General features: G+C 45.7%; 2 protein-coding genes across 2 annotated transcripts in view; both read right to left on the reverse strand.

Moving 5' to 3' along the window:
- LOC309553007 (alpha-2,8-sialyltransferase 8E-like) overlaps window positions 1-15981 on the reverse strand; it is a gene marked incomplete at both ends in the record, with an annotated part of 60848 nt that extends 44867 nt beyond the window's left edge. The window contains 2 exons of the mRNA XM_082253910.1: window positions 15727-15826; window positions 15888-15981. Of these exons, the coding sequence (XP_082110036.1) occupies window positions 15727-15826; window positions 15888-15981 (194 nt within the window). The remainder of the gene's footprint in view (window positions 1-15726; window positions 15827-15887) is intronic.
- Window positions 15982-50541: 34560 nt separating this feature from the next.
- On the reverse strand, window positions 50542-119785 carry LOC309554185 (alpha-2,8-sialyltransferase 8F-like; the record flags this gene model as incomplete). The annotated part of the gene is made up of 7 exons (XM_082255816.1): window positions 50542-51001; window positions 64246-64332; window positions 64431-64540; window positions 71068-71212; window positions 97886-97972; window positions 111959-112039; window positions 119679-119785. 7 exons carry the CDS (start codon window positions 119783-119785, stop codon window positions 50542-50544), a joined length of 1077 nt encoding a protein of 358 aa, XP_082111942.1.
- Between the last annotated feature and the right edge of the window lie 20220 nt (window positions 119786-140005).

Raw genomic sequence — 140005 nt, forward strand, 5'->3', positions numbered from 1 at the left:
TCCTCCCCCCTCTACTTTCCTCTCTTCTCTCCTCTCCCCTTCATTCTCTCCTCTCCTCTCTCCTTTGCCCTTTCCTCCCCTCTCCACTTTCCTCTCTTCGCCTTTCCTCTTCCTTTCCCCTCCCTGCTCATCTCCTCTGTCTCCCTTTCCTCTCTTCTCTCCTCTCCCCTTTCTCCTCTCCTCTCTCCTTTCCCCTTTACTTTACTCTCCCTTTCCTCTCTCCTCTCCTTTCCCCCTTCCTCCCCCCTCCACTTTCCTCTCTTCTCTTCTCTCCTCTCCCCATCTTCCTCTCCTCTCCTATCCTCTCCTCTCTCCTTTCCCCTTACCCCCTCTCCATTTCCCTCTCTCCTTTCATCTCCTCTCCCCTTCCTTTCTTTTCTCCTCTTTCCTTTCCTCTCTATTTTTCTCTCCCCTTTCCTCTCTCCTCTCCTCCCCCTTCCCCCTCTCCTCCCCTCTCCAATTTCTCCTATTCTCTCCTCTCCCCTTTCCTCTCTCCTCTCTTCCCCCGTTTGCTCCCCCCTTTCCTCTCCTCTCCTCTCTGCTCTCGCCTCTCCTCTTTGCTCTCTCCTCTTCTCTCCTCCTCTCCCCTTTGCTCTCTCCTCTCATCTCCTCTCCTTCCTCTCTTCTCTCCTCTCCCCTTTCCTCTCTCCTCTCATCTCCCCTTTCCTCTCTCCTCTGCTCTCCTCTCCCCTTTTCTCTCTCTTCTCTTCTCCTCTCCTTTCCCCCTTTCCACCTTTCTCCCCTCTCCACTTTCCTCTTTCCTCTCCTCTCCTCTCCTCTTTCCTCTCTCCTCTCATCTCCCTTTGCTCTCTCCTCTCATCTCCTCTTTCCTATCCTCTCCCCTTCCTTCTTCTTTCCTCTCCTCTCTTCTCCTCTCCTCGCCTTTCCCCTTTCCTCCCCTCCTCTTTCCTCTCCTCTCCCTTTTCTCTCTCCTTTCCCCTTTCCTCCCCCCTCTACTTTCCTCTCTTCTCTCCTCTCCCCTTCTTTCTCTCCTCTCCTCTCCTCTCCCCTTCTTTCTCTCCTCTCCTCTCTCCTTTCCCCTTTCCTCCCCTCTCCACTTTCCTCTCTTCGCCTTTCCTCTTCCTTTCCTCTCCCTGCTCATCTCCTCTCCCTTTCCTCTCTTCTCTCCTCTCCCCTTTCTCCTCTCCTCTCTCCTTTCCCCTTTACTTTACTCTCCCTTTCCTCTCTCCTCTCTCCTCTCTCCTATCCTTTCCCCTTTCCTGCCCCCTCCACTTTCCTCTCTTCTCTCCTCTCCCCATCCTCCTCTCCTCTCCTCTCTCCTTTCCCCTTTCCTCCCCTCTCCATTTTCCTCTCTCCTCTGATCTCCTTTCCCCTCCATTTCCTCTCTTCTCTCCTCTCCCCTTTCCTCTCTCCTCTCCTCCCCTTTCCCCTCTCCTCCTCTCTCCACTTTCCTCTTTTCTCTCCTCTCTCCTCTCCCCTTTGCTCTCTCCTTTCCTCTCCTCTCTACTCTTTCTTCTCCTCCCCCTTTCCTCTCTCCTCTCCTCTCCTTTCCCATTTCCTCTCTTCTCTTATCTCCCCTTTGCTCTCTCCTTTCCTCTCCTCTCATCTCTGCTCTCTCCTCTCCTATCCCCTTTGCTCTCTCCTCTCCTTTTTCTCTCTTCTCTCCTCTCCCTTTCCTGTCTCCTCTCCCCTTTCCGCTCTCCTCTCATCTCCTCTCCTTTCCCCTTTCCACTTTCCTCTTTTCTCTCCTCTCCTCTACCCTTTCCTCTCTCCTCTCCTCTCCTCCCCTTCCCCCTCTCCTCCCCTCTCCAATTTCTCCTATTCTCTCCTCTCCCCTTTCCTCTCTCCTCTCCTCTCCATTCCCCTTTTGCTCTCTCCTTTCCTCTCCTCTCCTCTCTGCTCTCCCCTCTCCCCTTTGCTCTCTCCTCTTCTCTTCTCTCCTCTCCCTCTCCTCTCTTCTCTACTCTTCCCTTTGCTCTCTCCTCTCATCTCCTCTCTCCTTCCTCTCTTCTCTCCTCTCCCCTTTCCTCTCTCCTCTAATCTCCCCTTTCCTCTCTCCTCTGCTCTCCTCCCCCTTGTCCTCTCCTTTCCCCCTTCCTCCCCTCTCCACTTTCCTCTTTTCTCTCCTCTCCTCTTTCCTCTCTCCTCTCATCTCCCTTTGCTCTTTCCTCTCATCTCCTGTTTCCTATCCTCTCCCCTTCCTTATTCTTTCCTCTCCTCTCTTCTCATCTCCTCTCCTCTCCCTTTTCTCTCTCCTTTCCTCTTTCATCCCCCCTCCACTTTCCTTTCTTCTCTCCTCTCCCCTTCTTTCTCTCCTCTCCTCTCTCCTTTCCCCTTTCCTCCCCTGTCTGCTTTTCTCTCTCCTCTCATCTCCTCGCCTCTCCCTTTCATCTTTTCTCTCCTCCCCTCTCTCCATTCCCCTTTCCTCCCCTCTCCACTTTCCTCTCTCCGCCTCTCCTCTTCCTTTCATCTCCCTGCTCATCTCCTCTCCTCTCCCTTTCCTCTCTTCTCTCCTCTCCCCTTTCTCCTCTCTTCTCTCCTTTCCCCTTTACTTTACTCTCCCTTTCCTCTCTCCTCTCCTTTCCCCTTTCCTGCCCCCTCCACTTTCCTCTCTCCTCTGCTCTCCTCTCCCCTTTTCTCTCTCTTCTCCTCTCCTTTCCCCCTTCCTCCCCTCTCCACTTTCCTCTCCTCTCCTCTCCTCTTTCCTCTCTCCTCTCATCTCCCTTTGCTCTTTCCTCTCATCTCCTCTTTCCTATCCTCTCCCCTTCCTTATTCTTTCCTCTCCTCTCTTCTCATCTCCTCTCCTCGCCTTTCCCCTTTCCTCCCCTCCTCCCCTCCTCTTTCCTCTCCTCTCCCTTTTTTCTCTCCTTTCCTCTTTCATCCCCCCTCCACTTTCCTCTCTTCTCTCCTCTCCCCTTCTTTCTCTCCTCTCCTCTCTCCTTTCCCCTTTCCTCCCCTGTCCGCTTTCCTCTCTCCTCTCATCTCCTCGCCTCTCCCTTTTATCTTTTCTCTCCTCCCCTCTCTTCATTCCCCTTTCCTCCCCTCTCCACTTTCCTCTCTCCGCCTCTCCTCTTCCTTTCATCTCCCTGCTCATCTCCTCTCCCTTTCCTCTCTTCTCTCCTCTCCCCTTTCTCCTCTCTTCTCTCCTTTCCCCTTTACTTTACTCTCCCTTTCCTCTCTCCTCTCCTTTCCCCTTTCCTGCCCCCTCCACTTTCCTCTCTCCTCTGCTCTCCTCTCCCCTTTTCTCTCTCTTCTCCTCTCCTTTCCCCCTTCCTCCCCTCTCCACTTTCCTCTCCTCTCCTCTCCTCTTTCCTCTCTCCTCTCATCTCCCTTTGCTCTTTCCTCTCATCTCCTCTTTCCTATCCTCTCCCCTTCCTTATTCTTTCCTCTCCTCTCTTCTCATCTCCTCTCCTCGCCTTTCCCCTTTCCTCCCCTCCTCCCCTCCTCTTTCCTCTCCTCTCCCTTTTTTCTCTCCTTTCCTCTTTCATCCCCCCTCCACTTTCCTCTCTTCTCTCCTCTCCCCTTCTTTCTCTCCTCTCCTCTCTCCTTTCCCCTTTCCTCCCCTGTCCGCTTTCCTCTCTCCTCTCATCTCCTCGCCTCTCCCTTTTATCTTTTCTCTCCTCCCCTCTCTTCATTCCCCTTTCCTCCCCTCTCCACTTTCCTCTCTCCGCCTCTCCTCTTCCTTTCATCTCCCTGCTCATCTCCTCTCCCTTTCCTCTCTTCTCTCCTCTCCCCTTTCTCCTCTCTTCTCTCCTTTCCCCTTTACTTTACTCTCCCTTTCCTCTCTCCTCTCCTTTCCCCTTTCCTGCCCCCTCCACTTTCCTCTCTTCTCTCCTCTCCCCATCTTCCTCTCCTCTCTCCTTTCCCCTTTCCTCCCCTCTCCATTTTCCTCTCTCCTCTCATCTCCTCTCCTCTCCGTTTTCTTTCTTCTCTCCTATCTTCTTTCCTCTCTTCTCTCCTCTCTCCTCTCCTCCCCTTTCCCCTCTCCTCCCCTCTCCATTTTCCTCTCTCCTCTCCTCTCCCCTTTGCTCTCTGCTTTCCTCTCCTCTCTGCTCTTTCCTCTCCTCCCCCTTTCCTCTCTCCTCTCCCATTTCCTCTCTTCTCTTATCTCCCCTTTGCTTTCTCCTTTCCTCTCCTCTCATCTCTGCTCTCTCCTCCCCTATCCCCTTTTCTCTCTCCTCTCCTTTTCCTCTATTCTCTCCTCTCCCTTTCCTCTCCCCTCTCCCCTTTCCGCTCTGCTCTCATCTCCCCTTTCCTCTCTCCTCTCCCCTCCTCTTCTCTCCCCTTTCCACTTTCCTCTTTTCTCTCCTCTCCTCTACCCTTTCCTCTCTCCTCTCATCTCCCTATGCTCTCTTTTCTCCACTCCCCTTTCCACTCCAATCTCCTCTCCTCTCATCTCCTCTTTCTTCTCCTCTCTCCTTCCTTCTTCTTTCCTCCCCTCTCTTCTCGTCTCCTCTCCTCTGCTCTCCCCTTACCTCTCCTCGCCTTTACCCTTTCCTCCCCTCCTCTTTACTCTCCTCTCCCTTTCCTCAGACTCTAATCTCCTTTCCCCTTTCATCCCCCTCCACTTTCCTCTTTTCTCTCCTCTCCCCTTCTTTCTCTCCTCTCCTCTCCTCTCCCCTTCCCCCTCTCCTCTCATTTCCCTTTGCTCTCTTCTCTCCTCTCCCCGTTCCCCTCCAATCTCCTCTCCTCTCATCTCCACTTTCTTCTCCTCTTCCTTCTTCTTTCCTCTCCTCTCCTCTCTTCTCGTCTCCTCTCCTCTCCCTTTCCTCTCTCCTCTCCTTTCCCCTCCCCCTCGCACTTTCCTCTCTTCTCTCCTCTCCCCTTCTTTCTCTCCTCTCTCCATTCCCCTTTCCTCCCCTCTCCACTTTCCTTTGTCCTCTCATCTCCTCTCCTCTCTATTTTCCTCTCTCCTCTCATCTCCCTGCCTCTCCCTTTCATCTCTTCTCTCCTCCCCTCTCTCTATTTCCCTTTCCTCTCCTCTCCTCCCCCCTTTCCTCTCTCCTCTCCCCCTTTCTCTCTCCTCTCCTCCCCTCTCCTCTCCACGTTCCTCTTTTTTCTCCTCTCTTTTCTTCTCCCCATTCCTCTCTCATCTCCTTTTCTTTTTGCTCTCTTCTCCCCTCTCTCATTTCCTCTCTTCTTTCCTCTCTCTTTTCCTCTCTCCTCTCTTTTCCTCTCTCCTCTCCCCTCCTCTCTCCCCTCCTCTTCCCTTCCCCTTTCTCTCATTTTCCCTTTCCTATCTCCTTTCTTCTCCTCTCCCCTTCCTTCTCGTCTCCCTTTCATCTCTTCCCTCCTCTCTTCTTTCCTCTCTCCTCTCCCTTTCCTGTCCTCTTCTCTCCCCTTTCCTCTCTCCTCTCCTTTTCCCTTTCCTCCCCTTTCCTCTTACCTCTCCTTTCCCTTTGCTCTCTTATTTCCTCTCCCCTTTCCTCTCTTCTCTTCTCTCCTCTCCCCTTTCCTCTCTTCTCTCTCCTTTTCTCTCTCCTCTCCCCTTTCCTCTCTCCTCCCCTCGCTCCTTTCGTCTCCTCTTCCCTTCCTCCCCTTCTCCTCTCCTCTTCCTTCTCCTCTCCCTTTCCTTCTCCTCTTCTCTCCCTTTCCTTCTTCTCTCCTCTCCTTTTCATCTCCCCTTTCATCTCCTCTCCTTTCCTCTCCTATCCCCTTTCCTCTCTCCTCTCTTTTCCATTTGCTCTCTTATCCCCTCTCCCCTTTCCTCTCTTCTCCCCTTTCCTCTCTCCTCTCCTCTCCCCTTCCTTCTCCTCTCCTCTCTTCCCCTCCCCTGTCAGGCACTGTGCTTCCCAGAGCAGAAAGTTGTAGTCCCAGTGTCCACTAGCGGGTGTCTTACTGCAGCAAGCAGTTTCTAGTAATCAGCCTCCACTTGATGATGGCTGCTGGGAGGATACTTAAACCGTAACTTCACCCAAAAAGGGAAGTTCCGATAGGAACCCGCTCCCCCACTTCCGGTCATATTGTGGTGATCTGAGAGTAAGTTTGGACCCCCCTCTTTCCCCCTGGGACATATCAAAGGTCCCATAAGACTGTGGTGTTAAATTACAAAGAGCACCGTGGCTCGCGAATGTGCAATTGGAAGCTGGCTGTGAAGCCACAAGGTTTTCCTTGGGGGAGGGGGAGATTGGAGCTTTAACTCCCTCTTCTGCTTCACCTTTCATCAGTGTTTTGCCTTGCTGTGCTAAGTCAGATGCTGCTGCCATTTATCTTACTCCTGAGCTTGCTCTTGCCCTGCATACTGTACCCTGCTGCATTATATTGTCTCCCCTTTGTTCCTGATCCCAGTCCTGGTTCCCTCCTTCCTTGCATCTCTGGCATTCCCTGTGACCTGTGCTCCAGATCCCAGTCCTTGTTCCCTCCTTCCTTGCATCACCAGCATTCCCTGTGACCTGTGCTGATTATCCCAGTCCTTGTTCCCTCCTTCCTTGCATCTTCAGCATTCCCTGTGACCTGTGCTCCTGATCCCAGTCCTGGTTCCCTCCTTTCATGCATCTCCAGCATTCCCTGTGACCTCTGCTCCTGATCCCAGACTTAGTTCCCTCCTTCATTGCATCTCCTGCATTCCATGTGACCTGTGCTCCTGATCCCAGTCCTGGTTCCCACCTTCCTTGCATCTCCAGCATTCCCTGTGACCTGTGCTCCTGATCCCACTCCTGGTTCCCTATTACCTTGCATCTCCGGCATTCCCTGTGACCTGTGCTCCTGATCCCACTCCTGGTTCCCTCCTACCTTGCATCTCCGGCATTCCATGTGACCTGTGCTCCTGATCCCACTCCTGGTTCCCTCCTACCTTGCATCTCCGGCATTCCATGTGACCTGTGCTCCTGATCCCACTCCTGGTTCCCTCCTACCTTGCATCTCCGGCATTCCATGTGACCTGTGTTCCTGATCCCACTCCTGGTTCCCTCCTACCTTGCATCTCCGGCATTCCATGTGACCTGTGCTCCTGATCCCACTCCTGGTTCCCTCCTACCTTGCATCTCCGGCATTCCATGTGACCTGTGCTCCTGATCCCACTCCTGGTTCCCTCCTACCTTGCATCTCCGGCATTCCATGTGACCTGTGCTCCTGATCCCACTCCTGGTTCCCTCCTACCTTGCATCTCCGGCATTCCATGTGACCTGTGCTCCTGATCCCACTCCTGGTTCCCTCCTACCTTGCATCTCCGGCATTCCATGTGACCTGTGCTCCTGATCCCACTCCTGGTTCCCTCCTACCTTGCATCTCCGGCATTCCATGTGACCTGTGCTCCTGATCCCACTCCTGGTTCCCTCCTACCTTGCATCTCCGGCATTCCCTGTGACCTGTGCTCCTGATCCCAGTCCTGGTTCCCTCCTTCATTGCATTTTCTGCATTCCATGTGACCTGTGCTCCTGATCCCACTCCTGGTTCCCTCCTTCCTTGCATCTCCAGCATTCCCTGTGACCTGTGCTCCTGATCCCAGTCTTGGTTCCCTCCTTCATTGCATCTCCTGCATTCCATGTGACCTGTGCTCCTGATGCCAGTCCTGGTTCCCTCCTTTGTTGCATCTCCGACATTCAATGTGACCTGTGCTCCTGATCCCAGTCCTGGTTCCCTCCTTCCTTGCATCTCCGGCATTCCCTGTGACCTGGGCTCTTCATCTTGCATATATTCTACATATTCGCTATAGTTTGTTTGTTAGGCTTTCTGTTACTTAGACTTTTTGGTTATATGGATGTATTTCACCTGTGTCTTCACATTTGCTTGTTTGCCTGTTTGTTGGTGTGTGGATGTTTTTGTAAGACTTTAACTGCTTGCCGACCTTACAACTTACATTTACAATGGCAAGGCGGCTCTGCTGCGCAGAATCACGTACCCAGTACATGATCCTGCAGTTCCAGGTCTGGGGCGCGCATGCATGCCACCGGCAACCTGTAACTGCTGTGATTATACACAGCGGGAGCTGATCTGCGGGTACCGCCGACTCGATGTCAGCCGGCACCTGCTGATCATTCTGTACACAGGCAGAATGCCGATCTGTCAGTAGGGAAGGCATTAATCCTGTGTCTCTGCAAAGCAGGAACATGGATCCATGCCTTCCCCTAGTAAAAACACCTCCCACAAAGTGCACAAACACTGGTTAGGCACACATTTAACCCAGTGTCATTAGTACAGTGACAGTGCATATTTTTAGCAATGATCACTGTATTAGGGTCACTGGTCCCCAAAAAGTGGCGAAAGTGTCAGTTAGTGTCCGAGTTGGCCGCCGCAATGTCACAGTCTTGCTATAATTCGCTAATCGCCGCCATTACTATAAAAAATAAATAGAAATTCCATAAAAATATCCCATAGTTTGTAGACGCTATAACTTTTGTGCAAACCAATCAATATACAATTATTGTGTTCCGATAGTCTGCCGCAATGTCGTAGTCCCGCTATAAGTCGCCAAAGGCTGCCATTAGTATAAAAAAATAAATAAATAAATAGAAATTCCATAAAAATATCCTATGGTTTGTAGATGCTATAACTTTTGTGCAAACCAACCAATATACCCTTTTTGTGTCCGATAGTCTGCCGCAATATCATAGTCCTGATATAAGTCGTCAATGGCTGCCATTAGTATTAAAAAATAAATAGAAATTCCATAAAAATATCCCATGGTTTTTAGATGCTATAACTTTTGCGCAAACCAATCAATACACCCTTATTGTGTCCGATAGTCTGCCGCAATATTGCAGTCCCGCAATAAGTCACCGATCGCCGCCATTACTATTAAAAAAAATAAAAATAAATAAAAATTAATAAATCAATCACATCGTTTGTAAATGCTGTAACTTTTACGCAAACCAATCAATATACACTTGTTGTGTCCAATAGTCTGCCGCAATATCACAGTCCCGTTAGAAGTTGCCAATCGCCGCCATTACTATTTAAAAATGAATAAATAAAAATTAATAAATCAATCCGAAAGTTTGTAGACGCTATCATTTTTATGCACCCTAATCAATATACTCTTATTGTGTCTGATAGTCTGCTTCAATATCGCAGTCCCGCAATTTTTAATCAGTTTAGCACTGATTACTGTAGTAATATCATTGGTCCCCCCCAAAAGTGTCAAAAATGACAGTTAGGGGTCCGATTTGTCCTGCCGCAATGTCACAGTCCCGCTAAAAATCGCCGATCACCTCCATTACTATTAAAAAATTCACAAATAAAAATTAATAAATCAATCCCCCTAGTTTGCAGACGCTGTAACTTTTGTGCAAACCAATAATATACGCTTATTGCATCCAATAGTCTGCCACAATATCGCAGTCCCGCTATAAATTGCTAATCGCCGCCATTACTATTAAAAAATAAATAAATAAAAATTAACAAATCAATCCCATAATTTGTGGACGCTGTAACGTTTGCACAAACCAATTGATTTACACTTAATGTGTCCGATAGTCTGCCGCAATATTGCAGTCCCGCTATAAGTCACCGATCGTCGCCATTGCTATTAATTTTTATTTATTTATTTATTTTTTAATAGTAATGGCGGCGATCAGTGACTTATAGCGGGACTGCGATATTGCGGCAGACTATCGGACACATTAAGTGTAAATCAATTGGTTTGTGCAAACGTTACAGCGTCCACAAATTATGGGATTGATTTGTTAATTTTTATTTATTTATTTTTTAACAAATCAATCCCATAGTTTGTGGACGCTATAACTTTTGCGCAAACCAATCAATATACGCTTATTTTGTCCGACGGTCTGCCGAAATATCGCAGTTCTGCTATAAGTCGCCGATAGCCGCCATTACTATTAAGAAATAAATAAAAATTAACAAATCAATTCCATAGTTTGTAGATGCTTTAAATTTTGCGCAAAGCAATCAATATACACTTATTGGGATTTTTTTTTTTTTTTTTTATCGAGAGCATGTAGCAGAATACATATTGGCCTAAATTTATGAAGAAATTAGATATTTTTTTACATTTTTTTATTGGATGTGTTTAATAGCAGAAAGTAAACATTTCATTTTTTATTTTTTCAAAATTGTCGGTCTTTTATAGTTTATAGCGCAAAAAAAAAATAATAATTAAATAAAAACCGCAGAGGTGATCAAATACCACCAAAAGAGGGGGCGTGGTCTGGCCACGCGAGGTAATGGACGCCTGAGCTCCCGCCGCCACGAGCCGACTTTGCCACAGTACAGGGTCTGCACGCAATCTACACCCTCGGTAAGGATGTCCGCTACTCCCCATTCTTCCTCTGCCACCCGCTCTCGCTCCCCGAGGGACCCCACCGCCAGAATCAGCCCCAGCATTCCGGAGCTGTTCCGGACCCAGGCCACTACAATGGCGCCGACAGGCCGCGGCTCCTCTCCCGCACTTAACCCTCCACCTTCCACCCGCTCCTATGCCGCTGTTACCTCTGGGGACCCTGAATCCAGCCCCCCCACGCCTGCTTCACCTCGGCAGCTGAGTATGGATGACCTCCACTCGGTGGCTGCTGACATCAAAGACACCCTGGGGGCGGCCATCTTGGATTTGAGGGCAGACATGCACTCCCTCACAGACAGGGTGCATGAGATTGAGCGGGTGACAGCGCGACAGGACTCAGCTATCCATGAACTGCACTATAGATCTGACACCCACACTATCCAGATGAGAGACATGCAGCGCCACTTGGAGGACTTAGACAACAGAGGGAGGCGCCACAACTTGCGCATTCGCGGGATACCTGAATCAGTGGATGGTGACCTCCTGACCCCCACCATAGTCTCCCTATTCAATTAATTACTGGATAGACCCCCCACAGTCCCCCATCGAAATGGAACGAGCGCATCGCGCCCTGCGCCCCAAGGGCAGGGAGGGGGACCCGCCGAGGGATATTGTCTGTTGTCTGGTGGACTTCCGCCTTAAGGAGGACATTTTACGCAAGGCTAGGAATAGGCCCCACATCAACCTGGAAGGGGCCCCCATCCAACTATTTCAGCTATTTTAACCATCTGACTGTGTCCGCAGTCACCTCACGGACTCTGCGTTTTCGAACATTTTCTCATAGCTGCTCAGTTGATCCGCACTCTACTCCTTGGACTGGTAACATTCTCTTGACCCTTCTTTTTTTTTTTCTTTGCCTGATAGCTTTTGGATACTTTCTCCCGAGCTGCTCCCCTACTTGGCTGCACATGGGCTGCACATGTTATTGTCTGAGATTGTTCCTTGAACCTAGACGGCCAATGCCCTCAGCTTCCTACATTTTTCTCCGACTCATGCTGTTATTGTTTTTGTGCCTGTGGGGGCGGGTCGTATGGTCCCCCATTGGTTTTGGGGGATATGCGTCTTTCCATCTCAGACAACTTCATGTGGTACGTTTCCATAGTTTTGTATGTTCTGTATGCTTTGTGTGCTCAAATTGATTGTTTGTGCATGGGGATCCACTCACCCTGTGGGTATTTTATTATGTTGTTTTTTTCGGAACCCCATGCCTATGTGAAGCGTTGTGCCTCATCCCTTGCTTGGGACTGCAGGGCTTTACATCCGCTCTGGGTGCTACCCGCCGGCCTAAACCATCAGATCCTGCCCCTTCCTCGAGGCTGTTTTTGGGTGGGGACTCCCTACTCACACGAGATGGGCTTGCCCTGAGGCTCGCCCTCGTCTGTTGCACTATGGGCATACGTATACCCTGCTATACTCCCACTGAATATGCTCCTGGGATCACCCCCGTTATTGGGGAGGTCAATCCCAGTCCACGCCTTCCATCTGTAGGGATGCGGGGAATACATCTGACACCTCGAGGAGGGGAAGGGATGTTTTTATACCCACATACTGTCTTGGATGATGCTCGTTGCCACACAGTGTTAAAATGATGCTTTTATTGAATATTACTGCTTAGAGTTTTCTTGTTCAGCTATGTTTTTCTACTACTTCGTTCCTGACACCTCTCCAGGTATTTGGACCCTCCCCTCCCCCTCCTCCACCACAACACTGTTGGTGCGGTCCCAGATTTCTGCCCTATAGTTATTATTCTCTTGGCCCTACTCCCCTTGCACTCCCTGACTACTCACGTAAAGCACTTACGCTGACTACCTCCATGCTCCATCTGGAGCCCCTTCCACACATGTTTCCGCCCTTCCCCCCGAGCGTACCCTGACGCTTGACCCTCTAAAGCTCTAGTTGCCAATCATAAGACTCATCGCGGATGGCTTGCTATTGCCCCATGCTCCGATCCCTTACGGCTGTTTTTGTACCCTGACACTGCTTATTACCATGCGCTACCTCTCGGCTCGTGGCCAGGCCCCCTACTTAGGTGACTACATCGGTCCCCTTTTGTCGTTCGGTCTACCCCAACCCCCACTTAGTGGCCCCTTAGCCTTCTTCGTTTACAACGCCCTCCTTTTGCATTCACCTTAGCCACTATACTTCATTGTACTCCTTGTACCACTCCATTTTGTCTCGGCGGGCCGGACTAGGTTGTGGTCTTTTTTCCTGCCCTCCCCCCCCCCCATTACTCCTTGCCATTCCTTCCTTGACTGTTCCCTTCCTCCTCTCCCTTCTTCATCTTCTTTCTCTCCCCCTCCTTCCTGTATTGTGTCTCGTCAACTCTTCTATCCCTCACTGGCCATATGCATCCCACGCTCCAATTATACTCCCTCAATGTTCGTGGCCTCAATATCCATGAAAAGTGCTCCCTGCTTGCCCTTGCCTTACGCAAAACCAAGGCCGACATTGTGTTTCTCCAAGAAACCCACTATAGGTCTGACAGTATCCAAAAGTTCCCGTCTCCACTCTACCCTGAGGCATATCATGCCACTTCTGCAGACTCCAAATCCAAAGGGGTGTCTATACTCCTATCCAAACACTGTCCATTCAAAGTCGCGGAGTCTATGGCTGATGACCAGGGTCGGTTCATCTTCCTTAAGGGACAGCTGAACGGCCGCCCGTGTACTCTTGCCAACCTCTACGCCCCCAAGAAGCACCTGGTCACCTTTTTTAGAACTACCCTACAACACCTGTCGGATTTTTGTTCTGGACAGCTCATTTTGGATGGGGATTTCAATGTTGCCCTGTCCCCTCTTGTGGATACTTCAGCGGGTGCCTCCTCCATGCCGTACGCCACCCTACGCACGATAAAGACCCTCCTGATGACCCTTCTCCTGCACGATTCATGGCACACCCTACATCCAGTCACTAAAGACTTCACCTTCTACTCGTCCCCCCACGATCGTTACTCCCGTATTGACTACCTATTTGTTTCCCAAGATCTCCTGCAGACCCTCCGCTCTGCCTCCATCGACCCGATGTTTCTTTCGGATCATAATCCTATCAGTATCACTTTCTCTTTCCCCACGCAGTCGTGGAAAATGGATGGCTCCATTCTCTCTGATGCGGCATGTGTCTCCGCGCTCACGGAACGCCTTCAGCATTACTTTGCCGAAAACCAATCTCCGGATATTGCCCCCATCACGCTCTGGGCAGCTCATAAATGCGTGATCCGCGGGGAATTTATGGCACTCGCCTCAAAACGCAGGAAAGCAAACTCGGCTCAAGTTGAATCTCTATTGCTGAAAATTGGTGCTCTGGAACGCGCCCACAAACGTTCCCTAGCGTCCGCCACCCTCACGGAACTTACCATGGCTCGTCAGGAGCTATTGGAGACTCTTGGGAGGTCTGTCCGCCGCAAATTCGCTCTGTCCCGAGGTCTGTTCTATGAACATGCTAACAAATCGGGCAGGCTCCTGGCTAGGACACTCCAGAAAAAATGGGCTGCCAACACTATCCACTCTATTTACTGGGAGGAGGGGGAATGTATGCTTGCAGACTAGTGCTTAGTTCTGTTTTTGGGGGGGAGGGCACATAATGTTCATGTATCTTGGTGGGGAGGGGGGCGCAGTGTGGCATGTTTCCCTGGGCTCTAGATGACCTTGTGCTAGGAGGAGAAATTTGGAGATTGAGGTAATTTGTGCTGGGTGGTGGAGGGATTTGGAGTGGGGGGAGAGAATGTGTACTTGGAGGGGAAATTTTAGTAGTAAAGGATTCATGCTAGCAGGGGTGATTCTTCTTTGGCGGGGAGGGGGGGGGGCAAAGATTTTTTCTAGGTGGGGGAATTTTAGCAGGGGGGCAGATTTGTATTGGGAGGAGGGGGAATGTATGCTTGGGGGGTAATTATGCAGATTAGTGCCCAGTTATTATTTTTAGAGGGGAGGGCACATAATGCTCATGCATATTGGGGGGGGGGGGCACAGTGTGGTATTTTCCCCTGGGCTCAAGATGACCTTGTGCTAGGAGGGGAAATTGTGGGACTGAGAGGGAATTTGGGCTGGGGGGGATTTTGAGTTGGGGGAGAGGATGTGGAGTGGCTGGGGAGGGGGGCAAAGATTTGTTCTAGGTGGGGGGATTTTAGCAGAGGGGTAGATTTATATTGGGAGGAGGGGAAATTTATGCTTGGGGGGTAATCATGCATTAGATTAGTGTTCAGATTTGTGGGGGGAGGGCACATAATGTTCATGCATTTTTTTGGGGGGTGGGGTGGGGTGGGGGGGGCGCTAGCAGGGGTGATATTTCTTTTTTTGCAGGGGGGCAAAGATTTATTCTAGGTGGGGGATTTTAATAGAGGGCAGATCTGTACTGGGGGAGGGGGGATTTATGCTTGGGGGGTAATCATGCAGATTAGTGCTGTTTTTTTTTTTTTTGAGGGGGAGGGCACATAATGCTCCAGTGTTTTTTTTTTCTTTGGGGGGGGGCCCAGTGTGGCATGTTCCCCTAGGCACTAAATAATGTGACAGTTCAGTCCCAGTTCTGGGGGTGCTGATGGAGAGTGCCACAGATGTACACAGCTGGGTATTAGGGTACATTTTAGATTTTCCACCTTGGGTGCCACAGAACCTTTACTAAGATTTGTATGGAGCACTGGTGGCAAACCTTGGCACCCCAGATGTTTTAGAACTACACTTCCCATGATACTCCACTACACTGCAGAGTGCATGAACATCATGGGAAGTGTAGTTCCAAAACATCTGGGGTTCGAAGGTTCACCATCACTGGTATAGATAAATCCAACAAAAAGCCGGCAACTCGGTGCTTCTTCTTAAAAGATCCGTTATTGATGCACAACAGCAAATACAATGTCCATAGATGCTAACGCCTTTCGGGGCTATGAAGAAGGCTGAGGCCAAAACGTGTTAGCATCTATGGACAAGAAGCACAGAGTTGCCAGCTTTTTGTTGGATTTATCTACAGTGGACTGATTGGCCTGAGCACCGGCACTCTGTCTTCATATCATTTATATGGCAGTAGAGCTTGGGTGAGTCTTGTATATATACATCCATCACTGGTATAGAGGGTTGAAAGACTAGAACCTTCTACTAGGTTTTTTTTTTTTATAGATGTCTGGGTCCCCTCTGGGAAAATCCCCCCTCTCAGATTGTTCTGGTGTCCATCGCAACTGACACTTCCTGCTGCTTCTGCATTTTAACATGTGTGCTTTTTGCACACATGTTAAAATGCCCTAAACATATATATTTTCTGGAGGCAGAGACTCTGGAGAATAAAATAGTGGCAGTTTGAGTTTTTTTTTCTATGTCACATGATATTAGCACAACTGTTTATCAAACTCATATTTTCAGTAAAATTTAATTTATTTTAGTTTAAATTTAAGGTAATTTTAGTGCACACTAACACAATGGGGTGATTTACTAAAGCTGGAAAGTTCAAAATCAGGTGCAGCTCTGCATAGAAACCAATCAGCTTCCATTTTTTTTTTTTTTTTTTTGGGTAAAAATTTTAATCAGGGTTCCGGATGGTTCTGCAGACTCTGGTAGAAGAGGTAACATGCCAAGCCAGTACTCAGGATCAGGAGGACCTTCCAAAGTCTTCTTCTCGAATGTCTCTCTGCTCCTCTCTCTACTCCTACACTATACAAAGGATAGAGTTCACCACACTTGAGTATTTTCTAACCTCCAAGACTTACCGGTGGTGTCCATGTCCCGGTTGGTTCTGAAAAACTCTGGTAGAAGAGGTAAGATGCCAACCCAGTACCCAGGATCAGGAGGACCTTCCAACATCTCACCATTATATAGTATAACACAGTAGTAATAGAGCAGATTTGGAGATCTCAGGATGTGCAGTGAGGAATTACACTCTGGGCAGGTACAAGTGACCATGGAAAGGTGTTTTTTTTTTATCATAGTTAATAATCCAACACCTTATGTACATTTTATAATATTTTATAATAGAATTCCATAGAATCTCTGCCAGGCTTATCACACAAACCTCTATTCCTGGGATGCAGAGCTGGGCATGCAAAATGCTGCCTTGCCTTTGGTGGTGTTCCCAACCAGCGAAGGAGCAATTCCATGAAGGTAAGTGAAAACCCAACATGATTCTTACTCCTTCTCTAATGTCTCTCTGCTCCTCTCTCTACTCCTACACTATACAAAGGATAGAGTTCACCACACTTCAGTATTTTCTAACCTCAAAGACTTACCGGTTGTGTCCACGTCCTGGCTGGTTCTGAAAAACACTGGTAGAAGAGGTAAGATGCCAACCCAGTACCCTGGATCAGGAGGACCTTCCAACGTCTCACCATTATAAGGTGTAACACAACGGTAAGAGAGCAGACTGGGATATCTCAGGATGTTCAGTGAGGAATTACACTCTGGCCAGGTAGAAGTGACCATAAGAAGGTGTGTCTTTATTACCATAGATAATAATAAAACACCTTATGTAAACTTTATAAGGGAATTCCATAGAATCTCTGCCATACTTATCACACATAAACCTATATTCCTGGCTTGGTGCAGAGCTGGACATGCAAAATGCTGCCTTGCCTTTGGTGGTGTTCTCAACCAGCGAAGGAGCAATTCCATAAAGGTAAGTGAAAATCCAACATGGTTCTTACTCCTTCTCTAATGTCTATCTGCCCCTCTTTCTACCCTTACACTCACATGCCTTGAAGGAATCAAGGCCCATGGTGCTTTGACCTGGTTGCTAGATCATTATCATACATAAACCTCTACACCTGGCTTGGCGCAGAGCTGGGCACACAAGATGTTACCCTGCCATTAAGGTAACTGAAAGCCTGGCATGGTACCCACTCCTTCTCTAATGTCTATCTGCCCCTCTCTCTACCCCTACACTCACATACCATGCATGGGGTCCACCACACTGTTGCAGTATTATCCAACGTCAAAGACTTACCGGTCATGTACAGGTCCCGGCTGGCTCTGTAGACTGTGGTAGAAGAGGTAAGATGCTAACCCAGTACTCAGGATCAGGAGGACCTTCCAAAGTCTTACCATTATATGGTATAACACAATAATAAGAGAGAAGATTGGGATATCTCAGGATGTGCAGTGAGGAATTACACTCTGGCCAGTTTTTGCGGTAAAAGTTTGGAATTCGGCCACCAGAACCGCCCAAAATGCAATGGGACAGGAACTGGGCTTTAAAAGCCCATGATTGGCCCAGAAACATCAGTAAAATGTGATTGGATTGACTATGGGGTCCAGAGCCCAATGAGGAGTGAATACGCCCCTCAGTATATAACATAGCCCCGCCAAAACTATAGCACTGTAATACAGGGGCTGTGGAAGAGAGTGGAAGCATTTGTGTTGCTCCAGTGTCATTTTGCAATTATTAGTGTGAGGAAAGGGATATGCAGTGTAGTTAGGGTACTATATACCACTATAGTTAGATTCAATAATCTAGCTTCTGTAGGGAAAGTTTTAGTGTCATGGTGACCGTAGTGTAGTTTAGAGTGAACTGACTCCCCTATGCCAGGGTGACCAAACTCTTCCATGTCAAGGTGACCGTAATGTAGTTTAGTGTGAACTGACACTGCTATGTCAGGGTGACCCCACTATGGAATCAAAAAACACCATTTTGAAGCCCTAAAACCCAATAAATGCCCCTAAAAAGTGCATAGGGTTCTGGGTCATACCCCAGGGACTATTAATCACTCAAAAAAAGTTTTTAGAAATTGTCATTTTTGATAGAGAGCCAATTATTGAAGAAAATATTGGAAAAAAAAAAAAAAAAGAGATTTCTTTGGATTTAGTGTCTGGGGGGTCTAAAAAGTGTACCTGTGAAGTTTCAGCTCTGTAGCATGTCCAGAACCAGAAAAAAAAGATAATTTTTCTTAGAATTTCAGTAGCGCAGGGATGGTGTTGCCCTCTTTTCACACCTGGGCGTTTTTGTTTCAGGCGTTTATTGGGCGTTTTTTGGGCGTCTTTTGAGGCAGGCATGACATCTGAACTTCTGTATAGGGGTATATATATATATATACATATATATATATATATATATATATATATATATATATATATGTGTGTGTGTATGTATATATATATATATATATATATATATATATATATATGTATATATATATATATATATATATATATATATATATATATATATGTATATATATATATATATATATATATATATATATATATATATATATGTGTGTATATAAATATATGTGCGTATGTGTGTATATATATATATATATATGTATATATATATATATATATACACATACACACATATATTTATATATATATATATATATTTATATATATATATATATATATATATATATATATAAATCTATAAATCTATATATAAATATATCTATCTATCTATATCTATATATATATATATATATATATACCGCTATACAGAAGTTCAGATGCCATGCCTGCCTCCAAAGACGCCCAAAAAACTGTCTTTTTTTCTGGTTCTGGATGTGCTAACGAGCTGAAACTTCACAGGAACACTTTTTAGACCCCCCAGACACTAAATCCAAAGAAATCTCTTTTTTTTTTTGCAATTATTTTTTCAATAATTGTCTCTCTATCAAAAACGACAATTTTTGATTACCGTAATAGTCCCTGGGGCATGACCCAGAACCCTAGGCACTTTTTAGGGGCATTTATTGGGTTTTAGGGCTTCAAAATGGTGTTTTTTGATTCCAGAAGTTCGGGTCCCATTGATTTCAATGGGACCCGAACTTCTGGAATCAAAAATGGGTCTGGAATCCGAAACCGAACTTTCGGGAAATTCGGGTGTTATGGCCGAACCAAACTTTTCAAAAGTTCGATCATCCCTAGTTCCCAACCAGCGAAGGAGCAATTCCATTAAGGTAAGTGAAAACCCAACATGGTTCCTATTCCTTCTCTAATGTCTCTCTCCCACTCTCTCTACTCTTACACTCACATGCCTTGAAGGAATCAAGGCCCATGGTGCTTTGACCTGGTTGCTAGATCATTATCATACATAAACCTCTACATCTGGCTTGGCGCAGAGCTGGGCACACAAGATGTTACCCTGCCATTAAAGTAAGTGAAAGCCTGGCATAGAACCCACTCCTTCTCTAATGTCTATCTGCCCCTCTCTCTACCCCTACACTCACATACCATGCATGGAGTCCACCACAGTGTTGCAGTATTATCCAACGTCAAAGACTTACCGGTCATGTCCACGTCCCGGCTGGCTCTGGTAGAAGAGGTAACATGCTAACCCAGTACTCAGGATCAGGAGGACCTTCCAATGTCTCACCATTATATGTTATAACACAATAATAAGAGAGCAGATTGGGATATCTCAGGATGTGCAGTGAGTATTTACACTCTGGGAAGGTAGAAGTGATCGTGAAAAGGTGTGCCTTTATTACCATAGATAATAATAAAACCTCTTATGTAAACTTTATAAAAGAATTCCATAGAATCCCTGCCATGCTTGTCACACATAAACCTAGAGTCCTGGCTTGTTGCAGAGACGGATATGAAAAATGTTGCCTTGTCTTTGATGGTGAGCTACACCCTAAGTAAACTTTATATGAAAATTCCACAGAATCTCAGCCATGCTGGCCACCTGTCAAACTCCATGGTTTCCCTACACTGCACTGATGATGGCCAAAAAGCCTGAAACAGCTGTGTGCAATTTGTTATAATTGGCTCTATAATATTGGGCTACATTTGCACTATACAGTACACCAGAGGTTCTGGATGGACAGCTGGCTAATCGGGCATAAAGCAATGTTTCGCATGGTTCTACCCGCTGTCCTGGAATGAGGAATACTCCTCGAATTTTTGGGATTTGTGATAGAATGAGTCATGTGAATACCTTCTGTGTTAACCACTTGCTGACCTCCCTATAGCACTTTTACTGTTACAGGGAGGCAGCTCTGCACAGCAATCACGTAAATATATGCGATCCTGCACTTCTGCCTGCAGGGGGGCATGTGCGCAACACCGGTGGGCTGCTTCTGCTGTGATAATTCACAGCAGACATATCTCAGTTCTGAAAGGGGGAAGGGATGTATCCTGTGCAGGGCCAATCCTGGGAGGGTGCTCAGGCGTGGCGAGCTGAGGCAGAAGGGGGGGGGGGGGCAAAGTTGAAGTGGCAGTGGCGTACCACAGATGCCACACACATTGGGGGGGGGATGTCAGGGGGTCATTTGATGGCCGCTGATAAGTTTGCATTTGATGGGCACTATTGAGGCTGCATTTGATGGGCACTGGTAGGCTGCAATTGATGGGAACTGGTGAGGCTGCATTTAATTGGCACTGCAGTCTCTGACTCATACCATCTCTGTCTCATGACATCTCTTGTATCATGTCTGCAGTCTCTGATCATCTCCTGTATCATGTCGGCAGTCTCTGACCATCTCCTGTATCATGTCTGCAGTCACTGACCATCTCTTGTATAATGTCTGCAGTCTCTGACCATCTCTTGAATCATTTCTGCAGTCTCTGACCATCTCTTGTATCATGTCTGCAGTCTCTGACCATCTCCTGTATCATGTCTGCAGTCACTGACCATCTCTTGTATAATGTCTGCAGTCTCTGACCATCTCTTGAATCATTTCTGCAGTCTCTGACCATCTCTTGTATCATGTCTGCAGTCTCTGACCATCTCCTGTATCATGTCTGCAGTCACTGACCATCTCTTGTATCACGTCTGCAGTCTCTGACCATCTCTTGTATCATGTCTGCAGTCTATGACCACCTCTTGAATCATGTCTGCTGTCTCTGACTCATACCATCTCAGTCTCATAACATCTCTTGTATCATGTCTGCAGTCTCTGACCATTACTTATATCATATCTGTAGTCTCTAACCATCTCTTGTATCACGTCTGCAGTCTCTGATCATCTCCTGTATCATGTCTGCAGTCACTGACCATCTATTATATAATGTCTGCAGTCTCTGACCATCTCTTGCATCATGTCTGCAGTCTCTGACCATCTCCTGTATCATGTCTGCAGTTTCTGACTATCTCTTGTATCATGTCTGCAGTCTCTGATCATCTCCAGTATCATGTCTAGAGTCTCTGACCATCTCTTGTATAATGTCTGCAGTCTCTAACCATCTCCTGTATCATGTCCTCGGTTTCTAACCATCTCTTGTATCATGTCTGCAGTCTCTGACCTTCTCTTGTATCATGTCTGCAGTCTCTAACCATCTCTTGTATCATGTCTGCAGTCTCTGACCATCTCTTGTATAATGTCTGCAGTCTCTAACCATCTCCTGTATCATGTCCTCAGTCTCTGACCCACTCTTGTATCATGTCTGCAGTTTCTGAGCATCTCCTGTATCATGTCTGCAGTCTCTGACCATCTCTTGCATCATGTCTGCAGTCTCTGACCATCTCCTGTATCATGTCTGCAGTCTCTGACTATCTCTTGTATCATGTCTGCAGTCTCTGATCATCTCCAGTATCATGTCTAGAGTCTCTGACCATCTCTTGTATAATGTCTGCAGTCTCTAACCATCTCCTGTATCATGTCCTCGGTTTCTAACCATCTCTTGTATCATGTCTGCAGTCTCTGACCTTCTCTTGTATCATGTCTGCAATCTCTGACCATCTCTTGTATCATGTCTGCAGTCTCTAACCATCTCTTGTACCATGTCAGCAGTCTCTAACCATCTCTTATATCACGTACACAGTCTCTGACCCTCTCTTGTATCATGTCTGCAGTCTCTGACCATCTCTTGTATCATGTCTGCAGTCTCTGACCATCTCTTGTATCATGTCTGCAGTCTCTAAACATCTCTTGTATCATAGCTGCAGTCTCTGACCATCTCTTGTATCATGTCTGCAATCTCTGACCTTCTCTTGTATCATGTCTGGAGTCTGACCATCTCTTCTATCATGTCTGCAGTCTCTGACCAGCTCTTACTGTATATCATGTCTGTAATCCGACCATCTCTTGTATCATGTCTACAGTTTTTGACCATCTCTTGCATCATGTCTGGTGTCTCTGACCAACTCTTATATCATGTCTGGAATCTGACTATCTCTTGTATCGTGTCTACAGTCTCTGACCATCTCTTGTATCATGTCTTGAGTCCAGTGGTCTATTTAGGTTTTGTTCTGCCCTAGGTCAGACTAAACTTGTGCGCTCCCCAATTTAAATATGACCCATCCCTTCCTGTTAAGGCCACACCCCTTCCTGTTTCAGACCCGCTCTGTCATCTTTAAACCACACCCCTTCCTCTTTAGGCTCCAACTCTTCCTCTTTGTACATTAAAAGTAGGTACAAAGTGCCTACTTGTATATTTTGTTGTTTTGTATGGGTACGTCAGTTCGTGGGAGCTCTCCTGGGGGCCCTCACTAGTCAGTGGGGATGCCAATTCACAGGGCTGGCGGCCGCAATTGCCGCCGAGCACCCGCGATCGCTCCCCACAGAGAGAGAATGACGGTCAGCTGTTGTAAACAGCAGACCGTTATTCTCTCTGAAATGATCACAGAGCTCCTGTGTTCCTCCTATTTAGGATCACAGGTCTCTATGTTCATTTCACAAGTCCCTCCCCCATATATTTAGAAAACACCCCCTAGGCTCACACTTAATCCTTTGATCACCCATGGGTTAACCCCTTCCCTGCCAGTGTCATTATTACAGTAACAGTGCATATTTTTTAGCACTGATTACTGTAGTAATATCACTGGTCCCCCCAAAAGTGTCAAAAATGTCAGTTAGGGGTCCGATCTGTCCGCCGCAATGTCACAGTCCCACTAAAAATCGCAGATCACCGCCATTACTAGTAAAAAAAAATAAAAAATAAAAAAATAAATAAAAATGACAAATCTTTACCATAGTTTGTAGACACGATAAATTTTGTGCAAACCAATCCAAATACGCTTGTTGGGATTTTTTTCTTTACCAAAAATATATAGCGGAATACAAATTGGCCTAAAATGATGAAAAATATTGATTTTAATTTTTTTTTTTGGGGAATATATATATATAGCATAATATGAAAAAAAAATTGTTGCTCTTTTTTTTTTTGTTTATAGCGTAATAAACAAAAATCGCAGAGGTGATCAAATACCACCAAAAGAAAGCTATTTGTGGGGAAAAAAAAGGACATCAATTTTTTAGGGTACAGTGTCATACGACCGCGCAATTGTCCATTAAAGTAATGCAGTCATGAATTGCAAAAAATGGCCTGGTCATTAAAGGGGGAAAATCTTCCAGTCCAGAAGTGGTTAAAGCTTGGAGCAGTTTGCAGTACAGTACATTAACTTTCACTGCATGTGAACTGTTAAATGAGTTTGCATTGATCTCAGCATGTATGGAGTACTTTGCACACGCTGAAATCAATGCAAACTCATTTAACAGTTCACATGCAGTGAAAGTTCATGTACTGTACTGCAAACTGCTTCATATTTGTTAAACATATATTTGCTGCAAAACTTAAATGGAATTAGTAATTGTAATTGCAAATATAGCAGTGGTGGTACTACTGGTACCGTGGTAACCTAAAATCGTTCCTACCTGCTCCAGCTGTCGGATCGTCCTGGCCTGGCTGGGGGTTCCCTGGTCCTCCTCTCTCCTCCTGCTCCTCGACTTAGAACCCCGCCCCGCCGCGGGGGGGAGATAGTATTCCACAGGCCGCGCGGAGGAGGGTAGGCGGAGCATTAGGCTTCGCCCCCACCCACTGATTGAAGAGCAGCCGGTTTGGCCACTCACTGCGGCTCTATGGGGGCGCCAGTTCCTCCCTCCCTGTGGCACGTACGCCTCTTCTGAAAGCCGGACTGTGTGTGTGGAGTGTGGGAGGCAGGCAAGGACCAGGTGAGTGATGGAGGTGGCGGGACTCGCAAACAAGATGACCGGTCTCAGGTCGGGTTTTTTTATGTGGAGGGGCGGCATTTTTTTTTTTTTAGTCGGCCTAGGCCAAAATACAGCAGTGCTGGAGTCTCTGAGCATCCCTTGTATCATGTCTGGAGTCTGACCATTTCTTGAATCATGCCTGAAGTCTGACCATCTCTTCTATTATGTCTATAGTCTCCGACCATCTCTTTTATCATGTCTGCAGTCTCTGACCATTTATTGTATCATGTCTGCAGTCTCTGACCATATCTTGTATCATGTCTGCAGTCTCTGACCATATCTTGTATCATGTCTGCAGTCTCTGACCTTCTCTTGGTATCATGTCTGCAGTTTCTGACCATCTCTTGTATCATGTATGCAGTCTCTGACCATCTCTTGTATCATGTCTGCAGTCTCTGACCATCTCTTGTATCATGTCTGCAGTCTCTGACCATCTCTTGTATCATGTATGCAGTCTCTGACCATCTCTTGTATCATGTCTGCAGTCTCTGACCATCTCTTGTATCATGTATGCAGTCTCTGACCATCTCTTGTATCATGTCTGCAGTCTCTGACCATCTCTTGTATCATGTCTGCAGTCTCTGACCATCTCTTGTATCATGTCTGCAGTTTCTGACCTTCTTTTGTATCATGTCTGCAGTCTCTGACCTTCTCTTGTATCATGTCTGCAGTCTCTGACCATCTCTTGTATCATGTCTGCATTCTTTAACCATCTCTTGTATCATGTCTGCAGTCTCAAACCATCTCCTGTATCATGTCTGCAATCTCTGACCATCTCTTGTATCATGACTGCGGTCTCTAACCATCTCCTGTATCATGTCCTCAGTCTCTGACTCTCTCTTGTATCATGTCTGCAGTCTCTGACTTTCTCTTGTATCATGTCTGCAGTCTCTGACCTTCTCTTGTATCATGTCTGCAGTCTCTGACCTTCTCTTGTATCATGTCTGCAGTCTCTGACCTTCTCTTGTATCATGTCTGCAATCTCTGACCATCTCTTGTATCATGTCTGCAGTCTCTAACCATCTCTTGTATCATGTCAGCAGTCTCTAACCATCTCCTGTATCATGTACACAGTCTCTGACCCTCTCTTGTATCATGTCTGCAGTCTCTGACCATCTCTTGTATCATGTCGGCAGTCTCTAACCTTCTCTTGTATCATGTCTGCAGTCTCTGACCTTCTCTTGTATCATGTCTGCAGTCTCTGACCATCTCTTGTATCATGTCTGCAGTCTTTGACATTCTCTTGTATCATGTCTGCAGCCTCTGACCATCTCTTGTGTCATGTCTGCATTATTTAACCATCTATTGTATCATGTCTGCAGTCTCAAACCATCTCCTGTATCATGTCTGCAATCTCTGACCATCTCTTGTATCATGTACACAGTCTCTGACCCTCTCTTGTATCATGTCTGCAGTCTCTGACCATCTCTTGTATCATGTCTGCAGTCTCAAACCATCTCCTGTATCATGTCTGCAATCTCTGACCATCTCTTGTATCATGTCTGCAGTCTCTGACCTTCTCTTGTATCATGTCAGCAGTCTTTGACCATCTCTTGTATCATGTCTGCAGTCTCTGGCCTTCTCTTGCATCATGTCTGCAGTCTTTCACCATCTCTTGTATCATGCCTGCAGTCTCTGACCATCTCTTGAATCATGTCTGCAGTCTCTAACCATCTCTTGTATCATGTCTGCAGTCTCTGACCATCTCTTGTATCATGCCTGCAGTCTCTGACCTTCTCTTGTATCATGTCTGCAGTCTCTGGCCTTCTCTTGCATCATGTCTGCAGTCTTTCACCATCTCTTGTATCATGCCTGCAGTCTCTGACCATCTCTTGTATCATGTCTGCAGTCTCTAACCATCTCTTGTATCATGTCTGCAGTCTCTGACCATCTCTTGTATCATGCCTGCAGTCTCTGACCTTCTCTTATATCATGTCTGGAGTCTGACCATCTCCTCTATCATGTCTGCAGTCTCTGACCAGCTCTTACTGTATATCATGTCTGTAATCCGACCATCTCTTCTATCATGTCTACAGTTTTTGACCATCTCTTGCATCATGTCTGGAGTCTCTGACCAACTCTTATATCATATCTGGAGTATCTGATCATCTCTTATATCATGTCTGGAATCTGACTATCTCTTGTATCATGTCTACAGTCTTTGACCTTCTCTTGTATCATGTCTGCAGTCTCTGACCATCTCTTGTATCATGTCTGCAGTCTTTGACCTTCTCTTGTATCATGTCTGCAGTCTCTGACCATCTCTTGTATCATGTCTGCATTCTTTAACCATCTCTTGTATCATGTCTGCAGTCTCAAACCATCTCCTGTATCATGTCTGCAATCTCTGACCATCTCTTGTATCATGTCTGCAGTCTCTGACTTTCTCTTGAATCATGTCTGCAGTCTCTGACCTTCTCTTGTATCATGTCTGCAATCTCTGACCATCTCTTGTATCATGTCAGCAGTCTCAAACCATCTCCTGTATCATGTCTGCAATCTCTGACCATCTCTTGTATCATGTCTGCAGTCTCTGACCTTCTCTTGTATCATGTCAGCAGTCTCTGACCATCTCTTGTATCATGTCTGCAGTCTCTGACCATCTCTTGTATCATGTCTGCAGTCTCTGACCATCTCTTGTATGATGTATGCAGTCTCTGACCATCTCTTGTATCATGTATGCAGTCTCTGACCATCTCTTGTATCATGTCTGCAGTCTCTGACCATCTCTTGTATCATGTATGCAGTCTCTGACCATCTCTTGTATCATGTCTGCAGTCTCTGACCATCTCTTGTATCATGTCTGCAGTCTCTGACCATCTCTTGTATCATGTCTGCAGTCTCTGACCTTCTTTTGTATCATGTCTGCAGTCTCTGACCATCTCCTGTATCATGTCCTCAGTCTCTGACCCTCTCTTGTATCATGTCTGCAGTCTCTGACTTTCTCTTGTATCATGTCTGCAGTCTCTGACCTTCTCTTGTATCATGTCTGCAGTCTCTGACCTTCTCTTGTATCATGTCTGCAATCTCTGATCATCTCTTGTATCATGTCTGTAGTCTCTAACCATCTCCTGTATCATGTACACAGTCTCTGACATTCTCTTGTATCATGTCTGCAGTCTCTGACCATCTCTTGTATCATGTCTGCAGTCTTTGACCTTCTCTTGTATCATGTCTGCAGTCTCTGACCATCTCTTGTATCATGTCTGCATTCTTTAACCATCTCTTGTATCATGTCTGCAGTCTCAAACCATCTCCTGTATCATGTCTGCAATCTCTGACCATCTCTTGTATCATGTCAGCAGTCTCTAACCATCTCTTGTATCATGTCTGCAGTCTCTAACCATCTCCTGTATCATGTCTGCAGTCTCTGACTTTCTCTTGAATCATGTCTGCAGTCTCTGACCTTCTCTTGTATCATGTCTGCAATCTCTGACCATCTCTTGTATCATGTCTGCAGTCTCTAACCATCTCTTGTATCATGTCAGCAGTCTCTAACCATCTCCTGTATCATGTACACAGTCTCTGACCCTCTCTTGTATCATGTCTGCAGTCTCTGACCATCTCTTGTATCATGTCGGCAGTCTCTAACCTTCTCTTGTATCATGTCTGCAGTCTCCGACCTTCTCTTGTATCATGTCTGCAGTCTCTGACCATCTCTTGTATCATGTCTGCAGTCTTTGACATTCTCTTGTATCATGTCTGCAGTCTCTGACCATCTCTTGTGTCATGTCTGCATTATTTAACCATCTCTTGTATCATGTCTGCAGTCTCAAACCATCTCCTGTATCATGTCTGCAATCTCTGACCATCTCTTGTATCATGTCTGCAGTCTCTGACCTTCTCTTGTATCATGTCAGCAGTCTTTGACCATCTCTTGTATCATGTCTGCAGTCTCTGGCCTTCTCTTGTATCATGTCTGCAGTCTTTGACCTTCTCTTGTATCATGTCTGCAGTCTCTGACCATCTCTTGTATCATGTCTGCATTCTTTAACCATCTCTTGTATCATGTCTGCATTCTTTAACCATCTCTTGTATCATGTCTGCAATCTCTGACCATCTCTTGTATCATGTCTGCAGTCTCTAAACATCTCTTGTATCATGTCTGCAGTCTCTAAACATCTCTTGTATCATAGCTGCAGTCCTTGACCATCTCTTGTATCATGTCTGCAGTCTCTGACCTTCTCTTGTATCATGTGTGCAATCTCTGACCATCTCTTGTATCATGTCTGCAGTCTCTAACCATCTCTTGTATCATGTCAGCAGTCTCTAACCATCTCCTGTATGATGTACACAGTCTCTGACCCTCTCTTGTATCATGTCTGCAGTCTCTGACCATCTCTTGTATCATGTCGGCAGTCTCTAACCTTCTCTTGTATCTTGTCTGCAGTCTCTGACCATCTCTTGTATCATGTCTGCAGTCTCTAAACATCTCTTGTATCATGTCTGCAGTCTCTAAACATCTCTTGTATCATAGCTGCAGTCCTTGACCATCTCTTGTATCATGTCTGCAGTCTCTGACCTTCTCTTGTATCATGTCTGCAGTCTCTGACCTTCTCTTGTATCATGTCTGGAGTCTGACCATCTCTTCTATCATGTCTGCAGTCTCTGACCAGCTCTTACTGTATATCATGTCTGTAATCCGACCATCTCTTGTATCATGTCTGGAGTCTCTGACCAACTCTTATATCATATCTGGAGTCTCTGATCATCTCTTATATCATGTCTGGAATCTGACTATCTCTTGTATCGTGTCTACAGTCTCTGACCATCTCTTGTATCATGTCTGGAGTCCAGTGGTCTATTTAGGTTTTGTTTTGCCCTAGGTCAGACTAAACTTGTGCGCTCCCCAATTTAAATATGACCCATCCCTTCCTGTTAAGGCCACACCCCTTCCTGTTTCAGACCCGCTCTGTCATCTGTAAACCACACCCCTTCCTCTTTAGGCTCCAACTCTTCCTCTTTGTACATTAAAAGTAGGTACAAAGTGCCTACTTGTATATTTTGTTGTTTTGTATGGGTACGTCAGTTCGTGGGAGCTCTCCTGGGGGCCCTCACTAGGCAGCGGGGATGCCAATCCACAGGGGTGGCGGCCGCAATTGCCGCCGGGCACCCGCGATCGCTCCCCACAGAGAGAGAATGACGGTCAGCTGTTGTAAACAGCAGACCGTTATTCTCTCTGAAATGATCACAGAGCTCCTGTGTTCCTCCTATTTAGGATCACAGGTCTCTATGTTCATTTCACAAGTCCCTCCCCCATATATTTAGAAAACACCCCCTAGGCTCACACTTAATCCTTTGATCACCCATGGGTTAACCCCTTCCCTGCCAGTGTCATTATTACAGTAACAGTGCATATTTTTTAGCACTGATTACTGTAGTAATGTCACTGGTCCCCCCAAAAGTGTCAAAAATGTCAGTTAGGGGTCCGATCTGTCCACCGCAATGTCACAGTCCCACTAAAAATTGCAGATCGCCGCCATTACTAGTAAAAAAAATAAATAAATAAAAATGACAAATCTTTACCATAGTTTGTAGACACGATAAATTTTGTGCAAACCAACCCAAATACGCTTGTTGGGATTTTTTTCTTTACCAAAAATATATAGCGGAATACAAATTGGCCTAAAATGATGAAAAATATTGATTTTAATTTTTTTTTTGGGGGAATATATATATATAGCATAATATGAAAAAAAAATTGTTGCTCTTTTTTTTTTTGTTTATAGCGTAATAAACAAAAATCGCAGAGGTGATCAAATACCACCAAAAGAAAGCTATTTGTGGGGAAAAAAAAGGACATCAATTTTTTAGGGTACAGTGTCATACGACCGCGCAATTGTCCATTAAAGTAATGCAGTCATGAATTGCAAAAAATGGCCTGGTCATTAAAGGGGAAAATCTTCCAGTCCAGAAGTGGTTAAAGCTTGGAGCAGTTTGGAGTACAGTACATTAACTTTCACTGCATGTGAACTGTTAAATGAGTTTGCATTGATCTCAGCATGTATGGAGTACTTTGCACACGCTGAAATCAATGCAAACTCATTTAACAGTTCACATGCAGTGAAAGTTCATGTACTGTACTGCAAACTGCTTCATATTTGTTAAACATATATTTGCTGCAAAACTTAAATGGAATTAGTAATTGTAATTGCAAATATAGCAGTGGTGGTACTACTGGTACCGTGGTAACCTAAAATCGTTCCTACCTGCTCCAGCTGTCCGATCGTCCTGGCCTGGCTGGGGGTTCCCTGGTCCTCCTCTCTCCTCCTGCTCCTCGACTTAGAACCCCGCCCCGCCGCGGGGGGGGAGATAGTATTCCACAGGCCGCGCGGAGGAGGGTAGGCGGAGCATTAGGCTTCGCCCCCACCCACTGATTGAAGAGCAGCCGGTTTGGCCACTCACTGCGGCTCTATGGGGGCGCCAGTTCCTCCCTCCCTGTGGCACGTACGCCTCTTCTGAAAGCCGGACTGTGTGTGTGGAGTGTGGGAGGCAGGCAAGGACCAGGTGAGTGATGGAGGTGGCGGGACTCGCAAACAAGATGACCGGTCTCAGGTCGGGTTTTTTTATGTGGAGGGGCTTCATTTTTTTTTTAGTCAGCCTAGGCCAAAATACAGCAGTGCTGGAGTCTCTGACCATCTCTTATATCATGTCTAGAGTCTGACCATTTCTTGAATCATGCCTGAAGTCTGACCATCTCTTCTATTATGTCTATAGTCTCCGACCATCTCTTTTATCATGTCTGCAGTCTCCAACCATTTCTTGTATCATGTATGCAGTCTCTGACCATCTCTTGTATCATGTATGCAGTCTCTGACCATCTCTTGTATCATGTATGCAGTCTCTGACCATCTCTTGTATCATGTCTGCAGTCTCTGACCATCTCTTGTATCATGTATGCAGTATCTGACCATCTCTTGTATCATGTATGCAGTCTCTGACCATCTCTTGTATCATGTCTGCAGTCTCTGACCATCTCTTGTATCATGTCTGCAGTCTCTGACCATCTCTTGTATCATGTATGCAGTCTCTGACCATCTCTTGTATCATGTCTGCAGTCTCTGACCATCTCTTGTATCATGTCTGCAGTCTCTGACCATCTCTTGTATCATGTCTGCAGTCTCTGGCCTTCTCTTGTATCATGTCTGCAGTCTCTGACCATCTCTTGTATCATGTCTGCTGTCTCTGACCATCTCTTGTATCATGTCTGCAGTCTCTGACTATCTCTTGTATCATGTCTGCAGTCTCTGACCATCTCTTGTATCATGTCTGCAGTCTCTGACCATCTCTTGTATCAAGTCTGCAGTCTCTGACCATCTCTTGTATCATGTCTGCAGTCTCTGACCATCTCTTGTATCATGTCTGCAGTCTCTGACCATCTCTTGTATCATGTCTGCAGTCTCTGACTATCTCTTGTATCATGACTGCAGTCTCTGACCATCTCTTGTATCATGTATGCAGTATCTGACCATCTCTTGTATCATGTATGCAGTCTCTGACCATCTCTTGTATCATGTCTGCAGTCTCTGACCATCTCTTGTATCATGTCTGCAGTCTCTGACCATCTCTTGTATCATGTCTGCAATCTCTGACTATCTCTTGTATCATGTCTGCAGTCTCTGACCATCTCTTGTATCATGTCTGCTGTCTCTGACTATCTCTTGTATCATGTCTGCAGTCTCTGACCATCTCTTGTATCAAGTCTGCAGTCTTTTATAGGAAATTTCATAGGATGCATTTCTGCATCTCCTTTTGAAAACCTTTGTCCTTGTGGGTGAGACAAAGAATGGAATGATCATTTGCTACAGGATTTAAAGTGATAATAAAGTCTTGGGTTTTTTTGGTTAAAAATTACAAACATGTTCAATACTTACATGCTCTAATAAGTTCCTTCTCTACTCCAGTCCCTCTTTGGTGCTCCTGGCCCCTCCCTCCTGCCGATTCCCCCCACAGCAAGCAGCATGCTATGGGGACACCCGAGCCTCTGCTGTGTGTGTCCATTCAGACACGAAGCCGCAGTGCGGCCCCGTCCCTTCCTCTCCTCATTGGCTCACTGACCTTGATCAAGTTCCTTCACACCAAACTCACTCATCCATGTCTCTATGGACCTTGCTTTGTGCACAGGTCCGAATCATTTGGTGGAGGGGGGGGGGGGGATTATGGTTTGGGGTTGTTTTTCAGGGGTTGGGCTTGGCCCCTTAGTTCCAGTGAAGGGAACTCTTAAGGCGTCAGCATACCAAGACATTTTGGACAATTTCATGCTCCCAACATTGTGGGAACAGCTTGGGGATGCCCCCCTTCCTGTTCCAACATGACTGCGCACCAGTGCACAAAGCAAGGTCCATAAAGACATAGATGAGCGAGTTTGGGGTAGAGCTGCCTGCACAGAGTCCTGTCCTCAACCCGATAGAACACCTTTGGTATGAATTAGAGCAGAGTCTGTGAGCCAGGTCTTCTCGTCCAACATCAGTGCCTGACCTCACATATGCGCTTCTAGAAGAATGGTCAAACATTCCCATAGACACTCCTAAACTTTGTGGACAGCCTTCCCAGAAGAGTTGAAACTGTCAAAGCTGCAAAGGGTGGGCCAACTCAATATTGAACCCTACGGACTAAGACTGGGATGACATTAAAGTTCATGTGTGTGTAAAGGCAGGCGTCCCAATACTTTTGGTAATATAGTGTATTTTATGGGGAAAAAAAAAAACACACTCTTATGAATAGATGCAAACAAACATTTTAAAAATGTATTAAAACCTGGATGGTATTAGTGGGCTGTGGACAGTGTCAGAAGAAATTATTTATATATTTAATTGTATTCAAACAAACGTCATTAAGGGGGGTAAATCTTTGGGATCCCAGAGGAAGTGGATTGGGGCCACTCTGTGTAATAATTTGTTAATAAAAAAAAAAAAAAAAATAACAATTTAAAATCACTTTAACAGGAAAGTTTATGATTTTTGGTCAATTTTATTTTTTATTTTTTCTAAGTTTTATTTCTTAATTTACCTTTTAAAACCAGACGTTTTGCATGTGTTCTTTTTTTTTTTTAATTATTTATATCTTTAATTGTATTCAAACAAACGTCATTAAGGGGGGTAAACCTTTTGGATCCCAGAGGAAGTTGATTGGGGCCACTCTGTGTAATAATTTGTTAATAAAAAAAAAAAAAAAAAATAAGAATTTAAAATCACTTTAACAGGAAAGTTTATGATTTTTGGTCAATTTTATTTTTTATTTTTTCTAAGTTTTATTTTTTAATTTACCTTTTAAAACCAAACGTTTAGCATTTGTTTTGTTTTTTAAGAAATTATTTATATATTTAATTGTATTCAAACAAACGTCATTAAGGGGGGTAAATCTTTTGGATCCCAGAAGAAGAGGATCGGGGCCACTCTGTCTAATAATTTGTTAATAAAAATAAATAAATAAATAAGAATTTAAAATCACTTTAACAGGAAAGTTTATGATTTTTGGTCATTTTTATTTGTTTTTTTTTCTAAGTTTTATTTTTTAATTTACCTTTTAAAACCAGATGTTTTGCATGTGTTTTTTTTTTTTAAGAAATTATTTATATATTTAATTGTATTCAAACAAACGTCATTAAGGGGGGTAAATCTTTTGGATCCCAGAGGAAGTAGATTGGGGCCTCTCTGTGTAATAATTTGTTAATAAAAAAATAAATAAATAAATAAATAAGAATTTAAAATCACTTTAACAGGAAAGTTTATGATTTTTGGTCAATTTTATTTTTTATTTTTTCCAAGTTTTATTTCTTAATTTACCTTTTAAAACCAAACGTTTTGCATGTGTTCTTTTTTTTTTTAAGAAATGCCTGGCATGACCGCGCAATTGTCAGTTAAAGTAACGCAGTCTCGAATCGCAAAATATGGCCTGGTCATTAAGGGGGAAAATCCTTCCGGTCCAGAAGTGGTAATCATAGACAGAAGAATATAGACCATCAGTACTCTATATGTAAAAGACTCCACAACTCACTCATAATCTCCATCAGAAAAATAGGAATACTTACATGTAAAGATGTTAAACCGGTTCACATCTGCAATCTGTAGAGTAAAACTCCTCAGAAACATTTTTTTTAAGAAAAATTTTATGTTTTATTTTTTTTAGTCCCGAACTTAACAAATAAATAAAGGGAAATATACAAAACAATATATATATATATTCACTTTAAAACAAATTTGAAAAAAAAAATGTTTATTTTTTGCAAATCCTACTGCACAAATATAGTCTCCCACGCTTATCTGGTTATGGTCTACATACAAAGTCTTTGCAAAGCAAACCTAGAAGTTCATTCATGAAACTAAAGGATGGTCTGTGGATGTGGTGTATCTGGATAAAGGAAGGCCTGTGGATGTGGTGTATCTGGACAAAGGAAGGCCTGTAGATGTGGTGTATCTGGATAAAGGAAGACCTGTAGATGTGGTGTATCTGGATAAAGGAAAGCCTGTGGACGTGGTGTATCTGGATAAAGGAAGACCTGTGGATTTGGTGTATCTAAATAAAGGAAGGCCTGTGGATGTGGTGTATCTAGATAAAGGAAGGCCTGTGGATGTGGTGTATCTGGATAAAGGAAGGCCTGTAGATGTGGTGTATCTGGATAAAGGAAGACCTGTAGATGTGGTGTATCTGGATAAAGGAAAGCCTGTGGACGTGGTGTATCTGGATAAAGGAAGGCCTGTGGATGTGGTGTATATAGATAAAGGAAGGCCTGTAGATGTGGTATATCCAGAAAAAGGAAGGCCTGTAGATGTAGTGTATCTGGATAAAGGAAGGACTGTAGATATGGTGACTCTGGATAAAGGAAGGACTGTGGATGTGGTGTATCTAGATAAAGGAAGGCCTGTGGATATGGTGTATCTGGATAAAGGAAGGCCTGTGGATGTGGTGTATCTGGATAAAGGAAGGCCTGTGGATGTGGTGTATCTGGATAAAGAAAGGAGCTGTAGATGTGGTGTATCTGGATAAAGGAAGGCCTGTGGATGTGGTGTATCTGGATAAAGGAAAGCCTGTGGATGTGGTGCATCTGGATAAAGGAAGGCCTGTGGATGTGGTGTATCTAGATAAAGGAAGGCCTGTGAATTGCGGTGTATCTGGATAAAGGAAGGCCTGTAGATGTGGTGTATCTGGATAAAGGAAGGCCTGTGGATGTGGTGTATCTGGATAAAGGAAGGCCTGTGGATGTGGTGTATCTAGATAAAGGAAGGCCTGTGGATGTGGTGTATCTAGATAAAGGAAGGCCTGTAGATGTGGTATATCCAGATAAAGGAAGGCCTGTAGATGTGGTGTATGTGGATAAAGGAAGGACTGTAGATATGGTGACTCTGGATAAAGGAAGGACTGTGGATGTGGTGTATCTAGATAAAGGAAGGCCTGTGGATATGGTGTATCTGGATAAAGAAAGGAGCTGTGGATGTGGTGTATCTGGATAAAGGAAGGCCTGTGGATGTTGTGTATCTAGATAAAGGAAGGCCTGTAGATGTGGTGTATCTGGATAAAAGAAGGACTGTAAATATGGTGACTCTGGATAAAGGAAGGACTGTAGATGTGGTGTGTCTAGATAAAGGAAGGACTGTAGATGTGGTGTATCTAGATAAAGGAAGGCATGTGGGTGTGGTGTATCTAGATAAAGGAAGGCCTGTGGATATGGTGTATATGGATAAAGAAAGGAGCTGTAGATGTGGTGTATCTGGATAAAGGAAGGCCTGTAGATGTGGTGTATCTAGATAAAGGAAGGCCTGTAGATGTGGTGTATCTGGATAAAGGAAGGCCTGTAGATATGGTGACTCTGGATAAAGGAAGGACTGTGGATGTGGTGTATCTAGATAAAGGAAGGCCTGTGGATGTGGTGTATCTAGATAAAGGAAGGCCTGTAGATGTGGTGTATCTGGATAAAGGAAGGCCTGTAGATATGGTGACTCTGGATAAAGGAAGGACTGTGGATGTGGTGTATCTAGATAAAGGAAGGCCTGTGGATATGGTGTATCTGGATAAAGAAAGGAGCTGTAGATGTGGTGTATCTGGATAAAGGAAGGCCTGTGGATGTGGTGTATCTAGATAAAGGAAGGCCTGTAGATGTGGTGTATATGGATAAAAGAAGGACTGTAGATATGGTGACTCTGGATAAAGGAAGGACTGTAGAGGTGGTGTGTCTAGATAAAGGAAGGACTGTAGATGTGGTGTATCTAGATAAAGGAAGGCCTGTGGGTGTGGTGTATCTAGTGTGAGGGATTAGCTCGGTGGTAGGCGTGGATGACCCCTTTGGGGGTGCGTTTTCACAGAGAGATAGCCGACAAGTGCTTGCAAACAAACAGTGTGGTTTATTAAATGGTGTTTTCTTCACCAGGCTGTATGCAGCAAAACAGCCAAAATAAAATAAAACACAAAATAAATCCTTGCCTCTGTGGGCGGCTACCTTCTCACAGCTGGAACCTACCTAAGAAGTCTTTCCAACCTACTGTTGGGCCGACACTGCTGATCCTACAGCAGACACTCAAATGTCCATTTGTTTGCTTTTCACACAGCACAAACATTGTCCATTGAACATGTCCCTTTGTTTTCTTTCACACAGCACATGTTCATTTATAACAGGATCCTTTACTCTTCAGATTCTTCACATTGAACACAGTTCATTTAACAGGTCCCTTTACTCTTCACACTCTTCACATGGAACACTTCTCTTCACACTCTTCACATGGAACACTTTGTCTTCTCACCTTTGAGACGTCTTCACTCGTGGTTACCCTCCTTAGCTTCACATCGCTGTAGGGGGTCTTCTCCCATGCTCACCAGCTTGTCGGGAGGCACACATCCGACTGTCCCCCTCTCCCAGCCCACACGGCGACAGGCGGCAGCAGTCCTTCTCCCATGCCCACACGGCGTCGGGAGGTACACGTATGTCTGTCCTCCTCTTCCCAGCTCACACAGCGACAGGAGGCAGCACTCAATAGATTTTCTCTGGACAAATTATAGAGTCCTTGATCTCCTCATTCTGAACAGCTGAATGGTTTTCAACTTCCTGCTGGCTCTCTCTGCAGCCAACACCCTATAGTATCAGTGAACTTTCAAAGTAGGTGGGAATGTGTCTCCTCTCAGTGACTACATTCCCAGATTTACCTGACTTCCTGTCACACTAGATAATGGAAGGCCTGTGGATATGGTGTATATGGATAAAGAAAGGAGCTGTAGATGTGGTGTATCTGGATAAAGGAAGGCCTGTAGATGTGGTGTATCTGGATAAAGGAAGGACTGTAGATGTGGTATATCTAGATAAAGGAAGGCCTGTAGATATGGTGTATCTAGATAAAGGAAGGCCTGTAGATGTGGTGTATCTGGATAAAGGAATGCCTGTAGATGTGGTGTATCTAGATAAAGGAAGGCCTGTAGATGTGGTGTATCTGGATAAAGGAAGGACTGTAGATGTGGTATATCTAGATAAAGGAAGGTCTGTAGATGTGGTGTATCTAGATAAAGGAAGGCCTGTAGATGTGGTGTATCTGGATAAAGGAAGGACTGTAGATATGGTGACTCTGGATAAAGGAAGGACTGTGGATGTGGTGTATCTAGATAAAGGAAGGCCTGTGGGTATGGTGTATCTGGATAAAGAAAGGAGCTATAGAAGTGGTGTATCTGGATAAAGGAAGGCCTGTGGATGTGGTGTATCTGGATAAAGGAAGGACTGTAGATGTGGTGTATCTAGATAAAGGAAGGAGCTGTAGATGTGGTATATCTGGATAAAGGAAGGCATTTAGATGTGGTGTATCTGGATAAAGGAAGGCCTGTGGATGTGGTGTATCTGGATAAAGGAAAGCCTGTAGATTTGGTGTATCTGGATAAAGGAAGGCCTGTAGATGTGGTGTATCTGGATAAAGGAAGGCCTGTAGATGTGGTGTATCCAGATAAAGGAAGGCCTGTAGATGTGGTGTATCTGGATAAAGGAAGGCCTGTGGATGTGGTGTATCTGGATAAAGGAAGGCCTCTGGATGTGGTGTATCTAGATAAAGGAAGGCATGTGGATGTGGTGTATCTAGATAAAGGAAGGCCTGTAGATGTGGTGTATCCAGATAAAGGAAGGCCTGTGGATGTGGTGTATCTGGGTAAAGGAAGGCCTGTGGATGTGGTGTATCTAGATAAAGGAAGGCCTGTAGATGTGGTGTATCTGGATAAAGGAAGGCCTGTAGATATGGTGACTCTGGATAAAGGAAGGACTGTGGATGTGGTGTATCTAGATAAAGGAAGGCCTGTGGATATGGTGTATCTGGATAAAGAAAGGAGCTGTAGATGTGGTGTATCTGGATAAAGGAAGGCCTGTGGATGTGGTGTATCTAGATAAAGGAAGGCCTGTAGATGTGGTGTATCTGGATAAAAGAAGGACTGTAGATATGGTGACTCTGGATAAAGGAAGGACTGTAGATGTGGTGTGTCTAGATAAAGGAAGGACTGTAGATGTGGTGTATCTAGATAAAGGAAGGCCTGTGGGTGTGGTGTATCTAGATAAAGGAAGGCCTCTGGATATGGTGTATATGGATAAAGAAAGGAGCTGTAGATGTGGTGTATCTGGATAAAGGAAGGCCTGTAGATGTGGTGTATCTGGATAAAGGAAGGACTGTAGATGTGGTATATCTAGATAAAGGAAGGCCTGTAGATATGGTGTATCTAGATAAAGGAAGGCCTGTAGATGTGGTGTATCTGGATAAAGGAATGCCTGTAGATGTGGTGTATCTGGATAAAGGAAGGACTGTAGATGTGGTATATCTAGATAAAGGAAGGCCTGTAGATATGGTGTATCTAGATAAAGGAAGGCCTGTAGATGTGGTGTATCTGGATAAAGGAATGCCTGTAGATGTGGTGTATCTAGATAAAGGAAGGCCTGTAGATGTGGTGTATCTGGATAAAGGAAGGACTGTAGATGTGGTATATCTAGATAAAGGAAGGTCTGTAGATGTGGTGTATCTAGATAAAGGAAGGCCTGTAGATGTGGTGTATCTGGATAAAGGAAGGACTGTAGATATGGTGACTCTGGATAAAGGAAGGACTGTGGATGTGGTGTATCTAGATAAAGGAAGGCCTGTGGATATGGTGTATCTGGATAAAGAAAGGAGCTGTAGATGTGGTGTATCTGGATAAAGGAAGGCCTGTGGATGTGGTGTATCTGGATAAAGGAAGGCCTGTGGATGTGGTGTATCTCGATAAAGGAAGGACTGTGGATGTGGTGTATCTGGATAAAGAAAGGAGCTGTAGATATGGTGTATCTAGATAAAGGAAGGCATGTGGATGTGGTGTATCTAGATAAAGGAAGGCCTGTAGATGTGGTGTATCCAGATAAAGGAAGGCCTGTGGATGTGGTGTATCTGGGTAAAGGAAGGCCTGTGGATGTGGTGTATCTAGATAAAGGAAGGCCTGTAGATGTGGTGTATCTGGATAAAGGAAGGCCTGTAGATATGGTGACTCTGGATAAAGGAAGGACTGTGGATGTGGTGTATCTAGATAAAGGAAGGCCTGTGGATATGGTGTATCTGGATAAAGAAAGGAGCTGTAGATGTGGTGTATCTGGATAAAGGAAGGCCTGTGGATGTGGTGTATCTAGATAAAGGAAGGCCTGTAGATGTGGTGTATCTGGATAAAAGAAGGACTGTAGATATGGTGACTCTGGATAAAGGAAGGACTGTAGATGTGGTGTGTCTAGATAAAGGAAGGACTGTAGATGTGGTGTATCTAGATAAAGGAAGGCCTGTGGGTGTGGTGTATCTAGATAAAGGAAGGCCTCTGGATATGGTGTATATGGATAAAGAAAGGAGCTGTAGATGTGGTGTATCTGGATAAAGGAAGGCCTGTAGATGTGGTGTATCTGGATAAAGGAAGGACTGTAGATGTGGTATATCTAGATAAAGGAAGGCCTGTAGATGTGGTGTATCTAGATAAAGGAAGGCCTGTAGATGTGGTGTATCTGGATAAAGGAATGCCTGTAGATGTGGTGTATCTGGATAAAGGAAGGACTGTAGATGTGGTATATCTAGATAAAGGAAGGCCTGTAGATATGGTGTATCTAGATAAAGGAAGGCCTGTAGATGTGATGTATCTGGATAAAGGAATGCCTGTAGATGTGGTGTATCTAGATAAAGGAAGGCCTGTAGATGTGGTGTATCTGGATAAAGGAAGGACTGTAGATGTGGTATATCTAGATAAAGGAAGGTCTGTAGATGTGGTGTATCTAGATAAAGGAAGGCCTGTAGATGTGGTGTATCTGGATAAAGGAAGGACTGTAGATATGGTGACTCTGGATAAAGGAAGGACTGTGGATGTGGTGTATCTAGATAAAGGAAGGCCTGTGGATATGGTGTATCTGGATAAAGAAAGGAGCTGTAGATGTGGTGTATCTGGATAAAGGAAGGCCTGTGGATGTGGTGTATCTGGATAAAGGAAGGCCTGTGGATGTGGTGTATCTCGATAAAGGAAGGACTGTGGATGTGGTGTATCTGGATAAAGAAAGGAGCTGTAGATATGGTGTATCTAGATAAAGGAAGGCATGTGGATGTGGTGTATCTAGATAAAGGAAGGCCTGTAGATGTGGTGTATCCAGATAAAGGAAGGCCTGTGGATGTGGTGTATCTGGGTAAAGGAAGGCCTGTGGATGTGGTGTATCTAGATAAAGGAAGGCCTGTAGATGTGGTGTATCTGGATAAAGGAAGGCCTGTAGATATGGTGACTCTGGATAAAGGAAGGACTGTGGATGTGGTGTATCTAGATAAAGGAAGGCCTGTGGATATGGTGTATCTGGATAAAGAAAGGAGCTGTAGATGTGGTGTATCTGGATAAAGGAAGGCCTGTGGTTGTGCTGTATCTAGATAAAGGAAGGCCTGTAGATGTGGTGTATCTGGATAAAAGAAGGACTGTAGATATGGTGACTCTGGATAAAGGAAGGACTGTAGATGTGGTGTGTCTAGATAAAGGAAGGACTGTAGATGTGGTGTATCTAGATAAAGGAAGGCCTGTGGGTGTGGTGTATCTAGATAAAGGAAGGCCTCTGGATATGGTGTATATGGATAAAGAAAGGAGCTGTAGATGTGGTGTATCTGGATAAAGGAAGGCCTGTAGATGTGGTGTATCTGGATAAAGGAAGGACTGTAGATGTGGTATATCTAGATAAAGGAAGGCCTGTAGATATGGTGTATCTAGATAAAGGAAGGCCTGTAGATGTGGTGTATCTGGATAAAGGAATGCCTGTAGATGTGGTGTATCTAGATAAAGGAAGGCCTGTAGATGTGGTGTATCTGGATAAAGGAAGGACTGTAGATGTGGTATATCTAGATAAAGGAAGGTCTGTAGATGTGGTGTATCTGGATAAAGGAAGGACTGTAGATATGGTGACTCTGGATAAAGGAAGGACTGTGGATGTGGTGTATCTAGATAAAGGAAGGCCTGTGGATATGGTGTATCTGGATAAAGAAAGGAGCTGTAGATGTGGTGTATCTGGATAAAGGAAGACCTGTGGATGTGGTGTATCTGGATAAAGGAAGGCCTGTGGATGTGGTGTATCTCGATAAAGGAAGGACTGTAGATGTGGTGTATCTAGATAAAGGAAGGAGCTGTAGATGTGGTATATCTGGATAAAGGAAGGCATTTAGATGTGGTGTATCTGGATAAAGGAAGGCCTGTGGATGTGGTGTATCTGGATAAGGGAAAGCCTGTGGATGTGGTGTATCTGGATAAAGGAAGGCCTGTAGATGTGGTGTATCTGGATAAAGGAAAGCCTGTGGATGTGGTGTATCTGGATAAAGGAAAGCCTGTGGATGTGGTGTATCTGGATAAAGGAAGGCCTGTGGATGTGGTGTATCTGGATAAAGGAAGGACTGTAGATGTGGTATATCTAGATAAAGGAAGGCCTGTAGATATGGTGTATCTAGATAAAGGAAGGCCTGTAGATGTGGTGTATCTGGATAAAGGAAGGACTGTAGATGTGGTATATCTAGATAAAGGAAGGTCTGTAGATGTGGTGTATCTGGATAAAGGAAGGACTGTAGATATGGTGACTCTGGATAAAGGAAGGACTGTGGATGTGGTGTATCTAGATAAAGGAAGGCCTGTGGATATGGTGTATCTGGATAAAGAAAGGAGCTGTAGATGTGGTGTATCTGGATAAAGGAAGACCTGTGGATGTGGTGTATCTGGATAAAGGAAGGCCTGTGGATGTGGTGTATCTCGATAAAGGAAGGACTGTAGATGTGGTGTATCTAGATAAAGGAAGGAGCTGTAGATGTGGTATATCTGGATAAAGGAAGGCATTTAGATGTGGTGTATCTGGATAAAGGAAGGCCTGTGGATGTGGTGTATCTGGATAAAGGAAAGCCTGTGGATGTGGTGTATCTGGATAAAGGAAGGCCTGTAGATGTGGTGTATCTGGATAAAGGAAAGCCTGTGGATGTGGTGTATCTGGATAAAGGAAAGCCTGTGGATGTGGTGTATCTGGATAAAGGAAGGCCTGTGGATGTGGTGTATCTGGATAAAGGAAGGACTGTAGATGTGGTATATCTAGATAAAGGAAGGCCTGTAGATATGGTGTATCTAGATAAAGGAAGGCCTGTAGATGTGGTGTATCTGGATAAAGGAATGCCTGTAGATGTGGTGTATCTGGATAAAGGAAGGACTGTAGATGTGGTATATCTAGATAAAGGAAGGCCTGTAGATATGGTGTATCTAGATAAAGGAAGGCCTGTAGATGTGGTGTATCTGGATAAAGGAATGCCTGTAGATGTGGTGTATCTAGATAAAGGAAGGCCTGTAGATGTGGTATATCTAGATAAAGGAAGGCCTGTAGATATGGTGTATCTAGATAAAGGAAGGCCTGTAGATGTGGTGTATCTGGATAAAGGAATGCCTGTAGATGTGGTGTATCTAGATAAAGGAAGGCCTGTGGGTGTGGTGTATCTAGATAAAGGAAGGCCTCTGGATATGGTGTATATGGATAAAAGAAGGACTGTAGATATGGTGACTCTGGATAAAGGAAGGACTGTAGATGTGGTGTGTCTAGATAAAGGAAGGACTGTAGATGTGGTGTATCTAGATAAAGGAAGGCCTGTGGGTGTGGTGTATCTAGATAAAGGAAGGCCTCTGGATATGGTGTATATGGATAAAGAAAGGAGCTGTAGATGTGGTGTATCTGGATAAAGGAAGGCCTGTAGATGTGGTGTATCTGGATAAAGGAAGGACTGTAGATGTGGTATATCTAGATAAAGGAAGGCCTGTAGATATGGTGTATCTAGATAAAGGAAGGCCTGTAGATGTGGTGTATCTGGATAAAGGAATGCCTGTAGATGTGGTGTATCTAGATAAAGGAAGGCCTGTAGATGTGGTGTATCTGGATAAAGGAAGGACTGTAGATGTGGTATATCTAGATAAAGGAAGGTCTGTAGATGTGGTGTATCTGGATAAAGGAAGGACTGTAGATATGGTGACTCTGGATAAAGGAAGGACTGTGGATGTGGTGTATCTAGATAAAGGAAGGCCTGTGGATATGGTGTATCTGGATAAAGAAAGGAGCTGTAGATGTGGTGTATCTGGATAAAGGAAGACCTGTGGATGTGGTGTATCTGGATAAAGGAAGGCCTGTGGATGTGGTGTATCTCGATAAAGGAAGGACTGTAGATGTGGTGTATCTAGATAAAGGAAGGAGCTGTAGATGTGGTATATCTGGATAAAGGAAGGCATTTAGATGTGGTGTATCTGGATAAAGGAAGGCCTGTGGATGTGGTGTATCTGGATAAGGGAAAGCCTGTGGATGTGGTGTATCTGGATAAAGGAAGGCCTGTAGATGTGGTGTATCTGGATAAAGGAAAGCCTGTGGATGTGGTGTATCTGGATAAAGGAAAGCCTGTGGATGTGGTGTATCTGGATAAAGGAAGGCCTGTGGATGTGGTGTATCTGGATAAAGGAAGGACTGTAGATGTGGTATATCTAGATAAAGGAAGGCCTGTAGATATGGTGTATCTAGATAAAGGAAGGCCTGTAGATGTGGTGTATCTGGATAAAGGAAGGACTGTAGATGTGGTATATCTAGATAAAGGAAGGTCTGTAGATGTGGTGTATCTGGATAAAGGAAGGACTGTAGATATGGTGACTCTGGATAAAGGAAGGACTGTGGATGTGGTGTATCTAGATAAAGGAAGGCCTGTGGATATGGTGTATCTGGATAAAGAAAGGAGCTGTAGATGTGGTGTATCTGGATAAAGGAAGACCTGTGGATGTGGTGTATCTGGATAAAGGAAGGCCTGTGGATGTGGTGTATCTCGATAAAGGAAGGACTGTAGATGTGGTGTATCTAGATAAAGGAAGGAGCTGTAGATGTGGTATATCTGGATAAAGGAAGGCATTTAGATGTGGTGTATCTGGATAAAGGAAGGCCTGTGGATGTGGTGTATCTGGATAAAGGAAAGCCTGTGGATGTGGTGTATCTGGATAAAGGAAGGCCTGTAGATGTGGTGTATCTGGATAAAGGAAAGCCTGTGGATGTGGTGTATCTGGATAAAGGAAAGCCTGTGGATGTGGTGTATCTGGATAAAGGAAGGCCTGTGGATGTGGTGTATCTGGATAAAGGAAGGACTGTAGATGTGGTATATCTAGATAAAGGAAGGCCTGTAGATATGGTGTATCTAGATAAAGGAAGGCCTGTAGATGTGGTGTATCTGGATAAAGGAATGCCTGTAGATGTGGTGTATCTGGATAAAGGAAGGACTGTAGATGTGGTATATCTAGATAAAGGAAGGCCTGTAGATATGGTGTATCTAGATAAAGGAAGGCCTGTAGATGTGGTGTATCTGGATAAAGGAATGCCTGTAGATGTGGTGTATCTAGATAAAGGAAGGCCTGTAGATGTGGTATATCTAGATAAAGGAAGGCCTGTAGATATGGTGTATCTAGATAAAGGAAGGCCTGTAGATGTGGTGTATCTGGATAAAGGAATGCCTGTAGATGTGGTGTATCTAGATAAAGGAAGGCCTGTAGATGTGGTGTATCTGGATAAAGGAAGGACTGTAGATATGGTGACTCTGGATAAAGGAAGGACTGTGGATGTGGTGTATCTAGATAACGGAAGGCCTGTGGATATGGTGTATCTGGATAAAGAAAGGAGCTGTAGATGTGGTGTATCTGGATAAAGGAAGGACTGTGGATGTGGTGTATCTAGATAACGGAAGGCCTGTGGATATGGTGTATCTGGATAAAGAAAGGAGCTGTAGATGTGGTGTATCTCGATAAAGGAAGGACTGTAGATGTGGTGTATCTAGATAAAGGAAGGAGCTGTAGATGTGGTGTATCTGGATAAAGGAAGGCCTGTGGATGTGGTGTATCTGGATAAAGGAAAGCCTGTGGATGTGGTGTATCTGGATAAAGGAAAGCCTGTGGATGTGGTGTATCTGGATAAAGGAAAGCCTGTGGATGTGGTGTATCTGGATAAAGGAAGGCCTGTGGATGTGGTGTATCTGGATAAAGGAAGGCCTGTAGATGTGGTGTATCTGGATAAAGGAAGGCCTGTGGATGTGGTGTATCTCGATAAAGGAAGGACTGTAGATGTGGTGTATCTAGATAAAGGAAGGAGCTGTAGATGTGGTATATCTGGATAAAGGAAGGCATTTAGATGTGGTGTATCTGGATAAAGGAAGGCCTGTGGATGTGGTGTATCTGGATAAAGGAAAGCCTGTGGATGTGGTGTATCTGGATAAAGGAAAGCCTGTGGATGTGGTGTATCTGGATAAAGGAAGGCCTGTGGATGTGGTGTATCTGGATAAAGGAAGGCCTGTAGATGTGGTGTATCTGGATAAAGGAAAGCCTGTGGATGTGGTGTATCTGGATAAAGGAAGGCCTATGGATGTGGTGTATCTGGATAAAGGAAAGCCTGTGGATGTGGTGTATCTGGATAAAGGAAAGCCTGTGGATGTGGTGTATCTGGATAAAGGAAGGCCTGTGGATGTGGTGTATCTGGATAAAGGAAGGCCTGTAGATGTGGTGTATCTGGATAAAGGAAAGCCTGTGGATGTGGTGTATCTGGATAAAGGAAGGCCTATGGATGTGGTGTATCTGGATAAAGGGAAGCCTGTGGATGTGGTGTATCTGGACTTTGCAAAGGCCTTTGACACCGTTCCCCACAAACGCTTACTGTACAAACTAAGGAAGGTAGGTATGGACCATAAGGTGAGTACCTGGATAGAGAACTGGCTCCAGGGGAGAGTCCAGAGGGTGGTGATTAATGGGGAGTACTCGGATTGGTCGGGTTTGGAAAGTGGGGTCCCCCAGGGTTCTGTCCTGGGACCAATCCTGTTTAATTTATTCATAAACGACCAAGAGGAGGGGATATCGAGTACAATCTCAGTATTTGCGAATTATACTAAAAGCAAAGCCAACAGAATACCGGGATGTATAAAAAAGGGGATTCACTCCAGAAATAAAGAGATTATTCTCCCACTTTACAAGACTCTGGTCCGGCCACATCTGGAGTATTCCATCCAGTTCTGGGCACCGGTCCTCAGAAAGTTAAAAATATTTTTTTTTGTTTTCAAAGATGTCAATCTTTTTTTTTTTTTTTTATAGCGCAAAAAATAAATACCGCAGAGGTGATCAAATATCACCAAAAAATATCTCTATTTGCGGAAAAAAAAGTACATCAACTTTATTCGGGTACAGCGTCGTACGACGTAAAGCAGTGCTGAATCGCAAAAAAATGGCCTGGTCATTGGGAGGGTAAACCTTTTGGACCCCATAAGAAGAGGATTGGGGCCACTCTGTGTACTAATTTGTTAATTTAAAAAATAACTAAGCATGATTTTTGGTCAATTATATTTGTTTTTTTCTTAATTTAACTTTTTAAACCAGATGTTTTGCATGTGTTAAAAAAAAAAAAGATTTATATATTTATTTGTCTTTAAACAAACATGCAGATTTACTAAAGAGTGTAACCATGACTCAATATTCACAGAGCACTATGGGATTTGTAAAGAGAAAGTAGAACAGAGCATGTTTCTTTCAGACACTCTCTCTCTGATTGAAACGCCCTATAGCAGTGATGGGGAACCTTGGCACCCCAGATGTTTTGGAACTACATTTCCCATGATGCTCATGCACTCTGAAGTGTAGTTGAGCATCATGGGAAATGTAGTTCCAAAACATCTAGTGTGCCAAGGTTCACCATCACTGCCCTATAGAGCAGTGCTGTATATTGGCCTAGGACAACAAGGCCCAGGCCTAGGGTGGCACTTTGCAGGGGGGCATCAAAAAAGCCACCCCTCCTCCCCTGGAGACTCTATTGGCAACTGGTTGCTAGAGCCGCCTCTCGCACCCCCCCCTCTCTCCCTCCTCCCCTTATCTCTCCCTCATCCCCCTCTCTCTTGCTCTCTCACCCCCTCTCTCTCTCGCACCCCCCCTTTCTCTCTCTCACCCCATCTCTCTCTCTCCCCCCCTCTCTCTCTCTCATTCCCTCCTCTTTCTCTCTCTTCCTTTACCCCCCCTCTCTTTATCCCCCCTCTCTCTCTCTCACCCCCCTCTCTCTCATCCCCCCTCTTTCCCTCTCTCTCTTCATACCCCACCCTCTCTCTTCATCACCCCTCTCTCTCTCTCTCTTCATCCCCCCTCTCTCTCTTCATCCCCCCTCTCTCTCTCTCTTCATCCCCCCTCTCTCTCTCTCTTCACCCCCTCTCTCTCTCTCTTCACCCCCCTCTCTCTCTCTTCATCCCCCCTCTCTCTCTCTCTCTCTCTCTTCATACCCCCTCTCTCTCTCTCTCTCTCTTCATACCCCCCCTCTCTCTCTCTCTTCATCCCCCCTCTCTCTCTCTTCATCCCCCCTCTCTCTCTCTTCATCCCCCCTCTCTCTCTCTCTCTTCACCCCCCCTCTCTCTCTCTTCATCCCCCCTCTCTCTCTCTCTTCATCCCCCCTCTCTCTCTCTCTCTTCACCCCCTCCTCTCTCTCTCTTCATCCCCCCTCTCTCTCTCTCTTCATCCCCCCTCTCTCTCTTCATCCCCCCTCTCTCTCTCTTCATCCCCCCTCTCTCTCTCTTCATACCCCCTCTCTCTCTCTTCATACCCCCTCTCTCTCTCTTCTTACCCCCCCCTCTCTCTTCTTACCCCCTCTCTCTCTCCCTCCCTCACTCACCCCCTCTCTCTCTCCCAGCCTCTCGTGAGATCTCAGGGGTTCATGCTGGGACTTGTTGTCCTACAATTCTGGAGGGAGTCACATTCGTATAAAAGGAAGGAGTGGAGCAAATTTACATAGGAGGGGGAGGGGGGCGCCCAATTTTAGTTTTGCCTAGGGCAGCACAAAGCCAAAATACACCACTGCTATAGAGTCATCTTAGGTGGCCAAGGTGGTCAGAGTGGGAGTGGGAGTGGGTAACTGCTAAAACAAGGTACCTTTTCCCAATCCCAACCCCCCCCCCCCCCCAAAAAAAAACATCTTGGGTGCCAAGGTTCACCATCACTGCCCTAAAGAGTCATCTTAGGTGGCCTAGGTGGTCAGAGTGGGAGTGGGAGCGGGTAGCTGCTAAAACAAGATACCTGCTCCCAACAGCCCCCCCCCCAAAAAAAAAAAACATCTGGGGTGCCAAGGTTCACCATCGCTGCCCTATACAGTCATCTTAGGTGGCCTAGGTGGTCAGAGTGGGAGTGAGTAGCTGCTAAAACAAGGAACCTGCTCCAAACCCCCCTCCCCAAAAAACATCTGGGGTGCCGAGGTTCACCATCACTGCCCTGTAGAGTCATCTTAGGTGGTCAGAGTGGGAGTGGGTAGCTGCTAAAACAAGGTACCTGCTCCCAACAGCCCCCCCCCCCAAAAAAAAAACATCTGGGGTGCCAAGGTTCACCATCACTGCCCCATAGAGTCATCTTAAGAGAGGGCGAGTCACTGCAAGTTTAGACTCACTGCTTCAAAATATTAGCTTGCACATGTACATTTAACCTTGAGCTATTGTGCTCTGTTAACTGTTAAAAAAAAAAAAAAAAAACGTAGTCAAGCCTGGAAAAAAATATATTTTTACCTACAAAATCTTTAGCTTTTTTTTTCAGAGTAACATCCCATAATAAATAAAGAAACTATATATAAAACCATATGTCCTCTTTAGTACTTTAAAACATTTAACGCTAATAAGTTCTGATCTTTTTTCCGATAAATTGTTTTTTTTAACTTAACATAAATGGAACAGGATAAGAAAAAGACAAATTGGTACGCTCACCTATATGGCTGCAGCATTGGTCTGAGGCTGCAGCTGCCCCCCACCGGCTCTGACCGATCACGTGACTTTTGATCGCAGTCCAACTGACCGATCATGTGACTTTTGATCGCAGTCAAACTGACTGATCACATGACTTTTGATCACAGTCAAACTGACCGATCACATGACTGCTGGTTACTCATTTCTCAGTCCTTACTGAGCAGAGAGCGCAGACTGTCAGTCACCACTCTCTACTCTGCCCTTCCAGTGCTCACTGGAGCACTGGGTTGTGGAGGGTGCGGGAGCGGCTGGCTTAGGTTCTTAGTGGCTTGCTGAGAGGCTGAGCTAGCTGCTAGTTAGGCATCTGGATGGATCCCAACCTTAAAGTCTGGACCGGTAGAGTCTGGACCCGCTCTTTGACATCAGCCGACAGTGACCTTTTGGCCTGCTGTTGGCTGAATTTTAGTCAATTGCACTCCTGTGACCCAGAAGAGAAAAATGGCCAAAAAAAACCTTGGCGATACTTCCCTTTTAAATTTCCATACTGTTGCTGGAAGTCTGTTCTAGGCATCAACTACTAATACATTCTAAGGTTAGTTTTGAACTTTGCTTCTGCTAGTTTGAGGTCATGCCTCCATGTTCTTGATTAAAATGCTGCTCTCCTGAACCTCCGAATCCTTATTCGCACCCTTCATGCATTTAACATTTTTAGTCTTGCCCCCCCCCCCCCCCAGTCTTTCTTCCAGCCCTTCATGCAGGAATGTAATTTGGACAGCCTCAAGAAAAGATGGAAAAGTATGGACTTGACTGAAGCCTTTTAAAAACATTAAGGCTGTGAATAAGTTTAACAAGTTATTCGGTTCTATTACCAAAAATAAATTAGCAGTGTCCCAGGTGCAGACGCAGAGACCCTTGCACATGCATTTGAAGGTACCGATAAAATTCGTCAGGCAAGGAGTGAAAATCAGGTTTCACACGATTTTTGTCAAAGTAGTGATGGGGGATCCAAATTCCATCCAGGTCCATAGAATAGGGCCAGAATCCGTAGAGCGTCACTTTTTTACAAATTTCAGCCGCCACGCTCACCATCACAAAGCCAGGAGACAGTCGACGAAACCTAAGTCCTGCAAGTTTCCAGTGGTCATTCAGTTTCCGGAGGTAGGCTGGGTTGAAAAAGAAAACTTTGCTCTTCAAGTCAAGGTCTTCGATGGTGTAGAGCGTCCGAAAGGAAACCTTTTAAAAACATTAAGGCTGTGAATAAGTTTAACACGTTATTCGGTTTTATTACCAAAAAATTAGCAGTGTCCCAGGTGCAGACGCAGAGACCCTTGCGCATGCATTTGAAGGTACCGATAGAATTCGTTGGGCAAAGAGTGAAAATCAGGTTTCACGTGATTATTGTCAAAGTAGTGATAGGGGATCCAAATTCCATCCAGGTCCTCAGAATAGGGCCAGAATCCGTAGAGCGTCACTTTTTTACAAATTTCAGCCGCCGCGCTCACCATCACAAAGCCAGGAGACAGTCGACGAAACCTAAGTCCTTCAAGTTTCCAGTGGTCATTCAGTTTCCGGAGGTAGGCTGGGTTGAAAAAGAAAACTTTGCTCTTCAAGTCAAGGTCTTCGATGGTGTAGAGCGTCCGAAAGGAGGCCTCTGTGAACCCAGTAAATGAGAAAGCTGGTAGGAGGATGAAAGAAGAGTCATACTCCTTCACCATGGTGATAAATGATGTCCTACTGTCCCTAAGACTGCTGAACCTAATAAAGGAAACATAAAGAAATTTAATAAAAAGGAATATCCATCTTTACCCCACTCACTTCATGATATCATACGTCTGGTTTAGATGTTCCTCAAATGGAAAAACACTGGAACGTAAAATGATGCATTAATACAAATCATAAATTAAAACAGTAAAAAAAATAATTTTCATTGGCCGTGGGTGGCAACATTTATAAACTGGGATCCTGGGTTCAAATACCAACAGTGTATTAGCTACCAAGAGTGTAATTTAGGTAGCACAAAGTAAGAGCATTGGAAATGTCTCAGTCACTGCACACCATGCAAAGCCATATGTCATAAGAATGGTAGCAGCATTAGCAGATTCCATCCAAGCTACAAACCCCGAAGCATCCCTGGGGCTTAACCACTTTAGGACCGGAGGATTTTCATGCTTTACTCCCAGGACACTTTTTGCAACTTGGCACTGTGCGACTTTAACTGACAATTGCGCGGTCATGCAATGCCGTACCCAAACGGAATTTACGTCCTTTTTTTCCCACAAACAGAGCTTTCTTATGGTGGTATTTGATCACCTCTGCACTTTTCATTTTTTGCGATATTAATGAAAAAAAGCGACAATTTTGAAAAAAATAACAATATTTTTCTAATTTGACAGTTAAAAAATATCCAATATATTACATTTTTGTCATATATTTAGGCCAAAATGTATTTAGCTACAAGTCTTTGACAAAAAAAATTCTCAATGAGCGTATTTTTAACGCTTTAAGCCCCGGAAGATTTTACCCCCTTCCTGACCAGGGCCTATTTTGCAATTGGGCACTGCATGACTTTAACTGACAATTGCGCGGTCGTGCGACACCGTACCCAAACGAAGTTTACGTCCTTTTTTTCCAACAAACAGAGCTTTCTTTTGGTGGTATTTGATCACCTGTGCAATTTTTACTTTTTGCGCTATAAACAAAAAAAAAACGTTTATTTTGAAAAAATAACAATATTTTTAACATTTTTTTTTATGAAATTCCCCCCCAAAAAAATGTAAAAATCAAATTTTTTTTACATTTTTGGCCAATTTGTTTTCTGCTACCTATGTTTGGTTAAAAAAATCACAATAAGCGTATTTCGATTGGTTTGCGCAAAAGTTATTGCGTTTACTAACTAAGGGAAAGATTTCTGTAATTTTTTTTTTTTTTTTTTTAACAAGTAATGGTGGCGATCTGCGATTTTTTTTGCGGGAATGCGACATTGCGGCGGACAGATCGGACCCTTGACTGACATTTTTGACACTTTTTGGGGGTACCAGTGACATTACTGCAGTAATCAGTGCTAATTATATGCACTGTTACTGTAAAAATGACACTGGCAGGGAAGGGGTTTTTTTTATTGGAGAGGGAGGGGTTAATGTATGCCTGGTGCTTACTAACGTGTGGGGGGAGGTGACTGAGTGAGTCAGGGACAGATCGCATGTTCAGCTATGCTGAACCATGCTATCTGTCCCTGCCTGTCACTTAGGAGATCCGCCCGCTCTGTTTACACAAGCGGGCGGATCTCCACACTCGATTCCCCGACGATCGGGGAAGAGCAGCGGCGATCGCCGCCGCTCCTCCCCTGGCCCGACTCCTGCTGTGACTGAAAACAGCGGTAGGTGACAAAGTGAAAAATAGTGACTTTTGAGGAACATTTGTCTCTGTTGTTCCATGCGTGTATTTCTGGCTTGGAACTTTGTTCAGAGGAAAATGTCCAGGAGATTTTCCTATGCGTTTCGGCTGTATAGGTATTAGCCTTTTTCAAGGATAAGTCACCATGTATCTTTCTTTTGTCTGGTCCATGTGTTAAAGGTTTTCCCCAGGTTTCTAAGTCACATCAGGAGCTAAGGCTGCGTAGGCTAAATCATATAGGTTAGCTGTACTGGTAGAATCCAAAAAAGGAGTTCCTCAAGATGAGAAAGTTTGTAGTTTTTTTTCAGGTATAGCAAAAAAAAAAAAGCGGTTCAAGGTGCAGCATCTCCCGGGGTGTTGTCTCTCCCTCAGCTGAAGAGAGACGATGGATGGGGACACTGGGACGTGCCCACCCCCATGTAAGTCATTCTCCCATATTACCTCTCCCATATTACCATATTACCTCTCTCACCCTTCTGCTTTTCCTAACATCTGGAGATATTTCCACAAATCCTGGACCACCATCATTTACCTATTCCTCTTCTTTCTATAACCAGCCTCCCCTTTCCTGTGCCCTCTGGAATGCCCTCTCTGTCTGTAACAAACTCACCTCTGTCCATGACCTTTTTATCACAAACTCCTTTAATCTTCTGGCAATTACTGAGACCTGGCTTAAAGAATCTGACTCCTCCTCTCCTGCTTCCCTCTCCCATGGTGGCATCCTCTGGACTCACTCTCCCAGGCCTAGTGGGAGGTGGAGTTGGAATTCTCCTATCCCCTCAAAGCACTTTTCAGGTCCTTCATTCCCCTCCCTCTCTATCCCTCTCCCTATTTAAAGCTCACTGTATTCGTCTATTCTTTCCACTTTCTTTGAGAATGGCTGTGATCTTTGGGCCCCCTGGATCAGTATCAAGCTTTCTTGATGAATTCTCTGCCTGACTACCCTACTTTCTCTGTTCTAAAATTCCCATAATCATTCTGAGCAACTTCAACATCCCCTTTAATCCTAACACCCCTGCTACTTTTAAACTTCTTAATCTAACCTCTTCTTTTGACCTAAAACAATGGACACATGCTTCAACTCACTGTTATGACAACTGCCTTGATCTTGTATTCTCCTACCTATGCACTCCCTGCAACCCCTCCAACACTCCTTTTCTTCTCTCTGATCACCACCTTATTAGCATCACTCTCTCCTTGTCTTCCTCCACCTTGCTTTCCAACTACCTAACAGTTATTCGTAGAAACCTTCGCCATCCTAACCCTTCTCTTCTTTTTTCTGCAACAGATCGTCTCTATGGCAAGATCTCAGCCCTGTACTGCCCCAACCTGGCCACTTCTGGATACAACAGTTTACTGTCATCCACCCTGGACACAGTGGCCCCCTCACGACACACAGAACCAGGCCCAGACCCCTAAAACCCGGGAAAACAGACAATACCAAAGCCTAAAAAAACGTAGCTACGTTCTTTACTGTCTGTGGAATAAGAGTCCCAGAAAGCCTTTAACCAATATAAAACTGCCCTCCAAAAATACAATTCTTGCCTCCACACTGCCAAACAGACCTATTTTATCACTCTCATTACCACCCTCTCATGCAGTAGCCGTCAACTCTTTTCTACCTTTAGTTCTCTACGTCGTTCTTCAATACCTCCACCCACTAACTTACTCACTACACAGGAGTTTGATAATCACTTCAAAAATAAGATTGATACAATTTGTAACGAGATTTCCACTTTACAGATATCTCCCTCACCTTACATTCCTTGTCCAACTGCACAATCAATACTTCCCTTGTTTAACCCAGCTACTATAGAGGAAGTCACTAAACCTTTTTCTAACGCCCACCTAACCACCTGCCCCCTGTACCCTCGCAGTCACCCTCTGGCTCTATCCTACAATATTTAACTCATATCTTCAATCTCTCTCTCTCTCTACTGGCATCTTCCCCAACCCTTTAAAACATGCACTAGTCATCCCCCATACCTAAAAAGGACTCACTGGACCCCACCAATCTTAACAACCTAAGACCAATCTTCTTACTCCCTTTTCCTCCAAACTCCTTGAACATCTAATCTACAATTGGCAGAGCCCCCACCTTATTGAAAATAATCTTCTTGATCCCCTTCAGTCTGGATTTCGCCCACACTACTCCACAGAAACTGCTTTCCTAAAACTCACAAATGGTTAACAGCTAAAACCAATGGTCACTTTTCCATACTCTTACTCTTTGACCCCTCTGCTGCCTTTGATACAGCTGACCACCCCCTCCTCCTCATAAAACTATTTTCCCTTGGTCTCCGTGACTGTACTCTCCTTTGGTTCGAATTGGACCTATCTCACCTCACCTTCAGTGTCACTTTCAACTCTACTTCCTCCTCTCCTATTTCTCTTATCATTGGGGTCCCCAAGGTTCTGTCCTTGGACCTCTCCTGTTCTCGATCTACACCTCCTCCCTGGGTCAGCTGATAGCTTCCTATGGCTTTCAATATAATTTCAATATAATTTCTTCGCTGGCGACACCCAAATCTATCACTCTACCTTTCAGCTCACCCCTTTAGTTTCCTAACGTATCACTGATCTACTAACAGACATATCTGACTGCATGTCGCACCACTTCCTCAATCTATCCAAAACTGAGCTCATAATATTTCCTCCCCCATGTGCCCCTTCCCCTTACTTCTCTGTCAAGATCAATGGCACAACTATCAGATTGCCCCCACATGCCAGGGTGCTAGGGGTAACCCTGGCCTGTAAACTGACCTTTTAGGCCCACATCCAATCCCTGACCAAATCATGCCGCCTCAAACTCCGCAACATCTCCAGAATATGCCCCTTTTTAATCAATGACACCACAAAGCTTCTAATTTACTCCCTGGTCATCTCTCGCCCTGACAACTGCAACTCCCTCCTCACTGGATTACTTTTACATTGGCTATCTCCCCCTTCAGTCTATGATGAATGCTGCTGCCAGACTCATCCACCTTACCAACCGCTCAGTGTCTGCCACCCCTCTCTGCCAATCCCTTCACTGGCTTCCGTTCACCCAACGAATCAAATTCAAAGTACTAACAACAAATTGCAAAGCCATCCACAACTCTGCCCCCAGCTACATCACTAACCCGGTTAAATATCAACCAAAGCACTCTCTTCGGTCCTCCCAAGTAGTGATGGACGAACATCAGCCAGGGTGGTTCGCGAACACCATTTGCGAATTTTCTCAAAAGTCAGCGAACCGCGAGTTCGCGGCGGGCCCCATTGACTTTAATGGGAGGCGAACTTTAAAAACCTTTAGGTCATATTTGCAGCTGCAAAAGACATACTAGCTGTGCACAAATAGTCCCAGCACATGGACAATGTCATAACAGAAGTATTGCAATTGAAAAAGTTGCCCTGAATTTTTTTTTTTTCTTTTTTTACAGCAAAAATGTTTTTTTTTTTTTTTTTTCATAAATCAGCCAGAACTGACAGCAGCCGGTAAATACATTGTCTAATACACATAGGGTCCATTCAAATTGACAGAGCGATTTGTGCGTGACTGCAGCCGATCTCTAACTGCCCCTAAAACAACCACAGGATACCTGGCCCTATAGTAAAGAGACTGTAATAGACCCTAAAACGACATTGGAGCATTTTAAATGACTTTTGTGGACATTGACAGAGCGATTTGTGACTGCAGCCAATCTCTAACTGCCCCTAAAGCAACCACTGGATACCTGTCCCTAACCTGAAAAGAGACTGTAGAAGGCCTATACCGAAATACCAGCCCTCAAAATGACTTTTGTGGATCTTCACAGCACTATATGTGTCTAGCAAACTCTCCCTGATGAGCACAGCAGACCTCTCCTACACTGGCAGAAAGCAGAATGTGAAATGGCCGCCAGATAGGGTCTATTTATAGGGTAGGAGGACTGTCCATGTGCTGGAATGTTTCAATTGGCTGTCGTGTTCCACCTGACGGCTGTGTCACGGGTCAAAGTTCTCCCCAATGTAAACAAATATGGCCGCCGCGAAAGACGCCATGTGTCCGAAAATTTGGCGGGTAGCGAACGAGCAAAAGTCGCCGCAAACCGCAAAGCCATCTCTACTCCCAAGATCTCCTGCTCTCTGGCTCCCTTGTTACTTCTCCCTTCTTTTGGAACTCCCTACCACAATCTGTCCAACTATCTCCTAATCGTTCCATCTTTAGACGATCCCTGAAAACCCTTCTCTTTAAAGAAGCCTATCCTGCTTCTAACTAATACACTGAGTTTTTACTTTCTCCATCAGTGCATCCCCCATAAATATTACCTGTTGTATAACTTGACCTTCCCTTTCAGATTGTAAGCTCTAATGAGCAGGGCCCTCTGATTCCTCTTGTACCAAACTATATTGTAACTGTACTATCTGCTTTCATTTTGTAAAGTGCTGCCCAAACTGTTGGCACTTTATAAATCCTGTATAATAATAATACATAATAATACACCAGAGCTAGTAGGCACAGTGCACATTTTTGTGACCCCCATCGTCCAGCAGAGTTATAAGAGTAACCTTGATACAAAAATCAATGCCACAAGTTCCTAAAGGTGATCATTTCAGATTGCAGCCAGCTTTGATTATCCATGAACTATTAATCAAAAATTAACATATTAATGAGCATTAAATCTTGGGACATTTTGTAGGTTGTTAAAGATTGCCCCCACAAATCCTATTTACTGCTTTTGTGATCTCCTCTGGAAAGTCTGTGCAGAGCTTGAAGAGTAATTATGGACATTTCCTTCATCGGGAGTTTATTTTTGGTGAGGTATTTTCAATGACTTTAGGTAGACATAAAGGAACAAGAAGGCTGTAACGAGGTGACTTAGCAAAACTATTAGCAAGCCATGCATTATACAATTTTCTTCAAATTGAAGGAAAGAAAATTTCTAGATCCCCCCTATCAACACAGTCAGTTTTGGTGGTGGTGGTGTGGGGGGGGGGGGGTTTGGCGGGGAAAACCCCCCCCAATGCGGTTATGAGTAAGCGATCAGTAGAATCGTGAAACGCGTCAACCTGTCCCATGTCTGTGTGATGCACCTGTGTATGTAAGTTTTTTGGGAATAAACACTTCCAGTTTATCTACTCCTGAGTACGGTCAAATTTTCCCTTCAAGTACAACCAGCCTGCCCATAGACGAATAAAAAGTTGGCCGAATCACTGGTTTAGAATGAGGAATGTGTCACGGAACCATGAACCAGACGTACAACAACAGATAAGTGAAAATAAGAAGGCTTTATTGAAAATCAAGCTGTAAAGCAAAAGTCCAAACGGATGGCGAAACCGAGGCAGAGTCCTTGCGAAGCCAGAGGTCAGGAACCAGGAGGGTAGTCAGACGAAGCCAGGATCAGGAACCAGCAGGGTAGTCAGACGAAGCCAGGATCAGGAACCAGCAGGGTAGTCAGATGAAGCCAGGATCAGGAACCAGCAGGGTAGTCAGACGAAGCCAGGATCAGGAACCAGCAGGGTAGTCAGACGAAGCCAGGATCAGGGACCAGAAGCAGCAGCAGTCTTAGAAGCATGTGAACACAGGAGGACCAAGCAAGGAACTGAAGCCACAGACCTCCTATATATATGAGCTAGGCATCCAGCTCCTCCCAGTGGGAAGGAGGAGCTGCAGGGTGTGAGGCTACAAGAAACCCAGAAACCAAGATGGCCGCCAGCACATGTCAAACGAAGGAGAACAGCAAGAAGGTAAGACCATGACAGTACCTCCCCCTCAAGGGCCCCTCCTCCGCGGAGTAAAGAACGGTTTCTGAGGGAAGCGTGCGTGGAAGGCTCGGAGCAAGGCAGGAGCATGGACATCTGCGGAGGGAACCCAGGAACGCTCCTCTGGACCATAACCACGCCAATGAACCAAAAACTGCAACCGACCGCGGACCAGGCGTGAGTCCAGGATATTGCTCACCTCATACTCCTCACGATTGCCCACTTGGACCGGACGAGGCCGAGGAACCGAGGAAGTGAAACGATTACACACCAGTGGCTTCAACAGGGAAACATGAAACACATTGGAGATCCGCATGCCAGGAGGAAGCGCAAGGGCATAGGCTACCGGGTTTACCCTGCGAAGCACTCGGAAGGGACCAACAAAGCGAGGCTCCAGCTTGGGAGTGGGCACTCGAAGGTTGAGGTTGCGGGTGGACAACCATACACGGTCTCCGGCCTGGTAGGAAGGAGCAGGCGCTCGTCTGCGATCAGCCTGGAGTCTCTGGCGCTGCGCAGAGACCTCAAGGGACTTCTGGATCTGTACCCAAGAAGCACGTAGGACAGAAAGGTGATCCTCCACAGCCGGAATATCCTGGGAAGAGAATACCTCCGGTAACACGGCAGGTTGGAACCCATAATTGGCCATGAAGGGAGACGTCCCAGAGGAAGAGTTCACCGCCGTGTTCCTGGCAAACTCAGCCCAAGGCAGGAGGTCAACCCAATTGTCTTGGTGATCGGAGACATAGCAACGAAGGAATTGCTCCAAGGCCTGATTGGATCGTTCTGCGGCCCCATTGGACTGAGGGTGGTAGGCCGAGGAGAAGGAGAGATGAATCCCCAACTGGGAGCAAAAGGCGCACCAGAACCTGGACACAAACTGACTCCCCCGATCCGACACAATCTCCTTGGGCAAACCGTGCAACCGGAAGACCTCCCTGGCAAAAATCGTGGCCAACTCCTGTGCAGAGGGTAACTTCTTGAGAGGAACACAGTGGCACATTTTGGAAAATCGATCCACAATCATGAGAATGACTGTATGGCCTCGGGATGCAGGGAGGTCCACAATGAAATCCATCCCCAGGTGTGACCATGGGCGCTCCCCGGTGGCTATGGGTTGCAGAAGGCCCAACGGAAGGTGCCGAGGGGACTTACTCTGGGCACAAACGGAGCATGCCGCTACATATGCGGCGATGTCGGAACGTAGGGAAGGCCACCAGAACAGACGTGAAACAGCCCAGGACAGCTGATTCTTTCCAGGATGCCCCGCGGTCTTGGAGTTATGGTAGGTTCGCAACAACCGAGTGCGCAACTCCTCAGGCACAAAACATCTGCCGTTGGGTCTCCCAGAGGGAGCACCAGATTGAGCCGCCAAAATCTGCTCACCCAGGGGAGAGGTCAGGCTGGTGCGAATGGCGGCCAGGATCTGATTCGGAGGTATGACCGAAGTCGGAATCGACTCCTCCCTGGACAGGTCGGAGTACTGCCGTGATAAGGCATCCGCCCTGATGTTCTTGGAACCGGGTAGGTAGGAGACCACGTAATTGAAACGTGACAAGAACAGAGCCCATCTGGCCTGACGTGGTGTCAATCTCTTGGCCTCAGAAAGGTAGGTCAGATTCTTGTGGTCCGTCAGGATGAGGACCGGAACCACCGAACCCTCGAGCAAGTGCCTCCATTCTTTAAGGGCCTGCACGATGGCCAATAACTCCCTGTCACCAATCTGATAGTTGCACTCCGCGGAAGACAGTTTCCGGGAGTAAAACCCACAAGGAAGCAGAGGACCCTCTGGTGTTCTACGCTGAGACAGAAGGGCGCCTACTCCCGTCTCAGACGCGTCCACCTCGAGGACAAAGGGCAACCCAGGGTTGGGATGCGACAGAATCGGAGCCGACACAAAGGCGGACTTTAGAGCCTCAAAAGCTCGGATGGCCTCGAGCGGCCAGACCTGGGAATTACTGCCCTTCCTGGTCAGATCCGTGAGAGGCTTGGCTAGCATGGAAAAGTCCCTGATGAACTTCCGATAATAATTGGCGAAGCCCAAAAAGCGCTGCAGGGAGCGAAGACCACTGGGCTGGGGCCACTGTAAGACAGCCGAAACCTTCTCAGGATCCATGGAGAACCCCTCAGCGGAAATGATGTAACCTAAGAAGGTTACCTGGGATCGGTGAAATTCGCATTTCTCAAGCTTACCGAACAGCTTGTTCTCTCGTAACCGTTGCAACAGTCGTCTGACATCCAGAATGTGGGTCTCCATGGATTCAGAATATACCAAGATGTCATCCAAATAGATCACCACACACTGCTGCAACAGGTCACGGAAAACATCGTTAATGAATTCCTGAAAGACTGCGGGCGCATTGCACAACCCAAAGGGCATAACCAAGGATTCATAATGACCGGTCCTGGTGTTAAACGCGGTCTTCCACTCATCGCCTGCCTTGATCCTTACAAGGTTATATGCCGCCCTCAGATCGAGTTTGGTAAAGACCGTGGCCCCTTTAAGGCGATCGAACAGCTCGGAAATCAAGGGTATCGGGTAAGCGTTCTTGATCGTGATGCGATTGAGACCCCTGTAATCGATGCAAGGCCTCAACTCACCGCCCCTCTTTTTCACAAAGAAAAATCCAGCCCCTGCCGGGGACGAGGATTTGCGAATGTGTCCGCGTGAAAGCGCCTCCTTCACGTACTCCTCCATGGCCTCATTCTCCGCTACCGACAGTGGATAGACCTTGCCACGAGGAGGAACGGCACCAGGTTGTAACTCGATGGCACAATCGTATGGGCGGTGCGGAGGTAGGGCAACCGCGCGCACCTTATCGAATACATCCCGGTACTCCTCGTATTCAGGAGGCAACAGAGAGTCCGAGGAAGTACACAGCAACTTGACAGGCCCATGGATGCAACTAGCCCCACACTGCGGTGACCACGAGAGGATCTCGGCCGATCTCCAATCGAAAGTCGGATTATGCTTCTGGAGCCAGGGGTACCCCAAGACCACCGAGTAGTGTGGAGACGAAATAACCTGGAAGCAGACCGACTCTCTGTGAACGGCACCAATGGCTATCCCCACTGGAAGGGTCTCATGAGTCACGTGTGGCGGCAGAAGGGGTCTGCCGTCTATCGCCTCAAGAGCCAGTGGAGAACCTCGGGCCTGCAGAGGAATGGAATTGGCGGCAGCGAACACACTATCAATGAACAAACCACCAGCACCAGAGTCCACCAACGCCTGGGTCGTCACAGAGCCCCCGACCCAGGAGAGGACAACAGTGATCAGTGGTTTGTCAACACGGGAAACCGGGGACGAGGAGACTCCACCCAAGATCTGCCCCCGACAGGATCTCAGGTGCGAGCGTTTCCCGGACGGTTCGGACATGCCAACCGAAAATGCCCACCGAGACCACAGTACATGCATCGACCCTCGCGTCTTCGGAGTACCCTCTCCCCCTCGGACAGGCGAGCAAAGCCCAGCTGCATGGGTTCACCCCCAGCCAAGTCATCCCCAGGAGGCGTGGGAGGAGAGGGAGGCACGGGTGGGACAGCAAAGGTAGGCGCCAATCTGTTAGGAGGCCTCCGCAGACTCTCCTTAAAGGAAGGTCTCTCCCTGAGTCTGGTGTCAATCAAAATCAAGAAAGAAATAAGAGACTCGAGCTCCACTGGTAGGTCCTTAGCTGCAACCTCATCCTTCAAGGCATCCGAGAGACCATGAGAGAAAGCAGCGACCAGAGCCTCATTATTCCAGCCCACCTCTGCTGCCAGGGTACGAAACTCAATGGCGTATTCAGCTACGGATCGTGAACCCTGTCTGATGGACATAAGGAGCTTCGCAGCAGAGGCAGCACGAGCCGGCACATCGAATACCCTCCGAAGAGAAGCAACAAAACCGGAAAACTCGGCAACCACCGGATTGTTGTTCTCCCATAAAGGGCTGGCCCAGGCCAAGGCCTTGTCCGAGAGCAGCGAAATTAAGAAGCCCACCTTTGATCTCTCAGTAGGAAAGGCATGTGGCAGCAACTCGAAATAAATGCCCACCTGGTTAAGGAAACCTCGGCACTGAGTTGGCTCTCCCCCAAAGCGCTGTGGAAGGGGGGCAGAACCGGTCATACCCCGAAACATCGCAGGCGCAACAACAGGTGTCGGGGTAGACTCTGGCGCAACAACCGGAGCGGCAGTAGGAGCGGGCCCAGGAGCGACAACCGACCCATCGGCAACGGGAGCGAAATGAGCCGTGCGTTCAAGCAGGGTTTGCAACGCCACGGCGAACCGACCCAACAGGTGATCCTGCTGATCAAGTCTGGCAACCAGCGTGGGTAGCGAGGATGGCCCTGTACCGTCAGAATTCATGGCTTGGTCCTAATGTCACGGAACCATGAACCAGACGTACAACAACAGATAAGTGAAAATAAGAAGGCTTTATTGAAAATCAAGCTGTAAAGCAAAAGTCCAAACGGATGGCGAAACCGAGGCAGAGTCCTTGCGAAGCCAGAGGTCAGGAACCAGGAGGGTAGTCAGACGAAGCCAGGATCAGGAACCAGCAGGGTAGTCAGACGAAGCCAGGATCAGGAACCAGCAGGGTAGTCAGATGAAGCCAGGATCAGGAACCAGCAGGGTAGTCAGACGAAGCCAGGATCAGGAACCCAGGGTAGTCAGACGAAGCCAGGATCAGGGACCAGAAGCAGCAGCAGTCTTAGAAGCATGTGAACACAGGAGGACCAAGCAAGGAACTGAAGCCACAGACCTCCTATATATATGAGCTAGGCATCCAGCTCCTCCCAGTGGGAAGGAGGAGCCACAGGGTGGGAGGCTACAAGAAACCCAGAAACCAAGATGGCCGCCAGCACATGTCAAACGAAGGAGAACAGCAAGAAGGTAAGACCATGACAGAATGGTATGCATTTACAGCAGGAGTCTCAAAAGTTTCTAAACAAAGGGCCAGTTTACAATCCTTAAGACTTTGAGGGTCGCTGGACTGCGGCCAGTGAGATTTGAAAATGCCCTGGTGTCAGTGGGAGTTAACAATATTTCATCCCTGGTAATAATGGAAGGATTAGTGTCCCTTTGTTGGCATCAGAGAAAGAAATAGTGCCCCATCACTGGTGTCAGTGGGAAAAATAGTGCCCTGCCATTGGTGTCAGTGGGAGGAATAGTCGATGCACATGTTCGCCAGCACACCGAGGATCATTGAATATCATCCAACCAGCTTGCCCATAGAAGAATAAAAATTTGACCGAATCACTGGTTTAAAACGAGGAACGGTATGCATTTACAGCAGGAGTCTCCAAAGTTTCTATACAAAGGGCTAGTTTACCATCCTTAAGACTTTGAGGGTCGCTGGACTGTGGCCAGTGAGATTCCAAAATGCTCTGGTGTCAGTGGGAGTTAACAATATTTTATCACTGGTATTAATGGAAGGATTAGTGTCCCTTTGTTGGCATCAGGGGAATAAATAGTGCCCCATCATTGGTGTCAGTGGGAAGAATAGTGTCCTGCCATTGGTGTCAGAGGGAGGAATAGTGTCCTGCCATTGGTGTCATTGGAAGGAATAGTGGCCCATTGTTGTGGTCATTGCTGGTTTCCGTGACAAGAACTATGCCCCGTTGTTGATGTTAGTGGGGGGAATAGTGCCCCAAGGGCAATATAAAAGCAAGCAAAGGGCCAGGTCTGGCCCCCGGCCGCTGTGGTAAGACCACTGGTTTACAGTAAAGTATGTCAGAATCCTTCTGATGTAACTAGCTTACCTAAACATTTTTTTACATTTTTCTTTTCAACAAAAAAAGCCATTTTGTGTTCAAATGGAATAGTAGCTGAGCAAAGGTGCACAAAGGAATTTCAATCAACAATTTATATTTTAATTCATTCTTTATTAGGAAAGACACCACACTTACTGACTAAGTAGTATACTTGGGTTTGCGAAAACAAGATCAGTCTTTGTCCCCACGTCCTCCGTCCTGTTCAGTGGAGCAAAATTTAACCTAGAAGTTAAAGAAATGGGAAGATTTAAAGACTGAGGTTGGGATAAATGATAAGTAAAACATCTCATAAGCTGTTTCCTCAGTATCTTTATTCCTACCTGAACACAAAGTCGGCTCGGTCAATCTTAGATCCACAAATGCTGCTGTCTAAAATTCCACCATTACCTACCACTGCGCAGTGTTTTAGTGGTTTCTCAAAAGGAGACTTCTGCAATGCAATAGAGAGATGAGACGTTATGATTACATTTACTATGCTATATTACTGTGAAATACCTGGAGCTTCTTTACAAATCCAGATTTAGTGCACACAAAGGCACCCACGTGCATATTTGTATCATCAGAACATTATTACTAATAGTGGCTGAGAATCTACAAGTTAGCTTCCAAATACCCGGTGATAAATGGTTTTATCTTTAGGCTATGTCTGGACTATATTCAAGAGGCTCTGGAAGGACAGTTGGATAAATGGTTCTATATTTAGAAAGTATCTGGTCTATAGAACAGTGGCCCTGGATGTAAAGTTGGTTAAATGGCTCTATATTTATAAAATATCTGGACTATAAACCAAAGGTTCTCAGTGTACATTTGGATAAATGGCTCTATATTTATGATGTATCTGGTCTATAATTCAGAGACTCTGGATGGATGGTTGGCAAAATGGCTTGATGTTTACGATGTATCTGATCTTTAAACTAGAGGCTTGGGAAGTACAGTTTGATAAATTGTTCTATATTTATAAAGTATCTGGCCTATAGAACAGTTTCCCTGGATGAAAAGTTGGATAAATGATCTATATTTACAATATATCTGGACTATAAACCAAAGGTTGTGGGTATATATTTGGATAAATAGCTCTATATTTAGGATGTATCTGGTCTATAAACCAGAGGTTTGGGAAGTACAGTCTGATAGATTGTTATATATTTAGAAAGTATCTGGCCTATAGAACAGTGGCCCTGGGTGTAACGTTGGATAAATGGATCTATATTTACAATATATCTGGACTATAAACCAAAGGTTGTGGGTATATAGTTTGATAAATGGCTCTATATTTAGGATGTATCTGGTCTGTAAACCAGAGGTTCTGGATGGACAGTTGGATCAATGGTTCTTTATTTGGTATGTATCTGGTCTACAAACCAGAGGCTCGAGAAGTACAGTTTGATAAATTGTTCTATATTTAGAAAGTATCTGGTCTATAGAACAGTGGCCCTGGTTGTAAAGTTGGATAAATGGCTCTATATTTATAATATATCTGGACTATAAACCAAAGGTTCTGGGTGTACAGTTGGATAAATGTTTCTATATTTGGGATGTATCTGTACTATAAACCAGTGGCTATGGATGGACAGTTGGATAAATGACTATATTTCGGGTGTCTCTGGTCTATCAACCAACAGCTCACAATGGACACCACAGAGTTACAAAGAAGTTATATTTATTCCTCAAATAATGAGCCTTTAACTATTACAATAAATATAGAAAAAGAGGGATATGAGAAACCCCCTACGCTTAATGCGCTTGCAACAAATATATATCAAAATTATATATATATATAATGTATTACACGCTTACAAAAGTGCAAAAAAAAAAAAAAACGTATATATGCCGTAGACACTACTACAACATATAAACTCAATCCAGAATCTGAGGACGTCACACGTTGATGACGAAACGCGTAATTTTGGAACGCACGTAGGGGCACGTGACCAGTAGTCTGGTAGGACGGTGTGGAATGCACGCGGAAGCGGGTATTCCCCGTCTCTCTCATACCTGCGGTGATACCGTACCATCCGTGCCTGGACTGTCTCCCTATATATTTTTTTAAGTTTTTTTAACTAGTTCATTTATAGATCTGTCTCCTATGCATGTAAAGTGTTTTTTTATATGACAGTCTATATTTAAATAAATTACTTTTTTTTAATACCTGTCGGCCATGGAGTGCACATATAAGGGAATTCATACCCAGGAGTAGCGTGAGGACCAACAACACAGCTCCATGCCCTGGGAAGAGAAATCTTACTCTCCACAAGCTTGAATGATCTCCCTGCCATGAGGTAAAAAGGGATCCAACCTTTCTGGTGAGCCTTTTGACGTACAGTACCCTCCCTGAGCACTATGGTGACCCTTACAAAATCCCTATTACCGACATCACTTTGCCTGGAATATTATACTGATACATTGTGGACATTATTATTTCACAGGATTTTGTGTTTAATATTTTTTCACAGCTGGATTGAGTTTATATGTTGTAGTAGTGTCTACAGCATATATACGTTTTTGTTTTTTTTTGCACTTTTTTAAGGGTGTAATACATTATATATATATATATATATATATATATATATATATATATATATATACACAGGTCCGTCTCAAAAAATTTGCATATTGTGATAGAGTTCATTATTTTCTGTAATGTACTGATAAACATTAGACTTTCATATATTTTAGATTCATTACACACAACTGAAGTAGTGCAAGCCTTTTATTGTTTTAATATTGATGATTTTTGGCATACAGATCATGAAAAGGTTCTCTAAACGAGCTATTAACCTAATCATCTGAATCAACTAATTAACTCTAAACACCTGCAAAAGATTCCTGAGGCTTTTAAAAACTCCCTAAGACTGCCGACCTGACTGCTGTCCAGAAGGCCATCATTGACACCCTCAAGCAAGAGGGTAAGACACAGAAAGAAATTTCTGAACGAATAGGCTGTTCCCAGAGTGCTGTATCAAGGCACCTCAATGGGAAGTCTGTGGGAAGGAAAAAGTGTGGCAGAAAACGCTGCAGAACGAGAAGAGGTGACCGGACCCTGAGGAAGATTGTGGAGAAGGACCGATTCCAGACCTTGGGGGACCTGCGGAAGCAGTGGACTGAGTCTGGAGTAGAAACATCTAGAGCCACCGTGTACAGGCGTGTGCAGGAAATGGGCTACAGGTGCCGCATTCCCCAGGTCAAGCCACTTTTGAACCAGAAACAGCGGCAGAAGCGCCTGACCTGGGCTACAGAGAAGCAGCACTGGACTGTTGCTCAGTGGTCCAAAGTACTTTTTTCGGATGAAAGCGAATTTTGCATGTCATTCGGAAATCAAGGTGCCAGAGTCTGGAAGAAGACTGGGGAGAGGGAAATGCCAAAATGCCTGAAGTCCAGTGTCAAGTACCCATAGTCAGTGATGGTCTGGGGTGCCATGTCAGCTGCTGGTGTTGGCCCACTGTGTTTTATCAAGGGCAGGGTCAATGCAGCTAGCTATCAGGAGATTTTGGAGCACTTCATGCTTCCATCTGCTGAAAAGCTTTATGGAGATGAAGATTTCATTTTTCAGCACGACCTGGCACCTGCTCACAGTGCCAAAACCACTGGTAAATGGTTTACTGACCATGGTATTACTGTGCTCAATTGGCCTGCCATCTCTCCTGACCTGAACCCCATAGAGAATCTGTGGGATGTTGTGAAGAGAAAGTTGAGAGACGCAAGACCCAACACTCTGGATGAGCTCAAGGCCGCTATCGAAGAATCCTGGGCCTCCATAACACCTCAGCAGTGCCACAGGCTGATTGCCTCCATGCCACGCCGCATTGAAGCAGACATTTCTGCAAAAGGATTCCCGACCAAGTATTGAGTGCATAACTGAACATAATAATGAGAAGGTTGACTTTTTTGTATTAAAAACACTTTTTTTATTGGTCGGATGAAATATGCTAATTTTTTGAGATAGGAATTTTGGTTTTTCATGAGCTGTATGCCAAAAATCATCAATATTAAAAGGCTTGCACCAGTGGCGTAACTAGAACCTTCAGGGCCCCGATGCAAGAAACCATAAAGGGCCCCTCTGACTGGGCCTTCCCTCCCAGCCTATTGGCGGAACGCCAGGGCCGGTCGCAAGTGCAATGTTTGTGTGGTAGTTCTGCCATTGGTGTCAGTAGTTTTTTTTTTTTATTACATTTTTCTACCATTTGCTTTATTCATTTTTTTTTTTTTTTTTTACAATATTATTGTAACAGACTGACCACAGCGTGCCCCCTTTCAATGCAGACTGACCACAGCGTGCCCCCTTTCAATACAGACTGACCACAGTGTGCCCCCTTTCAATGCAGACTGACCACAGCGTGCCCCCTTTCAATGCAGACTGACCACAGTGTGCCCCCTTTCAATGCAGACTGACCACTGCGTGCCCCCTTTCAATGCAGAGAGACCACAGTGTGCCCCCTTTCAAAACAGACTGACCACAGCGTGCCCCCTTTCAATGCAGAGAGACCACAGCGTGCCCCCTTTCAATGCAGACTGACCACAGCGTGCCCCCTTTCAATACAGATAGACCACAGCGTGCCCCCTTTCAATGCAGACTGACCACTGCGTGCCCCCTTTCAATGCAGAGAGATCACAGCGTACCCCCTTTCAATGCATACTGACCACAGCGTGCCCCCTTTCAATGCAGACTGACCACAGTGTGCCCCCTTTCAATACAGACTGACCACAGCGTGCCCCCTTTCAATACAGACTGACCACAGCGTGCCCCCTTTCAATACAGACTGACCACAGTGTGCCTCCTTTCAATGCAGACTGACCACAGCGTGCCCCCTTTCAATGCAGACTGACCACAGTGTGCCCCCTTTCAATGCAGACTGACCACTGCGTGCCCCCTTTCAATGCAGAGAGACCACAGTGTGCCCCCTTTCAAAACAGACTGACCACAGCGTGCCCCCTTTCAATACAGACTGACCACAGCGTGCCCCCTTTCAATGCAGACTGACCACAGCGTGCCCCCTTTCAATACAGAGAGACCACAGCGTGCCCCCTTTCAATGCAGAGAGATCACAGCGTACCCCCTTTCAATGCATACTGACCACAGCGTGCCCCCTTTCAATGCAGACTGACCACAGTGTGCCCCCTTTCAATACAGACTGACCACAGCGTGCCCCCTTTCAATACAGACTGACTACAGCGTGCCCCCTTTCAATGCAGACTGACCACAGCGTGCCCCCTTTCAATGCAGACTGACCACAGTGTGCCCCCTTTCAATGCAGAAAGCCAGTGCATTTACCTGCAGCGGCGGCTTCTCCTCGAGTCATCCCGCCTCCTCCTCGACCAATGGCATGTGTTCGCCTTTCGGCCAATCCGGAAGCGGGTCTTGGACCCGGTTCCTGATTGGCTAGGAGGAGGATCCGTGTGACAATAAGCGAATTTTCATTCGCTATTGTCACACAAATGGGTGGGCTCGGGGCGAACTGCTCTGCGCCCCGGGTCCACCCTTTTCTGAAGCTTTTCTATGACTCGCACTGTCAGGACGGAGCCATCGGCTCCTTCTGACAGCTCCGCTGGCATACACAGGCTCAGCGGCACGGGGGGGGGGGGGGGCTGGACGCAATGATTGTGCGGACCGCAGGTTCCCCACCCCTGCATTGGGGGGTTAAAACAGGCGGTGAGGAGGCAACATATTGCCTTTTCACCTCCGTCAAATGCCTATGAGCATGGATCGCTTTTCAGGGGGATAGCATTTTCTTGCTGGTACTATGAACAAGCTGTAAAAAAAAATAAAAATTAGTTCTGATTGTACACATATATGGGGTCAGGATTAAAAGTAATGTGCACACACACACATAAACGCACATACACACATACACACACATATACATACTCATAAATAAGCACATATATACACACACACACACACACACACACATATATATATATATATATATATATATTAGCATACACACGTACATATATACACACACACATACATACATGCACACACATACATACATACACACACATACATACATTGTGGGACAGTTACTTTGTACTACATTAGTTTTTGGACATTATTATTATTATTATTTGTTTAAAACAGTTTATGTTCTGTCTGTGTGATAATATACTTTTTTACTTTTTTGTGAATGAGTAACCAGTGGCACTATGTAACTACACCTTACGCATTCATATGGAGTGGGTGAATATCTGGGGGCTCCCTTATTTTAAAGGGGGCTCCAGATTCTGATAATTTCTCCCTACTAACATTTCCATCCACTGGGCCAGGCCTAAGGCCCTTGTCCTCATCAACACAGGAATAATATGCTATGTCTGGCAAGGTACCATCCTCATACCAGATCCACATCAAGGATAAGGGTCTGGTACTGATTTTGGGGGGACCTCACACTTTTTTTCTTATCTGATATTGGTTGTTATGGTGCACCGTGCTGCCGCTGGTATCCTAACAACTGATGATATTATCCTACCTGTCCACACAGTGTCCCTGGTTGCTAGGACCCAAGCAGCTTCTTTTTGCTTTTTTTGTGGGGTCCCTCTTATAATTCGTACAAGACCCTCCTCTATATAAGGGTCTGGTATGGATGAAGGCAATCACCTTTTTTAACAGAAGAAAGCTGGCAAATGGAAACTTAATTTACTTGCAATTTACAGATGAGACACTTCACAAGCAGGTATGGTCCTCCTGTGGGCATGCAAGATAAAGAAATTGTGCATTCCCCCTTTAAGCATTATTTTAAAGAGCTGCTTTCACTAAATGGTATTTTTAAACATTTTTTTGTATTGGTACATGCCCCCCCCCCTCTCCTAACTAAAAGTAGCTGTGCAGAAGCAGTTGTAAGCTCTTTAATGGTCTCTCTTTCTTCCTGATACCAATTTATTCTCAAATACTTTATATAGCAGCTGTGAAAACTGTGTGTAAAAACTGACTTTACCTTCAGGAAATTGGCCTTCCGCACTCACCTCTGGTAAGAGATTGTAAAGGCTCTCCGTGACATTTCTGAATTTTCTGTTCTGTGGTTCATACTGAATGACTTGTCCCATCAGAGTGTTCTCCTGTGTCATAACCAACGAGTAGGAGGCATTGCAACATGTTTGGAAATTTGTCCTAAGCAAGATGTAAAAGTAGGTATTAAATCCTGAGAGTTACAATCATTTAATGTACAGGTTCAGCTGCCTATGATTGAAAGGGAACCTGTCCCTATGAGGACTGCCACGTGTGCTGAAATGTATTTTAACCACTTGCCTACGGGGCACTTTCACCCCCTTCCTGCCCAGGTCAATTTTAAGCTTTCAGCACTCTCACACTTTGAATGACAATTGCGCGGTCATGCAACACTGTACCCAAATTACATTTTTATCATTTTCTTTCACACAAATAGAGATTTCTTTTGATGGTTATTAATCATTGCTGAGTTTTTAATTTTTTACTAAAAAAAAAAAAGAAAAAAGACCGAAAAATGTGAAAAAAAGTTTTTTCTTAGTTTCTGTCAGCAAATTTAGTAAATGAGTAATTTTTCTCCTTCACTGATGTGCGTTGATGAGGCGGCACTAATGGGCATTGATAGGCTGCACTTATGGGCACTTATGAGGTGGCATTTATGGGCACTGATGAGGTGGCACTGAAGGGCAATGATTAGGTGGCATTGATGAGGAGGCACTAATATGCTGCACTGATGGGCACTGATAGATGGCACTGATATGCAGCACTGATGAGCACTGATATGCGGCACTGGTGGGCACTGATAGGTGGCATTGGTGGGCACTGATAGGTGGCACTGATGGATACTGATAGGCAGCACTGGTGAGCACTGATAGGTGGCATTGATGGGTGACACTGATGGGCACTAATGGGCGGCACTGATGGACAATGATGGGTAGCACTGATAAGCAGGCACAGATTGAGTCATCACTTATGGGCACTGATTGAGGTCACTGATGGGCAGTCTCCTATACTCTGCTAGATGCCGGAATTTAGCAGACTTTCTTTTTCTTAAATTTTTTTCCTCGCTGACAGCTAAATGAAAAAAAAAAAAAAACATTGCCGGCAAAAATTTGAAAAAAAAAAAAAAAATGGCGTCTAGTCCCCCCCCCCCCAATCCCTACTAGGCCCATCTGGTGTGGCTTTTAAGGGGAACCCCACACCAAAATTTAAAAAAAAATACGTAATTGTACCCCTACTTATTCACCAAAAAAGTGTCAAAAAGAAATAAACACACAGTTTTTGACAATTTCTTTATTAAAAAAAAACAACAAAAAAAAAAAACAACATTCTCCAATGTAGATCCATAGTCAATCATGCCGCCCGCCGCTACCACTGCTGGACCCAAAAGAAAAAAGCTTCGTCCGCGATGAAGGCTAACCACCGACTGCCTGCTCTGCTGTGTGACAGTTCCTAAATAGGTAAGGGACGGAGTTACCTAGGGATGTCACCTGGTGGCAACGCCCCCTTGTGACATCACCGACTGGTGCATGCTGGGTCGGTGACGGCACAAGGGGGAGGTGCCACCAGGTGACGTTGTCGCTTGCCCTGCCCCTTACTTATTAAAGAACTGTCACACAGCGGAGCAGGCAGTCGGCGGTTAGCCTTTTTCGCAGGCAGGGCTTCGCCGTCACCAGGTCTGGCGGTGACGGCGGGCGGCGTGATTGACGATGGATCTGCAAGGGGAGACATTGTTTTTTTTACTTTTAATAAAGGAGTTGTCAAAAACTATGTGTGTGTTTATTTCTTTTTGACTTTTTTTCGGTGAATAAATAGGGTACTTAGTCATTCGCGTGGGGGGGGGGGGGGGGCTGTTGGCTGGCTTGTTAAGGACACCGGTGGTCTGTACTGCTAAATGCCAACAAAAAATGCTAAAACATTAGCATTTCTTGTCCAGTGTTTTACACCAATTTTTAGCTTTCTAGTGTGCATGAGGCCTTATAGTGGTGTGCAAAGTGCTCTGCTGCAAATAGAGAGTGTGGATAACCAAGATTCGACATGGAAATATTGCTGTTTTCAGTTGTATTGTTTGATGGTGCTGAAGTGGAAATTACTTTTTCTTTTACTCAAGTGCAGCCATTTTCTAGCAAACCTCCATTGTATATCCATTTTATATTACCTATGATAGCTATTGAGGTCTGGTATGAGTTTTAAAGGAGGACCCCATGCAAAAATATTACAGCCTGGAAGCCTCCTTGCAAATAAGGGGGCCCCAGATATCCACCCCTGGGGGCCACAGCTATCCACCCCCCCCTTGCCACATGAATGATTGTTTAGTCATTCACAAAGAAAAAATATGCAAGATAAATTAACACACAACACAGTTGACAAAGTAATTTATTAACCACTTGCAGTCCACCCATGGTACATTTACTGCGAGCGGGCGGCGGCTGCAGTCACTGCGATGTATCGGTACATCTTGGCACACATGTGCACTGGTGCACACCCCTGGGGCATGCAGCGGCTCAAACCTCCAAACATTTCCTTAAAAAATGTGCTTAATCTGCATTTAAAAAAGAAAAAACATTTTTTCCTTCATATTTAATTTTAAATACTGTATGTCAGACAGACATTGCTTTTCTAACCTCCTCTTCAAAAAGCACCAATGCGAGGGGAAAACTGAAAATTTATATCAAATACTTACCGTAATTTTCCTTTCCTGATGGACTCCATGGCAGCATACGTATCGGGTTTGGCCCCGCCTCCAAACCTACCCATAGGACCTCACTCCCATAAATCTTTGCTCCTGTTCAGCACACGTGTTCTGTAACTATCCTCCACAGAATCCGGGAGGGAACTCCTGCTACCATGGAGTCCATCAGGAAAGGAAAATTAAGTATTTGATATAAATTTTCCGTTTTCCTGACAGACTCCATGGCAGCATAGGTATCGGGAAATAACTCGCTGTACACACAGGGTGGGCAGGTGCTGAACAGAAAAATTTTAATGCATTTTGTCAAACAGACAGAACTTGCAAACCAAAATTCACAGACGAAAGAGCCGCTGGCTCAACACAGTAATGGGACAAAAACGTGTTAATAGAGGACCTTGACGCTGCTCTACAGATGACTTCAGGAGCCACATGTCTGGAAACTGCCCAGGAGGTAGAGATGCTCCACGTCGAATGAGCTGTAACTACTGCTGGAGGGGTCAAGCCCTTAGCCCTATAAGCCCACTGTATGGTCTGAATGATCCAAGAGGAAATGGATCTCGTCGAGGCCCTTGAACCTTTGTTTTTTCCATAGAAGGTAACGAAAAGATGTTCCGATTTTCTAAAAGAGGAAGTGACTTCCAAATATCTCTTAATACACTTCCCAACATCCAGCGGATGAACCGAGGATTCTTCTTCTTGTCTAAAGGTCGGTAACACTGTTTCTATGTTTTCATGGAAGACAGAAGTCCTTTTTGGTCTCGCATCCAGCATGGGAATGAGCACCACTCTGTCAGGAAAAAATGTTAAGAAAGGCTCTTGTGCCCCGAAGGACCCAATTTCCGACACTCTTTTTGCTGAGGTTACAGCTACCAGAAATACTGTTATCAGAGTAAGTTCCCTTACGGTCAAAGATTCGGACATGTCTTGAATCTGATCCGACAGGAAATCCAGAACTAGAGGCAGATCCCACTTGGGAAACCTAGGTTTTCTTTGAGGTCTGATTCTTACTGCTCCTTTAAAGAATTGACGAATTAAGGCATGACTGGCCCAGGAAACATAGAAACATAGAATGTGTCGGCAGATAAGAACCATTTGGCCCATCTAGTCTGCCCAATATATCTGAATCCTTATGAATAGTCCCTGGCCCTATCTTATATGAAGGATAGCCTTATGCCTATCCCATGCATGCTTAAACTCCTTCACTGTATTTGCAGCTACCACTTCTGCAGGAAGGTTATTCCATGCATCCACTACTCTCTCAGTAAAGTAATACTTCCTCATATTACTTTTAAACCTTTGCCCCTCTAATTTAAAACTGTGTCCTCTTGTGGTAGTTTTTCTTCTTTTGAATATGCTCTCCTCCTTTACCGAGTTGATTCCCTTTATGTATTTAAAAGTTTCTATCATATCCCCTCTATCAAATCCCCGTAAAAGCGGAAATAGCCGAGACCTGGACTCTAAGCGAACTCACCGATAGCGGCAAATCCAATCCTGATTGCAGAAAGCTCAATACGTCCTGGATCTTAATGGAAGATTGAGGATCAGGCCTTGCAGCCAACTGTGCAGAAAATTTTTCCCAGATTCTCTGATAAACTCTGTTCGTTGAGTTTCTTCTGGCACTAAGCAGCGTAGAAATCGCAGTTTCCGGACAGCCTAAGGCCTTTAACCTCCTCCTTTCATCATCCAGACCCTCAGATGTAGACGGGCCAGGCATGGATGGAGTACAGACCCCTGGGACAACAGATCCGGTCTGAAGGGTAGTGGGATTGGGTCTCGGACACTGAGTAGCGTCAGAAGGGGAAACCATGGCCTGTTCGGCCAGAAGGGAATCACCGCCACTACCTCCACTGGCTCCGACCTGACTCTCCGAAGAAACTGTAACACAATCGGAATTGGTGGGAAGGCGTATGCCCTGTGGAATCTCCACTGATCCGAGAGTGCATCCATCCCTGATGCTTGTGGATCTCTGAATCTTGTATAGTACTTCGGCAGTTTGTAGTTGCAGGGGGAGGCGAAGAGGTCTACCTCTGGAGAGAACCCCAATGTTAGGATCCAGTCGAATGTTTCCCTGTGAAGGGACCATTCGTTGTTGTCCAGGTCCACTCTGGACAGGAAGACTGCTTTGACATTCTGGACTCCTGGAACATAACCCGCTGAATGATTCGAGAGATTTCTTTGTGCCCAGGACATAATCGGTTCCACTTCCCTCAATAGGGACCAGCTGCGCGTTCCCCCCTGCTTCCTCACGTATGCTACTGCTGAGGTGTTGTCCAGACGTAGCATGACAGGTTGCTCTTTTGTTAGGTGAGAAAATGCTCGTAGAGCTTGGAATGCTGCTCGGAGTTCCAGTATGTTGGACACTATTCCCCGAGTGGAAAACTCCCACCTGCCCTGTGCCACCTCCGACAAACAGTGGGCACCCCAGCCTATGTTGCTGGCGTCCGAGGTGATCACTACCCACGGAGCTGGCTTCAGAGAGTGGCAGTTCAGCAGGTGGTCTCTGCATAACCACCAGGGGAGACTCGCTCTCATGGAAGGGGTTAAGAAGATGCGTTGATCCAGATGCCACGTATCCCATTGCTGTAGGAATCCCTTCTGAAAGGGTCTCATCCTCCACAGGGCCCACTTCAACATGGGGACTACTGCGACCATAGTCCCGACTACCTTCAGGCATTGACGTGCCTGAAGATGAGAGGATGAGAGGGCAAAGCGAATCCTGTCTCGAAGTGTCCCTATTTTTTCCTCTGGAAGAGAGATAGTCGCCTTCTCTGTGTTGAACAGGGCGCCCAAGTAGATCAGGGACTGAGTTGGAATCAGGTGGCTCTTCTCCTCGTTGAGTAACCATCCAAACTTCTGGAGAGTGGACACGACCTGCTCCAGATGAACTAATAGCTGATCTCTGTCTTGGGACAACAGGAGGAGATCGTCCAAATAATGGTGAAGTCGGATACCTCTCAATCTCAGTAGGGCTACCACGGCCAATAAGATTTTTGAAAAGGTCCGTGGAGATGTTGAGAGCCCGAATGGGAGACAGATAAATTGAAGATGTAATCCTCCCACTTCGAACCGGAGAAACCTTTGAAAATCTTCGGCCACAGGGACATGAAAGTAGGCGTCCTTCAAGTCGATGGACACCATCCAATCGGCCGGCTGGACTGATTGCTGTATAGACAACAGGGTCTCCATTTTGAACCTTTCTTTTTTGATGAATTTGTTCAAAAAGGTCAAATCTATGACTGGTCTCCAAGATCCGTTTTTCTTTTGGACCAGAAAAAGCGGAGAGTATATTCCTTGGCCTCGCTCGGACTCTGGAACGGAGATGACAGCCCCTTAGACAATAAGAGATTCGACGTAAGAAAATAAAATTTGACGCCTTTCTTCTAGGAATGGTATGGCAGTAGGCAGGAACCTTGAGCCTGGTATCTCCTTGAAGACCCACTTGTGGCCTGAGGATACCGTCCTGACAGCCCAGGGGTCCTGAATCAAAGCCGCCCAGACATGGCGGAAGGAGCGTAGACGTGCACCCACTTGACATGCCTGAGCGGGCCCACCTTCAAAAAGACTTAGTGGGCTCGCGGTCCCCTGAGGAGACATTCTTCGTCGTCTTCCTGGAAGACTGTCTGGATCTCCAGTTTCGGTTGAATTCACGACCAGGTCTATAAGAACGAGCCTCCCTGGCCCGGTCAGGAACGAACTTCCTAGTAGGCTGTCCTTTCTTGATGTTGAACTGGCGCCGATCCTGCGGAAGAAACCCAGACTTACCGCCCGTAGCCCGAGTTATAGCCTCATCAAGTTTGTTCCCGAAAAGGGAGGACCCCTCAAAGGGGATACGGCACCAAACTTGCTTTGATGCTGGATCCGCAACCCAAGGGCGGAGCCAAAGGGCTCTCTTAGCTGTGACCGAGGACAGCATAACTCTTGCCAACAGACGGATCAGGTCTATGGAAGCTTCCCCAAGGAACGACGAGGCCAGCCTAAGCTCTTGGATTGGGGCACTTCTGGCCACCTCTTCCGACACCGATCTGACCGACTCATCTACCACATCAGCACAAGATTCCATAGCCTTGGATAGAGAGGCTAAAGCCAGGACTGGCTTGCAGGCCATACCTGCTGTAAGGTAGATTCTTTTCAAATCGGAGTCCATCCTTCGGTCCAACGGGTCTTTAAATGAGACCGTATCTTCTAAGGAAAGGGTCACATGCTTGACCAGTCTCATGACTGCTGCGTCAACTAGAGGAGGAGACTCAAGATGTTTCACATCATCCTCTTTGAAGGGGTAAAGTTTCGCCATCTTGGATACTAAGGAATTCTTTCGTTCCACCTTTCTCCACTCCTCCGAAATAATTTCTCCCAACTCTCCCAGAAAGGGAAAATTAACCCGCTCCTTGTTGAGCTGTTTAAAGTACTTCTTTTGTTTGGGAGAGGGAACAGCTGACTCCTCCCAGTTTAAGGTCTCTCTGACCGCTTTAACCAGGGAAGGCACCAAAGAATATTCGAAACCCAGGCAGGGATCCTCATCTTCAGAGTCGCTACCTGACAAGAACATCGACTGATGGCTTGCATGGGCGGACTCAAAATCTTCATGTACTTGAAGTGCTACAGGGGAAGGGCTTGGGGAGGCCGTTGCAGTGTCTTGAGAACGACTGACACCCATCTCGGCCAAAGAGTCCTTCACTACCCTCTTGACCAAAGCCTCAATGCGTTGATCGGAAGTATCCCTTTCTCCCGCAGCCTGGGAGAAACATCCATCACAGAAGGACTTTCTTTCCGGGACACTAGCGCCACAGCCCCTGCAACCTGCTTTGTCAGGTCTCCGTGAGTGGCTGGCTGAAGTGGACGCCTTATGATGATGGGAGCCCGAACAGGATTTCCCTGTAGAGTGCCGGTGGCGAGAACTCGAACGTCTTTCGCTTCTTTGAGAAGAATGCCTAGTCTCTGAACGAGGAGGGCTGAAAACAAAAGAAACAAAAAAAAAACAGACAGGAAGCTAGGAACACTTGAGTTCCAACCCCCACCCCCAATAACCCACACCCCACTAAGAAGCCCCCAATACCTGTTAGGGGCGGGCTGACCACCGGAGGTCAAAGTAGCTTCCATTCTGGTGCTGACCTACAGAGATGAGCCGGACAGCAATGTCAGAAACCATGAAGCACATAGGGGGGGGGGGGCGCTCCCAAACTGGGGCCAGTTACTCACCAGTAACCAGGAGAAATCCAGGCAGAGCGGCAGCAAGCAGCAGGTCCAAAAACGATCGCTGTAGTCAAAAGGTAAACCCAGTATCAGCAGTGTGTATAAACACAACACTGCTGACAGTTCTGGGGTTTAAATATGGCGCCTGGTGACGTCATCAGCGATCGCCACCGACGCCGACTCACTGCGCATGCGCCGAGCTCTTACTGCGCATGCGCGAGAGCCAAGCCTCGTTCCCGAGGCGCCGCACATGCGCAGTAGCGTACCGCTCCGGAGGCCGGTCAGGAAGTGAATCGCTGACCGGCCCCGGACCACCAGCCACCAGGGAAGGCAGGAAAAAACCAGGTAAGAACAAATAAGGCATAAATAAGCAAATAAATACAATAATAGCTGCCATGGAGGACTTTATTACTCACGAACCACAGACCACCAGGGATGGATGCACACACCGGACTTATCACATTCTAGGGTACCGGCCACCCGCAGCAGCTGGGCTTTTTGGCCAAGGCTGCATACATCTTCGCCCCTACTCCATACCCCGCAGCAGCTGGGGCTTATTGGAGAGCTCAATACCCGACTGGTAGAGCCATCCATCACCCGGAATCCATCTTCAGGTAGGATATCAGGTAATCCTTTGGAGGACAAAAAAGAACACGTGTGCTGAACAGGAGCAAAGATTTATGGGAGTGAGGTCCTATGGGTAGGTTTGGAGGCGGGGCCAAATCCGATACGTATGCTGCCATGGAGTCTGTCAGGAAAATAATTATTTTACAGTATTTAGGGTAAAAAAATAATTTTTCATTTTTTCATTCATACATTACAGTGAGATACACCCATTGCATACTGTTGTATTGCGCCTTGCAATAAAAAAAAACTATTTAGGGGACAAAAGAGTTTATTGTTGCCCTGTCTGCATATGTTACAGTGACATACACCCATTGGGTACTGTTGAATTGCGCCTTGCAATAAAAAAAAAACTATTTAGGGGACAAAAGGGTTTATTGCAGTGTTAATTTTGGCAGCAAATTTTAATTTAGTTTTAGTCTTAGTCTTAGGACTAAAATGGCATTTTAGTTTTAGTCCTATTTTAGTCTTCTGCAAGTGTTTTAGTTTTAGTCGTATTTAGTCGACTAAAACTCCAGTACATTTCAGTCGACTAAAACGCCCTACATTTTAGTCGACTAAAACTCATTTTAGTCATCTATAATCAAATGGGTGTAGTTCAATTGTAATTTGTAATGCATTATTTAAGCATTTCTCTACAATTTCCAAACTCATTATATACTACTGCTGGTCCTGGAGTGAAAAATCTAATATGTTATTATTTATGCTTTGAGCATGCACCAGTGTTAATTTTTGGCAGCAAATTTTGATTTAGTTTTAGTTATAGTCTTTTGACTAAAATGCCATTTTAATTTTAGTCGTATTTTAGTCTTAAGACTAAAATGCCATTTTAGTTTTAGTCGTATTTTAGTCATCTGAATTGTGTTAGTCGACGAAAACGTTTTAGTCGGTTTTAGTCGACGAAATTAACACTGGTTTATTGCTGCCCTGTACGCATATGTTACAGTGACATACACCCATTGCGTACTGTTGAATTGTGCCTTGCAATAAAAAAAATATTTAGGGGACCAAAAAAGTTGATTGCGGCCCTGTCTGCATATGTTACAGTGAGATACACCCATTGCATACTGTTCTATTGCGCCATGCAATAAAAAAAAAACTATTTAGGGGACAGAAAGATATTAAATTGCGGCTTAGTCTGTATCTGTACGTGTGAGATACACTCATTGGACACTGTTGTTCTAGTCCGCTTTCAATAAACACCCATTTAGGGGAAAAATATTACATTGCGGATTAGTCTGCATATTTTACTGTGAGATACACTCGTTGTATACTGTTGTTCTAGTCTGCTATTAAATAAACACCTACGGCCTAGTCTGCATCTGTACCTGTACGTGTGAGATACACCCGCTGTATACTGTTGTATTGCGCCTTGCAATAAAAACCCATTTCGGGGAAGATCCAAAATTCGATAAATATGAGGAGAAGGTCAAATAAGGGACGTGGCCTGGGTCGTGGTGTTGCTGGTGGAGCTCCTGTTGCAAGGAGAGGACGTGGTCGATCTGTGCCAGCTACACGCACAGGTAAAACACCTTCCTCAAATGTTGAGGCCAGAAGAAGTACAGGCGATAGTAGATTGGGTTGCTGACGGTGCCTCCAGTTCCTTCACATTGTCTCCCACCCAGTCTTCTGCTGAAAGGTCAGAGTTGGCACCTGCAGCCGATGTCAATCAAACTGTCATCGCACCCCCTTGCAAATCAGCCAAGCAGTCTGAGCCCCAATTCATGCAGCAATCTCTTCTTCTTTTTGATGACTCTGTTAGCATGGTTTCCCAGGGCCATCCATCTAGCCCTGCCCCAGAAGAGGAAGAGATTGAGTGCACCGATGCCCAACCACTTATGTTTCCAGATGAGTACATGGGAGGACAATCGCAGCACATCTTGGATGATGACGAAACACAGGTGCCAACTGCTGCGGAATTCCAAATTGTGGAGACCAACAAGGGTTGCAGGGGAGAAGACTGGGTGGAAGACGATGTGGAGGACGATGAGGTCCTCGACCCCACATGGAATGAACGTCATGCAGGTGACCTGAGTAGTTTGGAGGAAGAGACGGTGGTCGCACAGAGCCACCAGCACAGCAGAAGAGGGAGCAGGGTGCAAAAGCAGAGCGACCGTGCCCTAGAAACTACGCCTGCTACTGCCCAACGCAGCAAGGGACCGAGCACACCAAAGCCAGCTCACAGGAGTTCCCTAGCGTGGCAGTTCTTCAGACAATGTGATGATGACAGGACACAAGTGGTTTGCATGCTGTGCAATCAGAGCCTGAAGCGAGGCATAAACCTTCTCAACCTGAGCACAACCTGCATGACCAGGCATCTAAGTGCAAAGCATGAGCTGCAGTGGAGTGAACACCTCAAAAACCAAGAAAGGTCTCTGGCTCCTCCTGCTTCCTCTTCTGCTGCTGCAGTCTTGGCCTCTTCATCCACCTCTGTAGTGACAGTGGCATCTGCCACCCTGCAAACAGAGGATCCACCAGCAACACCACCACTTGGGTCACCAACAACCATCTCCACAATGTCCCGTGGAAGCGTTCAGCTTTCTATCTCCCAAACACTGGAGCGGAAGAGGAAGTACACCCCTACCCACCCGCGATCCCTGGTCCTGAATGCCAGCATTTCAAAATTCCTGGCCTTTGAAATGCTGTCATTCCGGCTGGTGGAGACGCAGAGTTTTAAGAGCCTTATGGCGGTGGCTGTCCCACAGTACGTCGTGCCCAGCCTCCACTACTTTTCCAGGCAAGCCATCCCTTCCCTTCACAACCAAGTGGGTGACAAAATTAGGTGTGCACTGCGCAACACCATCTGTGGCAAGGTCCACCTAACTACGAATACGTGGACTAGTAAGCACGGTCAGGGACGTTATATCTCCCTAACAGCACACTGGGTAAATGCAATGGCGGCTGGGCCTGAGGCGGATAGCAGTTTCGTGCATGTCCTTCCACCACCGAGGATTGCAGGGTGCTTCAGTTTGCCTCCTGTTCCTAACTCCTCCTTCTCCGCTTCCTCATCCTCTACCTTTTAAAACTTGCCTGTTTGGGTGAAAAACCACACACCGCGCAGGAGTTGTGGAGGGGCATTGAACTGCAGACCGATGAGTGGTTGCTGCCAGTGAGCCTCAAGCCCGGCCTGGTGGTGTGCAATAACGGGTGAAATCTCATAGCAGCTCTGGGCTTAGCCGGTTTGACACACATCTCTTGCTTGGCGCATGTGCTGAATTTGGTGGTGCAGAGGTTCCTTACAAATTACCACGATATGTCAGAGCTGCTGCACAAAGTGCGGGCCATCTGTGCACACTTTCGGCGTTCTCACCCTGCTCCTGCTTGCCTGTCAGGGCTGCAGTGTAACTTCGGCCTTCCCGCTCACCGCCTCATATGTGACGTGCCCACAAGGTGGAACTCCACCTTGCACATGCTAGCCAGACTGTGCAGGCAGCAGCAGGCCATAGTGGAGTCTCAGCTGCAGCACGCACGCGTTAGTCGCTCTGCGGAACAGCACCACTTCACCACCAATAACTGAACCACCATGCGAGACCTGTGTGCCTTGTTGCGCTGTTTCGAGTACTCCACCAACATGGCCAGTGCGGATGACGCCGTTCTCAGCTTAGCTATCCCACTTCTATGCCTTCTTGAAAAAACACTTTGGGCAATGATGGAAGAGGATGTGGCACAGGATAAGGAGGAGGAGGAGGAGGATGAAGAGGTAACATTTCCAAGGCTTTCAGGGCAGTCATTCGCAAGTGGCTCCAAGGGTGGGTTCCTGCACACACAAACGCCAGGGACACAATTTTCCAGCACGGGCACAGTTCTGGAGGATGACGAGGAGGAGGAGATGGAGGAGGATATGGAACCATGTTCACAGCAGGGTGGCACCCAGGCCAGCTCATGGCCATCACTGGTGCATGGCTGGGGGGATACGGAGGACACAGAGGATACACCTCCCACAGAGGACAGCTTTTCGTTGCCTCTGGGCAGCCTGGCACACATGAGCGATTACATGCTGCAGTGTCTCCGCAATGACCGCCGAGTTTCCCACATAGTAACTTGTGCTGATTACTGGGTGGCCACCTTGCTGGATCCCCGTTACAAGGACAACGTACCATCCTTAATTCCCTCACTGAAGCGTGATCGCAAGATGCGCGAGTACAAGCGCAAGCTGGTAGATGCGCTGCTGGTGGCATTCCCACCTGACAGCGCGGGGCACAGTGGAAGCACAAGGCCAAGGCAGGGGAGGAGGAGGAAGAGGTCGTCAACACTGCCAGGGCACCGCCAGCACCGCAGAAGGCAGGGTTAGCATGGCCGATATGTGGAAAAGCTTTGTCAGCAAGCCACAACAAGCAGCAGCACCAGCAGCTGATATGGAACGTCTTAGCAGGAGGCAGCATTTCACTAACATGGTGGAGCAGTGCACAAGCCTAGACGTACTGAATGACAGGTCTGCCCCCTTCAACTTCTGGGTCTCCAAGTTGGGCACATGGCCTGAGCTTTCCCTTTATGCCTTGGAGGTGCTGGCCTGCCCTGCAGCCAGTGTATTATCTGAACGGGTATTTAGCACGGCTGGGGGCGTTATCACAGACAAGCGCAGCTGCCTGTCCAGAGCCAATGTGGACAAGCTCACGTTCATTAACATGGACAGCTGCGCTTGTCTGTGATAATGCCCCCAGCCATGCTAAATACCCGTTCAGATAATACACTGGCTGCAGGGCAGGCCAACACCTCCAAGGCATAAAGGGAAAGCTCAGGCCATGTGCCCAACTTGGAGACCCAGAAGTTGAAGGGGGCAGACCTGTCATTCAGTACGTCTAGGCATGTGTACTGCTCCGAATTGAGAGTGGGGGAAAAAGAGATTGGACTTTATAGGCACCAATATAAAATGGTATGTTCTTTATTAGAAAATTTTTCACAAAAAACACATACATAATAAACCACAAAAAGAGGGGACATATAAAAAGAGCAACATGTCATATATGTTAATAATTGCAGTATGGCGGCAGAGCCTACAAAAAGTAGTGCAAGTCACATAGCCTTATCAGATATTGGTTATTATACAGTGTTCACAAGTGATACAAAGAAGACCTGTGTTCATGAGGCGGCCCTGGAGAAGGGATAACCGTCTCCAAAGGGTCGTCTGTATATAGTAGACGCAGATGTTAGGTTGAATCCCAGCTGCTCTGCATGTTTCGCTTAACCTATTAAGCTTCTTCTGGAGCATATGGTAAAGACAAACATCTGAAAAAGATATTACAGGTGAAAAAACTTTCTGATGAATCATGCCATAAAGGCTGGAAAGGGTAATAACGAGGGGGATCGGTACGCTGCAGTTAGAACAAGGAGCCAAGTAGAAACGTCCAAGCTATCATAAGATATAGAGCTTGGAGTAACATAGATATAGAGCAAAGTATTGGCTTATTACTATGGAGGGTATGGTCCCATAGAGAAATAATGTGTGGCGACCAAGTGGGGAAAAAAGCCCCGACCCACAGACCCAAATCAAGGACCAGTGAGGCAAAAAGCTCACATGCCAATGGACCAATGGTATGTTAAGGCTGTGGATCCTGATACTGCAGCGACCGTGTGTACACCCCCCCGGATGGGGATACCGCCTTGATGGCGGTATCCCCATCCGGGGGGGTGTACACACGGTCGCTGCAGTATCAGGATCCACAGCCTTAACATACCATTGGTCCATTGGCATGTGAGCTTTTTGCCTCACTGGTCCTTGATTTGGGTCTGTGGGTCGGGGCTTTTTTCCCCACTTGGTCGCCACACATTATTTCTCTATGGGACCATACCCTCCATAGTAATAAGCCAATACTTTGCTCTATATCTATGTTACTCCAAGCTCTATATCTTATGATAGCTTGGACGTTTCTACTTGGCTCCTTGTTCTAACTGCAGCGTACCGATCCCCCTCGTTATTACCCTTTCCAGCCTTTATGGCATGATTCATCAGAAAGTTTTTTCACCTGTAATATCTTTTTCAGATGTTTGTCTTTACCATATGCTCCAGAAGAAGCTTAATAGGTTAAGCGAAACATGCAGAGCAGCTGGGATTCAACCTAACATCTGCGTCTACTATATACAGACGACCCTTTGGAGACGGTTATCCCTTCTCCAGGGCCGCCTCATGAACACAGGTCTTCTTTGTATCACTTGTGAACACTGTATAATAACCAATATCTGATAAGGCTATGTGACTTGCACTACTTTTTGTAGGCTCTGCCGCCATACTGCAATTATTAACATATATGACATGTTGCTCTTTTTATATGTCCCCTCTTTTTGTGGTTTATTATGTATGTGTTTTTTGTGAAAAATTTTCTAATAAAGAACATACCATTTTATATTGGTGCCTATAAAGTCCAATCTCTTTTTCCCCCACTCTCAATTCTGTTAATTAGGATGTGGCACTTTTTAGCTACTTTTTCTTTGGTGCGCCTAGACATCCTGCGACCTAGGAGCGCACATATCTAATTATCCCAATGTGTACTGCTCCACCATGTTAGTGAAATGCTGCCTCCTGCTAAGACGTTCCATATCAGCTGCTGCTGCTTCCGTACCTTGTGCAGAATAGTCATGTATACCGGCCTTACCTAGCCATTGCTGGATTTGATCTTTCTTACTATTTTGGGGTGTACCCGAATTTAAATTTTTTTTTATTAAAAACCAAAACCAGCGTTGGCTACCTCATCCTCCTCCTCCACTGCCACCGCCGCTTCCACCTACACCGCCATATCCACCGCCATATCCTCCGCCACCTCAACCTCCTACTCCATATGGGCCTCGTCCTCCTCCTACATCATTCAAGATGATTATTTTTTATTTTTCTGTGTTTCTGTTCTTTTAAGTTATTTCCCTATCCACATTTGTTTGCAGAGCACTTGTCGTGATCTTAAGATGATTTTGCTGCCATTTGCAGCCCTCTAGCCCTTTCCATGTGTGTTTTAGAGGCATTTTAGTGCTCAAAGGTTCGGGTCTCCATTGACTTCAATGGGGTTCGGGATCGGGACAAAGTTCGGGTTAAGTCCGGGTCACGAACCCGGACTTTTTTTTCAAGTTCGGCCGAACCCGAACATCCAGGTGTTCGCTCAACTCTAGCGAGGAGATCTCCAATGTGCAGAAACCTCCCCCACTCACCAACCCATATCCACAGGTACAAACATTACTTCCCTCGTTCCACCCTACTAGTATTAACAAGGTTGCTGTACTTTTATCTAACACCCATCTAACCACCTGCCCCCTGGATCCTGCTCCCTCGCACATGCTACGCTCACCCTCTGACTCTATTCTGCGCTCTCTAACTCACATCTTCAACCTCTCCCTCTCTTCTGGCATCTTCCCTAATTCTCTAAAACACGCTCTAGTCACTCCCATCCTTAAAAAGCCCTCACTGGACCCCACCAACCTTCACAATCTACGCCCCATCTCCTTACTCCCCTTCTCCTCTAAACTCCTTGAACGACCAACTGAGTGACCATCTGACTAAGAACAATCTTTTTGATTCCCTTCAGTCTGGATTTCGCCCTTAACATTCCACTGAAACTGCTCTCCTTAAACTCACAAACGACCTACTAACAGCTAACACCAATGGACACTATTCTGTACTACTCCTCCTGGACCTCTCTGCTGCCTTTGACACAGTAGACCACCCCCTCCTCCTCAAAAAACTCCACTCCTTTGGCCTCCGTGACCGTACTCTTCAATGGTTCTCATCCTACCTATCCCAACGCACCTTCAGTGCTACTTACAACTCTACTACCTCTTCTCCTCTTCCTTTCTCTGTCGGGGTCCCCCAAGGTTCTGTCCTTGGACCACTCCTTTTCTCAATCTACACCTCCTCCCTGGGTCAGCTGATTGCCTCCCATGGCTTTCAATATCATCTCTATGCTGATGACACCCAAATCTATCTCTCCACCCCTCAGCTCACTCCTTCAGTCTCCTCACGCATCACCTGCTTACTAACAGACATATCAGCCTGGATGTCACATCACTTCCTCAAATTCAACCTATCCAAAACCGAGCTCATGATATTTCCTCCCCCACGTTCCTCTTCCCCTGATTTCTCTGTCAACATCAACGGCACAACTATCAACCCGTCCACCCATGCCAAGGTCCTAGGTATAATCCTGGACTCTGAACTATCCTTTCAGCCACACATCCAGTCACTGTCCAAAGCTTGCCGCCTCAACCTCCGCAACATTTCCAAGATACGTCCCTTCCTAACCAATGATACCACAAAGCTTCTAATCCACTCCCTGGTCATCTCTCCTCTCGATTACTGCAATTCCATTCTAATTTGCTTACCTTTAAAAAGACTATCTCCCCCTTCAGTCCATCATGAACGCTGCTGCCAGGCTCATCCACCTTGCAAACCACTCTGTGTCTGCTACCCCTCTTTGCCAATCCCTCCATTGGCTGCCATTCAACCAACAAATTAAATTCAAGTTACTGACCATAACCTACAAAGCCATCCATAACTTGGCGCCCGGCTACATCACTAATCTGGTCTCAAAATACCGACCAACTCGTTCTCTTCATTCCTCCCAGGACCTCCTGCTCTCTAGCTCTCTAGATCCCATGTTCACCTCCAGGACTTCTCCTGAGCTTCTACCATCCTCTGGAATGCTCTACCCCCATCTGTCCGACTATCTCCAACTTTCTCTACTTTCAGATGATCCCTGAAAACTCGTCTCTTCAGAGAAACCTGTCTGGCAACCACCTAACAACTACACTCTTATTTTCTCCATCAGCCCATCCCCCATCATTGCTACCCCACAGTTATAACCTCTTGTATCTCTTGACCATCCCTCTTAGATTGTAAGCTCTAACGAGCAGGGTCCTCTGATTCCTACTGTATTAAAATGTATTGTACTTGTACTGTCTACCCTCAAGTTGTAAAGCGCTGCGTAAAATGTCAGCGCTATATAAATACTATATAATAATAATTTGCTTGCAGCCTCTATTAGCTTGTCACTTAATGTTGAGCTTCTGGAGCGAGAGGAGGTAGAAGAACCTGCTGTGAGCTTAGTAAATGTGGATTTGTGAGATCTGGTCTCCTGCAATTGAGCAATGTGGAGTTCTGCCTTATTCTTAGCATCTTACACTAAGAGATCTCTTTGCTGGTTTAGTTCATCTGCCTTAGTTAGTTCTGTTAAAGAACCCTCTTTATTAGAGTTCTTTAAGGAAGCTGTGCATTTTGCAGACAGCCACTAGAAGCGTTTGTCTGCTGCAGATAGGCTATCTATAGTATCTCTTAATTCAACTGGTTAATCTTTAACCACTTTACCGCTGCTCAGTAGAGCTCTACTGCGGCAAAGTGGTTCAATAACGTCTGGCGACGTAGACCTACGTCGGCAGACATTCCCCTCTCTCGGCGGCGCGCGCGTGCCACCGGAGCCTCGCTCCCGCTGTATTCAGTCACAGCGGGAGTCGGGCCAGGGGAGGAGCAGCGGCGATCGAGTCTGGAGATCCGCCCGCTTGTGTAAACAAAGCGGGCGGATCTCCTACGTGACAGACAGGGTCAGATTGCAGGGTTCATAGCTGAACCTGCGATCTGTCCCTGTGTCACTCAGTCACCTCCCCCCACACATGTCAGTAAGCACCAGGCATACATTAACCCCTCCCTCTCCAATAAAATTAACCCCTTCCCGGCCAGTGTCATTTTTACAGTAACAGTGCATATTTATAGCACTGATTACTGTAGTAATGTCACTGGTACACCCAAAAGTGTCAAAAATGTCAGTCAAGGGTCCGATCTGTCCGCCGCAATGTTGCAGTCCCGCAAAAAAAAAAAAAATCGCAGATCGCCGCCATTACTTGTTAAAAAAAAAAAAAACCACCAAAAACCGACAGAAATCTTTCCCTTAGTTAGTAAACGCAATAACTTTTGCGCAAACCAATCAAAATACGCTTATTGCAATTTTTTTTACCAAAAATATGTAGCAGAAAACAAATTTGCCAAAACTGATAAAAATTTTTGATTTTTACATTTTTTTGGGGGGGAATTTCATATAAAAAAAATGTGAAAAATATTGTTATTTTTTCAAAATTGTCGCTCTTTTTTTGTTTATAGCGCAAAAAGTAAAAATCGCACAGGTGATCAAATACCACCAAAAGAAAGCTCTATTTGTGGGAAAAAAAGGACATAAATTTTGTTTGGTTACGGTGTTGCATGACTGTGCAATTGTCAGTTAAATTCGCACAGTGCCGAATCGCAAAGAGTGGCCTGGACGTAAGACAGCAAAATTCTCCGGTGTTAAAGTGGTTAAAGTGTAGCAAAACTGACATGCAGTAAGTAGCTCTGTCCCATAGATCTGACAGATTGCTGGAGAAGTCTTCTCTAGTGGTTTCATAGTTTTCTCTAAGTTTCTGTGTTGGTATTATTGTGCGTTTGGGTCTTACACTTTGCTCTGCCATATCTGCAGAATCTGCTCCCTGTATGTCTGTGTGGTCAGAGGCATAATGTATCTGTGTCGATTCAGTGATAAACAGAATGCTCAGAGCCTTGTCTGGACATTTTTTCAAGTTTCGCAAAAAAACAGCTATTGTCTTTTTAAGAAGACGACCAGCAGCTTAGACGGGTGGGATAAAACAGTCCAATGCAGAGAAACAGTTTTCAACATTAACAGGTAAAGTGCTGTAAGCTTGTGTGTCCATGTGCTTTCACAAGATGGCCGATGGCACTGCACTTGATTGCAGGTTGGACACACACATCTACACAGAAGGCTGTAAAAATTCTACTATGTGACTATCCTGACTCCAACTGTTGTAATAGTGACTTATTTCTTGCTGAGACCTCTATGCCTTGCCTGTATAAGCAGATAGAATCACAGAGGAAAGTTTTTATCAGATAGCTGAACTCCCCAAACACCTTTTTCTCATCCAATGAGATCTTCATTGAAAGCAGCAGTTTTAGCAGACAACAAGATGTTTTTGCAGGTCAAAGCATGATACTATGTTCCCGGAATACATGAGGCCTAGACAAGTGGCCATCTCTTATCTCATACAAACAATGTGAAGGAAATACATCACAAAAATGGAAGGGAACACAGAAAAAGATGTGCAATAACCAAAAAGATGGCAGCATATTAACCAACTATACAGAGGCCAAATACACAACGGCTAAGGAAATTAACTATGTATATTCGCAGTTCACAGTAATTTGAACATTAACCACTTCTTACCCACCCGCATTCAAATGACGGCGGGCAGAGTGGTGTATCCATTGTTCTGGGACGCCATCATATGGCGGCGCACCAGAACAGCCTCTCTCACACGCCCCGATCGTGGCCGCGCCTTGTCCTTGACCCCGATCTCGGTAAAGAGTCAATGAAATCACTCTTTATCTATGTGATCGGCTGTGTCCAATCACAGGCGGTCACATATGAATAAGGAAGTGCCGTTATTCGGCTCTCCTTGCCTCACACTCTGACAGTGTGAGGCGAGGAGAGCCGATCAGCAGCTCCTCCTTGCAGGGGAGACAAGGACATGTAATCAGGGCACTGATCATCAGTGCCCTGATTACAGAAAAACAAAATAAAGTGCTAATCAGTGCCCACCATCAGTGCCCACCATCAGTACCCACAATCAGTGCCCACAATCAGTGCCCATAGTGCTGCCAGTCAGTGCCCATCAGTGCCTGCTCATCTAGGCACTGATGAGCACTGACTGGCAGCAATATGGGCACTGATTGTGGGCACTGATGGTGCTGCCCATCAATGCTCATCAGTGCCGCCTATCAGTACTCATCAGTACCACCCATCAGTGCTGCCTCACAGTGCCAATCAGTGCCACCTCTCAGTGCCAATCAGTGCCACCTCTCAGTGCCCATCAGTGCCTCCTATCAGTGCTCATCAGTGCCGCCTATCAGTGCCCATCAGTGCGGTATATTAGTACCTCCTCATCAGTGGCCATAAGTGTAACCTCATCAGTGCCCATAAGTGCCACCTCATCAGTGCCCATCAGTGCAGCCTATCAGTGCCCATCAGTGCCGCCTCATCAGCGCCCATCAGTGAAGGAGAAAAACAATTTATTTTCAAAATGTACTCACAGAAAATAAGAAAAACTTTTTCTTTCAAAATTTTCTGTCTTTTTTCTTTGTTTTTATAAGAAATAAAAAAACCCAGCAGTGATTAAATGGCATAAAAAAAAGCTCTATTTGTGTGAAAAAAATGATACAAATTTCATATGGGTACAGTGTAGCATGATCGCGCAATTGTTATTCAAAATGTAAGAGCGCTGAAAGCTGAAAATTGGCTGGGCAGGAAGGGGGTGAAAGTGCACTGTAGGCAAGTGGTTAAAGTGGTTGTAAAGGCACAAGGTTTTTTTATCTTCATGCATTTTATGCGTGAAGGTAAAAAACCTTCTGTGTGCAGCAGCCTCCCCCCCCCCAATACTTACCTGTACCCCTTCTCAATCCAGCAATGTCCACAAGAACCTTGCCTTTCCAGGGACTTGTACTCCAGATTGGTTAATGGCAGCATTGGGAGCCATTGGCTCCCGCTGCTGTCAACCACAGCCAGTAAACCAATCAGGAGACAGAGGGGGTGGGACCGAACCACAACTCCGTGTGTGAATGGACACACAGAGCAGCGGCTCGGCTTGGGTGCCTCCATAGCAAGCTGCTTGCTGTGGAGGCACCAGAGACGAGGGAGGATCCAGGAGCGTGGGCGTGGGAACCGAGAAGAGGAGGATCCTGGACACTGTGGGCAAAACCAACTGCACAGAGGAGGTAAGTATAACATGTTTATTATTTTAATGGGAAAAAAAAATAAAGCTTTACAATCACTTTACCCATGCATATACTGTATTTTCCCACAGCAAGAGTAACAGCACACTATTTACTAGTGTATGAGTAACTGAAGTGAGGCTTTATTGCCGTAATTCCCCGACCCTTCCCGGGAAAAAGTTTAACATTTATGATGCATTTATTTGAACTGAAATCACTCAAAGGTCATAAGCCGAATAAGCTGCACAAAGCCTAATACCTTCATTTTGAAATGCAAGCTGAAAATGTTATCTCTACATTAGCCTAATAAAATGTACACTCAGCAAACAGCTGTATTAAATAATGGTAAAATGTTTGTACACCCCAACAATGCATTTCTCTTACTTGCTTCCCTTTGGTCTGTTAAATATTCCATTGAAAGTGTTTTTTGCTTCATCTATTTAATGAGAGCAAAAATACTTGTTGATGCTGCCAGAAACCTTCCTGTGATCTCTGCCTGTGCTTTATTCATGTGATTTACATCTATCTCTGCGGACTGCAGAACATCCCCCTCCTATGTTATAGAGATAATGATAGGGGTTATTTAGTTCTAAAGCTGGCCATACACTAGTGGAATTTTGTTTAATTTGTTTCTTTTTAACCAGTTTGGCGTTAGAATGATTTTTTTTTTTCATTTTTTGCATGCATGTTTAGCACCCTTCTAGTACATTTCCTCTGGCTCCCCTGCAATTATTGGAGCTGTTGTTGATTATTTAGGGGTGCTCGGTGTTTCAAAGGCTGCTTTTTTGTTACCTCCCTCTGTCTTCTAGAGTATTCTAGAAGTATAGTGGGTGAAAGAACACAGCAGGCAGCCTGAATATTTATGGGACTCCAGCCAATCCCTGGGGAGGCTTTTCCAGGAGGTGGTGAGAGAGCCTATAAATAGTCTGAGGCATGAATAGCAGGGACAGTTGTGATGGTGTTCACCATCACTGGAATTTAAGGACAGATGGGTGATGGGTTGAATTGCTTATAATTGTCAGCAAGGTCAATTGTTCCCTTCGCCATGAGGTCTCTGAGCAGGAAGTCCACTCCTAATACGGTCATTCCAGGAAGTTCAATGTGGAGACGGGCTGGCTAACAATGTTGCTTTTTGTCTGAGGTGGCTTTCCATTCACCTAATGTCGGGTGTGCTAATGACCTCGCCTGTTGTCTGCTAAGGGATGTATTGACACTCAGAGTAATGTGTATTGAGGGCTCGTTAGGGAACCATTGTTCTGTGTTTGACTATTGTGTACATTGATTGCCCCCTGGGGCTTCTGTCTCCTTGCATTGGTCAAGCTATCTGACCAATCCCTGTTGACTCATTTTCAAGTCCTCATTTGCATGGCAGTCCTTCTGGTCAAGCTATCTGACCAATCACTGCTGACTCATTTTCAATTCCTCATTTGCATGGCTAAAAGAGGACCTGAATGGGAACTGCAGGTACTTTGCAATTGATCAATAGGAGGGCGGTTGTTGGGGGCAGGATGTTCCAAATTCCGTATAAAAGTGTGCTGTGTTCTCCCAATAAATTGTCTTCCTGTTTGAACTTACATACAGCTTGCTTGGTGTTTGTTCTAATGGATTCCGGACGGCACATAGCTGTAGTTCGGATCCCGGAGCCTTGGTTGACCGAACCATCAGACGTTGCGATCTGCAAGCTGACTCACTAGAAATAGAGGAGTGTCGGGAGAGCGGAAGCGAGCGAGCAAGGGTCTCGTCACAACAGTGTTCCTGCGTCCAGTTCTAAAGGATGAGACCCCTGTGCATGGGCTTTGGCCCTTGGTGCAGGGGTCTCAAACTCAATTTAATTGTGGGCTGCATCAGCATTATGATTGCCCTCAAAAGGGCCAGGTGTATCTGTAAGACTGGATGCTCAGAGCATCCCTACCCTTACATAAGATATCAGGAGCCTACCCGCCTTCAGAAGTTGAGTTCCCCACCCTCCATTACATCACAGTGCACCCCCTTACCTTTTGCTGCCACTGGGAAGAATCTGGAGGCATTGCTGGAAAGCCGAAAGTACAGGGTCTGGAGGAGGACCAGAGGAGGGCTGGAGATCTCCTGCAGCTGCAGGAGAGGTGCGAGGGCCACATGAAATGGTCTGGAGGGCCAGATTCGGCCCGCAGGCCTTGTGTTCGACACATGTGCCCTAGAAAAAGCCTTGAGGAAGACATTGAGGTCCCAGCAAGGCTTAGCTGGGAGGGGGGGGGCTATTTGCAAATCCATGTCCGAGGTCAAGTTGGGTCTGGAAATTATCTCAATATAGAGCCAGGAGGAAGTTGGTGGGAAATAGTCCAGCTGTCCTATGGTGTTGTGAGTCTACATCTCCCTCACTAAGAAGAGTCCGGTGGACATCAGCATGAAGTAACCGATGATCCTGTGGCTATGTGAGAAGAAGACTCTGATTCTAAGGAAAAGTGACTGTGTAGCTTTTAACTCTGCAAGGGGTACTAGTCCCCATCAGCATAGAGATCCTGTGGGACATTCAGTGTGTGCAGTGCTGCTAGCAGTTCATGCAGTGCAGCCAGAAGTTGAGGAGTCCTCAAGTTATCCAGGTCTGTTCAGGGTATCCCATACTCCCTTTACCTATCCCAGTTCATGGTTTCAATAAAAACCCAAAAAGTACCCCTAGACTGTTTTCTGAGCAGGTTGAAGAATAAAGAAAATTATGGGTGCCTGGCTATGTGTGGGGGAAAAAAACTGAATTCACCAACGTGCATTTTGGCCATATAATTGCTTAAAACACCCATTACATAATCATTTTTAAGAAAGCACACGTCTTGTGGAATAAAAAAGAAGTAGCTGCAATTTTTTATGTTGCAAGATATTTGCAGAACTGTCTATCAAATGCATATTTCTAGGAAAAATACAATAAAATGAATTTTAGTGCAAAAACACACGTTATAATGCCTAATTTTTTGGGTAAACTATAAAGAAAGGTAGCATAGATGGTACATTATTCCTCGCGCTTACACCAGCAATGAAGAATATTCTTCCCACTAATACTAAAGCCTTGTACACACGCAACGAATTTCCGCCGACCGGTCGTCCGTCTTTTGTCCAGAGTGGTGTCTGTTGGTTGGAATGTGCTCTAGACTGCACACGAATTTTCCCGTACGACAGAATTCTACTTCAGAAGTGATGTCATGTGTTGGATTGCTTTCTTTGTGTTCTTTCATCTCTGAGCATGCCTAGTCTTGCTCATAAGATTTTTCCCCATCGAAATCTGTACTAATGAGACGAAAATCGGACGTGTTTTGACGGAGGACAAAAATTTTATAGCCTGCACACCAGGATTTTTTCGGCCGAAAAGTCGGAGTCGGTTGTCGGAAGCACCATACTAACACGCCCAAAATCGGCAGATCGGTCGTCGGACGAAATTTCCCGGCCGAATTTCTTCTCGTGTGTACGGGGCTTAATACCTTCTACTGCCTGTAATTTTTTTACCTCCTCTGACCACCAAGTCTGACATATTTTCTACTTCCACTTGCAATAATCCGGCCCTCCTAAAGTCTAAAGAACAGTAAACTGGTCCTTTGCTTAGAAAATTTGGAGACCCTTGCTTTATACAATTGATTTATATGGAAATAACCTTAGAAAAATTACACCAAATTACCAAAAGTATTGAGACGCCTGTCTTTACAGGCGTCTCAATACGCCTGTAATGACCTCAGTAGGGTTTTGGTTTGAACTTGCCCCTCATTCCCCTCCACTTCCACACACACTATATTACCAAAAGTATTGGGACGCCTGCCTTTACACGCATATAAACTTTAATGGCATCCCAGTCTTAGTCCGTAGGGTTCAATATTGAGTTGGCCCACCCTTTGCAGCTATAACAGCGTCAACTCTTCTGGGAAGGCTGTCCACAAGGAGTGTGTCTATAGGAAAGTTTGACTATTCTTTCAGAAGCGCATTTGTGAGGTCAGGCACTGATGTTGGAGAGTAGGCCTGGCGCGCAATCTCCATTCTAATTCATCCCAAAGGTGTTCTATCAAGTTGAGTTCAGGACTCTGTGCAGGCCAGTCAAGTCCCTCCACCCCAAACTCAATCATCCATGGCTTTATGGACCTTGCGCCCTCCTAGGTAGGTAGGTTTATAGGATTATAGGTACATTTAGTTATTTTTTGCTCCTCTGTAATCATTGGAGCAGCTATCAATTCCTTTTGGCTGTTCTAAATTGGCATCTTTGCCATGGGGCACTAGATTACCCTTTCCCAGCATTGCCCATGTCGGATTTAGGTGCAGGCCAGGCAAGTTCCTCCACCCCAAACTGTCTCATCCATGTCTTTATATCAGGTCACCTGTAGCCAGGTGACGACTGCACCCTGTTGGAGGCAGGAGTGCACCGCAAGGTAGTGAACCCAGTAGCTGACTGCTACGGATGGACAGGAACGTGAGCCCAAGATTCCCCAGGGCGCGGAGTCTAAGACCCAGCAGGTGTTCACCAGAACCTCTAGTGGTGAGAATGGACTTGGCTGCAGCTGGGCCCAGGTCGCGGCCCCTGGGGTCCCCCGGGTCAAGCTCCGTAGGGAGAGAGGGGAAGCAGCCACTCAGGACACAAGGGATAGTGATGGTTAAGCCGAGGTCGGGACAACAGGCAGACGAGGGTAACCAAGGAACAGGCCAAAGGTCAGGGTCACAGGCAAACAGGAGTAGTCAGGGACAAGCCAAAGTCGGTACACAGAAAAGGTAGATCAAGTACACGGCAGACAGGAACACAAGCTAATGAACACTGTTGAACAGCCAAGCAGACCTGCAGTGCACTGGTTAATATAGACTTCCTGTGATGGCCTGGGGTGGGGCCAAACAGGAAGGAGAGATGATAAAAAGGAGCCAGAAGGGGAATCTGGCCTCTAATGCAGACATGAAGGAGCAGGTAAGCTGCCAAACACTATTGCAAGCCCATGACACTTTATGTATCTTACTTTGTGCACTGGTGCGCAGTCATGTTGGAACAGGAAGGGGCCATCCCTAAACTGTTCCCACAAAGCATTAAAAGCATTAAAATTGTCCAAAATTTTGGTATGCTGACGCCTTAAGAGTTCCCTTCATTGAAACTAAGGGGCTAAGCCCAACCCCTGAAAAACAAGCCCCACACTATAATCCCCCCTCCACCAAATTATTTGGACCAGTGCACAAAATCAAGGTCCATAAAGACATGGATGAGCGAGTTTTCGGGTGGAGAAACTTGACTGGCCTGCACAAAGTCCTGACCTCAACCCGACAGAACACCTTTGGGATGAATTCGAGGGTAGATTGCGAGCCATGCTTTCTCTCCAACATTAGTGTCTGACCTCACTAATGCGCTTCCAGAAGAATTTTCAAACATTCCCATAGACACACTCCTAAACCTTGTGGACAGCCTTCCCAGAAGAGTTGAAGCTGTTATAGCTGCAAAGGGTGGGCCTACAGACTAAGACTGGGATGCCATTAAAGTTCATGTGTGTGTAAAGGCCGGCGTCCCAATACTTTTGGTGACATAGTATATCTGGAAGTCATTTCTGGGCAATTCAATTAATAGGAAATTTTTTGTAAAACTATTTTGTCGTTAGCAAATTTAAACTGCTTTCCACATACTTACTGCAGAAGATTGCGTGCTGATGGCTTCTGAATCCAAGGACATCTTTGTAGTGTCTTAACCGACTTAAAAAATGCGTCTTTTTTTAATCTACAGAAAGAAAAAAAACAAAACAAATTATTGCGACAATGCTAAGATATCTATGTAGTATGCGGTTATATCAAATAACCGAACTGTCATTTTTCTACAGATGAGCGGAGGAGTTAGGAAACAAATGCAATAAAGTGTAAGTAAACCCTAATAATGAAATGCTCAGATGTGTCCCTATTTGGCCTGTTAAGGAGAAACTTCATCAGTACTTAAAAATAATTACATTTTTACATTTTAAAAATTGTCCCTGTATAAAAAAAAAATATTTGTTAGTCCATGGAGCCCAGCGTTATCTTGCCCCTACCTGACTTTGGCACTTTTGGGGGGACCAGTGACATTACTACAGTCATACTTCCCAACTTCTGTACTTCAGAATGAGGGACACTTGAGGGAGGAAGCCACCTGCGGCGTTCTACACACACTGGGGAGAAAGTGGGTGTGGCCAAAATGACGCAATGGAAGGAGCTTAATGGGCGTGGTAAACAAAACCCAGGTTTTCTTCTACCTATAAAATATGCTTTGATTGCTGTGCCTACAATCAAAAAACAGAAAAAAAAAGAATATTGGTTTTGCATAAACTATGAGAGTGTGCATTACACAGTGTGGAAGGATTCAGGAGTCTATTACGTACAGAGTAAACAGTTCAGGAATGTGCTGCATACAGAGTACAGGGTTCAGGAATGCATTACTTACAGAGTACAGGGTTCAGGAATGTGTTACGTACAGATTACAGGGTTCAGGAATACGTTATGTACAGAACACAGGGTTCAGGAATGTGTTACGTACAGATTACAGGGTTCAGGAATACGTTATGTACAGAACACAGGGTTCAGGAATGTGTTAAGTACAGAGCACAGGGTTCAGGAATGTGTTACGTACAGAGTACATAGTTCAGAAATGCGTTACACAAAGTGTGGAATGATTCAGGAGTCCATTACACACAGAGTACAGGGTTTAGGAAAGCATTACGTACAGAGTACAGGGTTCAGGAATGTGTTACATATAGAGTACGGGGTTCAGGAATGCATTACACAAAGTGTGGAAGGATTCAGGAGTCCATTACACACAGAGTACAGGGTTCAGGAAAGCATTACATACAGAGTACAGGGTTCAGGAATGTGTTACGTACAGAGTACAGGGTTCAGGAATGTGTTACGTACAGAGTACAGGGTTCAGGAATGTGTTACGTACAGAGTACAGGGTTCAGGAATGTGTTATGTACAGAGTACAGGGTTCAGGAATGTGTTACGTACAGAGTACAGGGTTCAGAAATGTGTTATGTACAGAGTACAGGGTTCAGGAATGTGTTACATACAGAGTACAGGGTTCAGGAATGTGTTATGTACAGAGCACAGGGTTCAGGAATGTGTGTCACGTACAGAGTACAGGGTTAAGGAATGCGCTACACAAAGTGTGGAAGGATTCAGGAGACCATTACACACAGAGTACAGGGTTTAGGAAAGCATTACATACAGAGTAAAGGGTATAGGAATGTGTTACGTACAGAGTACATCGTTCAGAAATGCATTATGTACAGGGTTCAGGAATGTGTTACGTACAGAGTACAGGGTTCAGGAATGTGTTATACAAAGTGTGGAATGATTCAGGAGTCCATTACACACAGAGTACAGGGTTAAGGAATGTGATACACAAAGTGTGGAAGGATTCAGGAGTCCATTACACACAGAGTACAGGGTTTAGGAAAGCATTACGTACAGAGTACAGGGTTCAGGAAAGCATTACATACAGAGTACAGGGTTCAGGAATGTGTTACGTACAGAGTACAGGGTTCAGGAATGTGTTACGTACAGAGTACAGGGTTCAGGAATGTGTTATGTACAGAGTACAGGGTTCAGGAATGCGTTACACAAAGTGTGGAATGATTCAGGAGTCCATTACACACAGAGTACAGGGTTTAGGAAAGCATTACGTACAGAGTACAGGGTTCAGAAATATGTTACGTACAGAGTACAGAGTTCAGGAATGTGTTACGTACAGAGTACAGGGTTCAGGAATGTGTTACATAAAGTGTGGAATGATTCAGGAGTCCATTATACACAGAGAACAGGGTTTAGGAAAGCATTACATACAGAGTACAGGGTTCAGGAATGCGTTATGTACAGAACACAGGGTTCAGGAATGTGTTACGTACAGAGTACATAGTTCAGAAATGCGTTACGTACAGAGTACAGGGTTCAGGAATGTGTTACGTACAGGGTTTAGGAATGCGTTACACAAAGTGTGGAATGATTCAGGAGTCCATTACACACAGAGTACAGGGTTTAGGAAAGCATTACGTACAGAGTACAGGGTTCAGGAATGTGTTACATATAGAGTACGGGGTTCAGGAATGGGTTACACAAAGTGTGGAAGGATTCAAGAGTCCATTACACACAAAGTACAGGGTTCAGGAATGTGTTACACAAAGTGTGGAATGATTCAGGAGTCCATTACACACAGAGTACAGGGTTCAGGAAAGCATTGCATACAGAGTACAGGGTTCAGGAATGTGTTACGTACAGAGTACAGGGTTTGGAAATGTGTTACGTACAGAGTACAGGGTTTAGGAATTCGTTACGTACAGAGTATAGGGTTCAGGAATGTGTTACATACAGAGTACAGGGTTCAGATGCATTACACAAAGGGTGGAATGATTCAGGAGTCCATTATACACAGAGGACAGGGTTCAGGAATGCATTACATACAGAGTACAGGGTTCAGGAATGCATTACATACAGAGTACAGGGTTCAGGCATGCGTTACACAAAGTGTGGAAGGATTCAAGAGCCCATTACACACAGAGTACAGGGTTCAGGAATGTATTACGTACAGAGTACGGGGTTCAGGAATGTGTTACACAAAGTGTAGAAGGATTCAGGAGTCCATTACACACAAAGTACAGAGTTCAGGAATGCGTTACGTACAGAGCACAGGGTCTAGGAATGCATTACGTACAGAGTATAGGGTTCAGGAATGTGTTACGTACAGAGTACAGGGTTCAGGAATGTGTTACACAAAGTGTGGAATGATTCAGGAGTCCATTACACACAGAGTACAGGGTTCAGAAATGCATTACGTACAGAGTACAGGATTCAGACATGCGTTACACAAAGTATGGAAGGATTCAGGAGTCCATTACACAAAGAGTACAGGGTTCAGGAATGCGTTACATAAAGAGTACAGGGTTTAGGAATGCATTACGTACAGAGTATAGGGTTCAGGAATGAGCTATGTACAGAGTGTAGAGTTCTGAAATCCGATATGGACAGGGAGCAAGTTTTTGGAGTGTTTTATATACATAGTGCAGGCCTCAGGAGAGCACTAGGTACAGACTGCAGGTTTCTGGACTGCCTTTTTGAGAGGGTGCAGGGTTCAGGAGAGTGTGAGGTACAGATTGCAGGGTTCAGGAGAGTGTGAGGTACAGAGCGTATGGTTAACCACTTAAGCCCCGGAAGATTTTACCCCCATTCCAACCAGGGGGTATTTTGCGATTCAGCACTGCGTGACTTTAACGGACAATTGCGCGGTCGTGCGACGCTGTACCTAAACAAATTTGGCGTCCTTTTTCTCCCACAAACAGAGCTTTCTTTTGGTGGTATTTGATCACCTGTGCGATTTTTTGATCACGCGCTATAAACAAAAAAAGAGCGTCAATTTTGCAAAAATAGCAATATTTTTCACATTTTTTTATATGAAATTCCCCCCCAAAAAAAATGTAAAAATCTAAATTTTTTAACATTTTCGGCCAATTTGTTTTATGCTACCTATGTTTGGTAAAAAAATCGCAAAAAGCGTATTTTGATTGGTTTGCGCAAAAGTTATCGCGTTTACTAACAAAGGGAAAGATTTTTGTCATTTTTGTTGTTTTTTTTTTTAACGCGTAATGGCGGCGATCTGCGATTTTTTTTTTGCGGTACTGCGACATTGGGGTGGACAGATCGGACCCTTGACTGACATTTGTGACACTTTTGGGGTTACCAGTGACATTTCTACAGTAATCAGTGCTATACATATGCACTGTTACTGTAAAAATACACTGGTAGTGAAGGGGTTAACTTTATTTGGGAGGGAGGGGCTGTGTGTATCCCTAGGGGCGTGCTTTCTACTGTGATTGGCTGTGGCTTGAGCTGTAAGGACACTGATCAACGGATCTACATACTAGATCCGTGTGATCAGTGTCTTTACACCGAGGAGAATGACAGGTGGCTTGTTTACACAAGCTGCCTGACATTCTTCCTCTCCCCCGCCAATCGCCGAGTGACCGGCGGACATCGGGTCCGCTGGTCACACGCGCGGGGGGGTCCGTGACCACGCGGGAGCGCGCCTCTGGGGGCGCGCGCTCGCTCCCTAGACCCTCACAAGCTAGTGACGTAGCCCTACGTCACTTTGCCTGTGAGGGGCTGACTGCCGACGTAGATCGGCGTTAGGCAGTCGGCAAGTGGTTAAGGAGAGTACTAGGTACAAAGCAGAGGAGTGTATTATGCAGAGGGTGCGGGGTTCAGGAGAGTGCTAGATACAGAGTGTAGAGTTCTGGAATGTGTTATGTACAGGTAGGTGGTTTCTGGAGTGCAATATGTACTGGGTTCTGAAGTGTGTTAAGTAATGGGTTCTGGAGTGTGTTATGTATAGGAAGGTGGGTTCTGGAGTGCGAATATGTACAGGAAGGTGGGTTCTGGAGTGTGTTATGTACTGGACTCTGGAGTACGTTATGTACCGAAAGGTGGCTTCTTGAGTGTGTTATGTACTGGGTTCTGGAGTGCGTTATGTACAGGAAAGTGGTTTCTTGAGTGCGTTATGCTCAGGTAGGTGGTTTCTGGAGTGTGTTATGTACAGGTAGGTGGTTTCTGGAGTGTGTTATGTACAGGTAGGTGGTTTCTGGAGTGCAATATGTACTGGGTTCTGAAGTGCGTTAAGTACAAGAAGGTGGGTTCTGGAGTGTGTTAATTACTGAGTTCTGGAGTGCGTTATGTACTGAGCTCTGGAGTGCTTTATGTACTGGGCTCTGGAGTGCTTTATGTACTGGGCTCTGGAGTGCTTTATGTACTGGGCTCTGGAGTGCATTATGTACTGGGCTCTGGAGTGCGTTATGTACTGGGCTCTGGAGTGCGTTATGTACTGGGCTCTGGAGTGCGTTATGTACTGGGCTCTGGAGTGTGTTATGTACTGGGCTCTGGAGTGCGTTATGTACTGGGCTCTGGAGTGCGTTATGTACTGGGCTCTGGAGTGCGTTACATACAGAAGGCAGGGTTCTGGAGTATGTTATGCACAGGGTTCAAGAGAGCACTAGGTACGAAGTCCATTCATTGATCTACATGTCAATTATGCACCTCTCCTCAGCCCTCATCTACTCATCCCCTCCTTCCCCAAAGCTCCACCATCTTCCACATGATTACCTTTCTAAAGTGGGGTATACACTAGTAGAAAATCTGCCGAAAATTCCCGCGCGATGTGAAATCGTCCGATTTTCGCCTAGTGTGTACACAACTTTCAGCAGCCGATGCCGACATTTTCAATGGAAAAAAAATGGAAGGACGAACACCAAAATGTTTTTCGTCCATCCCCAGACGACCGATTTTCGTTTAATGTGTATGCAGTATGTCCGTGAAAAATTGGATACGAAAGACCACGCATGATCTGAAGTTGCTGAAATCTAGGAACAAATGTGCCAAAAAAAAAAGAAAAATCGGACGAGAAATTTCGTGAACATTATGTACTGTCAACTAAAAACGGTAATGAACGCTGAGAAGACAGAGAAAAATCGGAGGCTATTTTGTCAGATTTTCGTAAAGTGTGTACGGCCCTTAAAACACCTTTTTGTTACTCACTGCCACAGTTTCCTTAGTGGTTGCACACTCATTTTCAGGGTCTGAACTCCCTGAACAGATAGGAGATAAGGATCTTAGTGCAGAGCAGGGAGGCTGTTGAAGAAGCCATGAGAGAGCTGCTCTGCTTTCACTTTCAAGTCAGAAGGCTAAACCCCCCCAGCCTTGGAACTTCCCTGACCAACAATTAACAAATTTCTCTTTCTCTATGCACAGGTTGCTTGACAAAGGGGGGCGGGTCTGGGTAGGAGCCCTGCCCATCCCCGGCATCAAAGCTTGGGTTTGATAGGTGCAGTCTCTCATTGAGGCTGCACAGTGCACACCCAGTCGGCTTCCTTGCCAATCCCTGGCTCTGCTGGATCGTCACACTCCTGCAGGTCCTTCTGAGCTAGAAGTTAGGATAAAATCAACAGAATTATGTGGTACAAAGCCTCTGTACAGTGGGGCAGAGGTGTAAATGCGGGATAATCCCACCCAATCTGGGACTATTGGGAGGTATACTACAGTAATACGTTCCAAAAATATGCACTGTTACTGTAATAATAACACTGGCAGGGAAGGGGGTTAACCCTGGGGCGATCAAAGGGTTAAATGTGAGCCTAGGGGGTGTTTTCTAACTGTGGGGGGGGGGGGGCTTGTATTATCAACACAGAGACCTGTGTTCCTAAATAGCAGGAACACGGGGGCTCTGTGTTGATAGCAGAGAGAACAATGGTCTGCTGTGTTTACAACAATCGCAGCCGCCGGCCCCACGCCTTGGCTTCCCCACTGGCGCGTGGGCGCACGCCCACAGGATCACTCCTGCGAACCACCGTACAGGTACAGCGATTTGCGGGAACCTGCCGAGCTGCCGCCGTTTTACGGCGGCTGGTCGGCAAGTGGTTGAACGGAGGCCAAGATGGCAGCTTCCTTGGCTGAAAACGATAGGATGGTTTACTTCCACTTTAAATTTCCAGAGCATGCGTAGACCGGAATCTTTGCCAGGTCTATGGGATCACCCAATCTCCATGGGATAGGTAAAGTGTCACCCACCAAACGCATGCTGCATTTACCCCAACATGTGTGGCCCCCTTGTTAAGAGTGGTCAAACGCACTTCTTTTACAATAACAGAGCCAACAATGCAGGTTATAGAACCCTCCTCCCCAATCTCCAAGTGACAAGGCACTGTAGAGTATGTGGTACACTGAAACTTCAGCAACTGATACAAATTCGATTGCACATGCGTGGTAGCATGTGTGCGTGGCTCCGCCCTACATGTTTCATCAGATGTGACGCCATCGGGGCACCCTGGCAGAGGGCCGGTCACCTCAGTACATGCTGGGATGCTGTGTGGAGACCAGGAGAACATTTGCTCAGGGTCTTTCGTTGGGGGGGCGGAGTCCGGGAGGGAGGGGGTGTTTGGCTCCTCCACTGTGGAGGTGCCATGCGGTCGCTGGAGGTCATCCTGAGGGCCAGAGGAGCAGTTGGGGAGGGGCTGGGCTCGGGGTTCAGGGTGGCTGAGAGGGGAGACACTGGAGACTCTGTGGCTGCAGTGTCTTGAGTGCAGCGGGACTCGTGTCCGGGGGCCTGACCTGGGGGGGGGCACCCCTGCTCATAGGGTGGTCAGTGGATGGGTGTCGGCGGAGGGAGGGTGCTAGGGAGAGTATCCTGAAGATAAGATATTATATTGTCCATCAAGTCCTCTTGAGAGAAAGCAAGAGACTCCCATTTATCTAAAAAGGCAGGATGAATTAACATCCTGGCCGTTCCATACCTACAAGTGAAGTAGAAGATAGGAGTCCTCAGACATTGTGAATAGTTAAATTGGAGTATCCCACTATTTCCTTCTCCTATCCCCATCACAAAATAAACAACAAAAACAAACCAAATACCCCTGGACTGTTTAATGGAGCGAAGAGGAATGTGAAAATTGCATTTGCCTATAGCCGTGTGTTGGTAACCAGGGGGACCCGTAGAGTGGTTATTCAGCAGTCCCTACGGGGGCAGTCCTACAAATATTTGAGTTGCTTTACAGTGTACTGGCACCAGTAAGACTCAAAACCTCATTTTTGGAAAGTTGTTTCTCATAGATAAATATTTTTAGATTTTTTTTTTTTTGGCTGGGTAATTACTGCATTGGCCATTAATGTTTGGATTTTATCACAACACATTCCCGTCATTACCAATGGACAACACTTTATGTTTCTGCATCATTCTCTTCAGATTGAAAAATGTTTTGGATTCCATGCAGGCTTTTTCATATTGTTTGCATGGAGCTTTTTACCTTACTAAACCCTTTCACACCGACAGTACGCATATCGCTTCCCCCTCCCCGTGTTTTTTTAGATCGTCCTCTCCAATTTGAGAGGCGAGTTGCTGTTGCCCAGATCAAATTTCTCTTCTTCATCTATATATCGACACAGCCATACATGCCATTAAATATGTTTATGCTCTGAATTTCCCCTGAGGAAGAAATCAGTTTAGATTTTGAAAAATGTCGGGATGTCTACATGCTGCACGACTAGCCAGTTCTCCTATTTTGCGAGACTGACTATATGCCTTAGACCAGTGATGGCGAACCCTGGCACCCCAGATGTTTTGGAACTACATTTCCCAAGATGCCCAACTACACTTCAGAGTGCATGAGCATCATGGGAAAGGCCTTAGACTATGGGAAATGCCTTAGAACATGGGAAATGCCTTAGAACATGGGAAATGCCTTAGACCATGGGAAATGACTTAGACCATGGGAAATGACTTAGACCATGGAAAATGCTTTAGACCATGGGAAATGCCTTAGACCATGGGAAATGCCTTAGACCATGGGAAATGCCTTAGACCGTGGGAAATGCCTTAGACCGTGGGAAATGCCTTAGACCATGGAACATGCCTTAGACCATGGGAAATGCCTTAGACCATGGGTGTCCAACATTTTGGCTTCTCTGGGCCACATTGAGTGTAGAGAAATTTTCTCGGGCCGCATATAAAATATATACTATAGTTAAGGTATATAAGTAATAAAATACCGCCGCGCCCTTCCCGCACGGCGGCACCCCCGCACTAATTTAACACAACTAGAGGATGATCAAATTAAATTGAACCAGTATATGGAGGTTTACTTCTTCTGAGGGATATTAAAGGAACTCTCTAACCACCATGACCACTTCAGTGACGTTACGTCTGGAGTCGCCTATGTTTCGTCATCAAAAGACGTCGTCTGGGTCTCACGCCCAGACTACGTCTTTTGATGACGAAACGTAGGCGACTCCAGACGTAATGTCCACACGCCCCCTTGCGAAGCCGGCCTGCTGCTGTTTGTTTCTTATGCTGACTGGATACACGCGGGATGCCGCGGGTGGATCTCAAGCTGTTTTTTAACCTATGTGCCTGCATATGTCTTCAACCTTGTGAGTAGTATTTACAATAAATATATTATATGTGTTTGACGGGATTACACTATGGTCCTTTGTTTCATTTCCCTCCATACACTTATTTGACCACAACGGAGTGAGTTAGAGGATTTGATCGATTTTATGGTGTCACCTCCCCTTGGATCCATTGAATCTAGTGCTAACATCTCTCTGCTGGGCGAGGCTTTCTCATTCATTTGAGTAGCCACGGCGTTCTGGTAAGCTGCTCTTAATACTTGTGCACTGAGGTGTCCCCATCCTACACTTTTCCTTGGGTGTCACGGGAAGGAGCGTCTCTCACTACATTCTCATCTGGATTTATTTGGACTTGCACCTATATGACAAAAAAATTTTTTTTTTATCCTTTTGGTTGGGACTTTATTCGCCATAATTTCCTGTGGATTTCACTATATTGTTTTAATGGATGATTTTTTATATTAGCGCTACACTTTGTTAGTATTATTAAGGGCTACAAGATTGTGGAATTCTCTACCACATGAGGTGGTTTCTGCGGGAAGTATGGTGGCTTTCAAAAGACTCTTAGACGTACATCTCAAGGATCAGAACATTAAGGGGTATGAGAGATGATTACGGCCACACACACCTACACAGGTTGAACTGGATGGATTATTGTCTTTATTCAACCTCACCTACTATGTAACTATGTAACTATATGTAACTTATTCGTGGACTGTGAGTGAGGATTGATCATACTGGATTGGTCACCAGTGTGTAGAGATTCTATCTCAAGCACCAGCAGCAGCAGGAGGAGGCGGTTAGCTGTGAAAACTGTCCATGCTCTCTTTCAAACACTTTGTTAAGCAACTCCATGTGAGTGCATTTTAGTAGTTTTGGGTTTTACATTTAAATGGGGAGCACTATGGATATTTTATTTTCTTCCTGAGCTATCATCTGGGAGTTTCTCTGTATTGACCATACAGTGAGAGAAGGCCTAATCCTCCAATATTGCTTGTCCCAGCTTGAAGGTGGACCCTGGACTTCAGACCTTTTATAATGTAATAAAATATGAACAAAAGACAAAGGACAAACGAAAACACAAACAAACGTATTAACAAGACAGTTGGGACTTTAAATGAGACAACGTCCATCCGCGGCTAATTGTCTGCATCCCTAATGTATATATATTGAGGGGAGGGGAGTAAAATGGGTAACTGGAAAAGTAACAGTGGGATCGGCATATGGGGTATAATGGGTAATGATAAATAAATATATCAATAAAATAACATTGGTAGGAGTTATTAGGAAGCCGATTACCCAATAATGTTAGTGGGATAAAATGGGAAGGGGGGAAAAGGGCGGGACTTTATGTGAGGTGTGTGGAGTCGGCGAGCATGATAGACAAATACAGTCACCTGGCATAGGATAAAAGATTTAATGTATAGCATAAATACATCTCATGAATTGACATGAACAGAACATGCTTGATGCATAAAGTTACATACATGTGATATACAGTCAAAGAAGCGATGAAAAACATCATACATAATGGGTGAAATATGCATTGAGATAAAGGTCATTGACGATATACTGTGTAAGGTCCGAATAAAATTAAAATATCAAGGGGAACACATCTATAGTAGGCTCGACGCGTTTCGTGGGGAAACCCACTCATCAGGAGCAGATGCATCTCAAATTGTATTCAACATAAGGTCAGTCTAAAAGGATAATATGGCACAGTAATCCAAGGGCCAGGGAGTCTATTCCGGGAGCTGTAGGGGCCCATACCACAGCCGAGGTGCATGCCAGGAAAACACCCTGGAATGTGCTGGATCAAAAAGTGACTTGAGTAGAAGTGAAAGTGCTCGATCAAAAAGTGACTTGAGTAGAAGTACTAAAGTATTAAACATTTTTTTGTACTTAAAGCGGAGTTCCGGGCACAAAAACAATTTTTTTTGTGCCCCTCCGCTAGGTAGAGCTCACCTGAAAAGGAATTGGATAGTTATTTTTATTTTTTTTGTTTACTCACCTTTTTATTGAAGATCGTAAATACTCACCTCTGACTGCTTCCTCCCTCGGAGCCGCGGCTCACCCCGTCACTTCCTGCCTCGCGATGATTCCTGGGAGCTAAACGTCATAGCTCCCAGGAATCAATGCGACGGCACCGGCCCCGCTCGTCATTTCCGGGCGACGGCACCGGAAGTGACGAGAGGGGCCGGTGCAGTGCATTCTGGGACACGAAGACGCGGAAGAAGACAGAGAAGAGGACCGCGCCGGCTTCAGCTGCCCACAACAGAGATGGAAACGCTGTGGAAGAAATTTTCTAAGTAAGTATTTCTTCTAAAAGGTAAGTGCGAACTGTGTGCCATTGTGGAATGTGCTAGCCCTGACTGTCCCGGGGGTATGTTCAGCGAAAAATCATTTCTGTGCCCGGAACTCCGCTTTAAGTATTGCAAGTACTGTATTTTCTGGCGTATAAGACTACTTTTGAACCTCAAAAAAATCCCCCAAAAATGGGCGGTCGTCTTATACGCCGAGTATAATATCTCCAAGGTAACCTAAGTATAAGTATTACCGGTAGATGAAAATTAGGGGGGTTGTCTAATACGCCGGAAAATACGGTAGTCTTTCTAAAAATTTTGCTACTCAAGTACTGAAAGTAAAAGTACCAGTAGTTTTGAAAAAAAAAATTGCTACTCAAGTACTGAAAGTAAAAGTACAAGTACTGTGTTATGTAGTTATTAAAGAAAGAAGTCAAAAGTTTGAACATCATATTGTTTTTTATTTCAAATAGAGCTTTTATTTATACATACAGTAGCTTTTATTTTCGTATGCGCTGATAATACACATGTTTTGAGCTTCATGAAACCTGCCATCTACTGTTCTGGCAGTGGTAATTTTTATAATTGTAACGAGTAACTATGCAGCACAAAAAAAAAATATTGGAGTAGAAGTATTGAAATCATTGAAAAAATGAAGTAAAAGTGGAAGTAGGAGAAAAAAATTCTACTCCAGGAAAGTACAGATACCGCCTTTCGGTACTTAAGTACAGTAGTGAAGTAGTTCTACTTAGTTACTATACATCTCTGGTTGTCCTAAGCATGGTGTAACCATGAACTGTATGCCTACGTTGTTTGGATCAGGGACATGTAAAGGGAGGGAAGGATGAGGAAGCGTCAGGTGGATAGGGTTGTGGGGGGGTCCATTCTCCTCGGCTCACAGCTTTTGAGGTCAGTCAAAAGATTATTGGGTTAGAGGTTTTTTAGTTCTTTTAATAATACTGTAGAAGCTCCGTATCACACGTGGACATCGCCTAGGGAAGTCTTCTAATTTGCAAAAGGATGTCCACTCCTCCAGACGTATACCCGCCTTTTAAAGCATAACTTCTCCCAAGATCCATCTCTCTGTATCAGGGCTGAGGGCTCCTAAGAGATGTACTGAGGTTGGGGGGCTGTGATGTTTTCAGGAAAGCTGCTGGTTCCTCCAACCAGCCATGATCTGACTACATTGTATAACCACTTGCCGACTGCCGCATGACTATTTACGTCGACAGTCAGCCCCTCACAGGCAGAGCGACGTAGGGCTACGTCGCTAGCCTGTAAGGGTGTGGGGAGCGAGTGCGCGCCGCCGGAGGCGCGCTCCCGCTCTCGCGCGGTCACAGGCCCCCCCGCGCGTGTGCCCGGCGGACCCGATGTCCGCCGGGCACTCGCGATCGGCCGTGACAGCGGGAGAAAGGCAGGCGGCTAGTGTAAACAAAGCCGCCTGTCAGTTCTCCCTGTGTAAGAATGATGATCAAACGGTTCTACTATGTAGGACCGTTGATCACTGTTCTAACACACAGCCACAGCCCCAAATGTCAGTCAAGGGTCCGATCTGTCCGCCCCAATGTCGCAGTCCCGCAAAAAAAAATCGCAGATCGCCGCCATTACGCGTTAAAAAAAAAAACAACAAAAATCTTTCCCTTTGTTAGTAAACGCAATAACTTTTGTGCAAACCAATCAAAATACGCTTTTTGCGATTTTTTTTTACCAAACATATGGTAAAAAAAAATTGGCCTAAAATGTTAAAAAATTTTGATTTTTACATCTTTTTTAGGGGGAATTTCATATAAAAAAATTTGAAAAATATTGTTATTTTTGCAAAATTGACGCTCTTTTTTTGTTTAATGCGCATGATCAAAAAATCGCACAGGTGATCAAATACCACCAAAAGAAAGCTCTGTTTGTGGGAAAAAAAAGGACGCCAAATTTGTTTAGGTACAACGTTGCACGACCACGCAATTGTCCATTAAAATCACGCAGGGCCGAATCGCAAAATAGGCCCTGGTCAGGAAGGGGGTAAAATCTTCCGTGGCTTAAGTGGATAAAGAAGCACAAAGACCCAGTGATATCATTACTGAGTATAAAACAAGATATGTAACAAAAACAAAATGGTTATATTTAAAAATGTCAAGAGCATATTGATGACGGGGGAGGGAGGAACCAGGGAAGACAAAATATAATCAGATTAAGCTAGAGTTAGAGTTAAAGGACAATGACTCAAAAAATGTAATAATTTGTTTAACTATATAGGTAAATGTCAGAGATATTGGTGATAGAAAGACTTTCAATCCCAATGGACGGTCCTTGGATCTAAGAGGTCAAAAGAAAACCGCAGGCCATTCAAACTGCAAATCGTTAGGAGGTTCCCTTTAGTGATCCCCAATAATAATTACACAGAGTGTAAGTATGAGTATCCACTGATAATGTCCTCACACCTCCATCATTCATACAGTCATATCATAGAAGAAAACACATAGAAGAATTGTAGAACTCACATTTTCAATGTAGAATGTAATAGAAGTTTTTTTACACGGGAACATTCGGCAGTTGTTTGTGTAGCTTCTCTTTTTTTCGACCTGTGAAAGAACAACAGGAGATTAGAAGATCGTGTCTCTCCTCTCCTCTTGGCCTCTCACCGCTCTCTTCTCTTCTCTCCTCCCCTCTCCTCCCCTCTCCTCTCTTCTCTCCTTCCCACCTCACCCTTCTCCTCCCTCTCCCCTATTTCCTCACCCCTCTCCTGTCCTCCCATCTCCTTTCCTCTTCTCTCCTCATCTCTCTCCCCTCTCCTCTCCTTACCCCTCCTCTCCTCCTCCCCTCACCCCTCTCCTCTCCTTTCCTCTCCTCTCCTCCTCCCCTCACCCCTATACTCTTCTCTCCTCATTCCCTCACCCCCCTCCTCTCCTCCTCCCCTTACCCCTCTCCTCTCCCCCCTCTCCTCTCCTCATTCCCTCACCCCTCTCCTCTCCTTTCCTCTTCTTACCCCTCCTCTCCTCCTCCCCTCACCCCTCTCCTCTCCTTTCCTCTTCTTACCCCTCCTCACCTCCTCCCCTCACCCCTCTCCTCTCCTTACCCCTCCTCTCCTCCTCCCCTCACCCCTCTCCTCTCCTCCTCCCCTCACCCCTCTCCTCTCCTTACCCCTCCTCTCCTCCTCCCCTCACCCCTCTCCTCTCCTTACCCCTCCTCTCCTCCTTCCCTCACCCCTCTCCTCTTCTTACCTCTCCTCTCCTCCTCCCCTCACCCCTCTCCTCTCCTTACCCCTCCTCTCCTCCTCCCCTCTCCCCTATTCTCTCACCCCTCTCCTGTCCTCCCATCTCCTTTCCTCTTCTCTCCTCATCTCTCTCCCCTCTCCTCTCCTTACCCCTCCTCTCCTCCTCCCCTCACCCCTCTCCTCTCCTTTCCTCTTCTTACCTCTCCTCTCCTCCTCCCCTCACCCCTATACTCTTCTCTCCTCATTCCCTCACCCCCCTCCTCTCCTCCTCCCCTTACCCCTCTCCTCTCCCCCCTCTCCTCTCCTCATTCCCTCACCCCCCTCCTCTTCTCCTTCCCTCACCCCTCTCCTCTCCTTTCCTCTTCTTACCCCTCCTCTCCTCCTCCCCTCATCCATCTCCTCTCCTTACCCCTCCTCTCCTCCTCCCCTCACCCCTCTCCTCTCCTCTTCTTACCTCTCCTCTCCTCCTCCCCTCACCCCTATACTCTCCTCCTCCCCTCACCCCTCTCCTCCTCCCCTCACCCCTCTCCTCTCCTTACCCCTCCTCTCCTCACCCTCTCCTCTCCTCTTCTTACCTCTCCTCTCCTCCTCCCCTCACCCCTATAATCTCCTCCTCCCCTCACCCCTCTCCTCTCCTTACCCCTCCTCTCCTCCTCCCCTCACCCCTCTCCTCTCCTTACCCCTCCTCTCCTCACCCTCTCCTCTCCTCTCCTCTTCTTACCTGTCCTCTCCTCCTCCCCTCACCCCTATAATCTCCTCCTCCCCTCAACCCTCTCCTCCCCTCACCCCTCTCCTCTCCTTACCCCTCCTCTCCTCCTCCCCCACCCCTCTCCTCTCCTTACCCCTCCTCTCCTCCTCCCCTCACCCCTCTCCTCTCCTCTTCTAAACTTCTCCTCTCCTCCTCCCCTCACCCCTCTCCTCTCCTTACCCCTCCTCTCCTCCTCCCCTCACCCCTCTCCTCTCCTCTTCTTACCTCTCCTCTCCTCCTCCCCTCACCCCTATAATCTCCTCCTCCCCTCACCCCTCTCCTCTCCTTACCCCTCCTCTCCTCCTCCCCTCACCCCTCTCCTCTCCTTACCCCTCCTCTCCTCCTCCCCTCACCCCTCTCTTCCCCTTAACCCTCCTCTCCTCCTCCCCTCACCACTCTCCTCTCCTCTTCTTACCTCTCCTCTCCTCCTCCCCTCACCCCTCTCCTCCCCTTAACCCTCCTCTCCTCCTCCCCTCACCCCTCTCCTCTTCTTACCTCTCCTCTCCACCTCCCCTCACCCCTATACCCTCTTCCTCCCCTCACCCCCTCTCCTCCTCCCCTCACCCCTCTCCTCTTCTTACCTCTCCTCTCCTCCTCCCCTCACCCCTATACTCTCCTCTCCTCATTCTCTCACCCCTCTCCTCCTCCCCTCACCCCTCTCCTCTCTTTATTCTCTTCCTCCCACTCTTCTCCTCTCTTCATTCACCTCCCCTCACCCCTACACTCTCCTCTTCCCTCTATTTTTCTCTACTCTCTTCTTCCCCTCTCCTCTTCTCCCCTCCCCTCCCCTCCCCTCTCTTCTCTCTCTTTTCTCCCCTCTCCTCTCTAACTCCCTCTCTTCTTACCTCTTTACTCTCTTCTTCCATCTCCTCTTCTCTCCTCACCCCCTTCTTCTCCCCTCTTCCCTCCTCTCCTCTCCCCTCTCTTCTCTTCCCTTTCCTTCCTTTCTCTCATCCTCCTACCCCTTTACTCTCTTCTTCCCTCTCTTTTGCCCATTTCCTCTCTTCTTATCTTACCTCCTATCTTCTCCCCCTCCTCTCTCCTCTACTATTAACTTTCTTTTCTACCCTCTACTCTCATCCTCCCTCTCTTATCTCCCCGTTCCTCTCTACTCTCTCCTCTTCTTCCCTCTCCTCTCCTTTACTCACATTTTCCTCTGCTCCTCTCCTCTCACCTCATCTCTTCTCCCCCACCCCTCTCTTCTTCCCTCTTCTCCCCCACCCCTCTTCCTTTCAATTTCTTTTCCAATCCTTCCACGCTGATTTTTCTTTACTTCTGTCCTTCAATCCTTTTTTTCATCATTCCTTCCTTTGTGCCTTTCCTTCATCCCATTTAACCTTTCCTTCCCTTCCTTCCACACTTTTACCCCCTTTCTCCTTCCTTCCTTCCTCCCTTCCTTCCTTCTTCTCTTCTCTTCTCTTCCTTCCTTCCTTCCTCCCTTCATTCCTCCCTTCCTTCCTTCCTTCCTTCCTTCCTTCCTTCCTCTCTTCCTTCCTTCCTTCCTTCTTCTCTTCCTTCCTTCCTCCCTTCATTCCTCCCTTCCTTCCTTCCTTCCTTCCTTCCTTCCTTCCTTCCTTCCTTCCTTCCTTCTTCTCTTCCTTCCTTCCTTCCTCCCTTCATTCCTCCCTTCCTTCCTTCCTTCCTTCCTTCCTTCTTCTCTTCCTTCCTTCCTTCCTTCTTCTCTTCCTTCCTTCCTTCCTTCCTTCTTCTCTTCCTTCCTTCCTCCCTTCATTCCTCCCTTCCTTCCTTCCTTCCTTCTTCTCTTCCTTCCTTCCTTCCTTCCTTCCTTCCTTCCTTCCTTCCTTCCTTCCTTCCTTCCTTCCTCCTTCTCTCTCTCCCTTCCTTCCTTCCTTCTTCTCTTCCTTCCTCCTTCTCTCTCTTCCTTCCTTCCTTCCATATGTATAGTAATTTTCTTAGTTTTGGATAGAGTGCTGATAGACTAGAGCAGCTGTCAGGTTTTTATTGCTGCCTGTGTCCCGCTAATTCTCTGTCCTAGTGTCCATTGTAACTGCAATAGAAAGTGATGAGAAATACAACATTTTGCAGATGTCAAATAGAAAACAGAGGTGAATCTCCCTCAAGCTCCCCCAGTGTAATCTGCAGGGCTGAGCTGAGTTGTAGCCTGTACCCATAGATGAAAGATCTATTTATAATAAAAAATAGCTATTCCTATGTCTCAAGCACTTACACAGCTAGCATGAAGAATCCCCATCATTTTCCTAATATGTTTATTTCTCATGACTTCAATCCTGGAAACATTTATTATTTTTTTTATTATTATTAATATTATTATTTTTTTTTTTTTACACACACCTTTTTTTTTCTATGCAAGGACAGAAAGAGTTACAATGTACCTCTCTCCTCCATTTACAGAAAGAAAAAAATGGGGGCGGGCTTCAAAGTGACCAATCAGAGGCTATCACAGCGCTCAGATGACCTGGAATCTCGAGTTCCGTGTCCCGAAACTTAGTATGAGGCTCACGGTGAGACCCCGATCTCACCTCTGAGAAACCCACCGTGCAGCGCTTCCAGCACAAAGGGAGGTACGCAAATATGCGGCCCCCGTGGCAAGGAGCCTAGTGCCATAGGGCCGCATATTTGTGTGACATCGGCATCAAGGGGTCAATAAAAAAATGGCAGAGCTATTTGCCATGTGAAACTGCTTGTACAGTATATTCATTTTCTGCAAATGGTTATTGGGCTATTTCTCTTCCAGTTTAAAAGTTTATTGATAAGTATACCGTATATACTCGAGTATAAGCCGACCCGAATATAAGCCGAGGCCCCTAATTTTACCACAAAAAAAGTGGGAAAACTTATTGACTCGAGTATAAGCCTAGGGTGGGAAATGCAGCAGCTACTGGACCCAACTGGACCACCACAAGACACAAAACAGGGGCTGCGGGCATGGTGCAGGAGATGGCGCAGGTCATAGTATAGGCATTGCACAGGTCATGGTAAGGGCATGGCACAGGTCAGGGCACAGGTGATGGTACAGGCATGGCACAGGTGATGGTATAGGCATGTCACAGGTGATGGTACAGGCATGTCACAGGTCATGGTACAGGCATGGCACAGGTCATAGAACAGGAGATGGTATAGGCATGGTACAGGTGATGTTATAGGCATAGCACAGGTGATGGTATAGGCATGCCACAGTATGTACAGGCATGGCACAGTATGTACAGGCATGGCACAGTAGGTACAGGCATTGCACAGTAAGCACAGGCATGGTACAGTATGTACAGGCATGGCACAGTAGGTACAGGCATGGCACAGTAGTTACAGGCATGGCACAGTAAGCACAGGCATGGCACAGTAGGTACAGGCATGGCACAGTAGTTACAGGCATGGCACAGTAGTTACAGGCATGGCACAGTATGTACAGGCATGGCACAGTAGTTACAGGCATGGCACAGTAAGCACAGGCATGGCACAGTAAGCACAGGCATGGCACAGTATGTACAGGCATGGCACAGTAGGTACAGGCATGGCACAGTAGTTACAGGCATGGCACAGTAAGCACAGGCATGGCACAGTATGTACAGGCAGAAGAATGTCCTGTACCATACCCGCAGCACTGCATGAGGAAATGCAGGGGCTGCGGAGGAGTCTCACTTACCTGTCGGTGAGGCGCCTTCGATTTAAAAATCGTGCCGTCCCGGTGCCAATATGTCACCGCAAATGCGCCGCCGATGCTTAGGAAAGCCCGAACACATTTGGCTATTCCCGGGCATGCGGCACATGCGCAGTGACACGTCGGCGCCGAGCAGCGCCATTTTTAAAAAGACAGTGAAGCCAGTGACTCGAGTATAAGCCGAGGGGGGCATTTTCAGAATGAAAAAACATGCTGAAAAACTCTGCTTATACATGAGTATATACAGTAGATTAAATCAGGAAAAAAAATATGGCCACTAGATGGAGCTAATGATCACAGTAAATACATATTAAAGTGTCATGAGCCAGCTTCTGTAAACTGTTGTACCGAACTGATGCAATTTGGCAGAGATGAAACTCTGCTGTATCACCTCATTCATTACCACCTGTTTAACTACTTCAGCCCGGAAGGTTTTACCCCCTTAATGACCAGGCCTTTTTTTGTGATTTGGCACTGCGTTATTTTAACTGACAATTGCGCAGTCGTGTGACGCTGTACCCAAATAAAATTGATGTCCCTTTTTCCCCACAAACTGAGCTTTCTTTTGGTGGTATTTTATCACCTCTGCAATTTTTTATTTTTTGTGCTATAAACAAAAAAGTGCGACTATTTTGGAAAAAAAATAAAAACAATATTTTTTTTTACTTACTGCTGTATAACATTTCCAATAAAAAATTTAAAAAATCTATTTTTTTTATCATTTTAGGCGAATTTGTTTTCTGCTACATATTTTTAATAAAAAAAAATCGCAATAAGCCTATATTGATTGGTTTGCGCAAAAGGTATCGCGTCTACAAGCAATGGGATATTTTTATGGAATTTTTGTTTATTTATTTATTTTTTTTACTTGTAGTGGCGGCGATCGGTGATTTTCAGCGGGACTGCGACATTGCGGCGGACAAATCAAACACTAAGTGACACTTTTGGGGGACCAGTGACACCAATACAGTGATCAGTGCTAAAAATATGCACTGTTACTGCACTAATGACACTGGCTGGGAAAGGGTTAACATCAGGGGCGATCAAAGGGTCAAGTGTGTCCCTAGGGGGTGCTTTCTAACTGTGGGGGGTTTACACTGATTGGGGGAAGACAGAGATCCCCATCTGGCCTGCTGTGGCCATGAAGCAAAGCACAGTGGCCACAGCAGGACTTAAGACTATTTTTGCTAGGAAGAAAAATAAGGGTGGCGTCACACTGGTCGCATTGGTAAATGTTCCCCTTGCCCCCCCCCTCCCCCCCCCCCATCTCCTTCATTTGACAATACGCTGCCTATTAGCCTTGAAAATAGCCAGATATTAGTTGCCAATGACCTCAGTAGGGTTTTGGTTTGAACTTGCCCCTCATTCCCCTCCACTTCAACACACACTATATTACCAAAAGTATTGGGACGCCTGCCTTTACACACACATGAACTTTAATGTCATCCCAGTCTTCAATACTGAGTTGGCCCACCCTTTGCAGCTTTAACAGCTTCAACTCTTCTGGGAAGGCTTACGAGTGTGTCTATGGGAATGTTTGACCATTCTTCCAGAATCGCATTTGTGAGGTCAGGCACAGATGTTGAATGAGAAGACCTGGCTCACATTCTCCGCTCCAATTCATCCTTAAGATGTTCTATCGGGTTGAGGTCAGGACTCTGTGCAGCCCAGTCAAGTTCCTCCACCCCAAACTCACTCATCCATGTCTTTATGGACCTTGCTTTGTGCCCTGGTGAGCAGTCATGCACAGGAAGGGGCCATCCCCAAACTGTTCCCACAAAGTTGGGGGCATGAAATTGTCCAAAATGTATTGGTATGCTGACGCCTTAAGTGTCCCCTTCACTGGAATTAAGGGGCCAAGCCCAACCCCTGAAAAACAACCCCACACCATAATCCCCCCTCCACCAAATGATTTGGACCAGTGCACAATACAAGGTCCATAAAGACATGGATGAGTGAGTTTGTGGTGGAGGAACTCAACTGGCCTGACCTCAACTCGATAGAACACCTTTTGGATGAATTAGAGCAGAGACTGCAAGCCAGGTCTTCTCGTCCAACATCTGTGCAGGACCTCACAAATGTGCTTCTGGAAGAATGGTCAAACATTCCCATAGACACTCCTAAACCTTGTGGACAGCCTTCCCAGAAGAGTTGAAGCTGTTATAGCTGCAAAGGGTGGGCCAACTCAATATTGAACCCTATGGACTAAGACTGGGATGCCATTAAAGTTCATGTGCGTGTAAAGGCAGGCGTCCCAATACTTTTGGTATTATACATTATGTATTGTCCTCCTGATTTCTCTTCCTGTCTCTTTGTCATTCTTTTTTCTTTATCTTCAATGCTTAGGCCCATGTCCCATAAGGAATCCTGTCATGGCAAGATCCTTAACAGACCATCTACCCTTTACTGTGATGTTGCCCCCTTCTCTAGCAGGACCAGCGAGACATTGCCTAGCTAGAAAATTTGATGATTCAATTAAACTTTTCCTTGGGCATTGCCCATGTGACATGGCCCTTAACCCATCTCCGACATGCCTCTGCCCTTCTATGTGCCCCCTACATACACATACACAAAGTGGAACCCAACGCACTCCTCGGGTATTCTATAACCTCAGAGACTTACCGCTCATGTCCAGGCCCTGGTTGGCTCTGCTGACTCCAGTAGAAGACGTAACAAATCATCAAAGTATTGAGGACCAGGATGACCTTCCAATGGTGACGTCTCACCATTGTGATATAACACAATGACGGCAGTGGAGCAGATTGGGGTATCTCAGGGAAACTTCACTCTCTGCTGTTAGAATGGAGCTCGCCGCTGCAAAGGAGTGTCCACCATAAATAAAACTTTATATCAACTTCATGAAAGAATTCCATATCTTCTACACCATGCTAGAAGTTTTCCAAACTCACTGCCCAACTCCTTTTCTCATTCAGTCCATCCACCGACCTCCAGTCATACAGAGAATAGAGTACGAGCTTGAAATCTCAAATCCGGGCTAAACAAATATTGGCTATATACAAAGGGCATGTGTATTCTTCCTTGAATCCCGCTGTGCTTCTTGTATTTCATCCAAACTCGTGCAGTACTACGGTGTGAGAGAACTCCTGAACTTTGCCTCCATGGAGGAGGTTCAAGCAATAAAGACCTGTGAAGACTCACACTGACGCCTTAATATAGAGAACATCGATTCAGCACTTATTCCTCCTCCACACTATCACTCTATGTACACATCCAACAATGTCCGCTACCTTCCTTCCCTATCTGTCACCTTATATACAGATTACTGATCCAACACCAAGTCCTCCTCCATTATCTATCACCCTATATACAGATTACTGATCCAACACTGCTTCCTCCTCCATTATCTATCACCCTATATCAGTGGCGGCCGATGTGTTGAGGGCACAGGTGCGCCGCCCCCCTATCCATACGTCCGGCCCCCTAATCTGCATGCAGGGGCGCCGGACGCATGGAGTTCAATGGGCCTTTTTTTTTTTTTGGCATCACCTGATTAGAGCCAGAGGCTCTAATAGGGCGATGCAAAGGGTGGACCCGGGGCACAGAGCAGTGCGTCCTGAGCCCACCAATCGTGTGACAATAGCGAATGAAAATTGTCACACGGATCCTCCTCCTGGCCAATCAGGCTGTCCCATACATGCTTCCTGATTGGCCGCAAGGCAAACCCTATGCCATTGGCCGAGGAGGAGGAGGGAGCGGGAGGACTCGAGGAGACGTGCCGCCGGAGGATTGAAGAGAAGCCAGTCACCGGGACACTGAGGAGAAGGCGCCGCCACGACAGTGTTCCAGGGCTCCAGGTAAGTGCACTGGTCTGGGGGGGGGGGGGCACACTGCATTGAAGGGGGCACGCACGCACGCTGGTCTCTGCATGTACGCTGGTCACTACATTGAAAGGGGGCATGTACGCTGGTCACTACATTGAAAGGGGGCATGTACGCTGGTCACTACATTGAAAGGGGGCATGTATGCTGGTCACTACATTGAAAGGGGGCATGTACGCTGGTCACTACATTGAAAGGGGCATGTACGCTGGTCACTACATTGAAAGGGGCATGTACGCTGGTCACTACATTGAAAGGGGCATGTACGCTGGTCACTACATTGAAAGGGGGCATGTACGCTGGTCACTACATTGAAAGGGGGCATGTACACTGGTTACTGCATTGAAAGGAGGCATGTACGCTGGTCACTGCATTGAAAGGGGACATGTACACTGGTCACTGCATTGAAAGGGGGCATGTACGCTGGTCACTGCATTGAAAGGGGGCATGTACGCTGATCACTGCATTGAAAGGGGGCATGTACACTGGTCACTGCATTGAAAGGGGGCATGTATGCTGGTCACTGCATTGAAAGGGGGCATGTACGCTGGTCACTACATTGAAAGGGGGCATGTACACTGGTTACTGCATTGAAAGGAGGCATGTACGCTGGTCACTGCATTGAAAGGGGACATGTACACTGGTCACTGCATTGAAAGGGGGCATGTACGCTGGTCACTGCATTGAAAGGGGGCATGTACACTGGTCACTGCATTGAAAGGGGGCATGTACGCTGGTCACTGCATTGAAAGGGGGCACGCTGGTCACTGTGCATTTAAAGGGGGGTCACTGTGCATTGAAAGGGGGCACGCTGGTCTCTCTGCATTGAAAGGGGGCACACTATACCTTAATTACTGAAGGCTCCTTTCACACTTTTGCGACCTCAAAGTCATGCAATTTTTTATAACGTTTTTGCCGCAAAGCAATGCCTATTACATTTTTCTGTTTGCGCCCCCCCCAAAAATGTTGAGCACCAGCCGCCACTGCCATATATCCAGATTACTGATCCAGCACCAAGTCCTCCTCCATTATATATCACCCTATATACAGATTACTGATCCAGCACCAAGTCCTCCTCCATTATATATCACCCTATATACAGATTACTGATCCAACACCAAGTCCTCCTCCATTATCTGTCACCCTATATACAGATTACTGATCCAACACCAAGTCCTCCTCCATTATCTGTCACCCTATATACAGATTACTGATCCAACACTGCTTCCTCCTCCATTATCTATCACCCTATATCAGTGGCGGCCGATGTGTTGAGGGCACAGGTGCGCCGCCCCCCCTATCCATACGTCCGGCCCCCTAATCTGCATGCAGGGGCGCCGGACGCATGGAATTCAATGGGCCTTTTTTTTTTTGGCATCACCTGATTAGAGCCAGAGGCTCTAATAGGGCGATGCAAAGGGTGGACCCGGGGCACAGAGCAGTGCGTCCTGAGCCCACCAATCGTGTGACAATAGCGAATGAAAATTGTCACACGGATCCTCCTCCTGGCCAATCAGGCTGTCCCATACATGCTTCCTGATTGGCCGCAAGGCAAACCCTATGCCATTGGCCGAGGAGGAGGAGGGAGCGTGAGGACTCGAGGAGACGTGCCGCCGGAGGATTGAAGAGAAGCCAGCCACCGGGACACTGAGGAGAAGGCGCCACCGCGACAGTGCTCCAGGGCTCCAGGTAAGTGCACTGGTCTGGGGGGGGGGGGGGGGCACACTGCATTGAAGGGGGCACGCACACTGGTCTCTGCATGTACGCTGGTCACTACATTGAAAGGGGGCATGTACGCTGGTCACTACATTGAAAGGGGGCATGTACGCTGGTCACTATATTGAAAGGGGCATGTACGCTGGTCACTACATTGAAAGGGGCATGTATGCTGGTCACTACATTGAAAGGGGCATGTACGCTGGTCACTACATTGAAAGGGACATGTACGCTGGTCACTACATTGAAAGGGACATGTACGCTGGTCACTGCATTGAAAGGAGGCCTGTACGCTGGTCACTGCATTGAAAGGGGGCATGTATGCTGGTCACTGCATTGAAAGGGGGCATGTACGCTGGTCACTGCATTGAAAGGGGCATGTACGCTGGTCACTACATTGAAAGGGGCATGTACGCTGGTCACTGCATTGAAAGGAGGCCTGTACGCTGGTCACTGCATTGAAAGGGGGCATGTATGCTGGTCACTGCATTGAAAGGGGACATGTACGCTGGTCACTGCATTGAAAGGGGGCATGTACGCTGGTCACTGCATTGAAAGGGGGCACGCTGGTCACTGTGCATTGAAAGGGGGGGTCACTGTGCATTGAAAGGGGGCACGCTGGTCTCTCTGCATTGAAAGGGGGCATGTACGCTGGTCACTACATTGAAAGGGGCATGTACGCTGGTCACTGCATTGAAAGGGACATGTACGCTGGTCACTGCATTGAAAGGAGGCATGTATGCTGGTCACTGCATTGAAAGGGGGCATGTACACTGGTCACTGCATTGAAAGGGGGCATGTACACTGGTCACTGCATTGAAAGGGGGCATGTACGCTGGTCACTGCATTGAAAGGGGGCACGCTGGTCACTGTGCATTGAAAGGGGGGGTCACTATGCATTGAAAGGGGGCACGCTGGTCTCTCTGCATTTAAAGGGGGCATGTACGCTGGTCACTGCATTGAAAGGGGGCATGTACACTGGTCACTGCATTGAAAGGGGGCATGTACGCTGGTCACTGCATTGAAAGGGGGCATGTACACTGGTCACTGCATTGAAAGGAGGCATGTACGCTGGTCACTGCATTGAAAGGGGGCACGCTGGTCACTGTGCATTGAAAGGGGGGGTCACTGTGCATTGAAAGGGGGGGTCACTGTGCATTGAAAGGGGGCACACTGGTCTCTCTGCATTGAAAGGGGGCATGTACGCTGGTCACTGTGCATTGAAAGGGGGCACACTATACCTTAATTACTGAAGGCTCCTTTCACACTTTTGTGACCTCAAAGTCATGCAATTTTTTACAGCGTTTTTGCCGCAAAGCAATGCCTATTACATTTTTCTGTTTGCACCCCCCCCCCCAAAAAATGTTGAGCACCAGCCGCCACTGCCATATATACAGATTACTGATCCAGCACCAAGTCCTCCTCCATTAGATATCACCCTATATACAGATTACTGATCCAGCACTGCTTCCTCCTCCAGTATATTATACTTTATATCAGTGGTGTATTTTTCCTATGTAAATTTGCCCACCCCTTTCTGTTTAACGGATGTGACGCCCTCCAAAATTGAAGAACTACAAGTCCCAGCACGAACCCCTGAGATCTCATGAGGGGGGAGTTGGGTGAGAGGGGTGGGAGAGAGAGGGGGATGGGTTAGGGAGGGTGTGAGAGAGGGGGGGTGAGAGAGAGAAAGAGGGGGTGGGGGAGAGAGAGTGTGCTGGGGGGGGGTGGAGAGAGGGTGTGAGAGAGAGAGGGGGGGAGATGAGAGAGAGAGAGGGGGGGAGATGAGAGAGAGAGAGGGGGATGAGAGAGAGGGGAGGTGAGAGAGAGAGAGAGAGAGGGGGGGAATAGGGAGATAGTGGGGGGTGAAGGGCATGAGAGAGAGAGAGATGGGATGAGAGAGAGAGGTGGGGTAGAGAGAGAGAGAGATGGGATTACTGATCAAGCACTGCTTCCTCCTCCACATACTGTCACCTTATATACAGATTACTGATCCAGCACTGCTTCCTCCTCCACTATCTGATAAGACACACATTATCACCTTATATACAGATTACTGATCCAGTACTGCTTCCTCCTCCACTATCTGATAAGACACACACTGTCTCCTTATATACAGATTACTGATCCAGCACTGCTTCCTCCTCCACTATCTGATAAGACACACACTGTCTCCTTATATACAGATTACTGATCCAGTACTGCTTCCTCCTCCACTATCTGATAAGACACACACTGTCACCTTATATACAGATTACTTATCCAGCACTGCTTCCTCCTCCACTATCTGATAAGACACACACTGTCACCTTATATACAGAATACTGATCCAGTACTGCTTCCTCCTCCACTATCTGATAAGACACACACTGTCACCTTATATACAGATTACTGATCCAGTACTGCTTCCTCCTCCACTATCTGATAAGACACACACTGTCACCTTATATACAGATTACTTATCCAGCACTGCTTCCTCCTCCACTATCTGATAAGACACACACTGTCACCTTATATACAGATTACTGATCCAGCACTGCTTCCTCCTCCACTATCTGATAAGACACACACTGTCACCTTATATACAGATTACTTATCCAGCACTGCTTCCTCCTCCACTATCTGATAAGACACACGCTGTCACCTTATATACAGATTACTGATCCAGCACTGCTTCCTCCTCCTCTATCTGATAAGACACACACTGTCACCTTATATACAGAATACTGATCCAGCACTGCTTCCTCCTCCACTATCTGATAAGACACACACTGTCACCTTATATACAGATTACTGATCCAGCACTGCTTCCTCCTTTACTATCTGATAAGACACACACTGTCACCTTATATACAGATTACTGATCCAGCACTGCTTCCTCCTCCACTATCTGATAAGACACACACTGTCACCTTATATACAGATTACTGATCCAGCACTGCTTCCTCCTCCTCTATCTGATAAGACACACACTGTCTCCTTATATACAGATTACTGATCCAGCACTGCTTCCTTCTCCACTATCTGACCAGACACACACTGTCACCTTATATACAGATTACTGATCCAGCACTGCTTCCTCCTTTACTATCTGATAAGACACACACTGTCACCTTATATACAGATTACTGATCCAGCACTGCTTCCTCCTCCACTATCTGATGAGACACACACTGTCACCTTATATACAGATTACTGATCCAGTACTGCTTCCTCCTCCACTATCTGATAAGACACACACTGTCACCTTATATACAGATTACTGATCCAGCACTGCTTCCTCCTCCACTATCTGATAAGACACACACTGTAACCCTATATTCAGATTACTGATCCAGCACTGCTTCCTCCTCCACTATCTGATAAGACACACACTGTCTTCTTATATACAGATTACTGATCCAGCACTGCTTCCTCCTCCACTATCTGATAAGACACACACTGTCTTCTTATATACAGATTACTGATCCAGCACTGCTTCCTCCTCCACTATCTGATAAGACACACACTGTCTTCTTATATACAGATTACTGATCCAGCACTGCTTCCTCCTCCACTATCTGATAAGACACACACTGTCACCTTATATACAGATTACTGATCCAGTACTGCTTCCTCCTCCACTATCTGATAAGACAAACACCGTCACCTTATATACAGATTACTGATCCAGTACTGCTTCCTCCTCCACTATCTGATAAGACACACATTATCACCTTATATACAGATTACTGATCCAGTACTGCTTCCTCCTCCACTATCTGATAAGACACACACTGTCACCTTATATACAGATTACTGATCCAGCACTGCTTCCTCCTTTACTATCTGATAAGACACACACTGTCACCTTATATACAGATTACTGATCCAGCACTGCTTCCTCCTCCACTATCTGATGAGACACACACTGTCACCTTATATACAGATTACTGATCCAGCACTGCTTCCTCCTCCACTATCTGATAAGACACACACTGTCACTTTATATACAGATTACTGATCCAGTACTGCTTCCTCCTCTATCTGATAAGACACACACTGTCACCTTATATACAGATTACTGATCCAGTACTGCTTCCTCCTCCACTATCTGATAAGACACACACTGTCACCTTATATACAGATTACTGATCCAGTACTGCTTCCTCCTCTATCTGATAAGACACACACTGTCACCTTATATACAGATTACTGATCCAGTACTGCTTCCTCCTCCACTATCTGATAAGACACACACTGTCACCTTATATACAGATTACTGATCCAGCACTGCTTCCTCCTCCACTATCTGATAAGACACACACTGTCTCCTTATATACAGATTACTGATCCAGTACTGCTTCCTCCTCCACTATCTGATAAGACAAACACCGTCACCTTATATACAGATTACTGATCCAGCACTGCTTCCTCCTCCACTATCTGATAAGAAACACATTATCACCTTATATACAGATTACTGATCCAGTACTGCTTCCTCCTCCACTATCTGATAAGACAAACACCGTCACCTTATATACAGATTACTGATCCAGCACTGCTTCCTTCTCCACTATCTGATAAGACACACACTGTCCCCTTGTATACAGATTACTGATCCAGCACTGCTTCCTCCTCCACTATCTGATAAGACACACACTGTCATCTTATATACAGATTACTGATCCAGCACTGCTTCCTCCTCCACTATCTGATAAGACACACACTGTCACCTTATATACAGAATACTGATCCAGTACTGCTTCCTCCTCCACTATCTGATAAGACACACACTGTCACCTTATATACAGATTACTGATCCAGCACTGCTTCCTCCTCCTCTATCTGATAAGACACACACTGTCACCTTATATACAGATTACTGATCCAGTACTGCTTCCTCCTCCACTATCTGATAAGACAAACACCGTCACCTTATATACAGATTACTGATCCAGTACTGCTTCCTCCTCCACTATCTGATAAGACACACACTGTCTCCTTATATACAGATTACTGATCCAGCACTGCTTCCTCCTCCTCTATCTGATAAGACACACACTGTCACCTTATATACAGATTACTGATCCAGCACTGCTTCCTCCTCCACTATCTGATAAGACACACACTGTCACCTTATATACAGATTACTGATCCAGTACTGCTTCCTCCTCCACTATCTGATAAGACAAACACCGTCACCTTATATACAGATTACTGATCCAGTACTGCTTCCTCCTCCACTATCTGATAAGACACACACTGTCCCCTTATATACAGATTACTGATCCAGCACTGCTTCCTCCTCCACTATCTGATAAGACACACACTGTGACCTTATATACAGATTACTGATCCAGCACTGCTTCCTCCTCCACTATCTGATAAGACACACACTGTCACCTTATATACAGAATACTGATCCAGTACTGCTTCCTCCTCCACTATCTGATAAGACACACACTGTGACCTTATATACAGATTACTGATCCAGCACTGCTTCCTCCTCCACTATCTGATAAGACACACACTGTGACCTTATATACAGATTACTGATCAAGCACTGCTTCCTCCTCCACTATCTGATAAGACACACACTGTGACCTTATATACAGATTACTGATCCAGCACTGCTTCCTCCTCCACTATCTGATAAGACACACACTGTGACCTTATATACAGATTACTGATCCAGCACTGCTTCCTCCTTCACTTTATGACAAGACAAACACTGTCACCTTTTACACCGTTTACTGACCCAGCACTACTTCTTCCTCCAGTGTCACCTTTTATACAGATTACTGATACAGCACTGCTTCCTTCTCCAATGACAAAATGCAAGAATATAACAAGCAGGGGAAAATGTCTGGTCCCAAGGGCAGGAAATTAGCTTTCTCATCCATTACACTGGAAGGCTTAGGAAGAGTTTTTTTGGAATCAAGACTCAATTCATAGGATTTAAATTTCCTTGCTGCCTGGAGTTATATTTTAAGAAAGAGGTGATAAAACACACATGATGAGACGTATGTGTCTCACTGCTTGGATTGTGGTCCAAGAAGACAACAAGAAGGGGTTGGAGTATTCAAAGATTCTCACTGTACAGGGTGAAGGGTTCCGAAATCATCCGGTAGAGAGGGAAAAACTGATTTACAGTTTTCCCAGGGTTATCAAGTCCTCATATGGGACCCAGAATTCAGAGGCTTGGAGAGAATTTGGGTGAGAAAATGCCTCGTCCCTGACAACACATCATTAAAAATGGTTGATCCATCTGAAAGGGTTAGTCCACCTGCAAGAGAGGGCTGGAAATAGAAGGAAGCAGCCAGTGGGGGTCCATGAGATGTTGTGTGGAGCAGGACACACTTGTGAGAAAGAGTCGTGTGCCCTTTGGTTACTGAGACACTGCTGAGCTGTGCTAGCACTTTTTTGGACCCCTGGGGCAGGTGGGGACTTTAACCACTTTACCACCGGAGGATTTTGCTGTCTTACGTCCAGGCCACTTTTTGCGATTCGGCACTGTGTGATTTTAACTGACAATTGCGCGGTCATGCGACACCGTACCCAAACGAAATTTACGTCCCTTTTTTCCCACAAACAGAGCTTTCTTTTGGTGGTATTTGATCACCTCTGCGATTTTTACTTTTTGCGCTATAAACAAAAAAAGAGCGTACATTTTGAAAAAATAACAATATTTTTCACATTTTTTTATATGAAATTCCCCCCCCAAAAAATTTAAAAATCAATTTTTTTTTACATTTTTGGCCAATTTGTTTTCTGCTACCTATGTTTGGTAAAAAAAAAATCACAATAAGTGTATTTTGATTGGTTTGCGCAAAAGTTATTGCGTTTACCATCTAAGGGAAAGATTTCTGTCATTTTTGGTGTTTTTTTTTAACGAGTAATGGCAGCGATCTGCGTTTTTTTTTGCGGGACTGCGACATTGCGGCGGACAGATCAGACCCTTGACTGACATTTTTGACACTTTTGGGGGTACCAGTGACATTTCTACAGTAATCAGTGCTATAAATATGCACTGTTACTGTAAAAATGACACTGGCAGGGAAGGGGTTAATTTTATTGGAGAGGGAGGGGTTAATGTATGCCTGGTGCTTACTGACGTGTGTGGGGGGAGGTGACTGAGTGACACAGGGACAGATCGCAGGTTCAGCTATGCTGAACCCTGCAATCTGACCCTGTCTGTCACTTAGGAGATCCGCCCGCTCTGTTTACACAAGCGGGCGGATCTCCAAACTCGATTCCCCGACGATCGGGGAAGAGCAGCGGCGATCGCCGCTGCTCCTCCCCTGGCCCGACTCCCGCTGTGACTGAAAACAGCGAGAGCGAGCCTCCGGCGGCGCGCGAGCGCCGCCCACAAGGGGAGGAGTCAAGCGACGTAGGTCTACGTCGCTGGACGGAATCGAGCCACTTTGCCGCAGTACAGTCCCAGTGACTGGTCGGCAAGTGGTTAAACCCTTTTAACGGGTTTATGCTGGTCGGTGAGCCAAAGTCTTGCTTTGTTCTAGAGATAGATGGACTTTTTTTGTTTTTTCATGCTGACAAATAAGGGTCCTTTCACACAGGCTTTCCTCCCAGCAGACTCCTCTTTGCTCATCGGGGATTGATCCACCGGTGGATGACAGGTCCGTCTCCGCTCTCTGTACTGAGATGGACCTGTCAGATCCCCGCTCCCCTCTATGGGAGAGCGGATGAAAACAAACTGCCTGTCCATTTTCATCCAATCCTATCTGATTCGATCCTCCTGATGGATGGAAAATAGGGTTTTTACGGACAGGATCGGATCGGATAGCATAGAGGTGCATCGAGCATCCGATCAGGTACGCCTAAAAAACTGACAGGCGGACCTGATCGGAAAGCTTGCTTGAAACAGTGGCGGAGCCAGAGGGTTAGCTGGGGTGGCAATTGACACCCCAGAAAAAGTCCCTGCCACCCCTGTTGCCACCCCGATCCTGGACAGGTGCATGGCTGGCAGCGGAGGAATCACAGGCAGTGGTGGGATCAGCCGGTCCTCTAAGCTGGCGGCCAGGGTCAGGGAGCAGCAGAGCAGTGCGTCCCGAGGCCGAGCCCGCCCATTCTGTGACGATAGCGAATGAAAATTCGCTATTGTCACATGGATCCTCCTCCGGCCAATCAGGGAGCGGGTCCTCCCGCTTCCTGATTGACCGAATGGCAAACGCCGTGCCATTGGTCGAGGAGGCGCCGGCGGGAGGACTGAGAAGATGCAGGGAGCCGCGGACCGATGAGAAGCTGCTGTGATGACCGTCCGTCCATGAGGTAAGTAAGCCGGTCTCACGGGGGGGCGCTGGCACTCTGCAATGATTGCGGGCAAATGCTGTGGCTGTGGCACTCTGCAATAATCATTGGGGGCATTGCTGTCTCACTCTGCAATAATAATTGGGGGCATTACTGTGGCACTCTGCAATAATCATTGGGGGCATTGCTGTCTCACTCTGCAATAATAATTGTCGGCATTACTGTGGCACTCTGCAATAATCATTGGGGGCATTGCTGTCTCACTCTGCAATAATAATTGGGGGCATTACTGTGGCACACTGCAATAATCATTGGGGGCATTGCTGTGGCACTCTGCAATAATCATTGGGGGCATTGCTGTCTCACTCTGCAATAATAATTGGGGGCATTACTGTGGCACTCTGCAATAATCATTGGGGGCAAGGCTGTGGCACTCTGCAATAATCATTGGGGGCAAGGCTGTGGCACTCTGCAATAATCATTGGGGGCAAGGCTGTGGCACTCTGCAATAATCATTGGGGGCATTGCTGTGGCACTCTGCAATAATCATTGGGGGCATTGCTGTCTCACTCTGCAATAATAATTGGGGGCATTACTGTGGCACTCTGCAATAATCATTGGGGGCAAGGCTGTGGCACTCTGCAATAATCATTGGGGGCAAGGCTGTGGCACTCTGCAATAATCATTGGGGGCATTGCTGTGGCACTCTGCAATAATCATTGGGGGCATTGCTGTGGCACTCTGCAATAATCATTGGGGGCATTGCTGTGGCACTCTGCAATAATCATTGGGGGCAAGGCTGTGGCACTCTGCAATAATCATTGGGGGCATTGCTGTGGCACTCTGCAATAATCATTGGGGGCATTGCTGTGGCACTCTGCAATAATCATTTGGGGCCAATGTATCCTGTCTGTATCCTAGGATCGCCACCTGTATCCTGTCTGTATCCTCTGATCACCACCACCTGTATCCTGTCTTTACTAGTAATGCCAGCGATCAGCGATTATTAGAGGGACTGCGACATTGCGGTGGACGAATCTGACACTAAATTACGCTTTGTATATTGACCCCCCAAAATAATACCTAGCCACCCCTTTGCCACCCCTGTTTTAAAAGTCTAGCTCCGCCACTGGCTTGAAAAGGGCCCTAAGTTGTATTTGCTTGCCTTTTTGAAAGTAAAGACTGTGTGTTAGTGACCGGAACCACGTTAGCACCCATAGATGTGGTTAAAAACATGAGTTTGGGGCATTACATATTGAAAAGTGATAAAATGACTTGGCCAGTTAGACCGTAACAATCTTGCCAATTGGTCTACAGGTGTTATTGGGTGTTTTTTGGAATCTTACATGGAATCCTCTATTTTACTGGTTTCAGTATAGTCTTTGATTTGTTGATTAGGTTCTTGATTAAATGCTGTCTCCAAGAAAGGAAGAACAGTATTGCTAACCACATTCATTTTCAACCAACAGGTTTTGAACTTCTTCTTTCTACTTATGAGATGGTGACTAATTACTTTTGGACCCATGAGTAGAAGTGTGATTGAAAACCACTACAAAAGAACTTTAGAACAGGAGGGACTGATAAGATGAGAAGACAATGGAGTAAAGGTCGCCATACACTAGTAGATTTCCGAACAAACCTTCACATCTACATTAATGGAATTAAAGTAGAAAAAAAGTCTAAGTCTAACAATTCCTAAAAAGGCGTCAGTATACGAAGACATTTTTGGACAATTTCATGCTCCCAACTTTGTGGGAACAGCTTGGGGATGGCCCCTTCCTGTTCCAACATGACTGCTCACCAGTGCACAAAGCAAGGTCCATAAAGACATGGATGAGCGAGTTTGGAGTGGAGGAACTTGACTGGTCTGCACAGAGTCCTGACCTCAACCTAATAGAAAACCTTTGGGATGAATTAGAGGAGAGACAGCGGGCCAGGCCTCCAACATCAGTGCCTGACCTCACAAATGAGCTTCTGGAAGAATGGTCAAACATTCCCATAGACACTCCTAAACCTTGTGGACAGCCTTCCCAAAAGAGTTGAAGCTATTATAGCTGCAAAGGGTGGGCTGACCTATTATTGAACCCTACTGACTAAGACTGGGATGCCATTAAATTTCTTGTGCGTGTAATGGCAGGCGTCCCAATACTTTTGGTAATATCATTTATTTTTAACACCTTTCCACCCGGGCTATATTAGATTGATGGCCGGGCTGGACATTGATCCATGACATCCTCTCAGAAGACACTGCTCGCACAGCCGCGAGGCCACGCAGTTGCGTGATCTGTCACTGGCTGTGTCCATGGGACACAGCCAATGGCTGATCAGTGTACCGGCTCACTGACCAATCACAGCAGGTCCCATGACAGATGTAAACAATGGATGGCTTCCTTTCATACTATCCATTGTGTGCAATTATGTTGCTAGCTGTGATAGGTCAATGTGATCACATGGTACGAACAGGGCGAATCACAGCCCATCTGTACCATATGATAAGCTGTGGTCAATCACAGCTAATCACAACAAAACAAAATGAATGAATTAATTAAAAAGGCTTGCTTATAGCAATATAATTCACTTCTATAAGCATAATGTGTAAAAATAAAATAAAAAAAACGGTTTAATTCCCAAGAGTAGTACAATGTGACTATGGTAGCTTGAAAAAAAAAAATAAAAATAAAAAAATGTAATGAATAAAATTTTTTTTAAAAATGTTTTAAAAAGATATTACTTTTTTTTCGTACTGTCAATAGTCAGTGTCCCAGATCACCACCACACCAGTTATATGATGACGCTGTACTGCAAAGGTGACAGTATGTTAAAAACCAAAAAGAAATGTGAATTTGTTTTTTTTCAATTTCTTAATTTTACAAAAAACTTAAAAAAAACTCACCATGCCTCTTATTAACTGCTTTAAGACCGCCCGCCTCACATTTACTGCGGCAGGCTGCCTCTCCTGCGTGAATCGAAGTAGCCCTATGTCAGTCGCGTGCCCGGTGTTGGGGGGCCCCACTATGCAGGGGGGATGCCGATGCACGGGGCCGGTGGTCGTGATTGCCTCCAGGCACCCGCGATCGCTCCCCGCTGAACAGTTTGGGGACGGCCCCTTCCTGTTCCAACATGACTGCGCACCAGTGCAAAAAACAAGGACAATAAAGATATGGATGGACAGGTTTGGGGTGGAGGAAATTGACTGGGCTTGCACAGAGTCCTGACCTCAACCCGATAGAGCATCTTTGGGATAAATTTGAAAGGAGACTGTGAGCCAGGCCTTCTCGTCCAACAATAGTGCCGGACTTCACAAATGCACTTCTGGAAGAATGGTCAAACCTTCCCATAGACACTCCTAAACCTTGTGGACAGCCTTCCCAGAAGAGTTGAAGCTGTTATAGCTGCAAAGGGTGGGCCAACTCAATTTTGAACCCTACGGATTAAGACTGGGATGCAATTAAAGTTCATTGGCACGTAAAAGCAGGCATCCCAATACTTTTGACAATATAGAGTATGTGAACCCAGCCAAACACAGGGGCGTTGGAATTGTGGGATCAGATCTTTTTTTGTGCAGGTTAGGCAGGATAGGTAACGTAAGGGGGGATGGAACAATTAGAAGAATAGTTGGACTTAGGCTTTTCTTCCACTTCATGAACATAATTTAAAAGTCCTTGCTTTAAACATTTCAATTTTGGAACAAATGGACTTTCTAGAATGAATACCTCATACATTGTTAGAAATTTGGTTGCTCAAGAAACATTTTCAACCTAGTTCCTTCAAATTTTTAAATCCGGACATCGATTTGACCCAACTTACAATTAGAAAATTGAACAAACATTCTGAAAATAACAGTTTTCTAATGAAATTCTACTACTGTATGCCCAGCTTTAGATGTAGAATGGAGAATCAAAAGCTGTTGCGTATCGACCCATGTCGTATTGACCCATGTCGTATTGACCCATGTCGTATTGACCCATGTCGTATTGACCCATGTCGTATTGACCCATGTCGTGAATTATCCTATGTTCTAAGTTCTCTTGTTTTTGATGCGTTACATGGGAAAGAATGTTAATGGTCTCTTGTAGAAGTCTCTAAGCTATAATCACGCATGGCTATTATCAAAAGAAAAAAGGTTAATATCCAAGTGCCAAGGCTGATGGACAGTGTTATCTGAGATAGTCAACAATTTCCCAAACCTTTGACTTTTGGCTGAGATATGGCTTTCTGCTTAAGATTACGTATAACCTCCCATCCCCATAAGCCTATTTCTTAGTGTATTTATCCCACTACTATTTCCTAGCTTTCTTATCCGATGCATCCAGAGATGTATAGTAACTAAGTAGAACTACTTCACTACTGTACTTAAGTACCGAAAGGCGGTATCTGTACTTTCCTGGAGTAGAATTTTTTTCTCCTACTTCCACTTTTACTTCACTACATTTTTTCAATGATTACAATACTTCTACTCCGATATTTTTTTTTTGTGCTGCATAGTTACTCGTTACAATTATAAAAATTACCACTGCCAGAACAGTAGATGGCAGGTTTCATGAAGCTCAAAACGTGTATTATCAGCGCATAGGAAAATAAAAGCTACTGTATATATAAATAAAATCTGCATTTGAAATAATAAAAAACAATATGATGTTCAAACTTTTGACTTCTTTCTTTAATAACTACATAACACAGTACTTGTACTTTTACTTTCAGTACTTGAGTAGCAATTTTTTTTTTCAAAACTACTGGTACTTTTACTTTCAGTACTTGAGTAGCAAAATTTTCTAAAAAACTACTTGCAATACTTAAGTACAAAAAATGTTGAATACTTTAGTACTTCTACTCAAGTCACTTTTTGATCGAGCACTTCCACTTCTACTCAAGTATGGGTTTTGAGTACTTTATACAACTCTGGATGCATCATACAACTCTTGATTGATGTGCTTCATTTCTTTCAAATATTTTTTATTAAAGTTTCACAGAAAGGCATATACAAAAATCTAATAAGAACAATGTTTATTCTTCGAAGCACATTATCTTAACAGTTGATACACAAGCCACAGTTATGTCGTTACAGTCCGTAGCGTCTTTGGAAATCCTCCGGCCCAGACACCCCAATGGGAACAAACTGTGTCAAGGGTAAGAGGCGCCACAGCCGACTCCATCCATTCTAATACAAAGCAATACCTCAGACTTGATTCTGTAGCCTACCCTAGTTCCACACACAAAATGGCCACCAAGCCCGAACATATATGAATAAGTTCTCAGAGAACTATCACGTACACAGCGTAACTTGAATTATATCTTCTTAACCACTTAAGCCCCGGAGGATTTGGCTGCTAAACGACCAGGGGGTATTTTGCGATTCAGCACTGCGTGACTTTAACGGACAATTGCGTGGTCGTGCGACGCTGTACCTAAACGAATTTGACGTCCTTTTTTTCCCACAAACAGAGCTTTCTTTTGGTGGTATTTGATCACCTGTGCGATTTTTTGATCACGCGCTATAAACAAAAAAATAGCGTCAATTTTGCAAAAATAGCAATATTTTTCACATTTTTTTATATGAAATTCCCCAAAAAAAATGTAAAAATCAAAACTTTTTAACATTTTCGGCCAATTTGTTTTATGCTACCTATGTTTGGTAAAAAAAATCGCAAAAAGTGTATTTTTGATTGGTTTGCGCAAAAGTTATCGCGTTTACTAACAAAGGGAAAGATTTATGTCATTTTTGGTGTTTTTTTTTAACGCGTAATGGCGGCGACCTGCGATTTTTTTTTTGCGGTACTGCGACATTGCGGCGGACAGATCGGACCCTTGACTGAAATTTTTGACACTTTTGGGGTTACCAGTGACATTACTGCAGTAATCAGTGCTATACATATGCACTGTTACTGTAAAAATACACTGGCAGTGAAGGGGTTAACTTTTTTTTTAAAGGGAGGGGCTATGTGTGTCCCTAGGGGCATGCTTTCTACTGTGATTGGCTGTGGCTTCAGATGTATGAACAGTGATCAACGGTTCTACATAGTAGAACCGTATGATCATCCTTCATACACAGGTGAGAATGAAGGCCCGTACACACGTACCGATCGTCGTCATACAAACATCGGCGGACGAAAGATCTGCCGATTGTACGCTTGTTAGTATGGTGCCTCCGACAGCTGTCTGCACACATTCTGCGGACAAGAGTCTTTCTTGCAAACATAAAAATTTTTTGTATGCCGACACCAGAACGGACGATTGTTCGCCAGTCAGTACAGAAATCAGCCGACAGACCGCAGATTTGCAAGACTGGGCATGCTCAGAAAAGAAAAAACACAGGGAAAGTTAACCATTACATGACATCACTTCTGCAGTCAGCTGAAGTCGGCGGACAAAATTCTTGTGCTGTCTTTGCACTTTTTAACAGACATCGACATCCCGGGGAGAAAAGACGAACGTTTGTATGACGACGATCGGTACGTGTGTACGGGGCTTGACAGGCAGCTTGTTTACACAAGCCGCCTGACTTTCTCCCTCTCCCCCAACGATCGCCGAGTGACCGGCGGACATCGGGTCGACCGGTCACACGCGCAGGGGGGTTCGTGACCGTGCGATCGCTCCCCAGAGCCTCACAGGCTAGCGACGTAGACCTACGTCGCTCTGCCTGTGAGGGGCTGACTGCCACGGTAAATATACTAGGAGCAGTCGGCAAGTGGTTAAACAAAAGAAAATAGAGTAAAGCCTCGTACACACGCACCGATTGTTGGCCGTGAATTTTCGGCCAACGTCCGATCGGCCGATTGTCGGCTTGTTAGTATGACGCTTCCGACAACCGACTGCGACTTTTCGGCCGAACAAAATCTGGTGTGCAGGCTATAAAATTTTTGTTGCCCGTCACCAGAACGGCCGATTGTTCATCAGTCAGTACAGATTTCGGCAGACAAAAATGTGATGAGCAAGACTGGGCATGCTCAGAGAAGAAAAAACACAAGAAAAGTAGACCAGAACATGACATCACTTCTGCAGTTGGTTGTTGTTGGCCGACAAAATTCGTGTGCAGTCTAGAGCACATTTCAACCAACACAACAACACTGGACAAAAGTCGGCCGATGGATCGGCCAACAATCGGTGCGTGTGTACGAGGCTTAAGAAAATCAAAAATGAACAAACAAATCAGGACAAACAAAAAATATCAAGATCAAACAAAGGGAAGGAAGGTTCAGTTAGTTGACCAACTTATACCACGAGAGTGTATTCACCTATGTTATGCTATGCCCAGAAGGCATTTCTGTTTAGTGATCAGGTTGAGAATTAAAGCTTCAAGCCTAGAGTTAAAAGGTTGAGGGTGAAAACTAGAGGAAAAACGGTTTAACCTTAAAATACATAAAGGGTTCTTCCCTGTCGAGCAGTAAGGATGTGGAATTCTCTTCCACAGGCAGTGGTGTCAGCGGGTTGTAAACCCATGAATGTTTTTTTTTTTTTTCTGTAACCTGAAAGAGAAACACATAATAAGCTAGTATGCATTGCATACTAGCTCATTATGAAATACTTACCTAAGAACGAGCCCCCGCCGTGCCGCCCGCTCACCTGTATGACGGGCGACATGTCCACTCGCCCGTCTTCCGGGATCACGGCATCCGGCCATCTGATTGGCCGGAGCCGCGGTGACGTCACTCCCGCGCACGCGCGCAGGAGCCGACGGTCACGGCATGGGGCTCTGAAGAAACGGCACCAGCGGCCGTTCCTTCGGAGCTCATGCGCCAGTGACGTCACTGGCTGCATGTAAGGTAAATATCTCCTAAATGGTACATGTTTAGGAGATATTTACAGTACCTATAGGTAAGCCTTAATATAGGCTTACCTATAGGTAAAAGTGTCAGAGGAGGGTTTACTTCCTCTTAAACAGCAAACACACACACACATCATAGGTTGAACTGGATGGACTGGTGTCCTTTTTCAACCTCACAAAATATGTAACTATGTGAAAGTACAAAGTATAAAGTTCAAAGTTTAAATTTTAACGTAGTATCCAACTACGGGAAGGCAATTATCCAGCTTGCCCAGGTGTTCTCTAAAGCTTGGATTTTACCTGTAGATAGTGCAAAGAATCTTTCATATTGATAAGAATTACTTCTGATATATTAGGGGCCATCTCTTTTTTCCAGTAAGCCGTAATTGTTAGCCTTGCTGCGGTCAAGATATGAAATACTACCTTACGAAATTGGGCAGGGATCTGATCTATCTGTAAGTTTAACAGGGCCAGGTCTGGGGATGGTGATATAAAGAAGCCAGTAACCCTGGAAATGAAGGGGAAAATTCCATTCCAGAAATTCTGCAAATTCCTGCAGGTCCAGAGAACATGCTGCAAATTGCCCACCTCACCACACCTGCGCCAACACAGGGGGGAAGTCTCCGGGAAGATTTTGGACATTTTGTAAGGAGTAAGATAGCTTCTGTATATAATTTTTTTGTCCCAGTGGTTCACACAGTGGGATATTAGAGATAGAGCCTTTTGCCAAGTTTGTGGGTTATAAACCTCCTTTAACCACTTTACCACCGGAGGATTTTGCTGTCTTACGTCCAGGCCACTTTTTGCGATTCGGCGCTGTGCGACTTTAACTGACAATTGCGCGGTCGTGCGATGCCGTACCCAAACAAAATTTACGTCCTTTTTTTCCCACAAACAGAGCTTTTTTTTGGTGGTATTTGATCACCTGTGCGCTTTTTACTTTTTGCGCTATAAACAAAAAAATAGCGTTTATTTTGAAAAAATAACAATATTTTTAACATTTTTTTATATGAAATTCCCCCCCCCAAAAAAATGTAAAAATCATTTTTCTTTTAAATTTTTGGCCAATTTGTTTTCTGCTACCTATGTTTGGTAAAAAAATCACGATAAGCGTATTTTGATTGGTTTGCGCAAAAGTTATTGCGTTTACTAACTAAGGGAACGATTTCTGTCATTTTTCGTGTTTTTTTTTTAACGCATAATGGCGGCGATCTGCGATTTTTTTTGCGGGACTGCGACATTGCAGCGGACAGATCGGACCCTTGACTGACATTTTTGACACTTTTGGGGGTACCAGTGACATTACTGCAGTAATCAGTGCTATAAATATGCACTGTTACTGTAAAAATGACACTGGCAGGGAAGGGGTTAATTTTATTGGA

The sequence above is a fragment of the Pelophylax lessonae genome, assembly GCF_965119305.1.
Source record: "Pelophylax lessonae genome assembly, chromosome: 4".
Taxonomy (NCBI): domain Eukaryota; kingdom Metazoa; phylum Chordata; class Amphibia; order Anura; family Ranidae; genus Pelophylax; species Pelophylax lessonae.